The sequence below is a fragment of the Emys orbicularis genome, chromosome 8, assembly GCF_028017835.1.
Source record: "Emys orbicularis isolate rEmyOrb1 chromosome 8, rEmyOrb1.hap1, whole genome shotgun sequence".
Lineage (NCBI taxonomy): Eukaryota > Metazoa > Chordata > Testudines > Emydidae > Emys > Emys orbicularis.
In genome coordinates, this window is record NC_088690.1 from 106,314,720 (window position 1) to 106,432,136 (window position 117,417).

Here is a 117,417-nt window from a genome sequence, read left to right on the forward strand (position 1 = left end):
GTTCTATTATCCTCCGCAGGCACTCAGAAGTTGCCCTCTGTTTTGTGGAGAATAAGTAACCATGGAATATTACATTTTTACAGTGCCTGAGAATACTTGAGAGTAGAACAGTAGTTTAAATACAAAATGTTAGGAAGATACAGATTTGGGGCCAGACTGTGTTCCCTACGTTTACATACATATCTCTCTCCCTCTTCTGCATGAAAGGGGAGGTTCATCCACCACCATGGCACCATACTCCCCATTCTTGGAAGCACCTGTGCAGGAGTTGGACCCTGGAGGGAGAAGATCTATTGTTTCACCAATACCACAGGCCATCCACTCTAGCATGCCACCACACACAAGGTCACTGAACAGAAACTCAGACTCCTCCCCTCAGATCCCTTTAACAGATTTCCCTGGGACAAAGGGGCCTCAGTCTGGCCCCAAACTTTCTAATTTACAAAAGTTAACCAGCTCAAAAAAACATTCCCCTTCACAACAGGGCATGATGACCAGCTTCTTTCCTTTCCCCCACTGTTATCAGTCTTGTCTAAAGTTATCTATGAAGTATGAACAACGAGGAGTCCTTGTGGGACCTTAGAGACTAACAAATTTATTTGGGCATAAGCTTTCGTGGGCTAGAACCCACTTCATCAGATGCGTGGAGTGAAAAATACAGGAGCAGGTATAAATACATGAAAGGATGGGGGTTGCTTTACCAAGTATGAGGTCAGTCTAATGAGATAACTGGATACCATCACATTAGGCCTGAATAAAGACTGGGAGTAGCTGGGTCGTTACAAAACCTAAACTTAATTTCTCCCTATTGTTACTCACACCTTCTTGTCAACTGTCTGTAATGGGCCACTCTTACCACTTCAAAAGTTATTTTTCCTCCCTTGGTATCCTGCTGTTAATTGATTTATCTCATTAGACTGACCTCTCACTTGGTAAAACAACCCCCATCCTTTCATGTATTTATATCTGCTCCTGTATTTTTCACTCCATGCATCTGATGAAGTGGGTTCTAGCCCATGAAAGCTTATGCCCAAATAAATTTGTTAGTCTCTAAGGTGCCACAAGGACTCCTCATTGTTTTTGCTGATACAGACTAACATGGCTACCACTCTGAAACCTATTAAGTATGCTGTACATACATTCTCTCAAGGGAACTTCTGTAACTCTCCTTGCAGTTTGGCACCTCTGTATTGCAATCAAATAAAAATATTTGAGTAGAAACTATATATAAATAAACAAAAGATGAGGGACTTGTAGTCTAAAGATGTTTCTTCTGCTACCAAGTTTGTTAGTAACAAGATGTCCCAAATTACCTCCTTGTCCTTTTAGCCTCCACCAAACAAAATATTTCCTAAGTCTATCCAACAAAAATAGCCAGTTTAGAAACAGGTGAGCCAACCATGCTTAATACAAGTTTAAACAAGCTGTAGTCCAACTATGTTATATAGTTATATAGTTGCTGGACAGAAACCTGCATGTTACAGCCATGTTAAGGCACCCTATGTTAATCTATAGATACCTGGTAAGGTTACATTTGTATAACCAGGATCAGGTTGGTTGATTCCCCAACATGATTATAACATATCCTTTTTGTCCACACAGGCAGCCATGTTTCCCAACTCTGCTTAAATATGGCTGTTTTTGTAGTGTAGATAGTGCAGGGGAGCATACTTCACTTTCAAAAAGTATAATAAATCTCTATCAACCCTCTTCTTCAGGTTATGATGGTCCAGTTTTAGGCAGGACAATCCAGTCTCAAAAGGTTGAGTGTGTTTGTAAATTCTGCAAAATCTGTGACTTTCATATACTCTGGCAAAATGCTAACTTAAAATATTGTGTAGAAATGCAGAGGATTCATTTGTTTTTTCAGATTGCTACAAATAACAATTGGAAATAATACAAAAGGACATCCACTACACAATACCTAAAGAGATATCATTTGTTGTAATTAATCAGTAACCAGAAAATATATAGCTGTGTGTATAATTTGAAGCATACAAGGAAAAATGTCCACAATCACAGAGGTTTCGGTCTCTGACACGTTTGCTCATGCAAGTGGCTGTTGTACAATCACTCAGAGCATACTTTTTTTTTTTGTACAACTCCTATCAACTACAAGTTGGAAGACAGGGCAGAGAGTTTCTGCTTCACTCGATTGCTCATGACTAGTGTCATATGACATTTTAAAGATGGCTGAAGGAGAGAGTTGCAATGCATCTGCTCTGGAACAGAAAGATTTTGAAATCATTGACAGAAACCTGATTCCTAATGTAACCGAGTTCAAAAACGAGGGGAGAGAGAAAACTGTTGAAGAATCAGGATGGTCTGCTCCCATCTTTTCACTGGCCAAGAAAGCTTCAGAAAACTTAGCAGTGAGCTATGGCAATGCTCTGAAGTCTGCAGCTTTGGTAGGACTCGTGCCCAAACCAGTCAGCAATGACAACACAGCAAAAACAAGTATGGTTATGTTTATTCAGTAAACTTTCTTGTACCCTGTACAAATAAGTTAGTTATAGCCTGCAAGTAGCATGATTTAGTGTCAAAGATGCATTATTATTACTTTGCATTTATTAAAAAACAATCTCCTGTGGATACTGTAATGATTTCTACAAAGTACTTATGAACCCAGAGAACAAATCTCAGCAAACTTTTACATTATCAGGGAAAGAATAACTTTTTGATATTTTGGGGAGGATGGCTTTTAATTTTTGTGCATTACATTTTTATTTCGGTTTCCCAGAAAAGTTTGGCTTAGATGTAGCATGACTGCATCAGTATCTAGTATGGTCTCTTTCCTTACTTATAGGTGGGCTGACTGGGACAAGGAAACTTTTATCTATATTGTTTTCTAATCATATGACTTTCACAGTCTCTCTGATACACACATAGTAATGAAACATCGGGAAGCAATTGTGCAATAAAGAGTTGTAATATCTAATAAGATATTAAAATTATTTATAATGTAGAAAAAGATTCTTAAGAGAAACTGGTTTATTAGCAAACATTTATGAATGTCCTTTAAGGAGCTTAAATCTGCTTAATCGGTGTAATCCTGGCCCCACTGAAGTCTATGGGAGTTTTGCCATTGATTTCAGCAGGGTTAGGATGTCACCTTCTATGTAGTGTATTGCTGCATACATTAGCTAAAGTGTTTCTTGTAAGTCTTCCAAAAAATGCCAGACAAAAGTCTTCCAACATTGCAGACTAAATGCAACATCAACTTGGAGGAGACTAAATAGTGCCAGGGATGGGGGAGAAAGACAGGACATGAAGGGTCTGTCTACATCCTCTAATGGGGCTGGCCCCTCTTTTATGGGGGAGTTCTATATTGAGGTATCAGATTCTGAGGTTACCCTATCATTGGGTGTCGTGGTTTATTGTACTTACTGAAAGCTCTATCCCCAGGTGAGCTGACATAGCACAGTTCAGGTCCCACCTAAAGACAAACATTTTATTGACAAGCAACCAGAGAGGAAAGGATTGGTAGAAAAGGAAACAAGGGAAAAGGAAGAGAAAAGCAGAAGAGGAAATGTGGGAGGAGGGACAAGGAGAGAGAGAGAGATCTGGAATGAACAGTGCCAAAAGTTACTGGGTCTGATTAAAATATTCTGAAGTAGCTTGATTTCATGTTATATATTTAATTACTTCCACAAAGATCAGGAGCTGGGAGTCTTACAACAAAGGCATTTCTCATACTGTACTTCAATAGGTGCCTAATGAAGCTTCTACAAAAAAAGAATAGCAGGGTATGTGTTTCTATGTAGGAGCAACAAGATACTCAATGCTCTGTGTGTGTATGTCCACAAAGATATAACACAGGAGTGATTTTCATGTAGAAAACTAATAACTGAATGTCTAGTTCTAATCAGCAAATAAATTTCAGTATATCATAATGTCAAGCCACTAGACCAGGACTCAGATTGCACCCTCCAAGAAAAGGAAAAGTCCACAAGAATCCTCTTGTGGAATTCCCCTCCCCATCCCTGCATCATTCCATTGGGGAGGAGCTTGGTGTGAGTTTGCCCCTCTCACTCCAACCCATGTGGTATAGGGTGCATGGCCTGGCTAGAACACTTGTAGTTCCTGGAGGGGAGACAGCAGAAGACTAAGGCCATTTCAGTGGCAGTTGCATGTTCCTGCAGCAACTCTTGCCTCTTCTACACCCCTTTTGGTCCCTGGCAGTGTGGCTGCAATGAAGTGGCCTTTGAAACCTACCCCACCCTCCCATCCCATAAAGGGGATTTCCCCGAGATGGGCACTCCATGGGAAAAAGAATAATTCCCCAGGCTGTATTGGAAACTCTTCAGAATTTCCACAGGGCCAGATGGGAGATGATATGCATTCCTGCCCCATTTTACCCACCACCACCATTCCAGCCTTTCCCACCCTATGTGGAGCGCCCTTCACAAGGTCTAGTGGAGGGGAAGGGAAGTGAATGGTGCTGCAGAGGTGGCCGAGCAACTTTCCCAGTGGGAAGGGGAGAGCCATATATTATGATTTCCTCTGCTCCCAAATCTGGACACACACACCCTCCACACACATAGTATAGTGTGTTCCTGACTGAATTCCTGCATTCTGGACACACACACCCTCCACACACATAGTATAGTGTGTTCCTGACTGAATTCCTGCATAACCCTGGAAAAGTCACTTAGAAACATCAAATTGAAATCTAATCATTTTCAAAATATGAGTTAAGTGATTTCAGGCAGTACAGCTGCCCCTATGTTACTTTGTCAGTTTTTATAGCTTTACAATCACATTTAGCTCTTTTTGAATATCTTCCCTTCCCTTTCAGTGTGCACAGAGGGAACTGACTATACAGGGGAAAGAGTGAACGTGAATACATAAAGTGCTGTCAAGTGCACAGTAAACTGAAAAACAGACTAGAATTTTCCTCTAGTTTTTCAATAATAATCAGATTTTACTTGCAAAAATAACAAACACTGAAAGTTGAATGTCCCTCTAACCTCCCCATGCCTCAATTTCCCCATCTGTATAATAGTGATATTACACACATACCTTGGTAAAGCACGTGGCGATCCTCTGAGAGGCACAAAGGATTGTAAATAAACAATCAAACCTATAAAATATATTCCTTTGATGCATGTGTATGATCCCATCCATATTAAGTGAATTGCTGTATGTTTGTGTAGTTATTAAAATTGTATATGCCACTATTAGAGAGCAGTGTAATGAAATTAAAGGGATGCCTCCATAGTATTAAAGTATGGCAGCCCTACAGCTCCTGTAAAATTCAGACATGCAAACTGGAGATCTTCATAGATTTGCTGCCTGAGGAGCAAGTGCCCATGATTGATTTGGCAATATACAAAGATGTGTGACATTTTTAAATGCTTCTGCAATTCCAGCTGGAAAACTGGGTGAGGTCTGAAGGAAACTCATATCCTTGTATATGAATGCAATAAGTCTTGCCATTAAAATGGAGGAACTGGAATTACTGGTGCAAAGGTCGAACCAGACATTATAGGGACTACAGAAACATTGTGAAATAGCACTAATGATTGGAGTAAAAGAACTGAAGGATATATGCTGTTTAGGAGAGTCAGAAATAAAGGTAAAGTTAATGGGGGTAGCTTTGTACATCAATGATCTGGTAAACTATAAAGAACTACAAAGTGATAGTATGAACAAAGTGAATCTGTTTGGGTCAAAATCATTAGAGAAGGATCATGAAAGAGGTTCTGTTGGGATAGTGTTAGGGTCTGTCATAAAACCCCAGGGCTGGACTGAGATATGGAAAGTGTATAGAAATATTACCATATCTGAGGTTGAAGAAAAACATAGAGCTGAATGCACCTAGAATACTGAAATAATTGGCATAGGAGATTGCTAATCAGATAGCAAGGATTTTTAATAATTCTGTCTATTTGGGGATACTACCATATGTCTGTAAAATAGTTAAAGCCATATGTATATTTAAGAAAGGGGTGGGAGGGGGAAGTGATCCAGGCAATTACAGACCAGTTAATCTGATCTTAGTAGTACACAAGGTTTTAGAGCAAATTGTGAAGGAAAGAATAATTTAAATTCATGGAGGCAAATAGATGTTATACAACAAGATTTTACCAAAGGAAGACAGTCCCATAACTAATCTGATTTCCTTCTTTGAGAAGTGACCTTGGGGGGTGGGAGCTGCCTTAATCTGCTGCATGGGGTGTGGGCTACTTGCCAAGATCATCTGGGTATATCTGAATCAGTTCCCTGCCTTTGAGAGACCCTGGGAATTGGTACACCTGAGTCCCTCTTACTGTTTGCCTGTGGCACATAATAGGTTAGTTTCCTGTGGGCTGTAAATACTTCAGTCTAATTTTGGGTGTTGGTGGCCTGTGATATACAGATTAGACAAGATGATCTGGTGGTCCCTTCTGACCTTAAATTCTAGGACTCCTTGCTTTTGTGGGATTCTTTGGTAATTTACTCTTATTTTAATCTAGTTTTGGTTTCCTTTTTTAAAAAAAAAGTCCCATTGTAGATCTTAAAATACATAATTTACACAATTTGATATCTATTGGTTTTGTTTAGTAAACTGGGTATTTTGTAGTTGCATCAAATTACTTACTTGGCTCATTGTGAGAGGTGAATTCCATTGTCATGATGTGAGGCGAATAGTCTGCTTTTTGATACCATCCTGATTATATTTAGAACATGCAAATAAATAGAAAGCACAGTAATTAATTTACTGTAGTAACTACTAAGCATTTAGGTTTGTCCTCCAGTGACCTTCGGCCAGTGGAGTTTCTCACTTACACCAGTTCTGAATTTGGCCATCTGTTTAATGATTCCGGGGCCATTCATAGCTAGATCAGAAGGGGCAGGAGGCAATAGACTAGATATTTTGATGCTTCAGAAGTGCAAAGAACAATATTGTCAAATTTACTCTTGCAACCTGTATTTGGGTTTATTTATAAAGTCCTAAAAAGAGAAGTTTACTGGTATGTTACTCAACTCCAGTGTAACTAACATTTGATAACCCACCTTGGGACTGAGGTCTATTGCTGTGCAGTTATTTGTTTCATTACATTGTTGTGAGGGAATGTACTTTCATCTTAAACTCCCTCTTTCTCAGTCATTCCAAACTTTTAAAAATATTTTGGTCAGAAACTTTTCACTTTGACAGGTTTCAGAGTAGCAGCCGTGTTAGTCTGTATCCGCAAAAAGAACAGGAGTACTTGTGGCACCTTAGAGACTAACAAATTTATTAGAGCATAAGCTTTCGTGGGCTACAACCCACTTCTTCGGATGCATATAGAGTGAAACATATATTGAGGAGATATATATACACACATACAGAGAGCATGAACAGGTGGGAGTTGTCTTACCAACTCTGAGAGGCCAATTAAGTAAGAGAAAAAAAACTTTTGAAGTGATAATCAAGATAGCTCAGTACAGACAGTTTGATAAGAAGCAAGTGTGAAAATACTTACAAGGGGAGATAGATTCAATGTTTGTAATGGCTCAGCCATTCCCAGTCCTTATTTAATCCTGAGTTGATTGTGTCTAGTTTGCATATCAATTCCAGCTCAGCAGTCTCTCGTTGGAGTCTGTTTTTGAAGTTTTTCTGTTTTAAGATTGACAGACCTGTGGGTGGCTTAGAATGGCCAGACAGGTTAAAGTGTTCTCCCACTGGTTTTTGAGTATTATGATTCCTGTGTGTATATATATCTCAATATATGTTTCACTCTATATGTATCCGAGGAAGTGGGCTGTAGCCCACGAAAGCTTATGCTCTAATAAATTTGTTAGTCTCTAAGGTGCCACAAGTACTCCTGTTCTTTTTTCACTTTGACTAAACCCAAAGTCAGACTACAAAAGACTGAAGCAAAATCTGTTCTGGCTGCTTTTGTTACGCTAAACAAGGGGATGGGATACCTTTATGTTGGATTTTTTTTTTTTTATTGCTTATCCAGTGTAACTCCAACAACTCAAGTTTAAAACTTCAAACAAAACTAGAACTATTAATTCATAAGTACCTCTAAAAATGTGTAGTGTATGTAAATTATTCTATGCCCCATTCTGGCTATAACCCAATCATGCTATCCTGTGTGTTTTTAGTTTGAGACAAGGCTGGATGAGTATCTTTTATTGGGCCAACTTCTGTTAGTCACTCCAGGCAGGTTCCTGTTTATTTTGGTACATTCTCTCTGTTACAGTGCTATACAAACTGGCACTCTATAAATATTACAGACGGGGCTGGTAGCACTGCCTATAGTTAAGGTTGCCCAGCACGTCCCATTATAGGACTGTTTTCAGTTGCTTGTAACTTTGCCAAACTTTAACCATTTGGGTTGACATTTCCCATGCCAGGTCTCTGCTTCAGGCTGAAACATTCTGGAGGAACTTAAGTGAAAATGGTTCATCCATTTTGGAGAACATGATTAGGGGGAAAACAGGAGCTTATAGTCTATGTTTAAAAAAAAAAAAAATTACAAATCTCTGAGAAGCCCTAGCACTCCTATCCATGGGAGCAAGGCCTTGAAATCTGGCCCTTATTCTGGTGTCAGGGATGTACTTTTTGCTGTCCCCCTGAAAAACAGCCCAAACTTGATTAATTACAAGCCTTTGAAAAAAATCACAGTTCACACATGGTCAAAGACTTGTAAGAGTTTGGCAGATAAATTATCCAAAGATTCTATCTGCACAGAGTATGCTACAGCCAAGCCAGCACGGCTGATCAGTATTTCCCCTCCAATTGTTTCTCATGGCTATTGTGGTGCCAGACACAAATATGGAAAGCCACCATGAGACTGTTTCTCCTGTGCTCTCAATGCCCCCATGTTGTCACCCAAGCAGAGGAGGAGGAAGCTGCCTGAATCCAATGCAAAGGGAACAAGAGCCAGACTTTTTCTTTTTTTCGGGGGGTGGGGGGGAGGAGGGAAGGGGGAAGAGACAGCAGGGAGGCTAACTGTCTTAGCAGGATCCATGCCTTGTTCAGTGCACAGCATGAACCTGCTCTGGGGAGGAATCAGGGTTGTGTGCAGCGGAGACTCGTCTGTAGGTCCCCTGCCTCATTTGTTGCAGCAAGTCGCACAGTGTGTAGTGAATGAGGAAGGGATTGCAAGAAGAGAAATGATGCTTTCATAGTTAAGGCAATTGAAAGTTGCCCTGGATAACTGGATTCTACTCCTGCCTCTGCCACGGAGTTCCTATGTGATGCTGGGCAAGTCATTTCAATCAGATTTTTTCAGAGGTGGTCACTAATTGTGTGGCCCTCATTTTCTTGGTTTCCAACTTGAGATGCTGGGATCTGATCTGCAGAAGTGCAGAGCACTCACAGCTGCAACTGAAGTCAATGGGAGCTGTGTTTGAACATATAAAATGTTACCATTCGCTAAGTACTCTAAAAAATCAGGCATCTCAAATTGGGCCCCAAAATTAGTGGACTCTTTCTTGGCCTCAGCTCCCCATTTGTGAAATGAGGATAACAATACCACCTCACCTCGCAGAGGTGATCATAGAATCATAGGACTGGACGGGACCTTGAGAGGTCGTCTAGTCCAGTCCCCTGCACTCATGGCAGGACTAAGTATTATCTAGACCATCCCTGACAGGTCTAACCTGCTCTTAAAAATCTCCAGTGATGGAGATTCCATAACCACCCTAGGCAATTTATTCCAGTGCTTAACTACCCTGACAGTTATGAAGTTTTTCCTAATGTCCAACTTAAACTGCCCTTTGCTGCAATTTAAGTCCATTGCTTCTTGTCCTTTCCTCAGAGGTTAAGGAGAACAATTTTTCTCCCTCCTCCTTGCAACAACCTTTTATGTACTTGCAAATTATATGTCCCCTCTGTCATCTTTTCTCCAGACTAAACCAACCCAATTTTTTCAATCTTCCCTCATAGGTCATGGTTTCTAGACCTTTAATCATTTTTGTTGCTCTTCTCTAGATTTTCTCCAATTTGTCCACATCTTTCCTGAAATGTGGCACCCAGAATTGGACACAATACTCCAGCTGAGGCCTAATCAGCACAGAGTAGAGCAGAATTACTTCTCATGTCCTGCTAATATATCTCAGAATGATATCTGCTTTTTTTGCAATAGTGTTACATTGTTGACTAATATTTAGCTTGTGATTGTGATCCACTATGACCCCCAGATCTCTTTCTGCAGTACTCCTTCCTAGGCAATCATTTCCCATTTTGTATGTGTGCAACTGACTATTCCTTGTCTGTGAAGCATTCTGATACCTAGGATCAGATTAAACCATTACTTGGCCATAGGCAAACATGCACTTCTGGGTCCTTACCTTATAACATGAATAGCAACAAGCAGCTGTACAGTACATTCCCCATGGCCAGGCTGGCAATGCTGTGGATCTACCAGGACCATCTGCTTATCCTCCAGCTGCTTGGGGCACTGCTCACCATGACAGTGGAGCAGCCAGGCCCAATTTGAGTGAGTAGCCTTGCAACCTGGGGAATGGGGTCTCAACGCCACTCACTGGCTGCCCACTCCATCATGATGGAGAGGTAGCTGGGCCAAACCTGAGGCTATGTCTACACTACCGCGGTAAGTCGACCTACGCTATGCAACTCCAGCTACGTGAATAACGTAGCTGGAGTTGACGTACCTTCGGTCGAGATACTGCAGGGGGTCAACGGAAGACTTTCTCCTGTCGACTTACCTTACTCTTCTCATCGGGGGTAGAGTACAGGGGTCCACTGCAGAGCGATCTGCAGTTGATTTGGCGTGTCTTTACTAGACCCTCTAAATCAACTGCCAGTGGATCGCTCTCAGCGCGTGGATCCCCGTTGTAGTTTAGACCTGCCCTGAGTGGCACTTGGACCCTGTATGCCAGGTTGCAAATTTGACCCCATTTGGGGCTCCCCCATGAATCTGGGCCTAGTTTGCCTATGCATTAATCTGGCCCTGCCAATACTATAGTGTTGAGTATTATAGAATGCCGGTGAGGAAACTAATTCTGTATTCACAGAAGAGTTTGAATGGTGTGTAGTAAACAAGGCACAGGACTACACAATGAGGCTAAAACAAAATATTGAATAGCTGCTCATTTAGTGAGCACCATCTGTCCTGTGTACTGAATAAGGCAGAGGTCCTGAGGAAACAATAGTGTGTGATCATGTAATATAACTGGACTGTATCACAATGCATATGCATAAGAGGGTCAACTTTATTTCTGGCATTTCTTAGCTCTTGCATGCTTGACTTTGCAACCTTCATGTTCCTTTAAATATAATTTTTATCGTGTATATACACACACAAATATTAACTGGAGGTTTGTCTAAACACAGAAGCTGCACCAGTTTAACTTAAATAATTAAAAAAAACAATTTAGTTAAATTGTTGCAAATCCCAACACAGACACTTTTATATCAGTTGAAAAGTGACTTATTTGTTTAATTTGTATTAAGTTACAGGTGCAACTCAGCCAATATGTCAGGTTTAAACCTATTTAAAAGTGCCCATGCACAAAATTGCACCACCTTAACTAAATCCATTTAAAATTACACTTTTAACTAAACTAATGCAATTTTGGATGTAAACCAGGTCTTAGGGTTACAGTTGCAAAAGTATATTTCCTTTCAATACAAACTCAGATCTAGGAAACTATCCCAACAACTTCAATATAAATGAATTACTGCTGAAACATAACACCTAAACAAAGCCATTAATTCCTCACCTCCACAATCAACTTTCTTTTCATTTCTATTGTGCAACCAGACACTATCAGGTTCCTAAAAATCTCTCACAAACACACAAATTTACCTGCAATCTCAGCAAGATTAATCCTATATATCCAAAATCTGTTACCTAAAAACATCTGACATCAGAGTTCAGCATGTGCGTTTGAGTGTGATTTTGAGGAATTTGATGCATGCATTGTGCTGTCTGTTGGGAAGAAGTGTGTTGTGATTCATCGGCATGTGTGTTTTATTTCAATGGTAATCGTAATAAATGCTGCTCATGTGAGTGGAGATGGATCTGGTTGTTGATACCTTAAATGGATTTCCTATTTTTAGATTTGTGTTTACCTCTGAGCATTTTAGGTGTGGCATAAACAATAATCCTTCTCATCACTGTGATATTTGTTATCCCAAAGTACCACATGTGAGGTTGTTTTGTCCACGCTGTCAAGAGCAGGGGTGTTGCTGGCTGGGGAGTGAAGGAGGGAGACTGCAGCAGATAGGCAGTTGCACGCTCCTGGGAATGAGGTGTCACTGCTGGAAGTCGGGATGTGGCAGGTAGGTACCGCTCCCACATGAATCAGGTGTGGGAGGGGACTTAATGGGGGTGCAGGCAACACCCCCATTGAAATCAGGAGAACTAAGAGGAGAGATAGGAGTAGGCAGCGCCCCCACTCTCACACTGGACAAGGAAGGGGATTAGTGGGGATAGGCACCATCCCCCCCACACACACTACATAAGAGAGGGAGGACTAATGGGAGAGAGAGGGGTAGGCAGCCCCCCCGGATCAGGAAGGGCTAATGGGGGTAGGCAGTGCCTTCCCACGCACTCACCGCATGAGGGGGAGTTAATGGAGGGATGGGGGTTTTCAGCGTCCCCCCGCATGGGAACCGAGCCGCGCAGCGGGCGGTTTTTTCGCTACAGGTCGAGCTGTGAAATGGTCGTGTGACCTACACTGACAGTGGCTTACTGGGAGGGGCAGGCTTCCCTCACACGTACCAGCAGCCCCGTCTAAGATGGCGGCTGCCCCCTGCCGCATCTTTCTCGTTCTCTCTAGGCTAGCTCGCGACAGTCCCCGGCCCGAGCACTCCTTTGGGCGGTTTCTATATCCCGTCTCTCAGGTCCCTCGTGCCTCCCTTTCGAGCCAATGAGGACCGAGGTGGACAGGGAGCGAAGGCTCTCGCACCCAATGGGAACGTGCGAGGGGCCTGTCTGAACGTGCAGCCAATTGGAGGCGGTGTTTGTGGGCCTTGCACCCTGATTGGCTTGGATGGGGAGTTAATGATGGGCCTCCGTCGCCCAATCAATGGTCTCTATTTGGAGGGCGGGGGGGGAGCTGTTTCTCTGGCAGCGCTGGAGAGGGTGAGAAGTCAGTGGGGATAACGGGGTGGGGATGGTCTTTGGGGACTCGGCCTGGGGCCATTCCCGTGACCTCAGTCTGCTTAGGGGCTGTGGGGCCAGGAGGCCCGGGGGGGGGGGGAGCAGGCCACAGGGGAAGGCAAATGGAAGGTAATGGGGAAAACATAATGAGGGGGCAGGAGGTAATGGGAGAGCTCCCATAGGGGGCAGAGTGCTGGGAGCAGAAGATATGGGGGTCCCACTTGGGGGAATAATGTTGGGGGCGGGGGCCCATGGGGGTTCCACTGGGGGAGGATAGTGTTGGGGGCAGGGGATATAATGAGGGTCCCACTTGAGGGGAATAGTGCTAGGGGGCAGAAGGCCCTAGAGAGAATCCCCATTGGGAAGGACAAGAGGCAATTGGATAGTGGAGCAGGGGGGACAGGAGGCTGTGGAGGGGGGACCCCTTCAAGTTAGGCAGAGTGCCAGTTATTTCACTTAAACAACAAGGAGTCAGGTGGCACCTTAAAGACTAACCGATTTATTTGGGCATAAGCTTTCATGGGTAAAAAAAACACTTCTTCAGATGCATCTTACCCACGAAAGTTTATGCCCAAATAAATCTGTTAATCTTTAAAATGCCACCAGACTCCTTGTTGTTTTTGTGGATACAGAGTAACACAGCTACCCCCTGATACTTGAAAGTTATTTCACTTGGCTGTTTCTCTCCTAAGTTTGCTAAACAGGTATTAATTGTGGAAACCCAAGCAACCCTACCACAGGGTTACCCAGGGCACGGGGTTTTTCTTCAGACCCACTGGAAGATCTTGTCGTCATTAGACTTTCAGGGCCACAAGTTGTTTGCTTGTGTTTACAGCCAGCCCTAACTACCCCTCTGATGGAGGGATGGGAATAAAATGAAGTTATATTACATGCAACAATGTTCCCCACTCTCTGGGCGAAGGATTAGGATGGAGTTTCAGCATGTGTGTTGCTTGTTGCAATAGCTTAGGGCCAGTCCCAGGTTTACAGTGGTGCCATGGACCCGGGCCATGCTCAGAAGGGACCCCGTCCTGCTCCACTTGCACTGTGGTCCAAGACCCCACCAGCCTGCTGGCTCCCCTGCCGCCACCACCACTTCCTCCTCTCAGCCTGTCCACCGGCTGGCCAAGGGCTCCTCTCTGCCTCTTGGCCCCACCAGCCGGCTCCTCTCTGCCCCCTGGCCGGACCCCAGTGCACCTCCGGCTCCGGGCAGTCTCTGCTTCCCACCACCTGTGGGGCCTTGCCTGTCTCTCTGGAGCTTGGCTGCCTGGGACTGGTGCAGAAGCCTGGCCAGTCTCAGCCAGTTTGGGGGAAACAGCATGGGGGGGCTTGGCTGGGCCCCTCCGGCAAGTGGGTCCTGAGGGAGCCCAGCCGAGACATGCCCTGGCCTGGCTGATTGCGCCACGCCTGAGGGCTGGAGTGATTCCCGGCCCCGGGACCAGCTCTGGCTGGGCTGCCAGCTTAGCCCGGCAGACACAGTCACCTCCCAGCAGGGTCAGTGAGTGCAGCCAGGAGGCAGGGCGTGGGGGAGTAGGTCTGTTGGGGCTTGCTGGGCTGTGAGGGGGTGGAGAAGATCTGTGTGTTGGAGCATATGGAGTGGGAATTCTGTGTGGGGTGCTGGGCGGTTGTGGGCAGGGGGGCGCTGGGCAGGGCACTGAGCATTTGTGGCAGGGTCTAGGGGGGCACTGGGCATAGCGTGACCGGGAAGGCTCTGGCTGTAGGAAGACAGGGGGGTGTTGGGTGGGTGGGGGGCTGTGTGGCATGGCATGGGCCCGCCCCCGAGGGGAACGGGCACGCTGGCAGCACAGGGCCAGGCAGGCCACTGTATGTCTGGCAACTACCAGTTTGTTAATAGTGCCCTTGCACTGGGCTGGGCAGAGCAGGGCCACTCCTGCCATGCCTCACCCAATTGCCCCTGGCTGGCCCCTTGCTCTGGGGACTGACGTCCCGATGCCATGCTCCATTGCTTCCATGGGGGCCTACAACAGGTTAATCCAGCCCTGCTTAGAGCCTTGGGAATCAAAGAACAGTCTAGAGTACCATGGAGTCAGCCTGAATCTAGAGACAGTGACAGAAGCACCCTTCAGTCTGGTTGTTATCCATATACCTCATAACTGTACTTCATTACAAAGTGTTTCTTGTTAGAGCCAAATTTTGGCTACATCTCAGTGTCATACTATTACTTCATTTTTTATTGTAAATTTGAATCTGATATGTTGATTCTTGAATCTGAAATCACATAATACTCACACGTGGCACCTAAATGAACCTCTGGTTGGTCAGTCAGTCAGTATTCTTCCTATGAATAGATTTTCTTTCTTCTGTGCCTTATGTTTTATGTCTAACATATTTAAAAATACAGTGTCACACATTCAGGCCTTGGGAGGCTAAGAGTTGAAAACTATACCTGGGCACTATCTTTCTCAATGTTATCTTAAGGACAAACAAGCCTGTATGCTTTCATTGGGGTGTTTTTGTTTTTTTTCCCCCTAAAACTTTTTAGCTGTTAAATGCCACACAATGGAAGAGCGTTCAAACTTGATGAATATGATGAAGCTCAGTATCAAAGTCTTGATCCAGTCAGCCATGAGCCTGGGTAGGACTCTGGATTCCGACTTCCCTCCTTTGCAACAGTTCTTTGTGGTGATGGAGCACTGTCTAAAGCATGGGCTAAAAGGTGAGCACCATAGTTCGTTCTTAAATGAGTTTGGCTGAAATCATAGGAATGTTGAGAGGCTGTGGAAATCCATTCAGATTTGCCTTAATGTGGTTTCAGATCATATTACAATGTAAAATGTTAATATTTTATCAGCAAAATTCTGTGGAGAAATATTGGGATACAGCGAAGATCAACTACATTATCTGTTTACATTGTGATATGCTCTGTATCAGGTCTCTGTCATCTCCTGACTGAGGAATGAACTCAGTGTACGTACTGAGGGCTTGTAAGATGGAGTACATTTTAAGGGTCTCTTTTTATACTATTTGTGATTGTGGAGTTGAAGGAGGATGTTTGTCATTTTCCTGCTTATTAACACCTCTGTATTTCTTCCCTCTTAGCCAAGAAGAGTTTTATTGGACAGAATAAGTCATTTTTTGGTCCTTTGGAGCTGGTGGAGAAACTTTGTCCAGAAGCATCAGATATAGCAACTAGTGTTAAAAATCTGCCAGAGCTGAAGTGAGTTGAAGACTGGGGTAATATAATAACGTATCATCTCTTTCTCTCTCAGTTGGGGAGATCTCATTCTCTGAGCCAGAGAACATAGTGTATAAATGTAGCACAAAGTTCTACATGTCTTTCATGATACCAGTTTTCAACACTCAATCTTCAAAAGAACCTGTCAGGCTAAAAAAGTATATTAAAAATTCCTTACCTGTGCAAGAAATAACCTTTAAACTATTCAAAATGAGAGAATTTTAAAATAGTTTTTAATGTCATTTGTCTGCTTTCTTGCTTTGTTTTTGGATGATGTAAATAGACTAGTTTCATTTCCAAATTCTTGAGCACCAGCAGAATGCTGCAATGGTTAGGTTACAAACATTACAGAAGAATATTTGTATTTAAAATGTTTTTTTATTGGCATTAATAATGACAGAAATTTTTCTTTTAGTCTGATATAGTAAAAACTTGTGTTTGATTTGGGCCAAATTTGACCAGATGCTTCCCATTCACTTAAATACTTGATTTGTTTAATAATTTCTCTATAGATGTATAAACGTTTTTATTCTCACTTAATTTTCTTCATGGGTTTTTGTGCTCATTTAATAAAATACTACCTCCAACTTGGTATCATCTTTATTAATGCTGAATTACAGAAATACTTTAAAAATTGCTTTTAAAATCTTAATTTATTGCAATTTTGATAATGGTTTGCATCTGTATTGTATTCTAGAACCGCAGTAGGAAGAGGAAGAGCTTGGCTTTATCTTGCACTCATGCAAAAGAAACTGGCAGATTACTTGAAAGTACTATTAGACCACAAACCTCTATTAAGGTACCCATACACCCAATTTGTAGTATTTTGATGATATACTGTACCATTTATATATAGAAAAGAGAAACATCTGTGCATGTTGGTTTTGAGATAAATATCCTTTGTTCCTTTCATCTTTAAGTTTCTCAGGAAGTAAAAACAATGGATGAGGTTATAGTTTAATTTTTGAAAGTGTTGGACAGTGTTATCTGTATATAAATGAGCAGAAATTGCATGTAGTTTATTAATGAATTGAGCGGTTTTTTTCAACTTTGCTGGACCTATCAAGATTGAATTGAACTAAATAAAATATGCATATAAATTCATGGAATGAATAAATTATGTGAGCCAGTGACTTGAAATAGCAGGCAAGGTTGCCATTCAAAACTTGGGGAGAATGTAAAACTGTTCAATGCTTGTAAAAGGATGCCATTATAGTTCTTCAAAATCCTGTCTGGTGATCGGACAGAGAACACACAGTTCTGTGGAATTTCTTTCTACTTTCTAAAGTAGTTTGGAACCCATACAATGAGCTTTGAGATCATACAATGTAGTTGTTGCTCTAAAACCTTGGGATACTATTGGAAACGTTTGTTCAGCAAACCATATACAACATACAACATCCCCTAATATAATTTAGTCTAAATTGATGAAATTAGTTACTTGTTACCAGTGCTCTTTTAATCTCAGAGTACTACTGAAACAAAACATACAACATCTTATTCTAAATACAATGGACAGTTGAGAGTTGGAGAATCTTTATCAAGGACAATCTTTCTTTAAACAGAGATTGTATTTTCTGTTATCTTTGATTTAGATAAAAGGCTTGGTACCTCTCGAGCCCTTGAATGCTGTTCTGTGATTGTTATAATGTTCATACAAAATCTTACATTGCTACAAATGCTAGTGGTTGTGAATGTAAATTTAAATTTAAAAAAAAAATCTAGCAACAATGGCAGTGAATTTCACAAGTTGACTGTAGGCTTAGCAAACAAATATTTCCTATTGGGGTTCTGCATTTGTTGCCTTTCGGTTTCAAAGTCTATTCTTGTTCTTGTATTACAGTACGTGATAAGGAGAGGATCAGTATACATTCTACTCTTTTATCTAGAGCTACAATACCACTTTATATAATACTTTCATTAAATTGAACTTCTGCTATTGCTGGAGTTGAAATCATGACGTGTGAGAATTTCCTCTAAATTATCTCTCTTTAGTGAATTTTATGAACCTGATGCATTGATGATGGAGGAGGAAGGAGCAGTGATTGTAGGTTTGCTGGTTGGACTGAATGTTCTTGATGCGAACCTTTGCTTGAAAGGAGAAGATTTGGATTCCCAGGTGAAAACTAGGTTTTAAAATAGAAAGCTAATCTAATCTCAAAAGGCTCCAACTCAGCAAAGCACTTCAGCATGTGCTTAAGTCTCATTACACTTAAGCACATGCATAAGTACTTGGCTTAATTGGGGCTGTAATTTGCAAACCTGGTCCGCTTCGTGGGTTAATGCTGTCTGAAGCATTGTCTCACAAGCAGACATTTGAAGACTTTTTATGAGAAATGGAGCCCACAGACAATAAATGAAAGCTAATTGTTTAAATATATGCTTTTGTGAAAAGTAGTCTGGCATTTTTAATAACAGCACTGTACCTACTGTCCCTGTGTTGCCTTTAAAGAAGTTCCAGTAGTTTGATTTGTTTTATTTATAGCCAGCAAATTAATCCAATTTGATATTTAGTTTTTAAAAAAATTACTCTCCGCTTGAGTTCATATCTTGCTTTCAGGCCAAAGGGAAGTTTGTTATAGTTTAATATGACCTTCTGTAAATCCAGCTGAATGCTAATTATAGTATAGGTTGGTGATGCAATAAAAATTAAAAACTCTGATAAAACTTCATCTGACCAAGGGCTACTGATAAATACAAGACCTATATGGAATTATTACAGAGAAATCAAGAATTAAGTTCATTGGAAATAAATTCTGTTACAGAGCACAATACTGAAATTCACAAAACACATAGCATACACTAGAAAACTTACCTCTTATTGAAGATGGTACCAAATGTATACTGAAAATTATTTAAGTGCTAAAATCTTTTTCAGCACAATTTCAGAAAGTGTGATTAAGACTTGCTGACTGCCATATATCAGTTTGTCATACTTTCTGAATCACTACTGGAAACTGTTGCCCTGTCTATGCAGCACTTAAATACTTTTTCAGTACCTATTCAAGGGAATCATTGCTGAAAGTAATTGTCAGCAATATTCAATTTCCTAGTGTAGACAAGGATAGATTAATTATATCCAATGGATTTTGTTCAGTTTTCATTTTGATCTTTTTTTAAATAAAAAGGCAAACTTCTTTTGCTTCAGAGGATAAGAATTGTATTTCTAAACTTAAACGTTAAATGGGTAAAAAGTAAATGAAACTTAGATAATGGTAGCAACTACTGCTTGAAAGACTTTAACTTTCATTGTAACAATGTGTCACTTTTAAAAATTGTTTTTATCAGGTTGGAGTGATTGATTTTTCCTTGTACCTTAAGGATATACAGAACAGTGATGATAGCAAACAGTATGTATGATGATGAACTATCTTAATTACTCTTTCTATAGAAAACTCAGAATATTAAACTGTTAAATGTTAGTACTCCCTCGGAGTGCATCAGTGTTGGAGACATCTCTAACTGGATCAGAGTTCATGTCCTGAGCTTGGGCCCCCATAGTCTTTAAACTAGCATGATCTGAGTTTGCAGGGGTTCCGTGCATTAAATTCCTTAAAAAGGAACATCAGATTGCATTGGTGACTCTTTTCATGGAGTGGATATATACGGTGTGGCTTTCCCTGGTCTGGGTTGGTGGGTGAAGGGCATACAAAGGAAACTGTCTACTACTTTCTGTTTACAGTGTTACTGTAGCCATGTTGGTCCCAGGTTATGAAAGAAATAGTAGAAATAGGTTGGGGAAATAGTATTTTATTGGACCAACTTTTTTTTGGTGAAGAAGACAAGCTTTTGAGCTCCACAGACCTGAAGAAGAATTCTGTGGAGCTTTAAAGCTTGTTTCTTTCACCAGTAGAAGTTGGTCCAATAAAAGATACTTCTTTCTGAACATTTTTACCACTTAATTTGTGGTAAAGCAGCACCATAACTATTGTAATTAAAATATTGGTGGAAAAAATATCTTTTTACGTTTGTAGGTTGTTTACTTCGCCTTACATTGTCATTTCCCCCTGCTCTGCATGGGTCTTTTCACACAGGTGAACAGAGGAGACACATTTACAAAAAGAGAAAAAAGTCAATGTAAAACCATAAAAACGGTCTAAGTGGACTCGGGGCAGGTGCTGCCTCTGTAGCCACTTTATTGAAACTGACTAGATTTTAAGTTGACAGTGTCATTTAACAGCTGCTATGACTTTGTATCTTTAGAATTAGTCCTTCATTTGTTTTCCCTTTTGCCCCTTAGAAATATCAAATGCAGTTGGTTGCTATGCCCAAAATATTAACTATTTTTACTTCCCTTAATATTTCCTAAGATTAAACTGAAGTTTACCTTCTTGTCCCTTACAGTTTTAATTATAACGGCATCATCTATTACACACTTAGATACCCTACCCCTTTGCTTACTTTTCTGACTTTGCTCCAGTATGTCAGGTTAGCTGAAATCTCTCATTGTCACAGGGGACCCTTTTAGCATCGGCATCTCTAAGTTTGCCCTATAGAGCATCCTCACTTGGTCTGTATGTGTGTTTGGTAACCAACTTCTATCCTTTTTTTTTAAATTTCTGGTGGCATTCTATTGTTTCTATGTCCTTGTGGGGGGGTTATTCTTTTTTTATTTCACTTCTTCCTTTATCCTTGCTCATGTTTTTTTGGCTTATAGTGCTGCTACTTTGCCTCTTCAAACTTCTGTCTTTCATCAGTAGTATGACATTGTTTATTTTAAGTGCACTGACAACGTAATTTTAAAGTCTTGTACGGAGGTTGTCAACTTGACACTTCTCTTATTCAACAATGTGGGAAGGGCATGGTGATCCCATGTCTAGTACAGATTAACACTTCAAAATTAATACACCCTTTTACATTTCTTAATGTTTAAAAATTAGAGATGCAGGGATTACTGCTGTGCTTGACCAGAAGCATTATGTGGAAGAACTTAACCGTCATCTAAGGTAAGATTTGTCTGTTTGAATGCGCAAACATTCATTCTGTTTTTATTTTTCCTGTGACTTTTCTCTGTGCCCTGCCTGTAACTTTTTGTAGAATTTGCTCACAAATTCATACATTAAATGATGATTCTTTTCACAATATGTGGATTTCCAAAGGAAACTAATTTCTCATCAGTTACATAATCTTTTTTCCCCCCTCCCCTCTTCTGCTTTGGATACTTAAACATCAGAGCAAGTCTCTTTCAGTTTTGTAGTTAACACTCCTCAGTCTCAAAATAAAAGCAATAGAAATTGGCCTAGAAGGCTTGAGAGAATCTTTCCTGGGAAAATAACTTTGTGTAGTATAAGTTGAAGTCTGTCTGTTAAACAAAATATTTTGCCTGTAAGGAGGTGGTACTATTGGCTTATAAAAGCAGTGAACATAATTCACAACTCCATATGGTGAGTTTACTAATTCTTAAAGTTGATACAATTTCCTGCAAATAGTAATAATGTTTTAATAAAAATCAGCGTTTTATTGCAGAATGCCTTTGCCTTCTTTAGCTTCCAATTCTGAGATCGTGCTAGTGTTTTAGATCATATCTTAACTCTTCTTCTAAGGAGGATGAAAAGGTAACATTCAAAATATGAATGCACACTTAATTCAGAAATATAGTCCTCTTCGATTTTAGGAAGTTTCAAGTTACTGATGTGTAATTTTAAGAAAAGGAACCTTATTCAGTTTGGTCACTTATACAAAAAAACTAAGTATTGCCTAAAATTTTGTGTTCAGAAAATATAACAACTGTAAAAGTGTGGATTCAAAATTATCATATTCTATTTCTAAATATATCATAGCACTCATTATAATCTTAGCAGTAATTTTAAATTAAAATGCATAGAGGAAGCATCCAAGACAGGATTTGTATAACAAATGCAACTTTGGTGGAAAGTCCTAGAGAAGTACTAATCATTATGCTGTCAACACTACTCCTAAAAATTGAACTTCATTTTGTATCCAGTGTGTGAGTCCTTGGATGACCAGATGTGTTTTTAAAACATTAACTAGAAAAAGAGGTTGGTGTGCTTATATTTTTTTCTTTTTTCAGGCACATTTGCTTACCCTATTGTTAAAAATCTATAACCTGCAATTTGTTCAATGTCCACATATGTATGTTTTTATTTATAACTTTATTAGAATGTTTAATACATTTTTTTTTCTTCTTTTAACCTTGACTAAACACTAAAGGAATCTTTCAATAGTTTATTTTGTAACTGTGCCTCTTGCTTCAAATGTGTTTGTTTTTGTTTTTTTAGCATGACTAGCTTACAGTTGTTTAAACAAAACTTAAATTATCTGATCCAACCACACCTACATCAGTACTTAGTCATTAATCTGCACCCTGCGTTGTTTATGAACAACTTCAGTGAATAAGCAAAATAAACACTGATGTCAGTCATTCCTAAAATGGAATTAATCTAAATAATGTTGCAGAATATATTCAAGTCTCTTACCCAGTGTGTTGGCTCTTTCCTGAAAGACTTCACATAAACAGACCACACCAGACTTAAAGATCTTATTCCAATCTAAAATGGCAACTGACTTTCTTTTGCAAAAGAAATGTAATATTACTGTTGATGATGTTAGAAATAAATTGTACGATAAGTGAGAATACTTGTAGGAATGTGAACTATCCTCCATGGCTAGGCTGGAGAGGCAATCCAGTTGTTTCTCTGCATTTTAACTATGGCACTTTTCAGCTCTTCAAAATCAGCTGAGAAGCATTAAACTTTTGTGACTAAACCAAGGATTACAAACTAACCTTGGGATTCTGTCAGCGGTTGAACTCTGACAAATAGTTCTGTTATCAGACTTATTTTCAGGCAGGGCAATAGTCCTTGATCCGGGAAGTCTATGGGAGAAAGCTGAACGGTACTACTCATGCTTTTAAAGCTAGTCTGCTTTTGAGTGCTGTGCTGAATTGTCTCCACAGAGGATAGCCCTAAATTCTTTTTCTGGGTACATAACTTCTACCACTGGGGTGATGAACATAACTGGTTCCCACTGGAGATCTCTAACATAATTAAAAGTTAATTATTTGTTTTCTGTTGCAACTTGAAGTAATCGCTCTTTAGATAATGAGATTACCCTTATATCAATATTGGTCTAGTCAGAGTGTGTACTTTTTCTTCTTGGTATTCCATTATCTACTGATGACTATGGATAAATTTGTGACTGTAGCCTCAGTTACTAAGTTACATAGTACTAGTTTTATTTAGCTCTTTAACGGTGTTGATCTTGTATTACCAGATAATTTGGATTTTTGACACAATATTGTATGTGGTACCATTTTTATGGGCTCTGAACTGGAAAAGTACCAAAGCAAATAAAACAATGTACTAATGTAAGGCATAAGAGGTCTTAAATATTTAAAATAGCAGAAAAGGCACTTGGAAAATAACTTAGGTTTTGTAGGCTTTTATGATTCTTTACAAACTCAAACCCAATCCTGGGCCATGTTCTGGCACCTTTTCACAGCTCTAGATACATAAAGGAGCTGGAACCCAGGTAGATCTGTAGCAGAGCATTCCAGGCCACCATAACTCAGAGCACACAGCTCAGAGGGGGGCCTCAGAAATGAAGACAGTATGCTAATTGTAGGAGACTACCTACTTGCAAAGACATACATTTGGAAAAATCAATAAAGATGATACATTTTCTCCTTTCGCTCCCCCGCACCTTGCGAAAGAAGCAGTTGGCTCACCTAGGGGCTCTATACCAGCTCGAATTTTTGCCTTTTCATCTGCTAGTTGCTGTTTATGGGAGACTGTTACAAAAATATAATTGTGAGGATTAATAAAAGCTGAACATGTCATTCTTTTTATTTAAAGCCAAATGTAAATCTTTTGCCACAGTTGCACAGTTGGTGATCTCCAGAGCAAGATAGACTGTTTAGAAAAGACCAATTCAAAACTCCAGGAAGAGGTTTGTGGCTAATTTTACCTTTTTAAAATACAAATGTGTTATACAGTCAACTGAGAAAGTTTAATTGTTACATCCCTAAAAAGGAAAGGGGAGTTTTGCTATTTATTTCAGTTGGGCCAGGATTTCACCCCAAATCTGGAGTGAGTTTCATGCTTGTGAAATGTGGGGACTAATAGGACTGGCTTGAGTCAGAACACTGTGAAAGCTTTCCCACATACAATACCATGGTGATAAATGTGGTATAAAGAAAACCTAGAAAGTTTTGGTTGTTAGAAGTGATGTTGGCAGAAGACTCCCTGTTATACCAGTGCTTTCAAGATGTCTGCAGACTCTGATCTGTCTGATCAAGTGTTTTTATAAAGTGTTTTTTCTAAATAAAACAAATCCAAACTTGCCCAGTAATGAGGAGGCATTAAATACCTCATTCCACTTCCTCCTTAAAATGTTTGCCTCCTTAAATTATGTCAACAGGACGTACATCTATCCCCAGCACATGCTCTCATTTCCCATCTAAAAGAGAGAGGAAAGACTAAATCAAAAAATGGAACAGTGAATAGGAAAAAAGTTGTAAGGAGTCACATTTCAGCTTCCCAGCAAAAAAAAAATTTGCAAATAAGACTAGGATGCCCATCCTACAACAGTACTGTACCTATACAGATTATTTTAAATTATCTGAGTGTGATTTTACACTTCTCATGGCATTCTGCAAAGTCCAGCCTCTACCCCTGCTGTAGATGTCACTCCGTGACAACACTGTCATCCGCTCAAAGCATGTTGGGTCTAACCTTCAGTGTGCCTCATTTCTGAGCATCCTAAAGACAATTATGTTGACAAAACACATGATAGTCCCAACCTTGCACATCCCAAAGCTATCTATGATAAAACAATGCAGCTCACATATGATCTATGCCAGAATTCAAACTGGTGTTTCAAGGTGGGAGGCAAATGTGTAACTCACCAAATTAAATAGCCCCATAATGAATAGTTTAAAGATTAGCAGTGACTACTTTTTACTTAGCTGTATTATGAAACATACGGTACTAAGATTTATTTCTAACAATATTCTAAGTGGTATGTTTAAATCTCATTCAGATGCTGCACACTTGTCTGTGTTTAATCACTATAGTCTTATTTTTTTTCTTTAACCAGCTTGCAGCAGCAACGGATCGTATCGGTTCACTTCAGGAAGAACAGCAACAGTTAAAACATCAAAATGAATTAATTCGTGAGCGGAGTGAAAAGAGTGTAGAGGTTAGACATCCAGTTCAAGAATATGGGAGATATTTAAGATAGGCTGTCCTCTGATCGATTAGCTTCAGTATTATAAAACAATTTTAATTTGAATGCTAACCTTGTTTGTTTATAGATATGGGTATTGAACATGTTCCTTCTGTTTAAAATTTGCTTCTCCTAGAATACACATTTAAAAAAAATAAAATTAGTACCATAATGTACAATATAATGAAGCCATGTCTGTTCAGATGTAGGCTGCAAATGTTTTTTTTTAAGAAGGGGGTGAAGTATCTTCAAAAGCATTGGACATTTAAAAACCTCAGTACTAATTTATTTTTGAGAATTCATTTTAATATTGACCATCTGATTAGATGTAAGATCAATTCTGTGCAATCACAGGAAGTAATTTTATATTAAAAGAATGAATAGAAATATATTATTTTATGTCCCATAACCAAATTGCAAGCAAACTTCAAAAACAACTTTTCCTAATGTTTCATGTAGGTAACAATACAGGATACAAAAATAGAACTGGATACCTATAAACAGTCACGCCAAGGTCTGGATGAAATGTACAGTGATGTCTGGAAGCAGTTGAAAGAGGAAAAAAAAATTAGGATGGTGAGGATACTACATGGCAGAGGGTGAAATGAAAGATTGTTTTTTTGTCTTTATTTTTAGTGCTATAACATAAGCATGTAATACGAAAATGCTGTGGATTGCTTGAATCCAGGCTCCTTGCTGCACAGTGGATTTTCAAGCATCTTTCTCAAAATAGCTTAAACAGATGGACAGCAACAGTCCATAAAGAAAATAAAACGTAGAGCTCATGGAAAGTTAAGAATGAAGTCCTCCTCTTGTTTGCTATACTGTTGCAATGAATACTATATTTTTAACTTTTTTTTTTAAATTGTCAACGCAAAAAAGCGACTGTCTCTTTCTTTGCTATCATGCATTGTTGTGACTTATAACAGTCACCTCTCAGGTGGAGCATTCTCTCAGCAGTTATGGACTGGCTGGATTAAGAGCCCTTCGCTTCATTTCAGACTTTCAGCTCCTGTAGCCAGTCCCTACCTGAAAAGAAATTCCCAGAATGGAGAAGACTGACTTAAACCTTCAGTTCTACCGTCTAGAGCAGGACTGCAAATAAAATAAAGTAGCAGAATGCTGAGAGTTAGAATATACTGTGTGCTGCTTTCCCTCTTACCCATTCTTACTAACTTACTCATATTGTGTCGTTTGGGCTGTTTGTCTCATTACATATAAAATAACTCAACATTATTCCTTGGACATAATACACAGACAAGTTTTATGTAGGTTTAGCATGTTAGAAATTTCTTACACATAATGTCTGTCCTATATAGCAATAACTAGGAAATCTCCTTCTAAGGAACTAGAAAAAGAGTTGGAGCTGCAGATTGGAATGAAAACAGAAATGGAAATTGCCATGAAACTTCTGGAAAAAGATACTCATGAAAAACAAGACACTTTGGTTGCTCTTCGCCAACAGTTGGAAGAAGTTAAAGCTATTAATTTGCAGATGTTTCACAAATCCCAGGTAAATATATCAAATTTGTAGATGGAGAGAAGTAAAAATGTCTTGCTATTTGGTAATCATACAGGTGTTCCTTGTTGCAAGTATACAATTATCTTTGTTGCAAACTCTCATGTATGTTGTATCAATATGTGTTGGATAGTCTTACTATTCAATAATCCTCTGAGAAGTCCTTCCCTAACACCTATCTTTAACCTTTCCTTCCACAGCTTTCTCTTACCAGATGTCATGCGTCTTTATTGTAGGTGGTGTAGACTTTGTTGTAAATTATTATATAAATTCCCTTTTGGAATACCATTTGGTACCCTCAAGGGAATGCACTAAAAATCAATTAGTTCTTGTTGTACAGGGGGAGAATAGGATCCAAGGAGTCTTAACTATTGGTCCTCTGTTCAAGCCAGTAGATTATTTAAAAGTTCAGTTCCTTGGAGCTATAAGATCAAACTGGTGATGGAAGTTAGTTGCATTCTGCAGGGTGGAAAAATAGAATCCCCTAGGTTCTGTTCCCTACTCTCTCACTAACTTCCTATGTGACATTAGGTAAGTCATTTACTTCCTGTTTCCTCAAAATGGATATAATACTGATCTACCTCAGAAGTATTATGAAGATTCCTTGATGTCTGTAAAGCAATTGAAAATATTAAGATGAAAGGTGCTATAGAAGTGTAAGTTAGCCAACAAAAACTTGCAGGTACAAATGAACATTTGCGCACACAATCTAATAACAGTAAGCTTTATTTCCACTAATGAGGTACTTTTTAGTTTGTTCATCTGTTCATTTCATTTTTAATTGTACCTAGATTTTCACCACCCTGTCTCTCTTCATATACTCCTACTTCCAATGCTACGTATGCATCTTCCTGTTTTGGTCTGACATTTGCCCTGTCTCAGCTTCTACATATGCATCTTCACTTCCTCTTTCTTTAAGCACCGTCACTGATCTCTTTAACTTAGCCTCCATGTTCATCCAACCCGATCACTTCATTTCCTCTGAGTGTTTATTTCTAAAAAGAGAAGCTTTTGATTGTGCTGAATTTTTACTTATATGGAAGCAGGTGCTGGTCTTTTATCTTATTTTGAAATATCATGGTCCAATTAATAGCTCTTATGACTTTTCTCATCCTGCCCAAGTAGCCGTTTAAAAATTGTGTGGTGCTTGCGTTTTTTCACTTCTCCCTTAACACAGATTTGAGAGATGGTGTGTGACTGTTGGCTCCCAAAGGAGAAACGGGGGTGTTCCTCTTTCACTTTTTAACTTCTTTAGTACTATTCCAGCTAGTGATATAACTAAAATCAAACACTGACTCAAGATCCTTGAATCACTCCTATCCTTTCATTAGCTCTTTTTTTTTAAGGTGTGCCAACAGTAGTTATATATCCCTTTAATTCTCCTTATCTCCTAACATATCCCTTTAACTACTGTCCTCTTCCTTTCCTCGCAACCTCTAATGTTCTCAATCCTCCATTATCCTCCTCTGCCTTCAGTTGCCTGATCTCAAGAACCCCTTCTATGCCAACTCCCTGACCTTTGCTCTCCCATTACTCCCTCTAGTACATCAAAAGAGAGAACACCATTTAATACATCTTGCCCTTTTCAGTTTTCTTCTTACTGCATCAAATTCTTCAAAATATCATTGATTTTCTTTCTCAAGCACTAAACTTTGGCTCTAAACCTTATTTTAGTTATACTTTGGAATATTAAAGAATAATTTGTGAAATTATCTGCTCAAATTTCTTCTTACAGAATTCAGAGAGCTCACTGCAACAGAAAAAAGAAACAATATCCTCTTTTGAAGGAAAAACAAATCAGATGATGTCTACTATGAAACAAATGGAAGAGAGGTGATATTTACAAACTCTTAAAAAGGCGATGCTGGAAAAAGAATATTGCATGAACTTCCAATATTCTTACATATTATAGAAGCCTCAGTAGTGCCTGCCTAGTTAAGACTTGGTCGAGCTTTTCAATTAAAACAGGACTAAGATCCCTCCATTTCACACTTCAAGTGGCTGAATTTAGTCTCCACATTTACCAGAGTTAATGTTCATGTGATCCTTTGAATTTTCTGTTCTGCCTATTTCATAAAATACTTGGTAACTCTTCTAGACAACACTATTAAAATCACCCTGTCTTGAAGTGTAGCCATCAATGTATTACTTTCTTTTGCCTTCAAATAGATGTACACACACCATGAACTCCAAACTTCAGGCACTTCCACATGATCACCATATACTGGAAATATAAATACCTGTATATAGAAATATAAAACTTAATCAGTTACTCTCCTTATTTGGCGTAACCATACATTAAGAGAAGCTGTGACAGGTCTGAAACTATCCACTGCATACATCTGTTCTCATAGGCTGCCTCCCTGGCCCAGCTTCACAGCCCTCCTCCATAGCTCCAGTCTTTGCAGCGATCCCCAGACAGTCTTTGACAGGGGCCACAACAGAGGCAGCACTGAATGAGACCATTCTGATGGACCTGAGGAGGGGGCAGGGAAACTAGATGATAGGGATAAGTGTGATGGGGGTTCCCTGTGGCTGCCCCAACACAGATCCACTTCTCCCCACGTTGCAGAGCACTGACTGTTAAATTTTGCCCCTCCACTCTCCCCCTCCCCCAACCCTGCACAGCCTCCAAGTATCCACACTACACCCTCATCTCCTGTACAGGTCCAGGCTCGCCCTCTGACCTCCCCTTTGTGCACATTTTCTCTTTCTGCCCCCTCCACCCCCATACATACAGATCTGGCCCACACCACCACACTTACTGCATGTGTAAATGTATTCTAAATAGTGTATGCTGAGTTAAGGCATACATCCTATGTGGCTGACTTATGGCTTCCACAGAAACTGTTGCTTTTTAAATGTCCTATTGCTGTGCATTCAAATTCTCAGTTGTACCACTGTAGAAAAATGAGTGCAATAGAATTTTTTAAAGGAAAGAATTGTGCATACTTAAGTAATACTTTTGTGCATTGATTATAATAAATGCATTGCATGCCTTATTTTGCTTTAGGTTGCAGCATGCAGAACAGGCTAGGCAGGTAGCAGAAGGAAAAAATAACAAGATGAAGCAAGAGTTTGGTGGCAGAATTGAGACTCTGCAGCAACAACTCTCCCAGGTGGACAATCAATGGTACTTTTTTTACTTCTATAATACTTAATATAAAGAAGAAAAAAGCTTTTTGTTTTGTTTTGTTTTTTGTTTAAGATTTGTTTCTTCTCTGTTGGTGCTAAAGAGTGATAGATAACTAGTTCTTTATGGATGGTAAATTATTTGCAATTGTTAACTTTATGTATGTACACAGGTAAGATGGTGAGTGGATGCTTTATTAATAAATGAATTAATTTAACCTGTTAAATTTGCTCTTTTGTTATTAAAGAGCAAACCTGCATGCTTTGCTCTTTAATAACAAAAGGCTATGCATGATTAACTTATTTAGCATCCGGGAGTGTGCTAGGGCCTCTGCAGACATAAAATTAGACCCAAAAGGCTTACAGTCTTAATAGGAAACATTCAGACAAAAGAATGGGAAAGGATTCACTGTGACATGTTGATTTATGGGACACTGTCTTGCTCCTCCCCAGGACTCATCCTGTTCTCAAACCCGGTCTGATTCACTTTTAGAGTCAGTGTTCAAATAGAGAAACAATCTCTTGCTGCATTAAAAGGGTCTGGAATTTAATACCAAATGCATTCCCCACTGTGCTGCTGATTCTTATCAAAGTCTTTCCAGGATTTCACTGATGGGGCTATGTACGTGTGCATATGCTCTCAATTGTAATGTTTGGTATGTTCAATTATTTATACATAAGCAGTCAAATACACACCTAACTGAATAAAAACTCCACAACCCCTGAAACCCACTGTCTTGGCTGCTCCTTCCTTGCTGTGACCAAAGGAAAAGATTGTTTAATATAATTATTGATCTCTGCACTGCTAAAACAAGTCTCTTCCCCCTTCCCAGAACAATGTTTCCACAGTTTTGCCCTGGATTGCACAAGTTTCTCCTGTCCTTCCTTTTTCCTAAAACTCTTTATAAAAACAGCCTCTGTTACAACCAAAGTTATTTTAACAGCTCAATTCTGGAGAAGGAGTTAAAATCTGAAAAAGAACAGAGACAAACTTTGCAACGAGAGCTACATCAAGAGAAGGATACTACTAGTCTGCTAAAAACAGAACTCCAACAAATGGAAGGGTTGAAAAAGGTAAGCACGTTGGGAGCATGGTGAGTGGTTAGGGTGGAAAGTCAACAGAAGCTATGCAAGTATTTCCCACCTTTGCTTCAATAGTTAGTTTTATTTCTGTAGACTTCCCCCCATTGCCCACTTGTGAAAGTGGTTACAAGAAAATGACCAACAATTCAACTAACTTTGTGCAGGAAAATGCAAATAGGAGGAGCTTGGGGTCCGCATATTACAAAAGAAAGGTGAATCGATATTCTAACCGAAGATTTCAATGGTGAATACTTAAAACTTAAAAACTAAAATGAGTGACTAATTCTACAAGTTTTCAAATCCTCTGTGCTGCTTAAAATAATTTTCTACAAATCATCATTCTTTAAATTAAAATGACTCTTACACTTACAACAATCCACTCCCCTGTGTGCATTTGGCATTTGTTGTACTTATTTTAAGTGCTGGAGGAGCAAAGCATACATTACTAAGATTGTAAGCCCCTTGGGGCAGGGACAGTCTTTTTGTTCTGTGTTTGTACAGCACCTAACACAATGGGGTCCTGTTATATAACTATGGTTCTTAAGCTCTAAGGCAATATAAATAAGAGGGGTGTGCACTGCATATTCACTGAATAATACTTGCACCATTGGTCAACTGGTTGGTTTATGCCACATATGCTAGCTTACTCTCACAGAGATTGCAGAGACCTGAAAACAAATCTCTTCACCTCCCTTGTATTTGTATAATCAGTTAAAAACTTGCCCATGATGATCTACAATATGTAAAGTGCATACCATTTAGATGTGAACAGGTTATTAACATAAACACAGTAAAAGCAAGATCCTAAAGTCCAAGAATAGGTATCTGGCTTTGTAGAGAAGTTAATATATCATAAATTCCTCAGTATGAGTTGATTTGTTTAGGACCCAGTTATATAAGGTCAGGTGTTTGGGTTGTGGTTTTTTGTTGTTTTTTTTTAAACTGCAAAAAACCCTAATTCTTCACACTGTGGTGAAGATGCTCAGCATTCACGTTCTTGTTCAGAGCATTCAGTGTGTTAATTATAGGAACTGCGAAAATTGCAAGATGAGAAGCAGCAGTTAGAGAAGGTCTGTGAAGAACAGGAACAAGCTCTACAAGAAATGGGACTACACCTTAGCCAGTAAGTTCCAATAATTGAAGAACTATGTAGATAAATTAGGTTGGATTTTCAAACTAATTAATAACAAATGTAACAATTAAAGAGCATCCAGTTACATAAATGAGAAGTGTGAATTTTAGAAAACCAAGGATGAATATGGAGAAAGTAGATACAAAAGTTTGGGCAACCTGTGCATGTGTGTTATCCATTCGCTTCAGTGGTACTATTTACACACACAAGGGTTGCGGAAATGGGACTTTTTTTCCCTCCCCTTAGTTCCCGCTAAACTCTGTTGCATTTTTTCTGTAAATAGCCACCTTTATCTCATGTTAAATTAAGAATTTACTTCTAATTTTATCTTTTCCAGATCCAAACTGAAGATGGAAGATATTAAGGAAGTAAATAAAGCACTAAAGGTACTGTACACTTTATGAAAATGTAAATTAAGTATTGTACATATTTCATTTTAGATGACCTCATACTGCAGGTAACTCTTAAAACTGAGTGAAATGATTTAGAATATGGCTGTGAGAAATTCCAAGTGTTGCAGCCCAAACCACCTTCAACTTCAAATCCTTTCTCCAAGTAATTCATAACTGAATTGATCTTTCTTGCATATGTGATTGTTTGTTATTTTAGGGCCATACCTGGCTAAAAGATGATGAAGCAACCCACTGTAAACAATGTGAGAAGGACTTCTCCATTTCAAGAAGAAAGGTAGTGGTGTTCAGTGGATAACGACGAAGAATACCCATTTTTTAAAGCAATAAATGAAAGAGAATTGTAACGTGGTGGTTGGTGGCTTGTGGGAGGTGCACGCAAGATCAAGTGACCCTCCAGCAGCCGGCCTGGGTGGGGAGAGGAAGGGGCAGGGCCAGAGCCTCTTCCAGCCACGCTGCCCGGGGTGCAGCGCAGTGTCCCGGCTGACTGGGAGAGCGCCTGGCGCTCAGCTTCTGGGGACAGTGGCCAAACGAGCTGGAGCCCCTCCGGCATGCTCAGTCGGCTCCTGTCCCTAGAAGTCAAGCCTGGGCAGGGAGCAGGCTGCCGCCACTCAGCTCTGGGGACAGGAGCCGACTCTGAGCATGCTGGGGAGGGGGGGGGGGCTCCGACTTGCTCAGCTGCTTTCCCAGAAGCCAAGCCAGGGCGGGAAGCAGCCCACTGCTGCTGCAGCCAGGCACTCTCCCAGGCAGCTGCTGTGCTGCACCGGGCAGCATCCAGGAGTGGCTCCGGGGCCTGGCTGCTAGGGAGAGCTGCCAAACATGCCAGGGGGAGCCAGCGCAGTGGGAGGGCAGAGGCTTCCCTCCCCCAGGCCCAGCAGGTAACATGGGGTGGGGAGGGGACAGGGAGAATGCAGGGACCCTGGGCTGGGTGGGGAGGAGTCACGTGCCCTACCCTTTAACTGGTCCGTTGTTTCTCTTCTTTCCCTCCCCCCCCCCCCAGCCCCCAGTATGGGGAGGCACTAGTAGTCTACCCTTCTAATGTATCACAGCTCATTTTGCTAGGGAAGAAGTATTTAAAAGCCTCGAATTCCAGATCTTGTCATACATTACTAACTAGAGAAAATTGACTTGACTTTGAGTAACACTTTCCTGTTAACCTGAGGAGGGGGAGAGAACAAGTTCTTTAAAAATGTTAAAAAGGTGATTGTTTCTAAAAACTGTGATTTTAGCATAAACCTGAGTCTTGTGTGTGCTCTCAGTGAGGCTGTTGCTTGACAGCAGGAATGTATAGCTTTCTGGTAGTGCGCGACGCTGCCCTTGAGAAACTTGGGTTCAGTTCCCATTGTGGTTTCCTTTTCTAACCAGCAAGAACTGGAAGTGCTAAAAGGCAGTTTTTTTAGTTCCTGAAAGACTGAATGCCTCAAGATGCATGACCTCCTTCTGGCTAAGCAGCTGTGATGACAGCCTCCAGCTTGAATTCTGTATAGTCCTTACTGGAAGGAAGTAGATCATTGATGTGGGGAGGGTGGAGGCTCAGGAAACCATGGATGGTGCCAGCAGGAGCTTATCACAATTTGCTAATAGCCTGCTGTAAGTTAAAGATTAAACTGTACAGTTTGTGTTTACTCAACCCTAATTATGTTTTAAACTGTCTTCTAGCATCACTGTAGAAACTGTGGTGACATCTTTTGCAACACTTGTTCCAGCAATGAACTTGCACTGCCATCCTACCCTAAACCTGTGCGTGTTTGTGATACATGTCACACTTTACTGCTTCAGAGATGTTCGTCTACTGCTTCCTAATGCTTCAGTTGTTTCAAGAGGACCATTCTAAGCTTGGAGAAGGAGCCATGAATTTTTTTAAAACTCTGACTTCCAGTATCCCTTGTGCAGAAGAAAACATCTCTTTAGATTTCAACACTTTCCATTCTAGAACAGGTCAAGTAATAATTTAAAAGATATAAAGGTATTTATAGGAATTATGAAAGCTAATGTTTTGCCAATATATTTCATAATGAAATCAAGTAGGAGAAATAAAAAAATCATATAATTTAAAATGTGCTCAACATGCTGAAACTTTGAAGTGCGAATTCACTTTTCAGAATTTTATAAAAAGCTATTTTCTTTATTTAAAACTTTGTACTTCACATTTGTACATCTGACCTCTTTAAAAAAAAAAATCACTGATTTTTTTTCTGCACACTGTAACCTCATGGTTCTATTCCAACGACTCACTTTTAATATACTCCAGATTATATTATGTTGGTTATGTACAGTTTTATATGTGAACAAAGCAAGTTGAACATGGAAAAACAGTCAACCTTCTACATGTATAAATGAATGTGCCTTCACGATATACTTCAAAGTAAAAATAGCATATAGACTATATTTGTTTCTAGAGCACTTATGACTATAATAGTGATTATGCAATAAAGTCTTTGTTAAACTATGAAAACGAGATATTTAGTCTTAACACTGTTCCATTTTTTTCTTGAAAATAAATAGCAATGAGTAAAATCAAGCATGTAATCTTTGAAAGATTTTCATTTGGCAAAACAAAATACTACTCCTAGTTTGTAGAGAATATAAAGCAAGAAGAAGACATTTTTAAAGTAACTGAGTGTAGTGGAACAGAACTACTGTGTAGTAGTCCAGATACACGCCCTGATCGTGGGAGCCCTGGGCTCATGGGACCTCCACAACGAGCCAGTTCTGAGAGCGTGCGGAGTCGGTCGACGCTACGCCCGGCTCATGAGACAGCTCATGGTGTCCGACACCAACAGGTGGTCCAGAGATATTTATACGGAACACATCACAGGACACCGCCAATACCACACTGAGTAACTGAGACCGCCGACCAGGGAAATAACCCACTTCCTTCCCTGACGGACCAAGGGACGCACCCCACCCATGTACTTAGCCGCTACACCGATACTGACTTGGACTCCTTATACATTCCATGGGTGGCGTACCCGAGCCCACTTATCCACTGACACGTTAAAAACCCTTGCACTCCAATCTGGGTCTACGCAGGTTATGCGATATGTATGTATCTTTTCATCCTTGCAAATGATACCTGTACCCCCCATAACCGAAGCCTGACCCCAGATATACAGTATCTTCCCTCTTAACTTGTATCTATTTAATTTTAAACATTCACTTTAATAAAATTTTTAAATCTGATAAAAAAGCAATGCAAACCAAGAGCAAAGAAGCAAGAGAATGTATACATAGAAAAAAAATCAGAACATTCTGGGAAAAAACAGCATCTGTTCATAGAAACTTGAAACACCTACACAAAATGCAACTACCTCAAAGCACTCTGCATAAAGAAAAAGTGAAGAAACTGAAACTTGACACAAAATGTCCTCCATAAGGGGGGAAATGGAGAAATTCCAGAACCAATGGCACTGCCTGTAACATCTATGAAGTCTGTTCATAGGTTTTAGACTTTAAGGTGAAAAGGGACCATCATGATCATCTAGTCTGACCTACTGCACAATGCAGACCACAGAACCTCACCCACCCACTCTGTAATAGACCTCTAACCTCTGGCTGAGTTACAGAAGTCCTCAAATCATGGCTTAAAGACTTCAAGTTACAGAGAATCCACTATTTACACCAGTTTAAACCTACAAGTGACCCATGCATTAGCATTTTTCACAGCTGCATCACATTGATGACTCATAGTTATCCTGTGATCAACCAATACACTCAGGACTTTCTCCTCCTCTCACTTCCAAATGATACGTCCCCAACTTATAACAAAAATTCTTGTTGTTAGTCCCTTGATGCATGGCCTTGCACTTCGTACAATTAAATTTCATCCCATTTCTATTACTCCAGTTTACGAGGTCATCCAGATCATCTTGTATGATAGTCCGGTTCTCCTCCATATTGGCTAACCCTCCCAACTGTGTCTCATCTGCAAATTTTATTAGCACACTCCCACTAATAAAAATGTTAAATAAGATTTGTCCTAAGACTGATCCCTGAGGAACTCCACTAGTAACCTCCCTCCAGCCTGACAGTTCACCTTTAAGTATGAACTATTGTAGTCTCCTCTTTACCCACCTTTCAATTCTCCTGTTAGTTAAATTGGAGAAAATGGGATTAATTTCCCAAGTGGAACTGTATCGAATGCCTTTCTAAAATCCAGGCACGTTTGATCTACTTCCATTTCCTTTGTCTAAAAAATCAGTTATCTTCTCAAACAAGATGATCAGGTTGGTTTGGCACAATCTACCTTTTGTAAAACCATGTTGTATTTTATCCCAATTACAGTTCACCTCTGTCTTTAACTACTCTTTCAAAAAGTATTCCAATACATTTGCTTACAATTGAGGTCAAACTAACAGGCCTGTAGTTTCCCACATCACTTCTCCCCCCCCTTCTTAAAAATAGAAGCTATAGTAATAATTCTCCAGTCATAGGGTATGATCCCCAAGTTTACAGATTCATTACAAATTCTTGCTATTGGGCTTGCGACTTCATATGCCAGTTTCTTTAATATTCGTGGATGGAGATTTTTCCGAGCAGCCTGATTTAGTCCCATTAAGCTGTTTGAGTTTGACTTCCACTCAGATGTGGTAATATCTACCTCCATATCAGTGGCACGGTGACTAATAGGTACACAATCTCTCTTCATTAGCCTTATTAAAAACTGAGGCAGTTTAAAGTATTGGGGTGCTGGGCCATACCTAGATTATCTTTAATCTCCATCCCATCCTCAGGGTTTAGCAGTCCCACTTCTTTCCTTGTTTTTTTATGTATATGGCTAGAGAACCTTTTACTATTGATTTTAATTCCCTTTGCAAGGTATAACTCTGCTTGGCTTTTGGCAGTTCTCACTATTCCTACACTTTCTGACCTCCAAGAGGTAGCTTTCCTTGCTGATTCATCCCATCTTCCATCCCTTCTATGCTTTCGGCTTTCTCTTAATCACTCTGTTTGAGATGCTTGTTTATTATCCAGTTTGGTCTGCAACCCTTCCCTACAATTTTTTCCCCTTGCTCGGGATGCTGGCATCAGATAGTTTCTGCAATTTTGACAAAGTAACTGCAAGCCGCCTCCACATTCAGATCCTTGAGTTCTTTGGTCCAGTCCACTTCCCTTGTTTAAAGTTAGCCCTTTTGAAATCAAGGATGCTAGTTGCAGATCTATTTTTGTTTCTTTCCATTTAGTTAAAACTGAATAAGCTCATGATCACTCGAACCAAGGTTGTCCCATACAAGCATAAGATCCTCAGTACTCACCAATACCAAATCTAAAATGGCATCGCCTCCTGTTGGTTCAGTGACTATTTGGTGAAGAAATCTGCTAGATATCACATCCAGGAAAAGCTGGTCCCTATTATTAGTAGCACTTGTTGGCCAATCTATATCTAAACTTGCTAATGCTTGAATATTCCCACTAGTGATTACCTTATTGGTAATTGATAAACTCATCAATGTGTTGAATTTGGCTGTATAAAGGACACCTGTTGTGGGAATGGGTGGAAAAGAGAATGTAATTGTTGACAATGCCAATGCCTTTATATCTGTTTTGCTGCCTTCAGCAGTTTACTTGCTAATAGAAAGTTGTCAGATCTCTTTTGAAGCTGTCTATGAATACCCACTTTTTCAGTACTAATTAAGAAGTTCAAAGCTGAATAGGTGTATGCTATTTAGGGTAATGTTGCTTCAGGAAGATGGACTGCCAGAATAGAGAGCTGCATGGTTTTACACTATTTGAGGGTAAGAAAATGCTTTTTTCTCAAACTAGCTTCACTTATATTGCTCTTTGTTTTTGGGCTACATTCTAGCCCAGGGGTAGGCAACCTATGGCACACATGCTGAAGGTGGCACGCGAGCTGATTTTCAGTGGCACTCACATTGCCTGGGTCCTGGCCACCGGTCCAGGGGGCTCTGCATTTTAATTTAATTTTAAATGAAGCTTCTTAAACATTTTTAAAACCTTATTTACTTTACATACAACAATAGTTTAGTTATATATTATAGACTTATAGAAAGAGACCTAAAAATGTATGTTAAAATTGTGGCCCCTATGGGAATATCTACTCAGCACATCCTATCCTGTTCAATAGCTGGTGTTTTCTCCCTTCCCAACAGATTTCCAATTGATGGTAGTTTCTGTGAAAAAGCTCTTACTAAGAAAAGGCCTTATAGGAGATTAATCTAACTTCTACCCTTGGTGCTGAAAATGCACTGGTATTTAATCCTAGGCCCATGTTGTCTGTAAAGGCTGTGAATAGACACATTTGAGTGACCCCCATTAGAGTCAAACCTGTGCATTAAATAAAGCATGAGGCCTGCTGAAAAATTAGTCTAAAAAGGTTGACAGGAGTTAAGGGTGGAGAACAGTAAGGCTGGAGAAAGTCAGCCATATAAATGAAAGGGAGGGTGGAGAGGACTGAATGCAGACAAATTAATGCCGATGGATTAGAAATCAGGGAAAGGCTAGTTAACAGGATGATAGAGGGGCTCATGGGGGACCCTGAAAGATCAGAGCTTGTTGAAGGTAAGTTGAATGACTCTTTTGGGGAGTTGAGGGTTGAAGCCAGTGCTGCAAGTTGAACGAAGAGGTGAGAAAAAGTGTAGTGTGTTAAGTTTAGTCAGGATATGTGGGAGATTGAGAGAGCCAAGAGTTAGAAGGCTGGGGTGGGTGAATGGTAGCCGATAGCAGCAGGGTGGGGACAAGAGTGCTGTTCAAAGGGGAGTTGGAAGCAGCAGGAAAGGAGCCCACCACTACTCCTATGGTCTCATCCAGACTAGGTAGTATGAGGATAGAGGCCTCCTTAAAGTTAGGTCTGCACTGTTACGGGTGAGATTCCTGATTCATGTAGATATACTCAGGCTAGCTCTCAAACAAGAGTGCTAAAATGTGTAGCTGTGGTGGCACAGGCTACCCACACCAACTACAAACCTGCCTGTAGGCACTTGGCATGGCCAGCCTGTGCCACCACAGCTACACTTTTTAGCACATTGGCTCTCATCAAGCTCACAGTAGGTCTATCACCACTACCCCAGCTCCTTGTATAAACATACTTTAAGAGGGCAGAGGCAGATCCAGTTCTTTGAGCCACGAACTGGTGCAATGAAGCGATCACAAGTAGTTGAGTTTTGTTTTTTAGAGCAGTTATTCCAGGGCCAGCAGTGGAAAGAGGGAAGGAATAGTAGGATGGGTGGAAGGTGGTTCAGATGTGGATCTGGAACCTAACTGTGCTGGTAAGAGAATGGGGAAGGCAGGATTAAAGAGTAACAGGTAGAGGTGGGGAGTTAGCAAAGCAAAGGTAACCAGGAAGGGGAAATAAGAGTCAGTGGAGGGTGCAAGAGGGAAAGACTGATGGTATCATGCAGAAGAGAGGTATGGTAAGGGTGTGTGGTAAGTGGGTAAGATTACAAAACCAAGCCACCCCAAATAAGGTCTGTGGTAGAAAAACTAGGGCCCAGAAACAAATCTGGGTTGAATGTAGTTAAGAAGCTTGTGAACATAAGTTAGTGATGTTGGTCCTCATGGAATTAGATGCAGAATCTAATCTACTTAGAAGTGGCAACTTATTCTATCCTCAAGCAGCACATGGACTGTGTGTTTAAGACCCACAGCAGAGGGGGTCTACAGGCTCAGGATCATGGAGCTTGTGATACAGTGCTACCATCACCCGTGTAGACATTCAGGCTCTGAAGTCTGAGGGGGCAGCTTCAGAGCCTGAGCTGTAATGTCTACACTGCTGTTCTTCAAACCCTAGTGTAAACCCCATGATCCTGTGTCTATAGACACAAGCTTGATACTCGCTATCATGAATTTTTAAAAGCAGGTGTAAATGCAGTCAAGCAGCACCAACCAGGCAAAGGAATAGATTCACTTGCCAGAAACAAGTCTTTTTGAGGAGTGCAGTACAAATGGACCACTTTTCAGGTTAGGAATGCTATACTGTAATTTTAAGTTTCATCACCTTTGACAGCTCATGCAGCACTCCTAACAGAACTAGGATCGTAAGTACAATATTTATGCTACTGGATGGATGTTATGACATTAACATTCTTGCACATAGATGCAAATTTTATTACAACTTCCCACTCACTGTCCCGCCCCCTTGTAGTTACAAAGAATGTTGAACATGGAATATTAAGTGAAGAGAGTAGTTTTTAAAAGGAAGATTTATTTAACAAGTTTCACTTAGCGCAATACACCTAAAAAGGAAATCACCATACAATGAAAGATTAAATCAAGGCCTCAGAATTTTATATGAACACCAAGACCAAAATCCTAAAGTAGCTGTATCACGTCTCAACATGTTTCCCCATTAACTTAAAAAAAAGCTTAAACGTGCCTTACAGGATATTAAAAGAAATAAACTAGAACTAACATGCCAAATGTTCACTTCGAATTGCAGACACAGCTCCTATATTTGTTTACAAAAAAGCATGTTTTTCAACATGCATTCAAAACAGTGTTGGATGTAATATGGTATAAGAGCAACATTTAACATAATTGAAACAGCTTTAACCTAAATACGCTTACTGCTTAAATACGCTCCTACAACAAAACTAACTTGAGAAAAAGCTGAAAATTGTTTAACAGTTATAGTCTTTACTCAACTTGGTTATTACATCTTAAGTGAATGTTTATTTCTTCCATGTGTTCAAAAATACTGAACCTGAAGTTTTAAAATAATCCTGATTTCACTTACAGTAAAGCATAAATCACAAGCTTGTATTGCAAAACTGTTAAACTTAGTTTTTTGTTTTGTTGTTTTTTTTAAAAAAAGGTTGACCAAAAGTCAGTTACATTCCCCAGCCAGCACTCATATTGGACATGTTGGACATCCCGCCCATTCCATTCACTCCCATGGACGCACGGTTCCCACTGCTGTAGTAGCTACTGTTCATTGCGCTCTGATTACCTGGAAAAAAAACATCAAGCAGCAGGTAAATGAAGCGTTCCAGTTTACTGCCAATACAAGTTTGGGGGCGAGATTCAACCCCACCCCTTTTATCCTCAAGTGCCCATCCACCCACCACCTTGCACATACTCGGATACTATTAAAAAGACAAACCTTCCAGATATTTAAATGAAAGTTGGTGCTGTCTTTACAAAAGAAACCTGCAAGAGTTTCCCAGGTCTTTCAATGAAATAAGACTAAGTCCAGACACTACAGTTCTAGTACATACTGCTTTTATTTTGGGAAACAGCAAGACTGGTTTCCTTTTCTCACACTGGTATAACTAGTAACTGCAATGAAGTTACTCCCAATTTATACCTGCGAGAGAGCAGAAGGCAAGCCATAAGCTTGTTGTTGTAAAGTGTGTATCTACATAAGCAGAAAAATACAATTTCCCAGCTTCTTCATATTTCAGAAGACTACATCTTGAAAAGCAAATTTCCCCTAATACTAGCATTGAGACTCATACTTTGAAAATGTATGCCAACAATGAAGCACTATTTTAAGGTGGTGCTGCCCATTAGCCTTCCTCCTTTGTCCTTACAGCTGGACAGCACATTGTAAGGATCTCTTTGTAGGAGTGTATCAGACACCCACCTAAGGCTTTATTAAAAAATAAAATAAAAAACAAACATCTTACCATATCCGCTCATGCTGCTTTGAGTGCCATAGCCAGCTCCATAACCCCCACTCAGCTGCTGATTAGCACCATAAGTGGATTGGTTTCCTTTCAAGTTAAGGAAATGAACGTTAACACCTTGACTGCCAAAAATCTGTCCAACAAACAGATCTAAATACTACCTAATTATGAAATTCCTAACAGATATTAACCCTCATGGTGCCATGTATCTGGTCTATTTAGATACCATTCTGCTTAACTATTTTTTCTGGTTTCTCACTAGTGGAAGTGGCCAAGAGCAAGATATTTGTGCTTCTGATTCTAAGAGTACTTAATTTTTTTTCCAGCCTAATTTAAAAATAGGAAAGTTGTATTGCGCCCTACCCTATTTCACCAGAAGAGCATCAGTTCACTCACTGCAATAAGTCACATCTGAGGATTTAAGATGTTTAAATATTCCACTCAGCTACAAGTGACAAGAAACTTTAAATGGGGTGCTAGATTTTACATTCCCACCCCCAAATGCCCACTATTCAGAAGTACAATGGAGAAATTTACTTCTGACTTTTACTGCACAGTAAAAATCCATAATGGGATTTTTGAAAATTGTTAGGTAAGCCAACTGAGTGACCTCTGATGTCCTCCAGACAAAGCATTACAATGTTCAATCTCATTCCACAATCAAGGTGCTATACAAGCATCATCCACACACACCCCACCACAGAACAGATATAGAAACCAACCACCACTTTAAGCTCTTATCCTAAGAGACCAGTAAATTTAAGAGGAGTATCTACTTTTGCATGTCACAAAGTTTGTATGGCCATCTAGGGGTAAACAGTTTCTGAATAGCAGTAACAGGTTTTAGTTTAACTTACAATGGACATTTCATATTTTAATTTGGTAATTTTAGGTTTGCCATAATGTTTTAGTGTTGATTTTTCCAAGTTTTAGAGTGGAGCTTTGTTGCTCCCTGTTTCCAAAGAGACTTTACTCATGAGATTACGTGTCAGTTTAAGTTTAATACACCCTCTATCAACATCTGGTGGGGGGGGGGGAGGGGAAGAGAGAGAGAGAGAGAGAGAGAGAGAACAGGACAAGGATGACTAACATCTCCCACATTTGTGCAACATCACACATTCCTAAAAAGCAGTCATATCACCACACTCTTCACATTCAGCACAATTTACTTAACCTAATTAATTGTATTCCCAAAAGGTTTATATACCTGGCAATGTGCTAGTGTTCCAATCTTGAACTACCCCTTCCGATTCTTTGACTGTGTGATTAAGAGAGAATGTTGAATTTCAGTTTTTATGCCAGGCATAGAATAAGCAGGAGCTGTATAAAATTAGCCAGCTTTGTTAAATATGAAGTGTTGGAATAAAAATGCAGTTAGACTATTCACACATACCCATTGCTCCCATCATTTGGCTGCCATATGCACCACCACTTCCTCCTGCTGTAGAATTCAAGAAGAGTTCTACATATCTGTGTTCTGAAAGGAAAAGCATGTTTAACAGAGCATTGAAACGTACTGGACATTAAGCCTATGCATGGTACAAACAGTGCCTCATTTCAATTTAAGACAGCCCAGTAGTCCAAGGGAAGTTTGACATTAGATTAACTAATTCCTACAGAATCCATATCCAATCTGTCTCACTGTGAGGTCACTCCGATGGAGGATGTGAACTATTCAAATCTGTTACATATTATAGTTATGATTTTAATCCATCTGACAATCTTGCCTCCGGTAACTACTATTCTACCATGTTAGAAAACAGAAGATCAGATAATTTTTTAATACAAGCTTTCAGCAGGTGTGTTTTAACTTTTGTTCAGACCTTGTTTTGGTCATTGATTTTAAGATGGAGGCCCATCATTAAGGGGAAAAAAAGTCAAACTTACGCATATTTGCTTTGTCTTTGGACATGGCGGCCACAGCATCCTCATGAGTAGCAAACTCAACATCTGCCTCTCCAGTCACTCTACCATCTGGTCCAATTTCAATGTGGACTCTTACAGGGTTCAGAGGTGAGAAGAACTAGGGAAAAAAAAATATTTACATAAGACTGTCTTCATCTGGCAAAATATTGTTGCAGATTTAGGAGAAACTTTGTGCAACAAGTACTATTTGAACTCACATTATAAATGTCGTTCTCTGTAGCTCTGTAAGGTAATCCTCTCATGTGTACGCAGTGACCAGTTGTGCTTTGGAAAGTAGAACTTGCGTCTCCATATCTATGGTCAGACATGCCTGTGGAGAGAAGAGTCCATTCTAGATCTTTCAGATGTATTGAAAGTTAGTTTTTATATGTATTAAAAGTTGTTTACCACCCCCATTAAAGAAGTCTCACCTCGTCCAAATCTATCAGAACCAAAGCCATAGCCATCACTATATCCATTGTAGTCGTCATAGCCTCCATAACCTGTAAAAGATAGAATACATATTAAAATGCTTTTCCTAAACTACAGAAACTAGTATGTAAAATACTATGAAATTATTTTAGAAGCAGAAGTTTAGCTTTAGTTTGATTTTTCCATGAGTTTTTATCCAAGCACCAATAGGTATGAAGCAGCATAAATTATGGTTTTAAAATAACTGAAAGTCTTATGATACGTACCTCCACCATAAGCTCCACGTCTCATTCTTTCAAAACCACTTCCTCTACCAAGACTGTTATAGCCCCTTCCAACACCAGGCCTGTCATAAGGACCTGGCCTCTGCATGGCCAGTAATTTGCGGGGAGGATCATAATGAGTACGCACTTCTGCTCGACTACTCTTGAAGATTTCAATATACCTAGGATGTTTTCCGCATAAGAAAGACAGTCAGTCTTTAATTCCCCACATAGGAATATTAAATCAGTATAAAACAAACTAGAACAAGACATTCTAGTCATAGCCTTGAAACTGGCAGTTTATTTTAAGCCAGATTTCTTTAGATTATACAGGCAATGACAAATTCTAGTCAAATACTATTTTACTTTCAAAATAGTGTATTTTCAAGAAATTACAATTACTGAAGGGTTTATAGGCTCCTCATACTTCACAGTATCCCAACCTTAAGGGTGGGGGAGCAAGTTAAGTTCCCCCCCACAGTTTAAATTTAATCATGTCTGTCAAAAAAATAGGAGGGAGACAAGTCCACTCAACTCAGCACTTTCATGTTTTGCTCATGTGGCAATATATATTAAGAGGATTAAAAACCTAGTCTCCACCAAGATTTTAACCCATCAGGAGTCTACAAAAAAACCTTTGCATGTGCTAGTCAACCCACCCTATGCTTCAGTAGTTTAGCATAGGAAAAACTGCATGCTTCAATGAAAAATAGTCACAAGTAAAATAGAATAAAAAAAACCCTTTGTGACAATTTCTTGAAAGCTATGCTTATTACATTGAAGATTAAATACAATAAGAAAATTTGTTACATTTCAACTTATAAAAACAAGTTTAGAAATTATCACATTTTCTTATGGTAATAAGGTACTATGTGTGTCTTTACAGCTAGAGACATTATTGGTGCTACTTGAGATGTTTAAAGCCATAATCTCTCAACTTCTGTCAGTTTTTAAGCTATCAATTTTACAGTTTAAATACCAAATGTTAAGAGTAAATTCAATTAACTTAATTTTCCCATTTTGTTTTGTAGTCCGAATAAGTTTTACTAAGTATGCGCTATGTAGACATGAAACAAGGTGGTAACAATACTTTTACTTATGAGTAAGTTAGAGACCAAAATACTAGACTAAGTTTTAATGGTTTAAGGATCAGTCCTTTAAGAAGAGAGAATATGGATTTAATTAGCATTTACCATAAGAAAAGTGACGTATCCAACCAACCATCCATCCCCACCTGTGCCCTATTCTCTCCTTGTGTTTCTTTAGAGCCTTTTCAGCTATTTCCTGTGAAGCAAACTGCACGAAGGCCTCCCCCGTACTCCTCCCCTGGAAGTCCACCGGCAATGTTATCCCATTTGGCACGATTTCCAACCCTTCAACCCAAGGACAAATAACCCCAGTAGGGGGCAATATTAACATCACAAGCCCAGTCATGAATTTTTCTTATAGCTTTAAATACACCAGAAAGTTAACACTTGTAAGTGAATGGTATGCTAGTTCTAGATTAGCATTCTAGCAGAAAGCATGTCAACATGAAGCTTCATGATTACATACCATTCAGTTTAGATTCTTAACCCATCCTGCTGTGCACAAAAAAAAAGCTTTTACTTTGTAGCAGTAAAATCAATTTTCATTTATTTAGTGCAGGGTGTGTTAAGAAGATGACAAGTTAAATAGAGCCTCTTAAGAATACTTTACAGAATTTTTCAAGTCTGTTGAAATTCACGCAAGTCACAAAAACAGTAAAAATAGCTTTACACAGGCATCTTAGTAAGTATTTACTAAAAGTAACATTCATGTAAGACAATGATACTCTTATGTAAACATTTTAAATCTCGCTAAATTCAGTATTAATATTTGTAGAGTACTGCTTCACTAAGAGAAATCCAAGAATTATTTCAGAAGTGTTAATTGCTAAACTGAAAGCAGCATTCTGCATATTAGGTACATGTATACAATTTCTATCACCACTGCTCATAAGTTATTAACCACATGAACACAGTGATATCAGTGCACTTATTTGCTTTAAAAAAAAAAAAAGGGGGGGGGGGGGGGTAAGTGTTCAGTACATCACTTTGCCAAAATACACAAAACAAATTAGTTGCATTCTAATCAGAATAGTCATAGATTTTCAGTCTATATTAAAAACAAAAAAGTCCTTGCTAATCCTATAACAATGTTTCAAAGCTCTTTCGATTTATTTTGTTATACATTCTAATATTCAGGTTTATAACTTAAGCACAAGTCACATTTAGAAATTGATACTTTCTGCTTTAAAAGAGACATGTTTAGGCCCATTCAAGATTGTATGCATTTGTAGGTATCATTCCAATTCCCAAAACAGGAAGTCAACATTAGATACAAATTGGCAAGAGTTTGAAATCAAGTTCAAGTCAAGTCATTTTAATCTTTACAATTCAGTCTTAAACCCTAAACAAAGTTCAAAAAATACTCATTTAATGTGAATGAAACAAAACTGAACTATTGTACCACAACTACTCTGCACTTAAAGACAAAATTATTGTACAATATTTGACTCTACAAGTCATGTAGGTCAATACTTAAGTTCAGAGATTTTAAGCCTAACAGTCTTGCCACCTTTAAAAATTCCACCCATTTTACTGAGTCCAGCAATAAAAAGGCTCAACCATTTTTATATGCTCAACTGAGCAGCATGTGTGGAATGGCTAAAACAGTAAGTAGGAATTATCCTCCAATTTTTAAGTATCCACTTTAATTTTCAATTCAAAGGATGAAAACTTGATTTTTCTATGATGCTAAATAACACACACTTGTGTAAGTATGAATTATCTAGATCACCCATAATTTAACTTAGGTCGATTAAGATATTTAAAAGCTATTAGCCCAAATAATAGATTAAATTTAGGATTTATTTGCACACATCAGAGATCAACATAGTCTAACACGCTAACTATGGCACAGTTTGGCCTGTTGAAAGCATTAATGGGCAAGAGCTCAGTGCCACTGTGATTCGCACTGACCCATAACGCTACAGCTAATACTTATACCCCACATACCTGAAAAGAACTGTACAATTTCTTCTTTGCTACAGCCAAATGGAAGTCCTCTAAGACGTACAAAACCATCATTAGCAGTATCAGGGCTGTTAGGACCAGTATGCTTCAGAACCCAATCCATTTCAACGTTGTTTGACTTGAAAACTGTAAGAGGCACTTAGAATTAATGAATTTTGGAATGCAGCATAAACCATTTTAAGTCATTTGCCATTTGAGAAGCTAGTCAACTGGTATAATCTAAATTCACTTAAATCAACTTACATGCATTTAAACATCACAAGTTATAAAAAAGTGAAAGTCAATACAAACATTTAATCAATTACTAGGCCAATGAAGTCAAACCTTCAACATATCTGTGTCCCATTGTTTCTCTGTCTTTCTTCAGTGCCAATTTCACATCATCTTCCGTTTCAAGTTCAACAAAAGCTTCTCCACTTGGTCTGCCTTCTCTTGTATAGATGAAACGGATACCGGAAGCTCCATTTTGAATTTTGCATTCTAGGAGAGAAACCCAGAACAGTTTTGTTCCAACACTGGATTGTTCAACAGCAGTGATTCGTATCTTTTATTCCTGGAAGTATACCAGTTTAATCCTAAATACATATTATCTACCATAATACAAGATGCTGGTTTTCCTTTTTTGTTTAACTGAATTTAATTAATTAATACTAATTCTTAGTATTCTTTTAAATTTACCACTGAGACCGAAATCCATCAAGAGATGCAATGGAAAGCTTCCCTGCCAGCATACCTTGAACAGAAGGCAGTCGCTACCCAAGATAAATTTTGAGTTGTGAAAGAATCCCTCTTACAGACCTCCAAAGACCACCATAGTGGTTTTTTTTTTTTCGGGGGGGGGGGAGGGGGAGAGAAGGTTAATTTTAATTGGACATACTCAGTCTTATTTAAGATGGCAAGAATGCTTATTCCATCTCCCATCTGAAAAAAGTCAAACTGAAATCTAGTAAAACAAGAGTTAACCAGTTGCAATATGGGACTTAAAATCTGCTCAGTTAAGTGTAAGTAAGGAGTGCACTCTTTCAAGCAAACACTAAACCACATTGTAAACCAACTCTTATAATGGGTATCAAAGTACAAAAGGGCTAGCTATTTGTTCAGTTTGAGCATCCAATATTTAATTGCTTACTGCAATTAAGTACTTCAAAAAAGCTACTTACTCTATACTATTTCCCCCATTGCCCTTATCTTACAGAAGTGCTGCCCCGGATGGTGCAGTGACTCCTCCACAGGGCCTCTCTTTACTTTTATCACCTCCTCTGCTATCTCCAAAGTGGATTCCCCGGCTTTCCTGGCTCGCAGGTGGGCTCACCAGGAGAGCCTGAGGGACGAGTCACACGAAACCCGCCCCTCCCCCCTGCACCCAGCCACCGGGCGGCCAGCTCCACTCCGGATGGCTGTGGATGCGCGCTGACGCTCAGGCGGCCGCTCCGCTCGCACTTACCGGAGAAGAATCTCTGGACCTCCTCGGCGGAGCAGGACCAAGGCAGCCCGCGCACCTTCACCACGAAGCCCTCGCCGCCCTCCGTGTTCAGCATCATGCTGGAAGCAAGACTCGGCTCCGATTCGCCTTCCGTCGCTGCGGGGAGACAACACATTGAGGCGGGGATAACGGCCTCCGGCCGCCAAAACGCGGGTCACTCCGCCCTTCCCACCGCTGCTCCCCTTCACCCGACCACCTTCTAGTCCAACCCCCCCGCTGCCGGGCCTGCGCTACCAACTCCCCCCGCATGGCCCGGTGCAGTGCCTAACTACCCCTCCCCGCCCCACGAGAGCGCAGCCCGGTCCGACGTAACCCCCCCCCCCCCCCCCCCCCCCGCACGCACACATGGTCCGAGCCTGATCCTGTCAGGAGATCGCCTAGTCCCAATCAGGCAGCAGCAAGCGGATGAGGTTGTGGCGAGGGCGCGTGAGGAAATGGCGGCGCGTGCTCCCGCTGCCGTTGGGCCGGGCTCTGCCGCCGCACAAAGAACACAGGTCCAGCCACCGCCCCGGGGCAGCCGACAGCCCGGAGTCCCCTGCGCTGCACAGCGCGCGCTCTTCCCGCTCACTGCCGGGGGATCGGGGTCGGGTGAAGGTGGCTAGAGGACAGCGGCCAGACGGAGACTTGGGGACAGCACGCGCCGCTCACCATCAGTTTGTAAACTGCGCGGCGCGTGGCTGGGAATGAGGCCCGGGGCGCATGCGCATAAACAGACCGTGCTGCGCATCCGCAATACGTACATGGCTTAACCCCCCCCCTTTGCGAACCAAGTGCGCATGCTCTCTAGCAGCAACAGGCGCCCTCGGCACATCTGCTCCCCTGCCCTACGCGCGCCCCCGGTCGGCTCGTACGCGCATGCGTTTCCTCTCTAGCGTTCGCCTTTTTGTGGTAAACAAAGCCAGGGCCCTCAACCCCGCGCAGCTAATGGACCCAGCCTACGCAGTTTTCAGCACAGCTACACTTGAATAACCCCAACCGCTTCTGTTATGGTGCACGCGGCCCCCGGAGACACGGTCCCTGCGCTGGGCGCGGGCTCTGACACCCCAGGCCAACGCCCTATCCTCCCACTGCCCCTACCGGATTAAGGAACCGGCCAGCACCATTCAGCCGTCCCCTGACGCTCCCCTGCCCAACACGGGCAAATTACTCTGCCCTGCTCGTTCAGGAGAACTCTAGATTTCACCCTGAGTTTCCCACAAGAGAGAATCAGGTGACAAGAGTCAAGCCCCAGTCACACCAGACAAGTACATGTATCTAAAACGGTGTCTACACTAGACTTGGGGGAGAGGGGGCGGGGGGAGAGAGAAAAGAACCAAATCCATTATTGCAGGGGTCAGCAACCTGCGGCACACGAGCCCATTTTTACTGGCATGCTGCTGCCAGCTGGGGTCCCGGCCACCAGCCCCCCTCAGCTCCGTGCCTGCCTGGGGGAACGGAATCCTAGGCCCGCAGCAGGCTGAGCGGGGCTGACCCCTGGCTGGCAGGAGCGGGAACTCCAGACTGTCAGCTGGCTGAGCGGCTCAGCCTGCCACCGGTCTGGGGTTCCAGCCGCCACTGCCAGCCTGGATGGATGGAACCCCAGGCCGGCAGGGGCCAGCGGACAGAACCCCAGACCAGCAGCACGGGTGGCAGATGGAACCGCCGAGCCGCTCAGGCCACTGCAGGTCTGGGGTTCCGTCTGCTGGCCTCTGCCAGCTGGGGTCCCTGCCACCAGCCCCGCTCAGTCCGTTGCCAGTCTGGGGTTCTGTCAGGGACCCCTGTAAATGTAAAATTTATTACTGGCAAATGAAACCTTAAATTACTGAAGACTTGGCACACCACTTCTCATAGGTTGCCGACCCTTTCACTGTAATTAACAAGTTCTCACACACACACACACACACACACACACACACACACACACACACACAGTCTTGACAGGCTCTCATTCAATTGTGGCATCAGTGAGGCTGGTTGGTTTCCCCAGCACGGTGCTGCAACATTTAGTTCACAGACACTGCAAGAAAAGTGGCAAACCCCAGCCAGCATTCACATTCAGTGTGTCTATTAGCCTTAAGGGAGAAGCGGGGGGAAATAATTCAGTGGCATCCATTAGCACTAATTTCTGCCAGCAGAGAGTAATGGCATTGTCAGGAAGTTGCCATGACTGGAACAAGCATTTATAGTGTCACAGAGAAAAGGTTCTTTTCAGCCTCCAACTACTCATTAGTGATTCCTTCTACAATAAGAAAGACAGCATTTTTACTATGGGATTTAAATAAGATTCTCACACAATGTGGGTCCTCACTTGCTGTATTAGTTCCTCTGTTACTGACCCAAAACAGATAGAGATACCATAAGTGGCACTCTGGCTCCTCAGCCCCTTCTGTACTTAGCTCTGGTAATCTTGTAGATAATGCTTGATCTCAACTACAAGTTCTCCCAGACTCCACCCATCTCATTCTCAATTGCTCTGTTTCACATGCATAGCAATTGTGTGTTCTCTTCCCCCCCACCCCCCAGCTCTTAAGAAAGAATGCAGTGTTGGCAGCATCTAAGCCCCACCTCCATTTTTAAGACATGATTTCTAAAATGGTGGCAACACAGTTCTTAGCTGCAAATGTAGCTAAGGTCTGGGTCCAGCACCATTCCAGCTCCACCTACTGACAGTGTAAATAAGAACAGGAGTATTTGTGGCACCTTAGAGACTAACAAATTTATTAGAGCATAAGCTTTCGTGGATGCATCCGAAGAAGTGGGCTGTAGCCCACGAAAGCCTATGCTCTAATAAATTTGTTAGTCTCTAAGGTGCCACAAGTACTCCTGTTCTTTTTGCGGATACAGACTAACACGGCTGCTACTCTGAAAAGTGTAAATAAGGCAGCCTAAATTTACCATCTTGTGAACTGAGAAGTGCTATAGATACTATATTCCTCTTGCATGTAAGGGAACAGTCCCTACAAAGGCAGAGATAAACGCCTTCCACAGCTTTTAATCCCTGCTCCATGTATTAACACACACTGCCTTCCAAGCACTTCCTAACACCCCTATGAAAATGAGCATTTCCCAGCAGTTGTAAAAATTTCACTATTCAAAGCAAGTGCTGCATATGCCATCTAATTGCTTCAAAGAAGTTGTTTTAGTGGCACTTGTGTAGCAGCAAACAGACTAACATACTAATGGGAGGATACAAATTAAGCAGATTCTGATTAGAAACATTTCATATACCTATCAGTAACCAGATTTGAAAGACTTAAAGTTGCAGACAAGGCAATTAAAATGGAAGACAGCAAGGCAGACTCTTGATTTCCAGATTTGTGAACTTTAAGTAGTTTTAACAACCTCAGGCATTTTAGAACCAAATTCCTGTTTGGTCTGCTTATTTATTCATAGAAGTTTCAGATAATGTTTAAAACTTAAGAGAAAACCCACTAAATTTTGCTAAACAAGAACAAAGGAGACTGTCTAACATCCCTGGTTAAATAGGTTTGCAGCTAACAGTATCCCATGAGTTCTATCTTATTAGATGCTAGCTGTCATTTAAAAGCCTCCAAAACCAGGAAAAGAAAGTAACTGTTGCCTTTTCCCAAAGCAGAAGTTTTAAGGTGCAGTGAAAAGTTACCCATTCAAAGGGAAATGCAGTTTCAAGGCTGCAGAGTGCACCCACCCAGTGAATGTTCTGAGGGAGGGGGATCTGGGTTTGTTGCATACTTATTACAAAGAGATGCCATAAATGCTGAAATAATTACGTTACAGAAACAACTAAATTCTTACAGTTCTCACATAAGGCAGCTGAAATAAATCATGTTAAGCAGATAGTGTCCAGAACACACTTCCTAATTAAGGGGGAAAACAAACCCACAGATTCTTACAGTCTCCTCAAACAAGAATGTAAAAAAATTACAGAGAATGCTCAAATGCTGCTCTTAGGAATTTCCCACCACCACCAACACCACGTACAGTGTCTCAGAAGAGTGGAGGAAATCTATCCCAAATGTTGTACAAGCAGCCCACAAGATTGGTTTATATCTTTCAGACGTATGCCTACTTAAGTAGGTTAGAGCACAATTAAAGCACGTCTCAGCTAAGCTCTGTGAAACAGAACATCCTTTACTGTTTGAGAGATTAGTGTACAACAGGTAACTCAAAAGTTGCCTTGTCTTGATGGCTAATAAGTTTGACAGAGTTCAGTGATTAACACAGTGTCTGGGCATGGGTAAGTGAGGCAGTAGCCTGGAATAACTATTGTGCTTTAAAATTTACTCTAGCTCAGTGGTTTTCAACCTGTGGTCTACAGACCCTCCTCTCCCCCCCCCTTCCCCATTCGAAAGGTTTGAAAATTTTTAGGGGGTCTGCATACGAAAAAAGGTTGAAAACCACTGCTCTAGCTTATTTGTCAATAGCTTCCTCACAGACAAACCCTCATCTTCATGTGGTGGAAATAGCAATAAATCATATGCCTAATCTATTCTCTCTCCTTCTGATCCCATTGACCAATTTAGAGTCTGCTGAATTTAGTTGTGAACTGTAAAAGCCTTTTCTTGCCAGGGAGCTTTTGCAGACTGGAACTAAAGTGTGAAAGGCCCAATGAACCTGTGCTGTGTAAGCTCAAACTAATGAGTAATGAATGTTGATAAAAAGCAAGTCTAGTACACTTCATCATACTTGCAACTCTGCTACTAAGTGGAGCAATATGCTGCTTCCTGAAGACTAACAAAACAATAGCAGCAAGCATTTTTACCCGCTTTTGCAGTACTATGTACCACCACAAGGGCTAGTCTACATATGTATTTATTTGGGAATAGCTACCATGCTTAAATTTATATCCTACCGTAAGAGTTATTTTCAAGTGTAGACAGTCTCAGGTAGTACAGTTATGGGATGCATTTCTAACAGTTGTCCACCTGAAAATCTGTGCTCTCTTAATCATGCTATTCTAATTTTTTTAGAAAGCTTTTTCAAGCAGTTTATACATTTCTGCCACTCCTAACATTGGATTATAAAAAGCATTTTTTGTTGAAGGCATGTGTTTGCTTCCAATCGGAGTCTGGAAACATCAATGAAATACAGTGAGCTATTTATTAAGATTGGCCTATGTGGCTTATGCACCAGTTTGAATCAGACAGAGTTGAGTGGCTTTATCTACCTCTGAACTACAACTGCGGTACAATTGCTCATCAATATCATGCAATAAATAACCATTTCCAGATGTTTCTGAACCAGAAAAACTTGAATTGATTGCCATTTCTTGTAAAACAGGAAATATAAAATAGTCAAGCTCATCTCATTCTGACCTACATATTTCCTTTCACTCAGGGCTATTTAAGTTATTACACTTCAGGCAACCATGTAGTAATTTTAGGTATTTTTACTATAGAAGATCAGATAGAAACTGAACTATTTTTTAATTTGTTTTGGGTTCAGCACATAGATTAAGTGTTAGTAAATGTAACATAGGGCTGTGAAATGGGTGTGAACAGAGAGTTTCAATATTTGAGAAACACCAGGATATTTTCAACATTTTAGTATTATGCTTTGTCTCCCCTACCCCTGACATTAAATTAATGGCTAGAGGTAGATCAGGTTTTATTTCATTAAAATTAAACACTAAAATAGACGTGGCCACATACCTTTCTCAATCTTCCCCGGGAAGGGGTATCCCCACCCTGAAATTAAGTAGATGGAAATGATGAAATTTTAATTTGCTTTTGGGGAAAAAACAGGTTGTCATATCATTGCTCTGACACCATTACTTCATCTGCACAGTGTATCTAAAATGTCTAAGTCCATCACCACTAATATGACTCGTTTCTTGTGACCCTGCATGTGGCATTGAGCCTATGCAGTCTTCCCAGGGATTTTTGCTATCCGATGTTTTCTGCAGAAACAAACCATTTACTTAAAGAACATTCTTAGCACTTGTCTGAAGACATTCCATCCTCAAGAGTTAGAGTAGGAAAATGTGTTGTACATTACAACTGCACAAGTGCTTGTTTGCAGCATTTATGGGGTCCAGTAGTTAATTTTAATACTGAAGTGACTCCTTGACACTGACATTGCGGGATTACAGTGAGATCAGGATACAAATTAGTCTAAAACTAATTGGAAGCCTGTGCCAATTTCAACAAAATTCCACACAACTTGAAATACTCCTGCTCATGGAAACATGTGGTTTTGAAAGTCTGACACCAGGTGGTAGGGTTTTAATTAATTAATTTGAAAGACTAAGCAAATAGCATTCTGAAAGTTCGTATTCATAACGTTACATGAATCGTAACTTCTAGAGGAGAATATAGGACACTATCCTATTATACTGTACTTTACACTCCAACTGAGACAAACCCAAGTATGTACACTGATCAAACTAGATTTAGAAAATAAAACTAAGCAAGCATAAGGACAGAACACCATTGCATACTTACAGACAGCAGCTAGTCTCCAGTTCTTTCTCACACAGACTAATTAATTCTAACCAAAATTCTCTTTTCTGAACTGCTATTCTGATGTCAGCAAATTCTATATTGTTGCCAACATTCACCACTGTTGCTAAAGGCCCTGGACTGTCACAGAAAACTTACAGTTGTGGTTTTCTGAGTCATTTGGTAGGTGTAGTATGCAACAAAATAAACCCTATAGTTTTATACATCTCTATAAATCCATTTTGGTGAAGAAACATGCACTTAGAATAAGTGGGTTCTCAAACCATTCACTCAGTTGGCGGGGGGGGGGGGGGGGGGGATATAAAAATCTGTGTATATAGACTAGTCAGGGTCAGTCTGAAATCACTTAAACCTGACAGTCATATGTTCAGGCTAGACTGCTTGAGAAATGGATTTACATACTAGATATCCCATTCAAAAGAAATCTCATCCAAGATAGATGGAGGACAATGGAAAAAAGTATTTGGGTTTCTAATTTGGATTGTCTTCAAAAACCAGATGTTCCTACAGTATTTATGTCTTAGTGCATAAGAATAAAAAGCCTCCAAAAGACACGCCTGGGAGCTTAAATTCTTAACTGTTAGACACTAGAAATCATGGACTCAAAGATACTGGATTTATGGGTCATTACAACCATGTATGACCCACTAACCTTCCTTTGTTCTAGGACTGCAGGTTTGTTAACTATACACTTCACCTTGAGTAGGCTCTTACAACAGGTTAACTCCTTATGCTAAACAAACTTGTATTTAGCTATGTGACACTGAGTAACTTCTCCAGACCTGAAAAGCTCTGTAAGCTCAAAAGCTTGTCTCTCTCACCAACAGAAGTTGGTTCAAAAAGAGGTATTACCTCATCCACATTGTCTCTCTAATATCCTGGGACCAACACTGCAAACAAAAATAAAAAAGGAAGCCTGCTAGCAAAAAGGAAGCACCTAAATGGTGAACAGATGAAGAAATGCGGTTTTAAACATCTAATGCATTAATAATGCAAGTAAGGACAGCTGTTTATTGAAATATCAAGCCATAGTTTATCTGTTAATTTAAGAAAATTTTGTAAGTTATCAATGCGTTGCTTAACTGAAGTGTGCATGCTTGAGCTATTATGCCAAGATGTTTAGTGTGAAACATGATTAATGTTGTTTGAGACATATTTCTTTGTTTACTCTTGCAGAAATGCTGGAAAAGCTGCAGATAAGAGACAGAAGACGAGCAAGGAACTGAGCTGGAGTATTTGGAAAACCTCCACTATAAACATGAAATGTGGCTTCATGAAATGACAATCAAGTTAAGACTCTTTCTCCTGTAAAGGAACATGGTGGGCTACTTAAATGGCTGAAGCCATTTTACTCTAGAAGTCCCAGAGATAGTACTGACATTAATTGAAACTTAAATTTAGCATGGGACTGACCACAACTAAAAAACAGTTCTGCTGGGAAGAGCTGCACTTACAGAATGCACTTAGCAACTTGTCTTGCTTTCAGCTACTTTAAGTGTTCAGCCATGTCTACATACGCTACAGCTCCCATCAATACTAATCCCAAATAAGTCAATGGAGGGTTTTTTGGTAAATTTTCCCCAATTTACACATGGTTTGAAGTCTACTCTGAGAATTTCTGGATTCGGGGTCTCCCTTTGGCGTTTTGGTTTCATTTCCTTAAACAACATTTCACTTGAAAAGTTAGAGGCCTAAATGGGAGTGAAAGATTCTCAGCTCAGAGAATAAGATCCCCTCATTTCTGGAAGCAAAGATAGCCCTCAGCCTCGGCATGTAAGCTGCAGCAGTTACCTACAGTCAAAAATCTGCACCATAAGGCGTTAAGTGCATATTTATCCAAATAAAACTTTCAACTTTAGCTTACAGCCCATTTAAGTGTCAGCTTTAACTATTTCACTCTGCAACATTAACATCTAGCTAATGTGCTTTAGCTCAGTGAGGTGTGGGGCCTTCAGCTAATTGAAAGGCTGCAAATTTTAAAGTTGTAATCTGAATGCTTTAAGATTTCAGTCCTTCTCAGAAGTCCAATTCTCCACTGCTGCTCCCTACCATAATGGCTGGCTGATCAGGTAGTTGCTTACCAAGCAAATTCTAGTTATCATATGGGCGAGAACATCTGATCACATTTAAGGCCACCTGATTATATTTGAACTAGCGTTTAAAGATTAATCCTAGTTTCAAGATAAGCAGTTGGGGAGCCAGCCATCAAGCCTCTGCAGGATTTATCCCATACAAGAGCTTTCACTGTAGATTGAGGTGTGAGTACTAATGATTTCTAGAGTCTTTAGTTTTATTTATTTGGCAACTAAAGTTTTAGAAGTGTGTCTAGCTGGAAGTTTGTTACATTTTCTTTATTGAAGCTTGAAATCCACTGCTAAGTGGGGGGGAAGAGTATACGGCATATGCTTAAATCCTTGGCTACTCGCTGAAGTCCTTGTCTTTTTTTGCAAAAATTGTTGCCATGACATGTATTTGCTGGGTGTTTCTGGTGGGTTAGCACTCAGAACTCCTTTTCAGCTGAAACCAGAAAGTCATTTCAGAGTAGAATAGCAATAGATTCCTATCACTTAAAACCAGCAAGAACACATTAAGACTGCACTAGTTATAACATCTACACTCCCAAGTGTAACTTAATACAGGGTGGAACTCATGACCCAAATATTTCAGCGGGAGAAGGGAGTGCATCCTATATTGTGGAATTTGGAGAATGCTTAGTCTGTCTCCTCATGTTTGGAATGATGAGGGAAGACAAGTTTCCTGTATTAGTTTACTGAGGAAGACTTAGTCTTCAAAAGCAAGTTAGAATTCTGGTTCAGGTTTTCTACTATGGTACTTTGAATCTGTTTCCTGTTGGGGGGGGAGGGGGGAAGGGAGAGAAGAAGAGAGAAGCTAGTTATTAACAACCTGTTACAGTCAGTTCCAAAGGTAAAGTACAAGCTCTACAGGTTTAAAATATTGCTAGCCTGTGGGCAACTTGTCTAGTTATCAAAAAATCTTCTAAATGCCAGGTTTTTAAAAACCCTTTGAAGAGGGCATTTGCACTAAAGAAAGCTTTACAAGTGCATCTTACTATATACACTAATCCACTTAGATAGCAAAGAAAGACAGAAGGTATCAGCATTTCAAGAACTCTCCCACTTTCTCCCGAAATTAAGATAGAATGCTGACAATTGTTCCACAGAAAGAGTTTTCATAGAAGAGATTGAAAATAAGTTTTCCCTAGTGTGATAAGCGCTTTTAAAATAGAGAGTACTATTGTCAGAATGCAGAGTGACCAATACATACCTGCATCCACAGAAGTCATTCCTTGCGACTGAATTAAAGCTCTTTCGCTAGCTAGGTCATCAGGCTCAGCATTAACATCTAACAGAGAAAAATGCGACAATTCATGCCTTTTCTTACTATTGTTTCAGTCTAGCTGCAGACTGTATGACAGGTCATACCTAGCAAGGATCTTCACAACCAGAAGGGCTATGAAGTTTATATTCTGCTAAGAGTATGATACGGATTTCTCTATTTTGTAGGGTGGATTTTGACAACCTCAAAAGCTGTGCCTGTTTTAGATGTTAAAGACGACTTTAAAAATGATGAGATTAAGCAAAAGTACCGAAGAGCTACAGTAAGCATTAAAAGTCTTGTTAAAGGAAATGGCTTTCAGTCAAGGACGAGTTTGCTCAAGCAGGAAGCAAGCAACCAAGACTTGTCAGTCTAAACTTGTTGGGTTTTTTTTTTAAATGTAAAACTACTTTTCAAGTTGCAGTATCTGTTGGTTTCAAGTGTTGATAATCTGCTTTGGGGACAATGTTTAAAACTCAATTTGTGTTATGACTTAAGTTTGATTCTATGGGGATAGAAGGGCTAGAAAGTGTTGGCATTGAAACTGTACACTAGCTATAAAGGGATGGGGAAAGTCACATGCCTACAAGCTACCACTGTCCCCAAGACTCCCCTTTGCCACAAGGCCTACAGAAACCTTGACAATGGTGATAAGTTTTATAGTGAACTCCATACCATGCACCCCCTTTCTTGTCTATAGTGTAAGACCTTCAGTGCAGGAACTGTCTGATTACAGTAGCACTGCACACAAAGACTACCACAACAGGACTGGGGTCCCTAGATGCTACAATAAATAGTTAAACTTTTGGGATTGTCAGTATTTGTTCCCTTGATATTACCTTCTAGTTTCATTTAAGCCAGATACTGGGTAGAAGACAAGACAAAAAAATAAAAATAATAATAATCAAGAAATAGGATCAGTTCGGGTCTCCTCTATACAAGGACTGACTCTTTAGTGCATACCACTCTCCATTAGATATTGCTTTTCAGATAGCATTATAAACACTTAAGTAGCTGTCTGAAAATCCAGGCATTACCCTGTACAGTGGGGGGGAACGGACTGAGATAGACTGACTAGTAAGGTTAAGGGCACAACAACTCTAGGTGACTTCAATGGAAACATGGATATTAAGCACCATAAAGTTGGACGCTATGGCATTGACTAGGAGGAAAAATGCATTCTCCTTCCCATCAACCTAGCTCAACTGAATTAATTTAATTTGACTGACACCAGTGTCTACACAGTTTACTACCTTTACCAGGTGGCCAGAGCTAGTTTAATGGTTTTTTTCCCCCCTACTCTAGATCAGGCCCAAGTGATTTGCTTAAGGCTACACAGCAAACCAGTAGCAGAAGCCATACTAGATTTATCATCAAATAGATTTTCCCTCACCTCCCAGTCCCTTAGTTTAAACTGAGATGACTCCCCTACACAGGATTATTAAAATCAGGGTGTTTGGTTTTTTTTTTGGGGGGGGGGGGTTACTGGAGATATGACCGAGGAACCTCTTGACCAAGTGACCAACTTGCACCCATAAAGGCTTCATCTTCACTGCCAATTGTTTTTTTCCCCCAGAGAGGTAAGGGTGATATGTATCTTGCCGTAAAACCTAGTGGAGACAAGCTCCCTGTAGTTTTTACTAAGATAGCTAGGCAAGATCAAGATTATACTTGCTTATCCTGTCTCCACTAGGATCTTACAAAAAGATACTTAACTAATGTGGTGATACCCATCTACTACAATAACCTTGCATGTTAGACAAGAATCCTATACAATATCCCATTGTTTTTTTCCCCTCCTCTTCCTATAGTTTAAGAGCTACTTTAATTTCATGTTCTACTCTCCGCCCCCTAAAGTCAAGCCCTTCTCTCATTTTAATTATATATTCCAGTCTTTCTGTATAGGCATCTGAAAGCCCCAATACTTACTCTCTCCAGCACGCTAAAGACTGGATTTTCCCCTCTCCCTCAAACACACATCCTGCTCCTCCTCTGGTAGAACCAGGAGGGCATTATTGTTACTCATTTAGAATAGACTTCATGGAAATCCACTCAAGTGCTGTACCAAGTTATAAATCCTATGATATAAAGCCATTATCACAAATCGAGAGGGGCATTTCAGGTCAAGGGTGTATGTATAGGTAGAGCTATGTGTGGAAGCTTTCACAGTAACAAGTTTTGTTCTTGTTACAAACTGTTACAAGATTTTTTGAAACACTTCAATCATGTAGATTTCTTGTTTAACAGGTCAAAGCTTTTTGAATTCTTAATATTTAAAGCTTAATAAGAATAATCAGACTGTCTGAAATTTTAAAGACACCTTTTAGGAAACCCAAAGTCTGGACTGTTGTACATAACTAAATTAAGTTTATTCAATGGTGTAATATTACTATGAAACTCCTGATGTTGGTTGCTATTCAGACCTTGTTAACTTTAGCCCTGATTCTGCATCTGACCATTTTCCTTTTCCCCTAACTCACCCATAGATCATAAAAGTCTGTTTGAGCCTCAAACTTTTTACACCCATATGGCTTTTTACATGTTTTAAGAGGCAAATAGATGTCTCTTGTAACAGACAATGAATGCACTGATTTTGCAAATGCCCTATTGTCACGCCACACAAAGTTAAGGTCTTGTGTGTTCGGGCAGATAGAACTAAGGCTTGGTCTAGATAGCACTTTAGCGGGTAAGCGCAAGGCTGGGGCGAGCCCATACCTGACCAATATAGCTTTCACTGAGAAAAGTGCCATGTCTGACATAGGTACCGCCACTCATGGGGGGTGGTTTAACTAGGCCAGCTCTCTCACCTTGGCATAGAGTGGGTACATAGGAGACCTTACAGCGGGACAGCTGCAGTGGTACAGCTCTGCTGTTGTAAGGTCCTTAGTGTAGACCAGCAGTCTCAAACTGTGGATCCCAGAGCTGGCTTTAGCATTGTTGGGGCCTGAGGCCCCAAGCCCCACCACCTGGGGTAGAAGCCGAATCTCAAGGGCTTCAGCCCTGGGTGTTGGGGGCTCATCGCCTGGGGCAGCAGGTCTCAGGTTTCGGTCATCCCCTCCCATGTAAATTTTTGTTGTCAGAAGGGGTTGGGGTGCAATAAAGTTTGAGAACCCCTGGTGTAAACATAGCCTGATGCACAATTCCCACCCACTCACCCCCCAGCACAGTATCTCCTATTTACTGGTAGGAGGTACACAAGAAGTGCTGCTGAAGCAGTCACTTTCAGTATTAGTTTCCATCCCACCACTCAAGAGACTCTGAACAATGGTTCCGAGCCTCCTCTGTAATTGTACTAGGGTTCCAGCCTTTCTTCCAGTCAGTCAACTGTGTTTAGGGGGAAGCTAGAATCTCAGGGCATGCTAAGTTGCGTAAGAAGCCAGCCAGTGTGCTATACAGTTGAACCAGAGATGGGCAACAGCAGAGCACCGAACTTAAGATAAGGGAGTGTTACCAGTCAGGGGGAGAAGAGTTAACTAAGTACCAATGGCTGACAATCCAGAAGCTAGAAAGTTATCAAAAACCCAAGGAATTTCACAATTGGCATATTTCACCACTTTAAGCAACAACGTTTAGGGGTTCCAGTTAGTTTCTGCATTATGGAGTCGTTTCACAATATTTATGCTAATGACTAACTACATACATGAACTAATGACTGGAATTAATATTTCCACCACAATGAACTCTTAAACATGTAGCCTTCTATACTGACACCCAAGCAAATGCTACTGAATATTTTTAAAGCATACAGTAAGTATACTGAATAATGGCAGGCGTGTTGAACGACCAGCCCTCTTCTAAAAATGCAGAAAATAAACGCAATGAGGGATAACAAAGACAGCTGAACTATACGGGCCTCTTTACCCCCCCGCCATTCTCCGCATGGGCGGACACAACCCAGCAGACTGGCGACTCTCGCTTTACTCTATCTAGGGCTCCCGATTGCACCCAAAACTATTCCCAAATGCGTGACTAAAACTCAGCTTGGGAGTTAGGCATCTCAACAGGCGGGGAGAAGCGCGGGAGAGGGCGGGGGGAGTGAAGCGGCTTTTGCACATCCCCGATTCCAGGCACGGCCTAGGCCGCAGCGGAAGCCGCGCTCCATTACCGCGGCGGCCTGTGGGCCGCGACACGGGCCTAGCGCCGAGACAGGGCCGTGATCGGGGCCCATCCGCCGCAATCGGGGGCAGGGGCTGACCCAGACCGCCCGGGGGGGTCCCTTCACACGGGGGGGTACGTTCCCCAGCGGGCTGCCCCACTCTTTTGTGCGCCACGAGGCGGGGAGGGGGGAAGAAGGAGAAGGCCGCGGCGTCCAGGGCCTCCAACCCGCCACTTCCGGGCTCGCGCGGCCTGCGCGGCACCCAGGCTGGGCCGATCCCCGCGCGGCCGCCCCTCGGAACGTTCTGGAACCCGCGGCGCGCGCTGACCAGCGGATACTCACCCAGGCCGGGAATCTCTCCCTCGGTCTCCTCGCTGCGGAGAGGGTCCATCTTGCCCACGCGCTCACAGGGGCTCGCGGATTAAAAAAAAACTCGGCAGGGGGAAGGCTCGGTCGCTAGACAACGAAGACAGAGAGCGTCAGGCTACCCCCCAGTAACGGCCTCCTCGGCGCTCACGCTTTTCCCCCCCTCTTTTTTTTTTTTTTTTTTTTGGTTTAAAGTATAACTCGGTTTATCTCCCGACCCGGCCCCAACCGCTCTTCTCCCTCCACAGGCGGGCGGCTTCTGCGCAGCGTTATAAATAGCTGATTACCGAGTTGCAGGATTGTGACGTCAGATTAAATAACCCCGCCCCTCTCCCGCGCGGCCAATCAGTTGGTGGCCAATGCGGCGGCTCAGTACGGCCGAGAGGCCAAACGCAGGCCCTGGTGTAAAGTGGCGGCAGCCCCCCCCCCCCGAAGCCAGCCAAGCTCACAGGGTGAAATTCAGCAGCGCCAGCGCGCGCTGCTGCCGTGGAAGGGGCCGGGCTCTGCAGAGAGCCACTAACCTACGCGGGGAAGTGGCAAGAAAAGCGCCACGGAAGGGGGAGGGGAAACCAGGGGCGGGCAGCGAGGCTGCTTTAGCGCCCAGCCGTTGGTGTCGGAGCTGGCAGGCGGGCCTCCGAGCCCTCTTGGCACGTCCCTGAGAAGCCGCGCTCGGCACAGGAGCGTTAGTAACCGCAGTCCCCCTCACACACACACAACATGGCAGGGGCGTCTGTGAAAGGTTTCCACGTAGCCCGGGCAATAACCAGTCAAACAATATCACGAACACGGGGGGTCACTCGGTGAAATTTTTCCATGGAGAAAATGTGAGTTTGAAGGAGGCAGCTCCTGCCCCTTGCCCGCCGCCCCCCCCGAGCAGCAAGCCCCAAAGCCCTGCCCGGAACGTCGGCAGCAAGACCCACGCGTGAACGAATCCCCCGCAAACCTTACAGCGCGGTGCGACAGAGGTACTCGGTCCCGCAGGAGCAGCGGCTACTCCCCACCAAGGCGGGATATATAACCGGGAGGGCAAAGATCCACTATGGCTGCAATCGTTCCGGGGAAAGCGGCTGCGTCATGTGCTTTCTGGCTCCGCCTTCTGGCTTCCAGTGGCTTTGGCTAACCCTATTGCATCGACTGAGGAACTTGGAGGCCTGTGAAAACAGCTGCGGGGGGGGAGACAGTCTGGCTGCCTCCACTAATAACTGCGGCTCCATCGGAGGAGAGGAAATGGAAGCCACCCTCAGTCTCAGGAACTAGCCGCAAAAAAAGTTAAAAGTAACGGAATACTCCTATGTAAGCAAGTGCCACAAAATTGTCTCGCACGCGCAAATGGGAGGTGGGCTGCGCTTTTTGGGGGGGGAGGGGGTGCCCGATTGCAAATGGGAGGAGTAATGGGGGGCGGCATGAATGTAAATGAGGGAGGAAGGGTAGAGGCGGCTCACAATGAATTGTATTAAGATGTAGCTCATGCCATGGGGAAATGCTTTTTTTGTATTTATATTATGATGGCAGCCACCGGCTACAACCAGAATCGGGGCCCTGATTTGCCAGGCATTGGTCATACAGAAAGGTAGATGTGGTCTCTATCCTGCAGAGATTGCATGGGTTGTAAATCAGTGGTTTATTTGGTCCCTGAGTCTGTGATGTTAAAGCAGAACGTTACAAATATTTTATTCTTAGAATCCGGTGAGGCAGCTGTGCTAAAATTGGCGACCGACAGCTTGTCATTTAGGGGCAGCAGGCAGGTCCACTACACTGGGTGAGACTACATTCATCAGAGAGAGAGAGAGCATCATGGAGCCCTGTTTTGGAGGGGGGTCCCTGTTCTCTGCTGCATTGTAGGGGGATTTAGGGGTGGGGCGGGCTTATCTGCCATTACACAGACTCACTGGCCATTCTTCTCCTCGTGCAACAGACAGACAAAGCAACACAAAGGCAAATGGATCCCTGAATCTGGAGTATAGCCACAGGGTGGTCTGGAGGGAGAGCTCCAAGGGAACTCTCCATCTTACTGCCAGGCTGCTCAAACTGCACCGAAGATAGTAATTTGGCCTCTTTATATATATATATATATATATATATATATATATATATATATATATATATATATATATATATATATATATTACAGTGGACCTGCTACAGTCTCGTGAAAATGCCTCTGAACTCAGAATACTACAAGGGTTTTTTGATTCTGAAATAATTCTGCTTGGGTCTTGATAACACCCAGCAGATCCTGAGGGAGAAGAGATGATACCACTGACGCAGATCATCCGCAGGTGATTCAGCCTGAAGAGTATCATAAAGGCTGTGCTCCCACTTCTAGGGAATCCTCATCACCTTAGTACCTCACCATCTTAAAAAGACTGTATTTATCCTTACAACCCCACTGAGAGGAAGGGAGGTATCACCCCCATTTACATTTGGAGAACTGAGAGACTAGGCAACTTGACCAAGGTTATCATGCACAGGAAGCCCCTGGCAGAGTAGAAAATTGAACATAGGTCTCTTGAGTCTTAAGCACCCTAACCACTGGATCCAGGGCTGCCTGGGGGGGGGGGCAAATGGGGCAATTTGCCCCAGGGGCCCCCACGAGAATATACTATTCTATAGTATTGCAACTTTTTTTTTTATGGAAGGGGCCCCCAAAATTGCTTTGCCCCAGGCCCCCTGAATCCTCTGGGCGGCCCTGACTGGATCATCCTTCCTCTCTATCTGCCATCTGTTTTGCAACTGTAGTATTGAGGTAATGATATTTCCTTTAACGTTTTTTGAGATCTGTAGATGAACAGCACCATAAAAGTGCTAAGTTTTATTATTTTATTCTACTGTTAGTTAAAAGTGATTTTAAGTTCAAGAATATTCTTAAATCCCAACTTCTGCATTTGAATAATGGGTAAAACTGCTTTTCTGTTGTTTATATGACACAATCCATGAACAGTCAGGTTTGGTTTTGAAGTGTAGTGAACTGTACTGACTGATTTCTTGCTGTCTAATTGGGAGTCATAAAATAAATTCTAATTTACTTAATACATACAATTAAAGCAAAAATCACTCTACAAGTTAATTTGATTCAGGAATTTTTTAGACTTCTGGAACCAAGCAAGTGTAAACTCCCTGGTCTTGCATCCAAGGTTCCTGCTAGGACTTAAGCATCAACACCTTATTTGGCTTCTTCATCTTGGTATGCCATGTAGGGATGTCCATCTTTTTCTCCACCATGTGCAGTCGGGCCGTGGTCTCTGTCAGCATGTCCATCAGCAGCTCGAGCTGCAGCTTCAGGTAATTGTTCTCCTCCAGGAGAGCCTTGTTCTCCTTCTTCATTACTTTACAGGACTGCTCCCGGTCATGGGAGGAGAATAACTGCAGCAGTGGCGGCCGATGAGAGAGTCCACTCTCACCTTGCCATTTGCCATCCTGGAAGACAAACTTGGCATCACTCAGCTGAGCCCGCGGAGGGCCGTAATCCAAACCCAGTTCAGCCTGCCGGGTTCTGTGGTCCAGGAGGTAGAAAGTGGAAATGGAGGTGATTCGGCGAAGGGGAGGCCTCTTAGGTAGAAATCTGCGTGAGAAATGGTCTGCCCAATAGTCACGCAGCTCCTGCATTATGTTAGCGATGGTACTCATGGTGAGGCAGGATGAAAGCAGGAAGATCAGTCAAGAAACCTATAGCAGAAAGTTGTGGAATACAAATCCAACCTGCAGCGTGAGTTACAAAACTGAGAGGACAGACAGGACATCACTGAATTAGAACCAGTAGCTAAAACTTAGGCTCTAGAGTCTGCCATCTGGCCAAAGTCTAGGGTGTCTAGGGTAATCATAAAATTATATCTGCCAGCTTTTTATTTATCTCTTTACTGAGCATGAAAATCATACAGAAACCATGGAGCTTTGGTGCACAGGTTGAGTAGGCGTCCAAGCATGTGGTTTTCATATTCATGGATTTATAGATTCCAAGGCCAAAAAGGACCATTGTGATCATCTCATCTGATCTCCTGTATAACACAGGTCATAGAACTTTCCCAAAATAATTCCTAAAGCACATATTTTAGAAAACATCCACTCTTGATTTAAAAATTGTGAATGATGGGGAATCCACCACCACCTTTGGTAAATTGTTCCAGTAGTTAATTACTCTCACCATTAAAAATGTATACCTTATTTCCAGTCTGAATTTGTCTAGCTTCAACTTTCAACCATTGAATCGTGTTATACCTTTGTCTGCTAGACTGCAGAGCATGGGTGGAGGGTATAATAGGCCTGGGGAAGCTCTGCCTCCCCTGGTGCTGCCATGGCTACTGGGCCACCCGGTTGCAGGTTGCCCCAGAACCTGCATGAGGCATATCAAGCATCTTAATGGACGCTTTTCTCCTGCGGGGGTTGGGTCCGGGGAGGAGAGGCATGGCAAGGCTTTGGCTAGCCGAGGGGGGAAGGGGGCGCTCCGGGCTGCAGACAGAGGGGGAGGGGGCTTGTGGCTCCTGCTGGGGGGGGGGGGGGAAGGGGCAGAGCTGGGGGCCAAAGGGGGGCTTCACCCATCACCCATGCTGCAGAGCCCATTATTAAATATTTGTTCCCCATGTAGGCATTTACAGACTGTAATCAAGTCGCCCCTTAACCTTCTTTTTGTTAATCTGAATAGATTGAGCTCGAGTCTATCACTGTATGGCATGTTTTCTAATCTTTTAATTGTTCTCATGGCTCTTCTCTGAACCCTCCCCAATTTTATCAATTTGAATTTTGGGCATCAGAACTGGACCCAATATTCCAACAGCTTTCATCAGTGCAAAATGTAGATGTAAAATAACCTCTCTGCTCCTACTCAAAATTCCCCAGTTTATGTGTTCCAGGATCGCATTAGCCCTTTTGGCCTAATGGGAGTTTATGATCAGCTGATTATCTACCACAATCCCCAAATCTTTTTCAGAGTCACTGTAAGTATATAAGTATGACCTCACTCTTTGTAAGTATGACCTCACCTACATTCTGTAAGTATGACCTCACTCTTTGTTCCTAAATGTATACATTTACATTTAGCCATATTAAAACACATATTGTTTATCTGGTAAAGTTTGCAGATGATACAAAAATTGGGGGAGTCGCAAATAATGAAGAGGACAGGTCCTTGATACAGAAATAAGCACATATTGTTTATTTGCAACCTGTCCTCTTCATTATTTGCGACTCCCCAATTTTTGTATCATCTGCAAACTTTATCAGTGATGATTCTATATTTACTTTGAGGTCTTTGAGAAAAACGTTAAATAGTATAGGGCCAAGAACTGATTCCTGTGGCACCCCACTGGGAACATACCCACTCGATAACGATTCCGCATTTACAGTTACATTTTGAGACCTATCAGTTAGCCAGTTTTTAATCCCCTTAATGTGTGCCATGTTAATTTTATATCATTGTAGTTTTTTAAACAAAATTTCATGCAGTACCAATTCAGATGTTTTACAGAAGTCTATTTATGTCTACACTGTTACCTTTATCAACCAAATATGTAATCTCATTTTAAAAAAATATCAGATTAGTTTGATAAGGTCTATTTTCCATAAACCCATGTTGATTTGCATTAATTACATTACCCTTTTTTAATTCTTTATTAATTGAGTCCCATATCTGCCGCTCCATTATCTTCCCTGGGATTGATGTCATTCTGCCTGGTCTATAATTTACCCTTTTTAAATATTAGCACATTAGCTTTTTTTCTAGTCTTCTGGAACTTTCCCAGTACTCCAGGACTTATTAAAAATCAACATTAATTGCAAGCTCCACAGCCAGCTCTTTTAAAACTGTTGGATGCAAGTTATCTGGACCCGCTAATTTTAAAATGTCTAACTTTAGTAGTGTCTGCTTAACATCATCCAGAGATAATAGCAAAATGGAAATAGTGTTATCATCATCATATGATGAGACTATATCATCTGTTTTTCCCCAAATACAGAACAGAAATATTCATTGAACATTTCTTCCTTTTCTGCATTATTATTGATAATTTTACCATATCCATCCATCAATATCATTGTCAGGATTCTTTTAAGTTCCTAAAATAGTGGCGGGGGGGGGGGAAACTCCTTATTGTCCTTAACTCTGCTGGCCATAGATTTCTCCTTATCATAGAATCATAGAATATCAGGGTTGGAAGGGACCTCAGGAGGTCATCTAGTCCAACCCCCTGCTCAAAGCATTGCGTCCCTTTGCTTCCCTTATCAGTTTTCTACAATTCCTAACTTCTGATTTATATTCATTACTATCCACTCCCCTTTCTTCCATTTGTTATATATCATTTTTATAGCTGCCTTCACTTCCCCACTGAACCAGGTCTTTTTTTTTTTTTTTTTAGGGCTTGGCTACACTTGCAAGTTAGTGCGCAATAAAGGAGCCCCTTGCGCACTAGCTCACTCCCTGTCCACACTGGCAAGGCATGTAGAGCACTCTGACTCCGCAGCTAGAGCACTCCTGGTACTCCACCTCATTGAGAGGAATAATGTTTGCTGCGCCTTGGCTACAACGCCCGGGCGTCAGTGTGAACGAGGTGTTGCGTTACTGCACTCAGATCGGCCTCCGGAAACATCCCATAATCCCCTTAAGTCAAGTGGCCACTCTTGTCATTGTTTTGAACTCCTGTAGGAATGCGGAAATGCCCTTTCAAAGCTTGGTTTCTGACAGCGGGCATGCAAGCCGTTACTGTGGAATGCTGTGTGTGAGAGAGAGAGGCGGGGGGGGGGGGGGGGAGGTCTGCTGCTGTCTGAACTTACAAGACAGCATGCTGACATGCTCTCACCCCCCACAAACCCACTCTCTCTCCCCCCACATACACACAACACACTCCCTGTCACTCTCCACCCCACCCCCCATTTGAAAAGCACATTGCAGCCACTTGCATGCTGGGATAGCTACCACAATGCACTGCTCTCTGTGGCTGTTGCAAGAGCTGCTAATGTGGCAACGCCAGTGCACTGGCAGCTGTCAGTGTGGACAGACTACAGCGCTTTCCCTACTGTGCTCTACGAAGGCTGGTTTTACTCAAAACACTTTACATCTGCAAGTGTAGCCATGCCCTTAACCAGTATGGCCTTCTTCCTCGATTGTGAGATTGTGGCTTTTGGAGCAACTAGTAAGATGCTCTTAAATGATTCCCAATTATCATTCACAGTTTTCTGATTAACTTCTTTCCAGCTCATTTGGCTCATAATTGTTTTCAGCTTTGTGCAGTTGACCCTATTAAAGCTCTAAATGTATATATTAGTGGTCTGGACTTTATTCTGCTTGCAGACTATAACTGTGATCAAGTCATGATCACTTGTACCTAAGCTACCATTCATTTTTATTGTTATGATCAACTCCTCTTTATTTTTTAAGACAAGGTCTAATATAGAATTCCCCCATGTTGGCTGCGACACTTCTTGAGTTAGTAAATTGTTCTCTATAATATTTAAAAATTTCAAGAATGTTTTAGTACTGGCAGCATTTGGTCCATATGGTAAGTATTACACAGACTGCACCTTGAAGTTAGAAATCACATGCTCAGATAACCCCCCCACACTGGCCTCTAACATCCACAGAGGGAATCCTCCATCTGTGGATCTCCCCCCATCAATGCGGAAGCAAGGGTCAGTATAAGTGGCATTGCCCCCCTCTCTTCTGGAGCTAACAGAGGATGCTCTGCAGGTCTTCACTGAGGAAGGGAAAGAGGCATGTGTGGTTGGGAGACAACAACATACATCATCCATCCTCTATCTTTGTGGTGATTGCCTGGGAAAGATAATACAGCATGGGGCTGTACTAGCTTTTCCATGAAGTTTCTCCATTTCCCAGAGTCGCAGAGGCAACCGCTGTGAGGTGGAGATCCCTGGGACCATGGCTGCAGGGAAGCCGTACTGCCAGGAAACGGGGGACCAGAGAAGCAGTGCTGAGTAAGCCGGGCATCTGAGCAAATACCCCTGGCCTGCCCCAGACACTTGGAGATCCATCACGTTCAGGGGAAGGCCCCATGGTGGAGGGACGAGGAGGATATGCCTTGCTGCGGATGGAAAAGTCGCATCAGAACTTAATGGGGAATCTTCGCAGCTATTTCCTCTCTCCAGGGTTTCCCATGGAAGAGGGAGTGTCTGGCCCAGGACATGGTTATTAATAGCATCCCCAGCTTTACCCCTCTCTTATTTGAAGGTCAAACAAAGTCAGTATAAAACAAGAAATGAAAAAAAATCTCACTGCCAGGCTGTCAGCCTAGGGTTGTCTTGCATGAACCAGCAGCTCTAGCAAATCAAGGCCATTCTACAAGTAATAAAGTATTGTTGTGTGTAAATCCACCACCTGATCCTCTTCTAACTCCCTCCTAAAAACCTACCTCTGCCATGATGCCTTCACATCGCTGCCCCGTGGCATTGACTGGGAAAAGGGCGAGCCCAGACTGCTATTTTTCTACTAAACCCTGTTAATTTTATTACCTTAGCTTCCCACCCCATCCCCACTCTGTCTGTTTTGTCCATCTGTTCCACCCTGTCTGACATCTAGACTGTAAGCATTCTGGGGGAGTGACTATCTCTCTGTACAGTGCCTGGCACAATGGAGCTCTGATCCTGGCCTGGGAATCCTCTGCGCTACTGTAATACAAATAATACATAATGTGTCAGCAACCACCCTTTTGGGGAGGAGGAGAACTGATCAGTGTTCAAAAATCTGCTCCTTTAAAAGATGATGGGATTCATTATCTGTTGCCCCCCTTCCCTTTATGTCTTTCTTACATAGCTTGTACCAACTGACATTCACACCTCAGTTATGAGAATCATCCCACCACGTTTCAGCTGTCTGCGCTAGGTGGTTCTCCCCATTGCTGGGCATCACTTCTAGATTGTGTTGCTTGTTCCTTCTGCTCCCTGCATTTATGTATGGACACTTAATGCACAGTTAAACCTCATTAACTCTCAATTAGGGCTGGTCTATACTAGAAAATTAGGTTAACCCACCTACATTGTTCAGAGGTGTGAAAAATCCAAAAGCCTACCCAAGGCCCTGTGTAGAGAGCATTTGGTCGACAGAAGAATTCTTCCATCAACCTACCTATCACCTCTCAAGGAGGTGGATTACTTACCCTGACAGGAGAACCCCCACCATTGGTGTAGGGAGTGTCTACACTGAAGTGCTACAGCAGCACAGCTGTGCTATTGTAGAATTTTAAATGTAGACAGGCCCTTAGTTAATCTGCAAACCAGATTAATTCTCACCAAAACACTGACAGTCTGACATTGCTCCATCTGTCATGAGAGGATTAAAGCAGGGAAATACAGGGAGGTCTCTACTCCCAATGCTTTGGGATTTTTCTTTAAGTGCCATGGGCTTGCCCCAATGTCAATGAGAGTCTTTTCATTGAGGTCAATGGGCTTTGGAGCTAGCCCCAAGGTACATTGTCATGATTAATAAAAGCAAAACCATACTCATAAAAATGTGTATTGTGTGATAGTCTTTTTTTCTTTTTGCTAATTCACAAAATTAGATAATCCACAATGGGACTCCCATTCATTTTGTGCAAATGATGAAGGTTCAAGCGTCCATTGCACCTTTATATTCTTATTCTTCCCCTTTTCTTACAGAGTATGTGTTCTTTCTTATTAATTATACTGAAAGTAGTTGTCTGCTTACTTGAAACTGGATGAGAACTCCCCTGCCCCAATAGTCCTAATCTGAAATTCGCTTTTGAGGCTGTTTTGAGGGGGTGACATTCAAGTGTTGACCAGCTTATCCAGTCATCTCTCATCTCAGAAACCATTTCTATGCTTGTTGAATCCACAACCTTCCTCTTTACACCATCAGTTTATCTCCAAGGTTGTCTCCAGCATCAGTTTTCACTTGGGACCTGAAGCATCTGATCACCTCTATCCACCATGGTTTTTTTCCCAGGTCTCTCTGCACTTATTTGGGAGCTCATCTGTTTGCTGCTTTTCTATTCATTATTTAAACTGAGGCCTGATCTACACACACATTTTTTGTACCAGTGTAATAGTTAAGGGTGGGACATTTTTACTTATATGGTTATACTGGTTCCACCCCTAGTGTGCACACAGTTATACCAATATAAAGCTGCCTAATACAAGTATAGATTATTCCCCTTCTCATAGGAGAGTAAGGCCATGTCTACACTGCACTTTCATCGTTAAAACTTCTGTCGCTCAGGGGTGTGAAAAAAACACTCCCCTGAACAACAAAAGTTTTAACGACAAAAAGCGTCGGTGTGGACAGCACTCATCAGCAGGAGCCACTCTCCCGTTGACAAAGCTACCGTCCCTCGTTGGGGGTGGTTTTATTTGGTCGCCGGGAGAGCTCTCTCCCGGCGATAAAGAGCGACTACACTGCGTGCCTTACAATGGCGCAGCTGTAGTGGCACAACCGCGCTGTTGTAAGGCGCACAGTGTACACATAGCCTAAGATAGAGTGATATAAGCGCATTTATACTAGTATAACTACATCCATGCTGGGGGAGTGGGGTTGTACCACTATAACTATACCGGCATATGTTTAGTGTGTAAGCAAGGCCTGATCTCATGTTGTTATATGCAGGTGATACCTCTGCCGGTGACTCATAAGTGCCTGGTTACTCTGGCAATCCATATAGTGAGCTTTCAGAACAAACCTGTGAGGTCACAAGTCAGCTCAAAAAGGACCCTGGACCCACTGAAGTCAATGGCAAAACTCCCAATGACTCCATAGGTGCAGAACTAGACCTAAAATGCCTTGATCAAGTTCTAAACACATCCTGCTCAGTAACCAGCCCTTTGTTTCAGCCACTCACCAAAGTACAGAATTGATTCTCGCTTCAGTAAACCCTCAGGAAGGGCTAGCTCAGGAGCTCACCTGCTTGGGGCTTGCTTGTTCGCTGCCACCCTGGATGTTTGGCCTGGCTCAACCTCATCACCTTGCTTGCAGTGACTCACAATCGCCCTGTTTCAGCTAGTCATATTTTCACACATGAGGGATATCTGAGTGGTCACTTTTATACTTCCCAGTTACCAGCAAGTAACTCAGAGCTTTCAATATTTAGGATTAAGGATGTATCTAAACTAGGTAATTTGATACCTAATTAATGCTTCTGATGCAAACAACACGTCAGTGCCTTGAACATCTGTATTTTTGTCAGGCTAACTGAGGCTCTTTCCTCACCCCATTCCTTCTCCTTTATCCTTTTCTACAAGGACTTTTCTGTCAGACTCTTAATTCTTGCTCAATGAGTCCTGCTTTGGCAGTTTTGATGTAATTATTACTTTTAAAGCATTTTTTTAAAAACTAGAAATATAAGAACCCACAGTACAACAGTGATGTTAACTGTCTGGATGGGGAAAAGACCCAGTTTTTCCTAAATTTTAGTGCAATGAATGGCTAAATTGTTTCAAGGTTCTCTCTTTGGAGGAAATTCACCCATAAGCAGAGAGTTAACACAAGGCCCTATGCATCTGTTAAACTTTTTGGTTTTGTCTTTACTAGGGAAAAATATGTGTTCATTCTGACCTCGTGTTCACTAATCATCATAACTAACATGAAGTAAAATCCTAGCGAAGGCCAGGCAATGCCAGTTACAGTAATAATACATTAGCAAGTCAAGGTAAACCCTCTACTCCCATATAATCTCTACCTTGACCTGCTAACTAGTGTGAAACCTATAAACTGCCTTGACCTCAACAGGATTTTATCACGTGTTAGCTAGCATGAGGTAAGAACACCCCCTTTTCCTTGTGTGGTTATACCTTATGTTAAAGGGAGAGCCCCCCTGAAAGTGATGGTATAGCCCTCAGCAAGCCTATCTGAAACACTCTGGTTTTAAATCTATAAAATTGGTATTGGAATGTATCTCATAACAATACAGAGAGTTCAAACCAAGCATGAGAACATTGAAGCCTCTGTATGCCACAGAAGGAAATAAAATGTACATTGCATAAGTTCAGCATGACTTCCTTTCCTTCCTCTGCTCCTTGAAGTAAATTTGATTTAATCAGATAAAAATAAGGCAAAGTTAGTAACTAAATATGGGGGCCAGTCTGCAAAATTTGGGTCCAGATCTGAACTTCATCATAGTTTCATGGAGCTAGAGTGTGGGAGTTTTAATTTGAGCCATTAGAGAAATAAAGACCAGCTGAGAAGTTGGGGTCCAAAGTGGCATCCAAATTCCCTTATAGTTTCTGGTGTTTGATTCAGGCCCATCTCACGTAATAACACAAAAGATAAGTAGCTTTAAAAAGTTGCTCATGGTGTATTTTTCTGATTAAAAGAAATGCACTTTTTGAAGCCATATATTTTAATCTTGTCTCTGGATTTCTTTTTCTTCCCCTGATCAAGTTGAGTTCGAAACTGACATGTCTGGGTATTATTTAGACCACACTGACCTACTTCTTCCAGCCTCTTGGCCCTTTTGATATGGATGCTGCTACTATGGTAACCTGTGTAACATGCAGGCATCACAAAGGAAGATCTTCATTAAATGAGCCCTATGCATCAGTTACTGCTTTCAGTTTCACAGCAGGCTTCTTTCACAAACACATCCAGTTAGAAAGTTAGCAGTTCAGTTTCCAGGGGAAGCACAGGGATATGCTCATTCTATCCCACCCAGCTGTGTCTTCAGGGTCCTGCATTGCTGTCCTTTGTGGCTTGGATATAGTCCATCACCAAATCCTGTAGCACAGCATTAGGGGAATTGTGTTGCTAGTGGCTGTTTATCAATGGGCAGCTGACTGAAAGCTAACAAGATTGTGTGTGCATGTGTATATCTGCCTATTTACACATGCAATTGCATGTTAAATCATATGGGCGTATGAAAATACACACACACACACATACATTTTTGAGGTTGAAATTAGGCCCTAGTCACCTCTGAAAACCTTGTGTTAAGAGTTTATGGGGAGCGTGGTTGGTGTGTAACAAAGAGATAACACATAATAGGGCCTTGCGCAAGCCCTCTGCACTTGGATGAATTTAATCCTCAATGGCAAAATAACCGCATTTCCCTCGAGTCAACATGACTAATCATGAAATGCTTTTTACAGGAACATATTTGTCAATCTTTCCTCCCATACACAACAGTAGCCCTTGTGACTTCATAAACAGCGCCACCTGGTGAGATGCTGACCCTAATGCAGCCGCAAAAAGGAAATAGCCAGCTTTGGCCAGAGCCTTTGTCATTCAAAGCAGACACACAAATGCCTTTTGATCCCACCTATCTCATCCCCAAACTTAGCAGCAGAAACAGCATAAGTAGATTTCTACTGAAACTGAATATGTCCTTTGTGGAGACATCTGTAAAGCAGCTTTTGGCAGTCAGAAGCTGTGGAGGTGGAAGTGTGCTCCCACGGTAAGAAAAGAACAGAGGAACCTGGGTTTTATTCCCAGTTCTGTCACTGTGCAAATCATTTCTATGTCTCAGTATCCCTATCTGCAAAATGAAGATAATGCCATGAGCAGATGCCTTCCCTGCTCTAAAACAAAGGACACACACTGTGTAGAGTAAATCTCATCACTTCTCAGGCTTTGGCTTTATTATAAGATTGTGTCAGTGTTACCAATACCACACATTCAAAAATCGTGAATCTGGCCCCAAAATCATGAGACTGTTTATTTCCCTTTTGGTCTTTGAGCCTTTAGGGTGCACTCGGGTCACATTTTCAAACTTTTTTCTGCAACCACGAGAACTAGAAACTTCCTTATTTTTAAAATGGAAGCTGAGTTTCTCTGTAATCACTTGACTCTAGAAACTGCAGCTTCAATTAAAACACTAAATACTACCAGACTCTCAATAAACTTGTGAGAACTGGCAACACTGTTGTGTATCATTATTAAATCCTGTTACAATTTTCAAACACCACTATGTTCCAAGTGTAGAAAGGGCCTAAATGGCATGAAAGGTCAAAGACTCCAATTCAATCTCTGTGAGTTTTTTACACTTTCTGTGGAGAGAGAAGGAAAGAGGGACTATGTCCCACAATTGATTAACAACACAAAGCCATAAGGAAGGAAGGAAGGAAGGAAGGAAGGGGAGGGATGGAGGTACAAGAATGTGTTAACAGATTTAGTGCAAAATCTTGATCCCATTGAACTCATTTGACATCAGTGAAACCAAGATTTAATGTTCATCATAGACCATCCAGGTAGTCACCCTAGGGCAATCAGTAAGGGCCTGATCCAAAGCCCATTGAAGTGAATGGGAGTCTTTCCATTGACATCAATAGGCTTTGGATCAGGCCCCGAGAATGTGCCAAGGAAAAGGTCTGTCCCAAACCCTCAGTGGAACATAGTTTTATTTTTCACCTGTATTCTAATGTAGGCAAATGTCACATTCTCAGAATGCATATCAACTATGGTTAGGAAACTGGCTTTTCCTCTCTGCCTCTGTGCTCTCATACCTTCTTCTAGCCTTCTAATTCTCTAGACACTGCATCCTCTACAGAGGCTTTTCCTAAAGTCCCTGTATGTCTGTTGGTGCAGTGAGTAAAGCATGTGGTAAAATACGTTATAAAACAACTGTATTTGATATCAGAGAGACAAGATGGGTGAGGTAATATCTTTTATTGGACAAACTTCCGAGCTACACAGCACTTTTCTTCAGGTTTTGTCCCTTTTAGGGATGGGAGGTGAACCCAGGTGAATGCACTTCTGAACTCTGGGGCTTCGCTGACCAAGAATAACCAACTATGAGTGGGGTGCAGCAGAGGGCACAGGGAGTGGCATGTTAAAGGGATATTCCTTTGTCAAGATTTTCACACCACAAGGTGGGAAACTGAGGCAAAGAACACCACCCAACGTATTGTGGGATGGGTGTTTGCTTATGGATACATGCTTTCGAATCATGGTTGTATTTTCCCAGATGAATTCTGGTTTCCCTTTCCCTTGTAATATAAGTTTTCTTTTGTTAATAACGTAGCTGAAGCCGAAGTACCTTAGTTCGAACTTACCGCGGGTCCAGACGCGGCAGGCAGGCTCCCCCGTCGACTCCGCGTACTCCTCTGGCGGAGCAGGAGTACCGGCGTCGACGGCGAGCACTTCCGGGATCGATTTATCGCGTCTAGACAAGACGCGATAAATCGATCCCAGAAGATCGATTGCTTACCGCCGGACCCGGAGGTAAGTATAGACGTACCCATAGATTCGGTGCTTGCGAGTGGGGATGTCTGGCCTCTTAGTGGCACCCAAGGTGGTGTTAATTTTTCCAGATTACTTGGTGGGGACTCAGTCTGGTTCTGTTTTGTATTGTTAAGAAGAACCCCAAGATATTGAACCCAGCCCTTGTAGTTGCCAACTCCACCTGAGTAGTTCAATAGCTTGTCTCTTTCACCAACAGAAGTTGGTCCAATAAAATATATTACCTCACCCCCCTTGTCTCTCTAATATCCTGGGACCAACAGGGCTACAACATTGCAAACAACAGTGGAAGATAACAAATTTTATTTGATATAGAGTCTCCTGTAATGCCATACCTAGCTATTAAAACTTACAAGCCAGCAGTTTGTGACTGAAAACAGCTCTGAAAAGATAGTGTAGATTGAATAATACTGAAGCATTCAGTCAGTTATAAGACCAACAGCTGAGGAGAACAGACATTTAGGCCATGGCTGCACTAGAGAGTTACAGCGGTGCAGCTGTACCAATGCAGCTGAGCCACTGTAAGCTCTCTAGTGTAGACACTCTAAGCCGATGGGAGTTTTCCTGTTGACTTAATTAATCCACCCGCAATGAGCGGTGGTAGCTATGTCAGCGGGAGAAGCTCTCCCACTGACAGCACTGTCGACACCAGTGCTTAAGTTGGTGTAACTTATGTTGCTCAGGGGGGTGGCTTATTCACATCCCTGAGTGACATAAGTTATACTGACATAAGTGGCAGAGTAGTCATAGCCTAAGAGTTGTAGTTAAGGAGAAAAAGTATAGTGATTCTTATTGCCAATCTCAAGGGCTCAAAAATCATGTCAGGCTTTAAAAAAAAAATTAGATTGTTTTAAAATTAGGAGATTTTAAAAATAATTCATTCTGAGTTCTTTTTATTTGGCTTCTGACTTTTGAGAATTTATAGGGTCACATTTTCAAGCTTTCTTCACAACCATGTGAGGTAGAAATGTATTTTTTTTAAATGAAAGCTGTAATTCTCCCATAATCACCTGACTCCAGGAGCTGGGGCTTTAACAAACATCAACTCTTGCAAGACTTGCAATAAAATTGCAAGTTGGCAACACAGAACATGTAGATCTTCAAAATACTTTACAAACTAGAAAATCCTCACACCTGTGTGTGTTAACAAATAAGTCATTATCTTGCTTTGCAGATGGGGAAACTGAGGCACTAAGCCATTAAGTGACTTGGCCACAGTCATACTTCAAGTCAGTGGCAGAACCAAGATCAGAATTCAGGAGTTGCTGGCTGTAACCCAGTTCCATACTCTAACCACTAGGCTGTATGGCCTCTTTATTCTCAAATAAAAGAAAAACTCAGTGAGGCAGAGAGATACAAGAAAGTTGTCTTCCAGCTAACTTGTGTCAGGAACTTCAGGGGAGAAAACTTTTGCCCCACCAAAGATGAAGGTATCACAAGAAGGGACAGAGGGGAGACTGGCAACAGATGACCTGAGGGAAGCAGGAAAGAGACAGGATGCATTCTGTAAAAACCATTTTAAACTGTGGAAGAATGGTGAAGTGGGGAGAATGTTAACCTGGGACATAGGAGAGCTAGCTTGAATTCCCTGCTTTGTGACAGATTTCCTATGGGACTGTGGGCAAGTCACTTAGACCTGATTACTGCATGGTGATTTTACTGGTATAACTATTTTGGTTACTGAAATAGTTTTATGTGAAAAACCCTGAGTGTGTGTGCAATTATATTGATATAAAGCATCTTTTTAGTGCTATAACTATGTGAACACATTCAGGGGTTGTACTGCTTCAACTTTACCAGTATAGTACAACTTTTTTGAGTAGATAAGGCCTTATTCTCTCTGGCCCAGATCCTCAAGGTATTTAGGCACCTAACTCCCATTGGTTTCAGGGGAGTTAGGTGCCTAAATACTTTTGAGGATCTGACCCTCTGTGCCTCAGTTCCCCATCTGTAAAATGGGATCAGTACATTAAAGACTTAGAGGTGCTCAGACAGGCAGAAAGGTCCAGATAGATGCCTAAATACCTTTGAGGATGTGGGCTATTGCTCCTGAAATGAATGGGGCAGGGGCCACTAGAGTAGCTAGTGGATGGCATTAAAACACATATTGGTCGCATGATTGCAGGGAGACTGTGTTGCTTTGATTGTTCTTTTACATCTGTCAGCATGGTGCCTGTTACGCTTTTAGATTGTGTCTCAGTCTCATGCTGAGTCCTGTGGTTTGATTAAAGATCATTAAGTAGCAGTGGGATGAAACATCACTGAATGACAGGTTTCAGAGTGGTAGCCGTGTTAGGGGGAGGAGCTTTTGTTTTGCACCGGGTACTTAATACACAGGACAGTAAGACACAAATTCTAAGTCACAGCACCTTTAAAGGGAGAATGGGTTAGAAGGTGTTTCCATGGGATTCAGAGGCACACTGTAGCTGGTGCCAAAGCCCCTCAGCTCCATGTTGTGCTTCTTATGCTCTCACAAAGCAAGAGAGGAGAAGAAGAAAGCTTGCTGTAGTCACTTCATATTGCTGAGTCATTAACTTCTTTTTGCTGAGTCATTCTGCAGCTGTGTCTGACAAACCAGGAGACAGACAAGCAGGACGGCTCAAGGTGGGTAGCATCTGCAGACTGAGATGGCTGGGCTGTAAAACTGGCTGATTATGTGAAAGATGGAACTGGCCTCTGGAGGAGTGGTAAGCACCACACATTGAATTTAAATCAGGCAGCAATGCTTTGAACAAAGAACGGGGAGCTGCAGTGGCAGTCTGGAATTGGCTATTTTGTTTTAACTCTAGAACTGGTAGGTTATTTTGGTTACAACATGGGGGGTGGGATAAAGTTTAAAATATTATGTTGTTTATTGGTATAAAGAATTAAGAAACATCTCCCTATGTGACAGATGTTGTAAAATAACTGTTCACCACTTATGTTAAAAAGATACTGTCAGTGTTAACATCAATGTCCATCTTGTTTAAGATTCTTATAACTGTTAGAAGAAAACTATTTTGTTGTTTATATTGCAGTCCCACCCATTGATCTCTGTCAGGATGGGATATTGTGCTAGGTCATTGTGCAGCTGTTTTTGTTTGCATTTGAACCTTGTTCTGCAAGTGTTTGCTACCCCAGACTCTGCAAGGAGGCGCATGAAAGCCTGAAAGTGATTTATCATCTTCTATTGTTGTATGCAGTGTTGTTATAACCATGTTGGTCCATGGATATTGGAGAGAGACACAGCTTTCAAGCCACACAGAGCTCTTCTGAAGAAGCTCAAAAGCTTGTCTCTCTCACCAGTAGAAGTGGGTCCAATAAAAGATATCACCTCACACACCATGTCTCTCTAAAGTGAGTCAGTTTTACTGTTCAAGCTGAGTAAAATACAAGAAAGCAGGGACTAGAAAAATTGTGAAATGAGTCATTAAAAAAAACCTTTTGATTTTCATAATTTTAGGTGTTACATGTTACACAGGCAGGAAAGTGGTTTGGTGGGGGTTTTACGTAAGGTTTATTATTTGATAGCATGCTATGTTAACAGCTTTTTGCACTGTGGAAAGGAGGTGGAGTCCCCTTTGTAACTAATGGTATTAACACATATATAGTGCTTTTGTTTTTTAAAGCTACAGTATTGAGATTCAGTATCTGGTTTTCAAAAGAGCTCAGCACACTGGATGTTGAATTCTTTTGAAAATCTGGCCACAAGCATGAGTGCTGAGCTCTCCAAAATCTGATCCTTTGGGGTTGACTTTCAGCGGGGCTGAGCCTCCAGAACTCCAGATGAAGTCAACAGCTGCAGGTGCTCAGGGCCTCTGGCAATCAGGCCTCACAAAACCCCTCCTCTGGGAGGTAAAAAATAGCCCTGTTTTCAGGCAGAAAAAGGGAGGCAGAGACGACATATGTTTTGCCCAAGGCCAAACAGCCAGTCTAGTTTTATTATTCTGTACTGCAGGTGGACTTGAATGCACCACAAATTATTTTATTTTTTTCTCCTCCTGTATTTTTATTGCGGCTGGTTTACATACATACGGTTGCATGGTAATGTTTGAAATAAACACAACATAATTGCTATAGAGTTACTCAGTCTGATTTACAGACCTTTCCACCCAGGGACAGCGGTTATTAACTGATCAGGTTATTGTCCCTCTAGAAGGATATTTGTAAACTTTAACTTTGGTCTCCTGATCTATACAAGGAGAGGGTGTTCTATCAAAGTTCTGAACAGACCATTTCACAGCCATAAATATGCCGATCACCACCTGAACTGTTCAATGTCGATTTTTCTCATGAGTGCACAAGGCTTTTTTTAAATCTGTGAACCAAGACATTTTCCAGGAAAAAGAAAAGCCATTCAGTGACCACAAGGAGAATCCCTCTCTCAAGTGTGGTCCTGAGAGACAGCGTGGCTCTCAAGATATTAAACAGTAAATGCCTAACTAAAAAACAAACATTCAAGTAATAGCCTCAGCAGAGAAGCAAGAATGTACTGTACTGGTTATTACAGTGAGGTGGCAGTAGCACCACTGGAGGTAAGGTTGAGCTTAGAAAAACTGGCTGTCAAAAAGTAAACTGAGTGCTCTAAAATCCACATGCTTACTTTGAGTGCCTTAAATTGCTGTTCTTCACCAAGGTCCAGGATAGATTGTTAGGACAAAGGTTTCCTGATATAAAACCTAACTTAAATCATGTGACATCAACATTTTATAGTTTTTATATATACACACACACATACACACTTTCTATATAATTTATTTAGTAAGGAAGTATTAATAAGTTTACAAATCCTTGCCATGTATATATCAAACAAAACAGCATTACAACAGTGAGCTTTACAGGAATGCAGTCATTAGATCTCTCTGGATTTAATATTTTTTGCATATAACTAGGGCTCACCTATGGCTCTGATCTTCCCCAAACACATGCCAGCTGAGATCACCCTCCTGAGGCTGATCTCAGCTTGCATCTGGCACCCACTGCCCCTTTGGGGAAGCAATATTTTAGAAGTTATTCAGGGTAGAAGTTGGATCTACAGTGTGGCTCAAGCCAAGTGGATGAGCCAGAGTAACAAGGTGGCTGAGGTAATGCCTTGTGTCTCTCACCAACAGAAGCTGGTCCAATAAAAGATATTACCTCACCCACCTCATCTCTCTAGTAACTTGCGACTGACATGGCTACAAGAACAATGTAAGAGCCAGAGTAAGTCATTTGTGCGCATGCAGCAAGACTGGGACTCTGTTGCAAGCCAGATGTCCAAGTATGTGGGTGGCTCATGGTGACATAATGTGGCCATTGAACTCACCTTGCACCCACATAAAACAGCAACTTATGTTTATCCTGAAAAATACACAAGCAGCATATTTAACTATTTACAATCGTTCATCCAAATGACAACCCAAAGGTTTACACTTGTCACTGTCTCCTTTCTAAGTGCTCTAGTTCCTTGGGCAAAAAGGTGTGAAGGAGGATAGAGCTGGTAGCTGAGGGCCAGTGGGATATTCCCAGGAAGCCTCCTCATGTACTACCATCCCTCCAGTGCTCCCTAGTCATGCCCCCCATTACTACCCCCACTTCTTCAAAAAGGGGAAAATTCATTGTCCAAAAATCTTTTATTCACACTGAGTTAAGGGTGACCGGCAGCGCCTCCCACCCTTCCAGGCATTGAGTGCACCTCTGAAAACCAGGGAATACAGAGTTAAGGTACATACCAGCCCCTGCCCCACAAATTTAAGTCTGCCCTCTCTGAGTGGTGCCCCAGACACCCCAGCACTGTATCACTCTGCTGCAATGTACTCCTTGCACCAGTCATTACAGCTTTTCCCCAACACTCTGAAGGGAAGCTGGGGAGTGCCTGCAAATGAATGAGTGAATGCACTTCTGTAGGACACCATACCACATTCCTCACATCTACTTATTATAGAGCTGCCCTGGCTGAAGCCTACTTACAGTATATCTCCAGTGAATCTTGCCAGCTTCAAAGGGCATAGTTAAGGTTGTGGGGGTGGGGCTGGTGTGTACCATAGCTCTCTATGGGCTGGTTTTCAGAGTTTAAATATAGGTCTACTCAACACTCAGGCAGGGTACGGGCATGGCCAGCCAGTTACCCTTAACTCTGAATTAATGAGTTTTTAGGTAGTGAGTAACAGGCAGCACTTAGCCAGTGCTTTATGTTTTTAAAGCACTGCACAAATATTAACTAATGAAGCTTTACAGCACCAGTGGAAAATAAGTACATTTTAGGCAATAGCTCCATTTATACACCTGAGGAGAATAAACGATTTTCCCCAGGGACAAGACACTGGGACTTTGTATCTCGAAGTCCTCAAGACTGAACCACCTCTGGAGAAACACTCCACAATGGAAAAGGATCCCAAACAGCTTCCAAAATAGCAGTGGATTTGGTGAACTGGACCCAAAACAGAAGAGCACTGTACCCGATATATGAGACTGTAGGCACAGAGTAGCCATCTGGGGTTGCAGCCATTACCATCCTCAGCTACCCACACAGGGTGTTTTCACCCTGGAGCTGGGGGTGTGATTCCCAGATCCAGGAGACATACCTGTGGTAGATCTGATCAAGCCAGCATGCTAGAATTAGAGAGCAATGGGAGAAGCCAGCCATCCTGGGGACATAGCTATGGTCTCTGACAGACACAGACTCAGGATAGCTAGTTCCTCCTGCTGCTTGCACTGCCCTGGCTACTTTTTAGTGCACTAGTATGGGTATGTCTCCTCAAGCTGGGAATCACATCCCCAGATCAAAGCATAGGCACACCCATAGATGCAGAATGCAGCCATGGACCATTAGCTGCCACAAACAGGGAAACAAAACAGCTCCATTCCCTTGCCACCTGGGCTCAACTGCCATGGACATTAGTGACAAACTTCCACTGACTTCAATAGGAGCAGGACTGGGCTCTTGGTCAGGAAAGTGAAGTGCTTAGAATGTAGACACCGAGTGTGTCCAACATTACACCACTAGAGGGCAGTGCTATGCACAGCCATTCTGTTAGCAAGCATATGAGGCATGCAGGCAGTGATGAGCTGCCAAAATCTTAACAACTGGTTCCCTATAAAAAGTTCTGATTTAAGGGATGTGCCACAGTATGTATTTTTTTGTACCAATAAGGTTACCATATATCCGTATTTTCCTGGGAGGAATTTTTAACGATTTTTGGGTCTTTTTCTTATATAGGCTCCTATTACTCCGCACCCCCATCCCGATTTTTCACACTTGCTGTCTGGTCAGCCTAGGGTGTGCACATGTGTGGGTCCCAGCTGTTCCCTGCCCCCCTCATTGAAGCAGGTGTGCAGGGTTACTGCCCTGGGAACTGCAGGGCACCAGTGGACGTGGGGCCGGCTGCAGACAGGGGCGTGGGGCAGGGCTAGCTGGAGGCAGGGGGTGCGGGGCTGGCTGCGGGCGGGGGGCTGGCTGGGGGCAAGGGGGCGTGGGGCTGGCTGGGGGCAGGGGCTGGCTGCAGGCAGGACAGGGGGCTGTGGGGCTGGCTGGCTTCGGGCAGGGCCGCAGGGAGGTGCAGCAGGGGTTGGCTGGAGACAGAGGAGTGTGGGGCTGGCTGGCTTCGGGCATGGGGGTGCGGCAGGGGTTGGCTGGTTAACAGGGCAGGGGGTGCGGCAGGGGCTGGCTACAGGCAGAGGAGTGCGGGGTTGGCTGGCTTCAGGCAGGAGGGTGCGGCAGGGGTTGGCTGGTTAACAGAGCAGGGGGTGCGGCAGGGGCTGGCTGCAGGCAGGACAGGGGGTGCAGTGCTCCAGCTCGGCTTTTTTTTTTTTTTTTGGCTTCCGCGGCACTCCGGACCTGCCCCCCCATGTGTCCCGATATTTTGTTCGTGTAATCTGGTCACCCTAGGGCAGGGCAGGGGGTGCGGCAGGGGCTGGCTGCAGGCAGGGCAGGGGATGCGGGGCTGTCTGGAGACAGGGGCTGGCTGCGAGCAGGGTGGCGGGTACTCACGGAGCAGCCCGAGCAGCAGAACACAGCCCAGCCCAAGCAGAGCAGCCGGGGACCCACCAGGCAGCAGCGGGAGCCCCAGGACCAGGGGTCGGGGGAGCAGCAGCAGCAACAGGTCCCGTGCCCAGGGCCAGGCAGCAGCCCACATGGCTCCTGCGGCGCAGCGCCCCTGGTGGCCAGAGGAGGAATTACATCACTTCCCAGCCAGAGCCCATCAAAGCCACAGCGCCCCCTCGCAGGGAAGTGGGTTAACAACCGGTTCTAAAACTGTTTCAAAATTTAACAACCGCTTCACACGAACCAGTGAGAACCGGCTCCAACTCACCACTGCCTGCAGGAGACCGACTATGTGGACCTAATGAAAGGGGACACATTCAGAGGGGCCAAGAAGGGAGGGTGTTGTCCAAGGAGACGCTCCTTTCACAAGCTAATGAATAGAAGGACATTCATCCCCAGATAGTGAGAGAGCAAGAAATGCAAGATCCCAACTGCTGCGAGTCCGATAAGAATCCAGAGAACTCCAGCGCTGAAATACATTGGGGCTAACCTGGAGGGAGACAGAGTGCTCAGACTTAGAAGCACTGGCCTCTTATAAGGGGAGTAATATACCCTAAGAGAGAGAAGTGGGGAGAGGGTACAGTGAAACCCATTAGACTCCCATTCCCACCTCCCTATGCCCCCTAAAAGGGAGGGTGAGGTTAGAACTCTCCCATCTGTACTAAGTCCTTTCCCCTTGTTCTAGCTCACCCCAGGTGCGCGCACACACACACACGATCAGGGGAAACTCAGAACCCCAGGAAGCAGAAAACTCTCCTTGTGTCTCTTCTGTACACTTAGCCCTAATCCTATATCCAAGCCCATATTAATGACCTCTGGCTCCCTATAATATTTAACACAGTACTCATCAAACACCTGCTGTGACATCGTGATGTTAAAGAGGCCCCTATAAATTTCTGTGGGCTCTAATTCCCTTCATCAGCCTTTAATCTAACTGTATTTTTATATTCCAGGGAAGAGAACTCTTGGCAGTTCCGATTCATGCAGATCTTTTTAACAGAGGTAGGGATCCTGCTGCATCCTGAATAGGCAGAAGGACAGCAGTCTCGGAAACCAAACTCTTCCACATCCCAAGTGCTTTAAATCCCATGCCAAAGACCCCAAAAGAAGAAAGTCCACGCCTAACCATAGCAGGGCTCCATTACCTTCCCGAGGAGGACTCTTTATACCCCATAAAATAGCGGTAGCGGGAGTAGAGATAAAGCAGGCCCAAGGCAGCAGTCAGACCTGCAATTGAGAGGAGACGACAAATTACAGTAGCAGACACCAAAGGCTTTTTGGAACTATTTGACCAGCCTGTCCCTCTAAGGCTAAAGCCTCCAGGGGAGATCCTGACTGTTCCCGCTCTATTGCGGGTGCAATCTTGCCAGGGAGCTGAGGAAGCAAGTCCTGTTGACTCTGCCCACTGGGCCAGCACATAGCAGACGCATGGAGCTAAACAGATCCAGCATTTCCCCCACCCCATTTAACCAACGAACTGGCCAGTCTCACCTTGATGGAAGAAGAGGCCAGCCTGCCAGAGAATAGCCAAGAAAATGGGGAAATACTCAGAGCAATTCACCCTGGAGGAAAAGAGGAAGAATAGGGTCAGCATTCTGTGCCTCTCTGAGGCTTTCCAGTGGCTCCAGGCTTCTGCTTTTCCAGAGACTACTTCTCTGTAAAGCAATGCCCAGTAGCTTGCACCCATTCCTTTCCTGCCCCGGTCTTCAGAATAAATCTCCTATCTAACCCCAGCTAATGGGGTTCTATGGAGTAACTCAGAGCAGAATGTGGGCCATAATATTCAATTACTGTGGTTTCTTCCCATTAGTTTTCAGAGTGCTTTTCACTCACCCAGCACCATGGGCAGTGGTGAGCCTAGTGCCTGAGGTTTTTTATACATGCATCCTCCTCCTCACCTTCCCTTATGTTTTCCTTGGCAGCTTTGGTTACTAGTTGGTAGCGATGGTTGTGTGTTCTGTTAGCCATTGCAGCCATCTTCACTAATGATCTAGTCTGAGATTACAGATCTGAGGACTATTTCCTGCACTGTCAGGGAAATGGAATAAATGATCCAGTAGTTTTTTTTCCATGTATAGGATCAGATCCTGCACCCCTGCTCTGGTGATGCAAAGGAGATGGAAACTGGCCACGTCTCCTTAACTAGGGATTACCCCAGTGAGCATAGAGCCTCCAAGGCCATTGTCTCTCCCCATTACAGTACCTGGCATAGGGGCTATGTCAGGGGCACTGTACTCTGGCTATTCTCAGCTGACGGATCTCCTTGGGAGCTGTTACCAGCTAATGGAGTTTAGCGCTACAATTAGGCTACTCTAAACTCTGTCAGGGTTGGCATAAAACCAGTCTGGGATCGGAGATCTAGATCTGGATCCCCATCATCCTCCCTACTCCATTCAGTGTGCTGTGCCCAAGGCTGGTTTCTGCCATCTATAGCTGAAAGGTGTATAAGTGAAAGTCTTAAACTGAGCCATAGTGGCTAACTTCTAAGCAGTCCTAACAGCGACACTAATAAATCCATGTGACCCTGGCATTGTGGGGTCCTTCCTGCGATGGAACCCTGGCATCAGTGCCAGACTGAACCAGCCAGAGTAGGAGGGATTTATACCAATAATCTGTCCCCTCTGTTTAAAATGCAGCAAGCTTTCCACCAAGACAGCAGGCTGATTGACAGAGCAGGGGGATGGGCAGCATGACTAGTCATTGCCATTCTGTCAGCCATATAGCCCCTACAGCTCCCTCTCTCTGGCCTCCCAATACTGTAACCACCTACATTCCTGGGGGAAGTCTTGTGAGCAAACTGTCTGATCAAACTCTGCCGGCAAAGATGACATAGGAGGCTACTCTTGGCCCCATGGAGCAGGTCATTAAAAATAAGTCTTACTGTGCTCGAAAGACCCTCTCAAAATCAGGTGGCCCTGAGACTTTTGGAGGAGAGATCCCGTACGCTCGTCTGGCATAGATCACCTGGAGGGAGAAGTAAGCTGCAAAGAAAGAAACAAGAAGCCATGATCCTAGCAGCCTTCATGGAGACCAGGAGACTGTCACAGATGATGGAGCTCAGTGTTGTGCTACAAGGGTTTGTTAACATTCCACCGCCACATGAAAGAAAAGGTTGGTGTAATGTCCCTGCATGCAATGGAGTCATTCCCCCCCCACACACACACCTTATGCCGCTATTGTTATATTATCTCTACCATAAAAGAATTGTACCCAGGACTCAGACAAATAGTTCTGAAGAAAAAAAGAAAAAAGAAAAAAAAGTGATGCCTTTGGACGGGACCAGAGTTCTCCACTAGTGAGATATTTTCAACAGTTTCCAGTCTCCAGCTCTGACAAGGCTCCACACACACCATCCAGATTTCACAGGATGGACTTATGCTACACTAGCCACATATTGGTCTAATTTCAGGAACAAATATGATACAAATATTTCCAGCCTGTGCACTTGATACAGTGTCAGTTACCAAGTGGTATCCTCTCCCATCTTAGTTCTGAGGATGAGAACAATATTTTTAAATGGAAGACAAATCAATTCCCTAATCTTTAATCCTTCCTGCCTGCAACACATGCACCTCTTGAACAGGGGTTTCACAAAGAACGAAGAGACCCGATTCTCATTTACATGAAAGCATCCCTGCACCCCGCTGGTTCTGGAAAAGGGGCCTTCTAATCCAATTGTAACCTTTAAAGTGGGCTTACAAGACCCCTTTCCATGATAAATGTGGGGTAAATTGGTTTTAGTGTAAATAAGAATCAGGCCCAATTTTTTGGTGAGCGCCATACTGGAAGTTTGGCAACATATCAATGACAAATCTGGAAGGAATTTCCTAGACAGTAAAGTCCAAACCCATATAGTAATGTCCCTTGGACTATTTCAGCATGCTCTTGGTGGCTGTTCCTTTACCTAATCACTCTTAGGAAGATGGTTCCTGTGTCCAGACTTCCCCTTTCTCCAGTTTCAGACCTGTAATACACCTGCAGCCAAGTTTCTGCCACATCTTTCTGACTACCCCACTCTGCCTCTAGATAACACCCTCTTAGTTTCTGTATTGGATTTTTTATTTAGAATGATCAATGGCCCAACATTTTTAGGGACAGGTCCACCTATCAGACTTGTCCATTGTGAGGTCTGAGAGGGGCATAATTTCCTGTGGACTTTCTGGTCTTGGCTATAACTTTTTGCCATGTGTGTCACCTGGTTCTAACATGGCTGATTACCATCATGATGCACTCTATGTATACAACATGGTAATGGATGGTTCACAATGAGGTGGGCGTACACGATGCTCAGACTTTGAGACCAAGGCTATAGTGTGATTTTTCTGAGAGAAAGTTAATTCATTTTCTGGAGTAAGTGAGATGGTCTGTTCTTCTGCAACATAGATAGGACCTCCTATGTCTCCATAATTGGGTCCAACATGCCCCCTTCCTTCCACGCCTCTGTGTGGGAGGATACAAAGTGCTTAGCGCTATGTGTCAAGGCTCAATATGAAATCAGATTCTCCCAGGACTCACCCCCTATGCCAGCTATGTTAGCACAGCTACCTATGTAACCAGGAAGAACCAGCATGACTCAGTCTCATCTCTTATCTCTAATCCAAATATCTCACACTGTGAGAAACTCCCTAGAAAAGAACAGGAGTACTTGTGGCACCTTAGAGACTAACAAATTTATTAGAGCATAAGCTTTCGTGGGCTACAGCCCACTTCTTCGGATGCATATAGAGTGAAACATATATTGAGGAGATATATATACAAACATACAGAGCGCATGAACAGGTGGGAGTTGTCTTACCAACTCTGGGAGGCCAATTAAGTACGAGAAAAAAACTTTTTAAGTGATAATCAAGATCCCTAGATCTTGATAATCCCTAGAAAAGGTCACCTGAATTTGAGGCAGTCTTAGCTGCCTTTACAAAGTCTGGCCTGTTCGTACAACTGGAAGTTCTGAAAGCACTGAGGGACATCCATGCCCCGCCCTTCATTAGTGAAGGAAGCAAACCTGACTACACAGGCGTGGATAAGTGGCCCCATCTACATGGCAAAAACACCACTGTAGAATCCAATTACTCTTAGACAATCAGCCTGGCCACCATCAAGTCAACTATGTGACAAAGGGGACTCATTACTTATATGCAGAGCAAAGAGCGATTATATAGACCAGGCCTGTTATTTTCCAAGGAAAGAAAAGACAAACATAGCTCTCTCATTTGCATCCTAGTACCAAATTTTGAATCCCAGATTTCCTAGTACTGAGGAATCTGATGGAACACACTATTACCTTTCACCTCCTGAGTTTGGTCACACCACGGCAACCACACACACTTGTGACTCTCATACCCCTGGGTCCAGTGAGATGGGTTTAGGAAAAAGTAATGTGCGTGAGTGTATCCTATGTAGGAGCCATTGGAAGCCCAGGGTCATTAGAAAGCATGTAAAAATGGCCAATGTAATCAGATAATCCTGTGTACTGTTTGCAAGCGCCAAGTCGGACCTGCCAGAAAACCATGCACACTGATTTCTGAAATCCTTACCAGCCACTTGTTTTTTTTACCATGCAGTGAGGAACCAGATCTAGGGAGATTTCCTTCCTACCAGAACCCCTTGCTTTCTGCCTGCAGAAGGGTTTTTCTCCATTGCCTCTGGTCACTCTACTCTTCTGTGGTTGGGACATTGCTTAGTTTTCTTTTTGTTTGCACTGAAGTCCATGGACCCTCCAGGAAAAAACGAGCCTACAGTAACTCCTCACTTAACGCTGTAGTTATGTTCCTGAAAAATGCGACTAAGCGAAATGATGTTAAGCGAATCCAATTTCCCCATAAGAATTAATGTAAATGGGGTGGGTTAGGTTCCAGGGAAATTTTTTTCACCGGACAAAAAAATATATATTATATAGATATACACACAGTATACGTTTTAAACAAACAATTTAATACTGTTCACAGCTATGATGATTGTGAAGCTTGGTTGAGGCGGTGAAGTTAGAGGGTGGAAGAGGGTGGGATATTTCCCAGGGAATGCCTTGTTGCTAAATCAGTGGTTCTCAAACTTTTGTACTGGGGACCCCTTTCACGTAGCAAGCCTCTGAGTGCGACCCCCCCATATAAATTAAAAACACTTTTTAATATATTTAACACCATTATAAATGCTGGAGGGAAAGCAGGGTTTGGGGTGGAGGCTGACAGCTCACGACCCCCCATGTAATAACCTCGTGACCCCCTGAGGCTGACCCCCAGTTTGAGAACCCCTGTGCTAAATGATGAACTAGCACTCGGCTGAGCCCTCAAGGGTTAACACATTGTTGTTAATGTAGCCTCTCACTCTACAAGGCAGCAGGAATGGAGAGGAGGGGAGACAGCATAGCAGACAGAGACAGACATACACCTTGTGTGTGGGAGAGAGAGAGAAATGCACACTGCCACTTTAAGTAAGCTGACCCACTCTTAAGTGCATTGTCTTTTTAAGTGGATCAGGAAGTTGAGACAGCAGCTGCTGCCTCAGGCTCTCTCTGTCTCTCTCCCTCCGTGTCCCCTCCCTGCTGTATATGAAGAAGGGGTAAGTGGGGTGTAGGAGCAGGGGGGGGGAAACACCCTGACATTAGCCCCCCCTTCCACCACCCTCTGCACAGGGAGCAGGAGGCTCGGGGAGCAGCTCCAAGGCAGAGGGCAGGAGCAGCACATGGCAGTGGGGGGAGGGACAGCTGCAATTGATAGCCTGCTGGGCGGCTGCAGCACAGGGAACTTAGGGGAGCGGGGAGCTGATAGGGGGGCTGCCGGCCCACCCTGGTTCCAAGCCCCCACCAGCTAGCTGCAACGGGCTGCTCTTCCTGCAAGCAGTGGACAAAGCAGGCGGCTGCCAAAGACGTTAGAAGGGAGCACTGTGCAACTTTAAACGAGCATGTTCCCTAATTCATCAGCAACGTAACAACGAAACAACGTTAACCGGGACGACATTAAGTGAGGAGTTCCTGTATTTGTAAAATGGAGAGATTCTTCGGTTTCCTGGGGAGCTTGCTACATTTGTAAAGTAAGATGTATCAAGAAATTCCCAACATGTTAGAGACTAGGTATATTTGCACTACAAGCATTACAGCTACGCCGCTGTAGTCTAGACATTTCCTATGCCGATGGAAGGCTTTTTCCATTGATGCAGGTAATCCACCTCTCTGAGAGACAGTAACTACTTCAACGGAGGAATTCTTCCATCAACATAGCTGCTTCTGTAGCAGGGAGTAGGTCGACCTAACTACACCGCACAAGCCACAACATTTTTCACAGACCCAAGCAATGTAGCTAGGTTGACTTAAGTTTTAGGTTTAGACTAGCCCTGAGAAAGACGTCCTTCCCTTAGGCTCCCCAACCCTATTACCCTGGCATCACTGACCGCCCTTCTGGTTAATGCATTTAGAAAACCAGCCCAAATACTCATTCAGCACCTGAAGAGCTGGGGAGTTACAGGAACAATGGCCGAAATTTAATATACAAAGCAGGACTGACAGGGTTTTCTTTACTCACCACTTGGCGGTGCCCCTTTTGGCTCATCTGAGGAATTATCTCTGCCACCTGGTCTGACGCCCCTTCCTGTAGTCACTCAGCCAGTCGTTCCCCTCCTGGCCTCTCACATGCCAGGAGCTGCAGCACTTTCCTCTTCATGGCTTAGCCCTCTGGCTAAGTCACATTAAAGTTCTCCCCACTTCCAGGGTATCATCAAAGTCTGCTTCCAACTACCACCAAATGGGCTATCCCTAGTGTGTCACTCCAGCAGTGACACATAGGGGAACCCACGCCCACCCTTTACATCTAGGGTTGCTAGGCATCTGGTTTTCGACCAGAATGCCTGGTCTAAAAGGGACCCTAGCAGCTCCGGTCAGCACTATTGACCGGGCCGTTAAAAGTCTGGTCAGCAGTGCAGCGGGGCTAAGGCAGGCTCCAACCCCATACCCCAACCCTGAGCCTCCTCCTGCACCCTAAACCCTTCATCCCCAGCCCCACCCCAGAGCCTGCACCCCCAGTCGGAGTCTGTGCCCCCTTCCTCACTCCAACCCCCTGCCCTGAGCCCACTCACGCACTCTAAACCCTCGGTCCCAGCCTGGAGCCACCTCCCAAACCCCTCATCCCCAGCCCCGTACCCCAGCCCTGAGCCTCCTCCCACACCCAAACTCCTTCCCAGAGCCTGCATCCCCTTCCACACCCCAACCCCCTGCCCTATCCCTGAGCTCCCTCCTACACCCCAAACCCCTCATCCCCAGCCTCACCCCAGAGCCCACACCCCCAGCAGGAGCCTGCACCCCCTGCTGCACCACCCCTGAGCCCGCTCCCACACTCCAAACCCCTTGACCCCAATCCAGACCCCCCTCCTGCACCCCAAACCACTCATCACCAATGCCACCCCAAAGCCCACACCACCTCCCACAACCAACCCCCTGCCCCAGCCCACAGCCCCCTCCCACACCCTGAATCCCTCATTTCTGGTCCAACCCTGTAGTCCACACCCCCAGCCAGAGCCCTCACCCCCCTCCTGCATCCTAATCCCATGCCCCAGCCCAGTGAAAGTGAGTGAGGGTGGGGGAGAGCAAGTAACTGGGGGGGGGGAAATGGAGTGAGTGGGGGGCAGGGCCTTACAGACCGGGCAGGCCAGGGGTGTTCTGTTTTGTGCAATTAGAAAGTTGGCAACCTTATCTACAACAGGTTTCAGTCCAGAGACCCTCAACCCAGCAGCTCTAAGTTTTTTACTCTTCCAGCCCTTACTGCTCCTTCCTTGGCCTGCTTCCTATGCCATCATTACCACTTCCTACTCTTGCCCCCTTGCATCAGGGAGTATAACTGCAGATCTTCCTACCCCCTCAGCCTACCAACTTCCTCTCTTTATAGATCCTGCCCAGCTCCTCCCCCACCTGGACTTCACCAGCAATTAGGACCTAGCATGCCCTGGGTTTCCTCCAGGTGCAGCCTAAGGTTAATTCTCCTACTTTACCCCTTCAGGCCTTGTGTGGAGTACCACCCCATCACAGGAGCTATTAATTCATGCAAATAAAAGGAGAGCAGCAAGGATGTAAACTGGCTAATCCAATTGTGGGGAATGCATATTCAATCACTATACCTTGCTCCAGGACTCCCAGGACCGTCACAGCAGCCAGCAAGTGAATCTGATCCAGCATGTTGTCTCTTCCAGACTACGGGGTGTCCGTTTTGTGCTAGAATGGTCTGCTGGTTAATTTCACTCTCCTCTGATGAGGTGGGCAGTATGTGCTATAAAAAGCAGGAAGGGTTGACTTCTAGCCACCTTGCAAGCTCCAGAGATTGATACTACCAACTGGGCAGTTGCTGCCTTTCCTTTAGACACACACACACAAGCAAAGTGAAGCAACAGGATGTGATAGGAGTCTTTAACCAGGTCAGAATTTCCATCCTCAGTCTCTTCCTTTTGGGAATGTATGGTAAGGAAATGGGGGAAAGGTGTGGACCAGCAGCTGGGAGCAGAAGATAAGCACTACGATCCCAACAATCAGCTGCTTAGAAGGTGTCTGATTAAGATTAAAACTAAAAGTCCTGACCACACTCACACATACACCCAGGGATGGCCAAAAGATGCTTTTCCTACTGGTATCACAGATGAAAACACCGCTCTCCTTGAGATGCTGTGTGCATGTATCTTGCAGCTTATTGGATAATAGTGACCCAGTACTGCCAGTGTATTTTCACTATACTAATTAATTTCAGATTACTCATCCTCAAAAATAACTGTGTCAAAACAAGAACTTACTAATGGTTGTGACATCAAAATAATAATAATTAATAAATAAAGTTCCCATGTGATGATTCTGCCATAATGGGGGCATTGGATGGTGGGGAAAGTTCAAAGACAAACAGAATCTATTTTGCAGGGTAATACTTTACTTTGGTCCTGTCTAAGTGCAGGGTGTGTGTGTGGACAAAATGACTTACTGAGGTCCCTTCCAGCCCTACATTTCTATGATTCTGTTAAATCTTGCAGGCTGAGATTTTCAAAGCCACTGAGGAGCTTTAGATACACAATTCCCAGTGAAACAAATTGGAGTCAGTCATACACCTAAATCCTCCAGTCAGCTTTGGAATTCTCACCCACAGTTTTTACACTTTTGGCAAAGCTCCCATTGACATCAGTGGGAGTTCTGCCTGAGTGAAGGTTGCAGGATGCATTCGGACATAGCAAAAAAACCCACTGATTCTTGCTGTCATTTGCACTGAAATGAATATCTTCCCACTAATGTAAAATTAGCATATGTGAGCTGAATTCAGCCCTTTGTTTCCTTCCTCTGTTATTACTGAGTAGTTTCCCTTTAGTCCAAACACAGAAAAGGAGAGAGGAATAAGATAAAACGATCATTAAATGTGACTATGGAAGAAAACAAGGCCAACCCCAACCTAGCTGACAGGAATTAAACTAAAGATCAAGTAACATTAACAGGCTTCTCATTTTCTAATATATATTTTTTTAATGATAGAACTGCAAAGGAAGCAAATAAGCTGGTGCCCTTTTTTGCTGCTTTATGATGGATAAAGAATACCAGAGGAATGTCCTTGCTTGTTTGTTTTAATTTAGAAATATTAGGAATATGGTCTTCTAATCTCTGGCTTTTCTTGAGGAAACAAGAAGGGGTAGGATTTCTCAGACCTCAGTCCAAGGGGTTGGAGTCTTTTAATCTTTAACAAGAATTTTTCCACCAACTGTTAATCAGGTTGGAGTCTATTAACAACAGGAAATAAAAAAAAGCGAACAACAAAAATCAGAGCCCTGGTTCTTCTCTCACTTGCTTTGGTGTAAATCACCACAATATGCACTGCAATCAGTGGAGTTCTACAAGTATAAATTCAGTGTAAACGAAAAGAAAATCAGGTGTGAAGAGTTTTAAAGAATTAAAAAAACCTTTCTCCTCTCAATAGCATGTGACATCATAATCCCTCCAATTGTCCAGTCATCCAGCAAAAACAGGGTCTGATATTTTAATATTAAACAGAAGCAAAATAAATCAGTACATTTCTGAGTAGCCAAAATTCTTCAGGCCACCTTTAGCCTCATAATGGGCATTACCCCTTTCTTCCCTATGCAGATAACCTTTAGCATTTTATTCTTTCAACTCTCACTGTACAATTCAATAGTACAAAGTGCAAGGGTCATGCATATAGGGACTAATAACAATTTCTGCTACAAACTGGGGTCATCCCTTGGAAAAGATAAAGGAGGAGAGAGACCTGGGTGTGTAGGTGATCACAGGATGACTATAAGCCACCAGTGTGATGTGGCTGTGAAAAGGGTAAATGCGATCCTAGGGGGTAGTTGGCGAGACATTTCCAGTAGAAGGAAAAGTATTAATGCCATTGTACAAACCAGTTAAGACCTCATTTGGACTATTGTGTACAGTTCTGGTCGCCCATGTTCAAAAAAGATAAATTTAACTGGAACAGGTGCAGAGAAGAGCTACAAGGATGATCGGGGAATGGAGGACTTATGAGAGGAGACTGGAAAAGCTTGGCTTGTTTAGTCTAGCAAATTGAAGGCTGAGAGGAGATGTGTTTATAGAGAAAAATAGGTAAAATACCAGGGAGGGTGAAGAGCTATCTAAGCTAAAGGACAATGTTGGTACAAGAACAAATGGATATAAACTGGCCATGAACAAATTCAGGCTGGAAATTAGAAGGCTTCTCACCATCGGAGGGGTGAAATTCTGGAACAGCCTCCCAACAGGAGTTGTGAGTGCAAACAATTAGTTTTAAGAGAGCTAGACAAATGTATTAATTAAATTGTATGACAGGGTTACTTGTGATGGTAGAGGGCAGGGCTCAACAGCCCTGGGGCTTACTTCCGGTTTAGCTCTTATGTTCCTAAAGTTCATGCTTCAGGATTTCAGCCAGCCACCACCAGGGGTCAAGAAGGAATTCCCTTCCCCTCCACCCCAATGTATTGTTGGAGGGTTTTTCTATCTCCTTCTAAAGCATCAGGGCCGGCCACAGCTGGAGATGGGACAGTGGGCAGGGTGGGCCAGGGCTCTGAGGTGGCACCAAGCATTCTCTCCCTCTCAGGTGCTTGGCTGGCTGGTTCTTGCTCGCATGCTCAGAGTCTAACTGAACACCATATGTAGAGTCAGGAAAAAAATTTCCCTCAGGTCAAACTGGCAGTGACATTGGAATTTTTTGTTGTTGTTTTGGTTTGTTTGTTTTTTGCCTCCCTCTGCAGTGCGGGAATGAATAGGGATATCAAACTTTGGGCAGCTATTTAGAGACAATCCATACAGATCAGTAGATGAAAAACAACAGCTCACAAAAGACATCAAAATTGCAGTATATCAATACCTACCATTGAGACACTTTTCACCTGACCCCTACAAAAAGGCAGAAAGTTGAAAGAATTTGAAAAACTACTCCCTACATCCATGAAACAGAAAGGTTTACTGTCCATTCTATACAAAGTCATTTCTAACTGTTACTTAGAGAAGACAACCTATGTTTATGAAAAGAAGGAAAGTTGACCTGGGCATAGACAAGCAAAACTGAACAATGTGAGAACATATGGAGCAATGCCCCCCCACACACACATCTCAATAAATACATTAATAAAATAAAATTATGTTAAAATTCTTTATCAGTGGGCCCTAACTCCCCTTAAAATTAAATAGATTTATGGTACAGGATTGGTAAATGCTGGAGAGAATGTGATGAAATTGGGAGGATTTCTCTATATATGGTGGATGGGCCCAAAATTAAGAAATTTTGGAAATCTGTTGGGTTCCATAAGGGAGATAACAGGGTGTCAGCTGTTAGATAACCCTTTAGTATTTGAATTAAATTGTCCTGAAAACTCAGTGTCTTAAAAAAAAAGCCATAAAGAATTGATGGCTCATCTCGTAGTTGCTGCTAAGATTACTATAGCAAGGTGGTGGAAGAGGAGTGACTCCCCTGAAGCTATTGACTGCTATCCAAAAGTGTGGGAAATTCTGGTACTAGAAAAATGAACTCATCAAGTCAGAGTTTTAAAGGGGAGAAGGCCAAAAGATAACTACTAAGAAATCTGGTGGAACTTTTTGGAGTTTGCTGGAAGATGGTCATCACCCGCTACCAAACCTGATTTTTTTAGAACTTTTTTTTAATACTAAGGAAGGGAGAAGCATCTTCAACAATAATCAAAATTAAACTAAAATTTAAGATATAAAAATAAGGAAAATAGATGGGAGGAAAAAGGACAAAAGCATAATATTACATAGAGTTTTGATAGGTCAACTAATAAATAGGTTACATTTAGATGTATAAGAAAAACAGAAGTTTGGACCTAAACATGAGATTATGAAAGATTTAAACTAACACTGTCAACTGAGAAGACAAAAGATGAAGAGTAGAAAACCACACAATATGTGATCAATATGATAAACTTGAAGAAAGTCACCGATAACCGGTTTCATCAATACAACTTTAGAAGCTTCCTTGGGCCAATTTATAGTTGTGTATATACTATGTTGTAAAACAAGTTTTATACAATTTTTCTTACAAGACAATGGCTCAGATAATAAAAAATGTAAGAGAGGGAGCTTGTTAGTTAAAATGTACATGTGTTATTCTAATCCCATTCATGAGTAAGGATTTGCAGCATTATACAAGGTAGAACAGGGAGGGAGGGGGAATGATGCGAAATTAAAAAGACAGATAATATTCAGGCTCAAAGTGCATTTAATTCAAGCAGGTGTCTGTTTAATTAAGGCATCTGAGTTATCAAAGTTATTGTTCCTCTTTAAATAAAAGCTATAACTGTTACCAAAACAAAACAAAAAACTAGAAAACACCCAACAAGTCTTTCTGCAGGAAAACTGGGAAGACTTAACTACAGTAAAAGGCTATGGAATAAAGTATGCTTTGTGTATTTTATGAGACAACAAAATGAATAGAACCCTGCACTGACTGCAAATAACATGGCTGAAAAGTCAAAATATAATGTCGACGTTACTTACATAGGTTATGAAGGGTGGATTGTCTAGATCCTTTGAGACATACAGTAAAAACAATGTTCCTCATTCAAAGCTTTTAAAAAAGCCAAAGTTGTTGTGCTATCAAGAGGATTTTACGTGTATATAGGAGTTTTGGTTTTTTTTTAAAGGTACAGCGAAGAAAAAGCAGCCTATCTCCAGAGTGCTACAGCTCTACTGGCTAAATTCACATAGGATTTTTTTCTCTCAGGATAGTAAAAGCCCCTGCCCCCTTTTCCTCAACCAATCGGGAGGCTTGCTTCTCTCCTGGAGGCATGTGCGGATACTACTACTTCTGGGCTAGACTGTGTGGTAGTGGAGGGAGAGTAACTTGCCAAAAATGGGCAGGGAGTAGGTAGAGTTATGGCTCCATCCCCTACTCACTAGCTAGTGAGTGTGGGAAGTTTGCTGCATTCTTGACATAATTGTAACAAATTATTCCCTCTCTATCCCCATCAGCACAACCAGAGTGTGACGGGTTGGAGCACAGAAACCCCCTTGGGAACTGCCACCTGATCTGCTGAGAGTACCTCTCGGCCCGTTTTCCCTGACAGCTTGGGACTTCAGTGCCCTGCCAGGTTGTGCCAGACACGCCAGCCAGGCTACAAACACAGACCCAGGTCTGAATCACGTCCCCCACAAGCTGCAGGCTTAACTGAAAACAGCTTAAGAAGTGTTCCTGTCTCCAGCACTCAGATACCCAACTCCCAATGGGGTTCAAACCCCAAATAAATCCATTTTACCCTGTATAAAGCTTATACAGGTAAACGCATAAATGGTTCACCCTCTATAACACTGATAGAGAGATATGCACAGCTGTTTGCCTCCCCAGGTATTAAAACATACTCTGGGTTAATTAATAAGTAAAAAGATTTTATTAAATACAAAAAGTAGGATTTAAGTGGTTCCAAGTAATAACAGACAGAACAAAATGAATTAGCAAGTAAAATAAAATAAAACCCACAAGTCTAAACCTAATACAGTAAGAAAGTGATTACAAATGAAATCTCACACTCACAGATGTTCCAATAAGCTTCTTTTACAGACTAGCCTCCTTCTAGTCTGGATCCAGCAATCACTCACACTCCTGTGGTTACTGTCCTTTGTTCCAGTTTCTTTCAGGTATCCTTTGGGGGTGGAAAGGCTACCTCTTGAGCCAGCTGAAGACAAAATGGAGGGGGTTTCCCAGGGGCTTATATAGTTTCTCTCTTGTGGGTGGAAACCCCTCTCTCCTGCTGTGTAGAATCCAGCTACAAAATGAAGTTTTGGAGTCACATAGACAAGACACATGTCCATGCATGACTCAGTTTTCTGCAGAACTTCCCAGGAAAGCTCAGATGTGGATTGGTGTCTATTAAGGTCCATTGTCAGCGTAAGTGTTTCTTAATTGGGCACTTACTGAGAATAGTCTTTTCTCAAGAAGCTGACCAAATGCTTCACTGAGGCTACTTAAAATCAAACAAGTACACAGCCAATATTCATAACTTCGAATACAAAAATGATACATGCATACAAATAGGATGAATATATTCAGGAGATCATAACCTTTGCAGAGATATGTTACATGGCATATGTAGCATAAAACATATTCCAGTTATGTCATATTTATATTCATAAGCATATTTCTATAAAGCATTATGGGGTGCAACGTCACACAGAGAACTCCAGAAAGCACAGTGCCTCTTCATGCTTCCTCTGAGGCAGTGTGGCTCCATGCTGCCCTTAGCCTGGGCTCTGTGATAAGAACATGATCTCGCCCTTTATTTTTAGCAATTTAAAAACTGGGCCTGTCCTTCAGCACAAGTGCTTGGTGAGTTGGTGTCCTAGCAGGCTGCTTTTTCAGATGGGGCATGGAATTATTCCCTTTCAAAAAGGACATCAAAATATGCCCTGTCTAGCAACCATCCATATGGTAAAGAATGTTACATAAAGAGAACATGTGTGTACCATAGAACATGTCTGAGGAATGAGTTGAGTTTGTTGACTCCAAATGATTTAAACAGGTATCCCTGTGACTTCTTGATTAATGACATACTGAAGAGGTCAAATATACAGTCCATGGTTCCAGAGATTTGTTATGGTCAATTTAAAAAAATCCATATATTTTTATGAATCAGAACAGCTTTTAAAGGAGCTGTTACAACCCTCTGCTTGGAGTTGTACCCTCTGTGTGGAAAAGTAGGCTGTGTGTGAGCAGTTTGCATGAAAAAGGTAAAACCTGGAACATCCCTCTGCTAATGTTCTGGTTTGTCTTAACCAAAGATGAAGACATCCAGTGAAACAGAAATGACAGAGGAAAATAAAGTCTTTAAAGATTATGGACAAATACACGCATCCAATCTTTTAAAAATAACATCAAAAGTCAGGGTTTGGGGGAAAGAGAAAGACGGTGGGGGCATTTAGGGAGCACTTGAAAAGTTTTCTGAAATCTTTTTCTTTAAGCAGTTTGTATCCTGTTTAAAAATATATATAGAGAGAGTGTTCTATTGATTCAGAGGATATTAAATTAGACTATTAATGTCTGCTTAAAAAAATCAAGCAACTAAATGTTCTTCTTTGTTTTGCCCAATTTCATTTTGATATCACATAGGACATCTTCTTTCCCTTTGTTTTGCCAATTTTCCTATTGCCTTTTCAGTAGGTACCACAGAGAGCAAATCAAAAAATAACACAATGGCAGTGACACGTCTGGCTAGGAAGAAACACCCAGTAATGTAGTTAAAATGCATCTGCATAATTTGTAGTGATATGTTGTATGTGGAAATGAAAAGCAACAGCTTTTTATTATTATTGTATTATCAATACAGTGAAGCATCCTGCTGAAGAATTTAACTTTGTCTTTGACAGCTTCTCCCACACAAACTGCACTCCCAAAATGCACTATAGAGTTAAATAATATAAGGCTGCAGCAGTCAGTAAAGTGTTATGGTGACTATTCAGAAAAACAAGTTCTTATACAGAGGGAGTAGGTGGGAATTATAAGGTGTAGGTGAGGTAGAAGGGGGTGGTTGAAGGTGAGATTTTAAGGTAAGTGCTTGTAATGAGATCCAGAGAATTTCATCTCTGCTGTAGAATGTGGGTCTGAGCCAGGTGTAAACAGAGGGCCAGATTCTGGTCCCTGGGCTGCCTTTGCATGTAGATCCAGGAGAGAGAGAGGAGACAGAGCACACCCTGGAGGAATTCCCCCAGGACAGAGGCAGCGTAGGGTTGCCTGGTGTTACACTGCACCCCCTCAGAGCTCCAGTGCAGGGTCATGCTTCAAGCGGCCAGAGTGCTGTGTGCTTCTGCAGCTCTGAGCTGCGGAGCAGCCCATGGATGGCTGGGTAAGGCTGCTGTAAGTTAGAACAGTCCACATATGCCAGGGTTTGCATGGGCCCCCAGAGGTACCTTTTTATCACAGGTACAAAATGCAATGCTTGTTTAACTGAAGAAATGGACTTGATAAACAACACAAAGTAGCCAGTTTTACCTGCAAATGCAATATCAGGGAGACATTCTTCTGCACCCTGTACCCAACTCTGCTGGGTTCTTCTCCTTGGCACCCACAGAGACAGAGGGCAGGTTGGGACCCTTAGAATATATTCATAAAAAAGCTTGATGCTGCCCATATTCCTCTTATTCACATTGAACAGTGCCTTTTTTGCAAATAATTAAACTCCTTGAGGAGTAAAGGGCCACTCAACACTGGCAAAGAAGGCAAAATTAGGCCCAAAACCACATAGAGAAGCATAAGCAGTAGCAGATACTGAGGGGGAAAAAGCTGCTCTGGTAGGGAGACATTGGCAGATGCTTGACACCAGAAAGCAGTAAGGGGCTGCAAATTGAAAACATTTGGGAGCTGTAGCAGAATCAGTTTGATGCCGATTCCCTAATGGAGAAGTGTTAGGAACAGGTGAAGGCCATTCACCCCACCACACTTGCCCTTCTATTGGCATCTAATTATTTTTTCCCTGTTCAATCCCTCATTTTCCAGAACACCCCTCAAAAACCCACCAATAACTACTGGGGTTGTAGTTTACAGAGAACTTTTTTTATTGTTGTTTGATAAATAACTGTAAAAGAGCCTGCTGGGGCAATCGAATGCATAGTTCCTGCCTTGTAAATCTAGATTGGGTATTTCTGACCCTATGTGTCCAAATGCCACAGTGATCTGCTTTATCTCACAGACACAAGCTGCAGTGGGCAAGATGTGCTAGGGCCAGTAAAACCCTCTGCAACATGCTTCTAGCTTGTGTACATTGCAGCCCCAGAGGGGGTAGCAAATTATGAATTGCTTGAATAGGGAGGGAATCCTAGCCTGTAACAATCTTCCCAAAGATGTTGTGGCCAGGAGTTAGAGCAAAATGATATTACACATGTAGTGCACTGGGACCTTCCCTTCGACTAGATTAATTCAGGTGACACACCCAAAGTAGTGGAATGGAATGAAGACAACACCCACCACTTAGGCATTTAAAAGTAAACCGAACAAGGCACTGGAAAACAAAAAACTCTGCCCAGGGATGTGGGATGGATTGCATAGCACCAGAAAGAGCTTCCCCACCCTCTTTCGCCTTTGTGACCACAACATAGGCCTGCGCAGCACATTTCATTAGGGTGTGCACCCAGGGAATTTTTTTTTTTTTTTTTAAAGGCGAACATCATAAAGGGCGGGGTGGGGGAGGGGGTGCTGTGTGCAGGAAGGGGCTCAGGGCAAGGGATTGGGGCAGAGGAGGGGTGTGGGGTGTATGAGGGGGCTCAAGGAAGGGGGTTGCGGTGCAGGAGGGGTGCAGGGGGCTCAGGGCAGGGGGCTGGGGTTCAGGAGGGGTGCAGTGTGCAGGAAGGGGCTCAGGGCAAGGGATTGGGACAGAGGAGGGGTGTGGGGTGTATGAGGGGGCTCAGGGAAGGGGGTTGGGGTGCAGAGTGCAGGAGGGGGCTCTGGGCAGGGGATTGGGGTGCAGGGTGTGGCAGGGGGCTTAGGACAGGGAGTTGGGGTGCAGGAGAGGTGCAGCAGGGGGCTCAGGATGGAGTTGGGGTGCAGGAGGGGTACAGGGGGCAGGCAGGGGGCTCAGGGCAGGAGAAGGCTCAGAGCAGGGGGTTGCGGGGCAAGATGCAGGCAGGGGGCTCAGGGCAGGGAGTTGTGGGGCAGGGGGTTGGGGTGTGAGGTGCAGGCAGGGGGCTCAGGGCAGGGAGTTGAGGGGCAGGAAGGGGGCTCAGGGCAAGGAGTTGGGGTGCGAGATGCAGGCAGGGGGCTCAGGACAGGGAGTTGGGGTGCAGGAGAGGTGCAGCAGGGGGCTCAGGATGGAGTTGGGGTACAGGGTGCAGGCAGGGGGCTCAGGGCAGGAGGGGGCTCAGAGCAGGGGGTTGTGGGGCAAGATGCAGGCAGGGGGCTCAGGGCAGGGAGTTGAGAGGCAGGAAGGGGGCTCAGGGCAGGGAGTTGAGGTGAGAGGTGCAGGCAGGGGGCTCAGGACAGGGAGTTGGGGTGCAGGAGGGTAGGCTGTTTGCAGGCAGGCCCGAGGCTGGGGATCTGGGCTCCCCCGTCCCGGCGGGAAGGCTCGGGGGCCAGGCAGAGGGGGCCGGACTGGGCGCTTGGGGCCAGGCCGGGCAGAGGCAGCCGGGGTGGATCACAGAGGGGCCGGGCTGCTCCCAGGCTGGACCCAAGGCCGAGGGGGCCGGGCCAGAGCCCCCGAACAGCGCCGGGGAGCTGAGCTTGCAGCCGGGCTGCGGAGGGGCCTGTGGGCCGGGCTCGCCCCCTGCCCCGGGCCTGCTGGCTCCCGGGCCCCACTTAAGGTGGGCTGGGCTCAGGGGCGGCCTGACCCCCCCGGGTGTGCCCGGGCCCCCGGCCAGCGCGGGGGCCCTGGGCGGGGGGGGGCTGTGGCAGCACCCCCGCGAGCCACCTTAAGCGGCTGTGTTGGTGCTGCCGGGTGGGAGGCTGCCAGGGAGCACATGGGACTGTTAAAGCAGCCAGCCCGGCCCAGCCCAGCCCTGGGGAAGGGGAGCCCGGCTCAACCGGGTGCAGGCAGGGGGCTCAGGACAGGGAGGGGTTCGGGCTCGGCCCGGCACCGCTTACCCGCAGCGGCGCGCTCCCTGCCTGCCAGTGCCCCACGCCGCTCACCACGTCCCCGGGGGAGGGGAGGGCGGCACAGGGCTCTGCACGCTGCCCTTGCCACGCCTCCAGGTACCTCCCCTGAAGCTCCCATTGGCCGCGGTTCCCCGTTCCCGGCCAATGGGAGCTTCGGGAGGCGGTGCCTGGAGCAACCCCCGGCCCCAGAGACATGGTGCCCTGATGGTTGCTTCTGAAAGCAGCGCGGGGCCTGCGGCACCACAGGGGGCAAATCCCGCGGGCCAGATCCAAAGCCCTGAGGGGTCAGATCCGGATCCGGCCCATGGGCATTAGGGTGGGCCCGGGCACACCCCGCACACCCCGTGCGCACGCCTATGGCCCACAACAATGATACTGGCTAGATGATGCTAGTTAAAAATCAACCACTGCAAATCATTCTTTAAAAATTCTGATTTGCAGGCAAATATTTGCACCTCCTCACCAGGAAATATTAAAATATAATAACATTAGATACAAAATGCACATAAACAAATTTCCCTTGGTGATGGCCAGATCTTTAATCAAGTTAAAATAACCCACCCAAATCCAGTCTTCCACTGAAACCTCCTCGGGCTGGACTTGAAGTGCCCTGGCCAAATGTATATGCTAGAAAATGTGAATTGTGTCCTTCCTTGAATCTCAAGCCTGGTGGGGAATAGGAGTGTGAAGCTTCAAATTCTGTGGCCTATAAGATCCACTTCATTGGGACTGAGTCCCTTCTTCACATTAGTGACTTACTGTATGTCCAAAATGAACCACTGCAGAACCTCAGAAACCTCTCTTTCATCCTCCAGCACTAGCCACATTTGGTTGTCTGTCTTCTTTAGAAGGAGGACGTGGTTGGCAAGGTTTTGATTTGTCACAGAGAGCTATGCTAGGCAGAAGGCTCAGGGAAATTATTCAAATCCTTAAGTTCCCTCTAAGGCCTTGTCTACACTGGCAAGCTACTGTGAAGTAAAGCAGCTTTCTGCGGCGTAACTCCCGAGGTGTACACACTGCCAAGCCACTTTGTGTGCAGAAACTCCTCAGTTGCAGCGTTGCAAAAAAGCCACCTCGACGAGAGTCATAAGCCTTAAAGCGCAGAGGCTCCAGCACTGTATTGGCAGTGTAAACACACTACCGCGCAGAAAACAATCAGTTGGCCTCCAGAAGTGTCCCATAATCCCACAAGTGGACGCTCCGCTCATTGGTTTGAACTCGGCTGCCCTGGAGACATGTGCCCCTCCCCTTTCATAAAATCATAGAAGATTAGAGTTGGAAGAGACCCTCAGGAGGGCATCTAGTCCAACCCCCTGCTCAAAGCAGGACCAACACCAACTAAATCATCTCAGCCAGGGCTTTGTCAAGCGGGGCCTTAAAACCCCCTAAAGATGGAGATTCACCCCTCCCTAGGTAACCCATTCCAGTGCTTTCAAAGCTCGTTTCTGGGTGCTGTGTTGATCGGCTCTGGGACACAAAGCAAACCATTAATGTGGAATGCTCCTGCTGTTGAACACAGAGGCAGGCCTGTGTGTGAGAGAGAAAGACAGATTGCTGTGCAGAGAGCTGGGGAGGGAGGCGAGGACTGATGTTGGGGTTTCCCCCTTCCCCTGCCTCAGGACTGGTTGCTTTCTGCCGCTGTCTGAACTTACAAGACAGCATGCTGACACACTCTGTTCCCCCAAAACACACTGTCTCTCCCACCCACCCCTGTACACACACACACACTCTCTCTGTCACACACTTTGCCACCCACCCCCTCTTCAGTTGAAAAGCAGCTGGCAATGTAGTAGGATGCCCATAGAACAATGAGATTGGGAAACCTGCATCATGTGACGCTGTACCTGCCCCATGAGGCATTGCAAACCCTTCCCAAAGCACCCTGCGGCCAGTTGCACAGTGGGATAGCTACCACAATGCACTGCTCTCTTTGCCATTGCAAGAGCTGCTAATGGGGATGCGCTCCACCGTCACAAGGAGCACAGGGTGGACATGCAACAGCGGTTTAATTCCAGCGCTTTAATAAAAGTGGTATAACTTGTTGCGCAGAAACTTGCCAGTGCTTGCCGCAGCAGCACTGTGACATGGGCAGTGTAGTCACGCTTTATCGCCGGGGGAGAGCTCTCCCGGCAATAAAAAATAACCACCCCGAACGAGGGGTGGTAGCTTTATCGCTGGGAGAAGCGCTGTCTATACTGGTGCTTTTCTGCGCCAAAACGTTTGTCACTCGGGTGTGTTTTTTCATGAACAACTAAAGTTTTAGCGCTGAAAGTGGCAGTGTAGACACAGTCTACATATGGCCTGTCCAGCTCCAGGATTAGGTCTAATGAAAACAGCTCAGAGTTTGGAAAGAGTTCAGTGGGTTAGTAAGTTCTCCAATTGTTTATTGTGTTCTGCAGGGCAGGACTAGGATAGATTGGGGGTACAGGGTAACCTCTGTGTTCATTACATAGTATGAAATGAATGCAGCTGCTCTAACATGGACCCCTACTTCCTTCTAAGTACTGGATGAGGTAGGGCAGATAGACAACTGCTGAAGGATGATATCGCACTGAAGTCAATGAGTTACACCAGGAATGAATTTGGCGTCTTCAACTTCTGCTGCAGACTCTAAAGTTAGGGAGCAGCTCTGGCACTACCCTGACAATGGGGCTGGTTTGATCACACAGTCCTGCTAATGTGACTTGGCCATGACCTGGGTCAACCGCTTGTAGTGAAGAGAGTAGTTCGGTCTGTGCACTATAGAGCTGGTTTTGAAATGTTGTTTTTATTTTCAGGAGAGGGAAACAGTTCAGTTCCCCCTCCCCACACAACCACTCTGCATGTTTTGGGTCTTCACTGATATTTTTTTTTTTTTTTTGACATCTAAAACCAAATGTTTTTAGTTGTCATCAATGGAGACATTTTGGTTTTTGGTGAGGAAAAACTGAAAATGTTTCCGTTTTTTCAATAAGAAAGGAAGCTTGTCTGGAGAAAATTTCAATTTTCAAATATTCTCAACAAAATATTTTGAGCCAGCTCTACTACTGGGTCTTCCAGGCAACAGCAGGGTACAACTTGTGATGGTGCTCTTTGACGCAGACACCAGTTTCCTAGAAACTTCAGTGAGACCACCAGTTCATTCCACCTAAGCTCCTGAACAGCTGTCAGATGGCAGCATCTGTCAGTCATTATCAGCCTGGGCCGAATTGGAACTAGTGAGCTAACGCTAAAAGACTGTGTCTTATCACATCATTCTCTTTAGCTCAGAGACGCCCACTACAAGTCATGTCCCTGCTCTGTACCTCAGTTTCCCCATCTGTAAAATGGGGATGATACTGACCTCCTTTGTAAAGCATTTTGAGATCTACTAATCAAAAGCACTATAAAGAAATAAGTAATATTATTACTTATTCCTGGAAGTTCCTTGCTTCTCCCAGTTGAGGACTCCTACTATGTTTGCACCCAAGGAGGAATCCGGCACTGCATTTCCTTGGATTTACAGAGCAGAGTTCATAATAGATCAGATTTTAGCAGAAGACTGATTTATGCTTGTCTATGACCTCTTATGACAAATATGCTAGTACAAAAGTACAGTAATGCAGGCATAAGGCTCTCACAATGAATACCACTGGCCCAGAGGGCATTCTGGAGCAGAACAAGGATGGCCCAGAGGAAGAAGGAAGTGGGAAGGGACATGGATGGAGCAATCCGGTGCCTTGGCTAGTCCCATGCGGCCACAATGCCCATAGGAGTCATGAAAGCTAGGGTGTAATTTAGGGGAGTGTTCAGGACTGCCCTCGGATATGCCTGGTCCAAACTGGCCCCTGGCAGATAGAAATTCAGATAGGCACAAGGCAGCCCCCTCAACTCAGTCCCTATGCTAGCCGGAGTGTCTGTGCCAGGATGAATTCTCTTCCTTGCCTCTATGTTTGGAAGCATATAGGATTGTTTATGCAAGTTTTAATACAACAACTTGACCCCATTGTTTATTTCAAGCTTTCATGCTGCTTGAGTTTCAAAGAGCTGTTGTGGAGAGTTTCAAAGAGCTGCAGTGGAGATGTCTAGCTTCGGGGTATGGGTGTTGTAACAACTGTGTTCCACCTCATCCAGCCAGTGTCTATCTCTGAATATGTGTTCAGAGAGCTGCAGCTGCTGTGAAGAGGTGTTGGGGGCAGGATGAGGAGATTAAAAAGGCAGCAAATGGTGATATTCTCCCAGGAACTGATCCCATCTCTCTCCCCTCTGCTTGGGTGAGTCTGAAGCTTCATGAGCCTAATGTGCTCTGGGCTGTAAAGTTGTTATTCTTGGGGGGGGGGGTGTCCTTTAATTCCAGTGATTTTTAGACAGGAGTCCCCTATCTCCACCCAGCTGCAGTTGACTGCTGCTTTTCCCTGCCTCCTCATTTCTGTTCACTGGTGGTTCGACCTTGGACCTCAGTTGCCTCTTCCTTTTAACACCTACCCCTTTCCCTCCTCCATTAACTAATCTATAACATTCCTTGCATCCATCTTCACTGCTTTTAAAATGTCAACTCTTCCTTTCCTTTAGACCTTGTCCATATCTCTTTCTGCCTTCCTGGATCTCTGCCCTCTTCTTGCAGGGAGCTGTCTCTATATTTGCCTGACTTCCTTACAGAAATAGCATGTCATGCATTATTCTACTTGGAATGCTTGCTGGAGCCTATGATTATTGCCCAACAAATGGAAAGGGGGTTTTCTTCGCTCTCCCAGAGCAAAGTTCAAGTGAGCAAAAGTCAATTTTCGCCTCCTGTTCAGTTGTATTTACTTCCTGCTGCCTGTCAGTGCACAGAGCCTTTGATGGCCCCAGAGCTCTTGATCTGGTTTATTTTTCATTTGCTGCCTGCCGATTAGCAGCGAAGTGAATGAGTCCAGGCAGGTTTGTTTCTGTCAGCTGCAGTGAAAACAGAGCTCAAAGTCTGCGAGGGTGTAGCAATGGTATTGCACATGGTGGGCAGGACACAGGAAATGTACACTGGTAAGAGATCCAGACTTGGAGAGAACTGAAAATAGGAGGTAGCTGGAGGAAAAGAGGTGCTGCTGCTCTGTATTTGATCTTGAGGCAGTGCTAGAGAAGAAGTAGTATCAGATGGAGAACCAGTTATTCCAGGGGCTGGCTAATCTCTTCTTGCTTTTGAATTTAATGCATTTACAGGAAGATTCTGGACTCTCTGACATCCTCAGTTGTGCTCATCTCCTCTCACCACATTGTGGTGTTGCACTCCTTATGCTCCTTAGAATTTACTTTCAAAACCAGTAATTATTCCTTTAGACAACAGTTTATCAGTGAACACAGGTAACCTTCCTGATGGAAGCATTTAAAGACACTGACAACGGCCTCCTGTCACAAAGTCGTGTTTGCCCTGTGGTCTCTGCCATCTCTCTCTTTTTCACCACGCTTCTCCCTGGTATTCTTTGGGGTGATCTCAATAACCTGTGCTTGCTTAACCACCAACTCAGCCAAACTCTGGTGTGTGCTTCTGTTCCTCCCCCCCCGGGTTGTCTACTGTAGCAGGCTTTTGTGTCTACTTTGCATCCATCTTGCCTAAACTCCAGCCTCTCCACTATCATGTCTTGGGAGGTCTCTGAGGATTTGTGATTTTTCTCAGATGATTCTGTTGGGTGTTCCCTTCTACCTTGTGCTAAAAGTATTGAGCTGGAAGTTTTTTTTACCTTGGCATTTAAGGCCTCCTAATCTAGAAAGCGATCATATTTGTGTGATTTGTTTGCTGCTGTTTCTCTGCACACCTATCCACAACTTGTGCTCAGTCTCTGGGAGTAACCACAATGAGGTTTGAAACCATGTTAGTGCCTTTCTAGAGAACCTGGTATTGGGCCTTTGCTCAGTGTGGTGGAATTGTCTCCCTGGTGATATTCATCTTGCTGATTCATTATGTCATCCTAAAACAGTTTTACGTTTTAAAAAATCTTGTTACGCCCTCGCCTGGGCCATAAAATCAAACACTACTAGTATACAACCCAGCCTTTGTTAGAATAGGCCATTAAATGGTATCTGCCTAAAAGGATTAACGATGCAGTCTGTCTCAACTCTTCCTAATTTGAGATCCCTATTCGCCCCTGGCCTATAAGTTATGGAGAGGGAATAGGAGCCAGAGACTTCTTGGTTTTCATCCTTGCTGTGCCAATAATTTGTTGTGTGATCTTGTGCAAACTGATCACCTGCTCAGTGCCTCTGTTTCCCAGTCTAAACAATGGGTGACTGTACTTCCCCCACTTCACAGCATTGGTAGGAGAATTATGAAGCTCGTATTTGCAATATACTTAGCATTAACAAAATATTTTACATCTGCAGTGTTACCTTGTTTCAGAGAAATTAATACAACATTGCTTATTTTTTTATATCATGCAGCAAAACCTATCTCAGCAACCAGCAAGAGTTTGTTTTACACCAGCGCTGTCTCAATTGCACTCATTACTATAATAAACTGGCCTGTGTATGTACGTCACTGCCATCTACTGGATAGAATCAGAATTGCTCAACTGTGTGTCACAGACCTGTGTTCTGCTAGATTCTTCTTTTAGTTCATACTTGTGGAACTAGAGTGACCAGATGTCCCAATTTTATAGGGACAATCCCGATTTGGGGGTCTTTTTGTTATATAGGCTCCTATTACCCCTCACCCCTGTCCTGATTTTTCACATTTGCTGTCTGGTCACCCTATGTGGAACAGAAGGGTGGGAATTCTGTCCTTGATGTTGCAGTGAAGTCCTAAGTAGTGTGCAGCACAATGATATATGTGGAGTGACAGTATTGCCAAATCTGGTAATATTTGCAGGTATAAAAATTTCATTTAAAAAAAATCACACCCCAGGCCTCAGGTGTAGTTCTAGGATGACCACTGACAGATCCCCAGAATATTGGCCATCTAGGTACTTCCAGAATACAGTGGGCCAGCCCTCCGCCAGCATGACCTCTCAAGCACAGTGTGTGCTAGCTTATGCTGCACAGAGGAGACCATTTTAAAGAGCATGACCCTCTGTGAGTACTGAAAACAGGGCTGTCTGGCTTAAAACTGAATGAATGGCCTGCTTAGATAGTGCACGTCCTCTTTTCAGTCTTGCTCTCACTGTTGGTCACAGCGCTATGTGTTGATGGGTGGGTCCTGGGCCATGTACAGTGCTCAGGATGGAAGGGGAGGGTGTGAAAGATGCGATGAGAGGTGTGTTATCAAGCTGCTATAACTGTCCTGCAGTTATAGGGGGGCAGACTTGGGCTGAGGGAATAGACCATGGATGTAACTGGTTCCTTGGTTGTCCCTCCCCAAGCACTAGCCCCTATGCTGGCCTCTGCCAATCCCCCCACCCCTGGCTCCTATGCTGGCCTCTGCCAACCCTCCCACCCTGGGCCACTATGCTGGCCTCTGCCAGTCCTCCCACCCCTCCCAGAAGTGGCCCCTAAAGGGAGTAGGGGTTCTGTGGGGGGTGCTGGGCAGTTGTGGTGGGGCTGTGGGCAGGGGTGGTGTTGTGCAGGGCACTGTGCATTTCTGGGTGGGTCTGGGGGGCCTCTGGCCATAGGGAGTCGGGGGGTGTTGGGCGGGGTGGGGGGGCTGTGTGGTGTGGTATGGGCCTGCCCCCGAGGGGAAGGGACATGCTGGCAGCACAGGGCTGGGCAGGCCACTGTGTGTCTGGCAACTGCCAGTTTGTAAATAGTGCCCTCGCATTGGGCAGAGCGGGGCTTCCCCTGCCATGCCATGCCCCATTGCCTCTGGCTGGCCCCTCACTTCGGGGACTGATCTCCCTGCGCCATGCTCCATTGCCTCCATGGGGTCCCACAAAAGGTTAATCCATCCCTGCTAGTCTCTGCCACCCTTCCCCACCCCTCCCAATACTGGCCCCAATCCTGACATCTGCCAGCCCTGCCACCCCTCCCAGTACTGGCCCCAATCCTGACATCTGCCAGCCTCTCCCAGCACTGGCCCCTATCCTGGCCTAGCTGCTGTGGATCTCCCAGGCTCAGGGAGGACAGGACCCATAAGAACATAAGAACGGCCATAGTGGGTCAGACCAAAGGTCCATCAAGCCTCTGACAGTGGCCAATGGCAGGTGCCCCAAAGGGAATTAACAGAATAGGTTATCATTAAGTGATCCATGCCCTGTCACTCAATCCCAACTTCTGGCAAACAGAGACTAGGGACTCCATTCCTGCCCATCCTGGCTAATAGCCATTGATGGACTTATCTTCCATGAATCTATCTAGCTCCTTTTTGAACCCCGTTATAGTATTGGCCTTCACAACACCCTCTGGCAAGGAGGTCCTGAGGTTGACAGTGCGTTGTGTGAAAAAATACTTTCTTGTGTTTGTTTTAAACCTGCTACCTATTAATTTAATTTGGTGGCCCCTTGTTCTTGTATTATGAGAAGGAGTAAATAACACTTCCTTATTTACTTTCTCTATACCACTCAAGTATCAGAGGGGTAGCCGTGTTAGTCTGGATCTGTAAAAAGTGACAAAGAGTCCTGTGGCACCTTATAGACTAACAGACGTATTGGAGCATAAGCTTTCGTGGGTGAATACCCACTTCGTCGGATGCATGTACTGCCACAGGACTCTTTGTCGCTCTATACCACTCATGATTTTATAGACCTCTATCATATCCCCCCTTAGTCGCCTCTTTTCCAAGCTGAAAAGTCCCAGTCTTATTAATCTCTCCACATACAGAAGCCATTCTATATCCCTAATCATTTTTGTTGTCCTTTTCTGAACCTTTTCCAATTCCAATATATCTTTTTTGAGATGGGGCGACCACATCTGCACGCAGTATTCAAGGTGTGGGCGTACCATGGATTTATATAGAGGCAATATGATATTTTCTGTCTTATTATCTATCCCTTTCTTGATGATTCCCAACATTCTGTTCGCTTTTTTGACTGCTGCTGCACATTGAGTGGATGATTTCAGATAACTATCCACAATGACTCCAAGATTTCTTTCTTGAGTGGTAACAGCTAATTTATGTATATGTATAGTTAGGATTATGTTTTCCAATGTGCATTACTTTGTATTTATCAAAATTAAATTTCATCTGCCATTTTGTTGCCCAGTCACCCAGTTTTGTGAGATCCTTTTGTAGCTCTTCGCAGTCTGCCTGGGACTTAACTATCGTGAGTAGTTTTGTATCATCTGCAAATTTTGCCACCTCTCTATTTACCCCTTTTTCCAGATCGTTTATGAATATGTTAAATAGGACTGGGCCCAATACAGATCCCTGGGGGACACCACTATTTACCTCTCCATTCTGAAAACTGACCATTTATTCCTACCCTTTGTTTCTTATCTTTTTGAACCAGTTACCAATCCATGAGAGAACCTTCCCTCTTATCCCATGACTGCTTATTTTGCTTAAGAGCCTTTGGTGAGGGACCTGGTCAAAGGCTTTCTGAAAATCTAAATACACTATATCCACTGGATCTCCTTTGTCCGCATGTTTGTTGACCCCCTCAAAGAATTCTAGTAGATTGGTGAGGCATGATTTCCCTTTACAAAAACCATGTTGACTATTTCCCAACAAATTATGTTCATCTATGTGTCTGACAATTTTGTTCTTTACCATAGTTTCAACTAATTTGCCCGGTACTGAAGTGAGACTTACTGGCCTGTAGTTGCCAGGGTCATCTCTGGAGCCCTTTTTAAAAAATGGCGTCACATTAGTTATCCTCCAGTCATTTGGTACAGAAGCTGATTTAAATGATAGGTTACAGATGACAGTTAGTAGTCCTGCAATTTCACATTTGAGTTCTTTCAGAACTCTTAGTGAATACCATCAAGTCCTGGAGACTTATTACTGTTTAGTTTATCAATTTGTTCCAAAACCTCCTCTAAAGACACCTCAATTTGGGACAGTTCCTCAGATCTGTCACCCAAAGAGAATGGCTCAGGTTTGGGAATCTCCCTCATATCCTCAACAGTGAAGACCGAAGCAAAGAATTAATTTAGTTTCTCCGCAATGGCCTTATCATTTTTGAGTGCTCCTTTAGCACAGGGGTCAGCAACGTTTGGCACGCGGCTCGCCAGGGTAAGCCGATCGCGGCCCCCACTCACCGCGGTTCGCCGTCCTGGGCCAATGGGGGCGGCGAGAAGCGGCGCGGGGGAGGGATGTGCTGGCTGCGGCTTCCCGCTGCCCCCATTGGCCCGGGATGGCGAACCGCAGCCAGTGGGGGCCGCGATTGGCCGAACCTGCCGCGTCAGCAGGTAAATGAAGTGGCCCGGCCCGCCAGGGTGCTTTCCCTGGCGAGCCGCGTGCCAAACGTTGCCGACCCCTGCTTTAGCATCTCAATTGTCCAGTGGCCCCACTGGTTGTTTAGCAGGCTTTCTGCTTCTGATGTATTTTTTAAAAAAATTGCTATTGTTTTTGGAGTCTTTGGCTAGCTGTTCTTCAAATTCTTTTTTGATCTTTCTAATTATATTTTGACACTTAATTTGCCAGAGTTTATGCTCTTTTCGTTTTCCTCATTAGGATGTATCTTCCACTTTTTAAAGGATGCCTCTTTGCCTCTCACTGCTTCTTTTACTTTGTTGTTTAACCACGGTGGCTCTTTTCTCCTTCTCTTACCATGTTTTTTAAATTGGGCTATT

The 117,417-nt window shown here is 43.1% G+C and overlaps 4 protein-coding genes and 1 long non-coding RNA gene across 9 annotated transcripts; 2 read left to right on the top strand and 3 right to left on the bottom strand.

Annotated features, from left to right (window-relative positions):
• Positions 1-2,183: 2,183 nt before the first annotated feature.
• RUFY1 (RUN and FYVE domain containing 1) lies at positions 2,184-35,214 on the top strand. Its single transcript, XM_065409079.1, has 18 exons — positions 2,184-2,457; positions 15,553-15,726; positions 16,110-16,227; positions 16,943-17,044; positions 18,241-18,364; positions 19,534-19,595; positions 21,126-21,191; positions 24,084-24,153; positions 25,303-25,404; positions 25,891-26,007; positions 26,777-26,944; positions 28,686-28,783; positions 29,964-30,083; positions 31,027-31,156; positions 32,194-32,288; positions 32,635-32,683; positions 32,907-32,984; positions 34,367-35,214. Exons 1-18 carry the CDS (start codon positions 2,190-2,192, stop codon positions 34,508-34,510), a joined length of 2,085 nt encoding a protein of 694 aa, XP_065265151.1. The 5' UTR covers positions 2,184-2,189; the 3' UTR covers positions 34,511-35,214.
• A 5,634-nt stretch (positions 35,215-40,848) lies between these two features.
• Positions 40,849-64,714, bottom strand: HNRNPH1 (heterogeneous nuclear ribonucleoprotein H1). 5 transcript variants are annotated; one of them, XM_065409346.1, is made up of 16 exons: positions 64,591-64,714; positions 63,624-63,737; positions 59,135-59,212; positions 55,040-55,075; positions 49,392-49,526; positions 48,272-48,427; positions 47,930-48,073; positions 46,126-46,264; positions 44,895-45,073; positions 44,628-44,699; positions 44,415-44,548; positions 44,179-44,314; positions 43,685-43,768; positions 43,499-43,549; positions 42,292-42,378; positions 40,849-41,612 (listed from the first exon to the last, which is right to left on the bottom strand). In XM_065409346.1, exons 2-16 carry the CDS (start codon positions 63,670-63,672, stop codon positions 41,494-41,496), a joined length of 1,599 nt encoding a protein of 532 aa, XP_065265418.1. In that variant the 5' UTR covers positions 63,673-63,737; positions 64,591-64,714; the 3' UTR covers positions 40,849-41,493. The 5 variants fall into 5 exon arrangements, with proteins under 5 accessions (XP_065265418.1, XP_065265417.1, XP_065265420.1 ...); XM_065409345.1 differs by having other exon boundaries at positions 64,596-64,701; XM_065409348.1 differs by lacking the exon at positions 64,591-64,714 and having other exon boundaries at positions 44,415-44,527; positions 63,624-63,904.
• A 117-nt stretch (positions 64,715-64,831) lies between these two features.
• LOC135882443 (uncharacterized) lies at positions 64,832-71,963 on the top strand. The gene is made up of 2 exons (XR_010561595.1): positions 64,832-64,922; positions 71,470-71,963. It is a non-coding gene; the product is annotated as an uncharacterized LOC135882443 (long non-coding RNA).
• CBY3 (chibby family member 3) lies at positions 66,789-67,761 on the bottom strand. Its single transcript, XM_065409351.1, has one exon. The coding sequence runs from the start codon at positions 67,272-67,274 to the stop codon at positions 66,789-66,791; it is 486 nt and encodes a 161-aa protein (XP_065265423.1). The 5' UTR covers positions 67,275-67,761.
• Positions 71,964-87,136: 15,173 nt separating the features above from the next.
• On the bottom strand, positions 87,137-95,930 carry LOC135883004 (leukotriene C4 synthase-like). Its single transcript, XM_065410029.1, has 5 exons — positions 95,873-95,930; positions 89,655-89,754; positions 88,265-88,335; positions 87,919-88,000; positions 87,137-87,263 (listed from the first exon to the last, which is right to left on the bottom strand). Exons 1-5 carry the CDS (start codon positions 95,928-95,930, stop codon positions 87,137-87,139), a joined length of 438 nt encoding a protein of 145 aa, XP_065266101.1.
• Positions 95,931-117,417: the final 21,487 nt, after the last annotated feature.

Bases quoted from the DNA above. Each gene is read 5' to 3' on its own strand.
- RUFY1 (XM_065409079.1), top strand. From the start codon at position 2,190: ATGGCTGAAGGAGAGAGTTGCAATGCATCTGCTCTGGAACAGAAAGAT. The intron at 2,458-15,552 runs GTATGGTTATGT...AAAACTTTTTAG, and splicing joins TGACAACACAGCAAAAACAA to CTGTTAAATGCCACACAATG. The intron at 15,727-16,109 runs GTGAGCACCATA...CTTCCCTCTTAG, and splicing joins TCTAAAGCATGGGCTAAAAG to CCAAGAAGAGTTTTATTGGA.
- HNRNPH1 (XM_065409346.1), bottom strand. From the start codon at position 63,672: ATGGACCCTCTCCGCAGCGAGGAGACCGAGGGAGAGATTCCCGGCCTG. The intron at 48,074-48,271 runs GTTTGACTTCAT...TGCCTCTTACAG, and splicing joins GGGACACAGATATGTTGAAG to TTTTCAAGTCAAACAACGTT. The intron at 42,379-43,498 runs GTATATAAACCT...TTAACTTGAAAG, and splicing joins GAACACTAGCACATTGCCAG to GAAACCAATCCACTTATGGT.
- CBY3 (XM_065409351.1), bottom strand. From the start codon at position 67,274: ATGAGTACCATCGCTAACATAATGCAGGAGCTGCGTGACTATTGGGCA.
- LOC135883004 (XM_065410029.1), bottom strand. From the start codon at position 95,930: ATGCTGGATCAGATTCACTTGCTGGCTGCTGTGACGGTCCTGGGAGTC. The intron at 89,755-95,872 runs GTATAGTGATTG...CTTTCTTTGCAG, and splicing joins CCTGGGAGTCCTGGAGCAAG to CTTACTTCTCCCTCCAGGTG. The intron at 87,264-87,918 runs GTAATGGAGCCC...GTCTCCCTCCAG, and splicing joins AAAGAGTCCTCCTCGGGAAG to GTTAGCCCCAATGTATTTCA.